The sequence below is a fragment of the Oreochromis aureus genome, linkage group 12 (genome assembly GCF_013358895.1).
Source record: "Oreochromis aureus strain Israel breed Guangdong linkage group 12, ZZ_aureus, whole genome shotgun sequence".
In the NCBI taxonomy this organism is placed as follows: domain Eukaryota; kingdom Metazoa; phylum Chordata; class Actinopteri; order Cichliformes; family Cichlidae; genus Oreochromis; species Oreochromis aureus.
In genome coordinates this window covers 5,971,696-6,097,016 of record NC_052953.1, presented here as the reverse complement: position 1 = coordinate 6,097,016, position 125,321 = coordinate 5,971,696, and the positions used below count along the sequence as shown (strand labels likewise).

At 39.7% G+C, this 125,321-nt stretch overlaps 8 protein-coding genes, 1 long non-coding RNA gene and 2 pseudogenes across 19 annotated transcripts; 9 read left to right on the top strand and 2 right to left on the bottom strand.

The window, feature by feature from the left end:
* Positions 1-24,917: 24,917 nt before the first annotated feature.
* Positions 24,918-29,616, bottom strand: tor2a (torsin family 2, member A). The gene is made up of 5 exons (XM_031734894.2): positions 29,405-29,616; positions 28,676-28,941; positions 27,956-28,131; positions 27,567-27,694; positions 24,918-26,447 (listed from the first exon to the last, which is right to left on the bottom strand). Exons 1-5 carry the CDS (start codon positions 29,523-29,525, stop codon positions 26,203-26,205), a joined length of 936 nt encoding a protein of 311 aa, XP_031590754.1. The 5' UTR covers positions 29,526-29,616; the 3' UTR covers positions 24,918-26,202.
* Positions 29,617-32,431: 2,815 nt separating this feature from the next.
* sh2d3cb (SH2 domain containing 3Cb) lies at positions 32,432-108,064 on the bottom strand. 2 transcript variants are annotated; one of them, XM_031734836.2, is made up of 12 exons: positions 107,947-108,064; positions 99,656-100,391; positions 91,885-91,924; positions 90,628-90,756; positions 87,346-87,740; positions 86,884-86,975; positions 37,675-38,135; positions 37,216-37,331; positions 36,298-36,469; positions 35,079-35,190; positions 34,745-34,954; positions 32,432-33,552 (listed from the first exon to the last, which is right to left on the bottom strand). In XM_031734836.2, exons 1-12 carry the CDS (start codon positions 107,963-107,965, stop codon positions 33,383-33,385), a joined length of 2,652 nt encoding a protein of 883 aa, XP_031590696.1. In that variant the 5' UTR covers positions 107,966-108,064; the 3' UTR covers positions 32,432-33,382. The 2 variants fall into 2 exon arrangements, with proteins under 2 accessions (XP_031590696.1, XP_031590697.1); XM_031734837.2 differs by lacking the exons at positions 99,656-100,391; positions 107,947-108,064 and adding an exon at positions 98,860-98,993.
* Positions 39,462-45,570, top strand: LOC116316296 (annotated as a pseudogene).
* Positions 39,466-49,819, top strand: LOC116316292 (annotated as a pseudogene).
* On the top strand, positions 39,466-61,842 carry LOC116316294 (UDP-glucuronosyltransferase 2A2-like). The gene is made up of 3 exons (XM_039621266.1): positions 39,466-39,597; positions 41,159-41,384; positions 60,015-61,842. Exons 2-3 carry the CDS (start codon positions 41,173-41,175, stop codon positions 61,381-61,383), a joined length of 1,581 nt encoding a protein of 526 aa, XP_039477200.1. The 5' UTR covers positions 39,466-39,597; positions 41,159-41,172; the 3' UTR covers positions 61,384-61,842.
* Positions 50,579-52,848, top strand: LOC120443179 (UDP-glucuronosyltransferase 2A2-like). The gene has a single exon (XM_039621268.1). It carries the CDS (start codon positions 50,593-50,595, stop codon positions 52,171-52,173), a length of 1,581 nt encoding a protein of 526 aa, XP_039477202.1. The 5' UTR covers positions 50,579-50,592; the 3' UTR covers positions 52,174-52,848.
* Positions 54,496-56,683, top strand: LOC120443180 (UDP-glucuronosyltransferase 2B31-like). The gene has a single exon (XM_039621269.1). The coding sequence runs from the start codon at positions 54,533-54,535 to the stop codon at positions 56,003-56,005; it is 1,473 nt and encodes a 490-aa protein (XP_039477203.1). The 5' UTR covers positions 54,496-54,532; the 3' UTR covers positions 56,006-56,683.
* Positions 62,507-67,149, top strand: LOC120443178 (UDP-glucuronosyltransferase 2A2-like). Of its 4 annotated transcripts, none has more exons than XM_039621264.1 (3): positions 62,527-62,595; positions 63,773-63,806; positions 64,903-67,149. In XM_039621264.1, exon 3 carries the CDS (start codon positions 64,905-64,907, stop codon positions 66,483-66,485), a length of 1,581 nt encoding a protein of 526 aa, XP_039477198.1. In that variant the 5' UTR covers positions 62,527-62,595; positions 63,773-63,806; positions 64,903-64,904; the 3' UTR covers positions 66,486-67,149. The 4 variants fall into 4 exon arrangements, with proteins under 4 accessions (XP_039477199.1, XP_039477196.1, XP_039477198.1 ...); XM_039621263.1 differs by having other exon boundaries at positions 62,528-62,595; positions 64,891-67,149; XM_039621265.1 differs by lacking the exon at positions 63,773-63,806 and having other exon boundaries at positions 62,507-62,595.
* LOC120442998 (UDP-glucuronosyltransferase 2A2-like) lies at positions 70,575-73,323 on the top strand. The gene is made up of 2 exons (XM_039620506.1): positions 70,575-70,585; positions 71,669-73,323. Exon 2 carries the CDS (start codon positions 71,683-71,685, stop codon positions 73,321-73,323), a length of 1,641 nt encoding a protein of 546 aa, XP_039476440.1. The 5' UTR covers positions 70,575-70,585; positions 71,669-71,682.
* Positions 74,206-84,161, top strand: LOC116316295 (UDP-glucuronosyltransferase 2A2-like). Of its 7 annotated transcripts, none has more exons than XM_039621257.1 (4): positions 74,206-74,467; positions 75,903-75,936; positions 77,136-77,503; positions 82,864-84,161. In XM_039621257.1, the coding sequence occupies exons 3-4, from the start codon at positions 77,138-77,140 to the stop codon at positions 84,076-84,078; spliced, it is 1,581 nt and encodes a 526-aa protein (XP_039477191.1). In that variant the 5' UTR covers positions 74,206-74,467; positions 75,903-75,936; positions 77,136-77,137; the 3' UTR covers positions 84,079-84,161. The 7 variants fall into 7 exon arrangements, with proteins under 7 accessions (XP_039477191.1, XP_039477192.1, XP_039477195.1 ...); XM_039621261.1 differs by having other exon boundaries at positions 74,211-74,467; positions 77,136-78,700; positions 84,073-84,161; XM_039621258.1 differs by lacking the exon at positions 75,903-75,936.
* A 10,051-nt stretch (positions 108,065-118,115) lies between the features above and the next one.
* Positions 118,116-120,529, top strand: LOC120443016. The gene is made up of 3 exons (XR_005615067.1): positions 118,116-118,252; positions 119,915-119,998; positions 120,397-120,529. It is a non-coding gene; the product is annotated as an uncharacterized LOC120443016 (long non-coding RNA).
* Positions 120,530-125,321: the final 4,792 nt, after the last annotated feature.

Below are 125,321 nucleotides of genomic sequence, written 5' to 3'. Positions count from 1 at the left end.
ATCCACAGCAGTTCACTCATAGTTGCACAGACACACTGACATATCTAAAAGTATTCCATTTACCTCCCACAAGTGACGCATACAATATATGAAATACTCTTCTTAATATGTGATGGAATGCTAACAACAGTTTATTATATTTTGCACTCTGCATTTGCACTTTCTTCTTGCAGTCAGTCAAAGGTCAAAGTCTCTGAGCCTTCAGTCGTGTGTTATTGATTTTTTTGTTCTTTATTTGATGATCATGTTCTTTAAGTTAGAGGCTTCCTGGATGTTTTTTATTCATGAGCAGTGTGAGAACAAGGAGCCGAACCGCTCTAAAACAAAGACTTGTTTAAGCTCATCTTCTCTTTTTTTGTATCTGAGAGTCCACATGTCGCTCTGCCCCCGACATACGGTTCTCCTCTCCAGCTCGTCCTCCCTGATGTAGCTATTTGGCCAAAAACATATTGATTTCCTCTTCCGATTGTCCCACTAATTGTGCCTCTTCATCAATTATGTGTCTTTAATGAGTTGCATCCCGTCAAGAGGTGCGCTGCATTCTCACACTGCTGAGAATGCCAGAGGAAGGTTAGCGGAGGGATGGAGGGTTCGGCGGGGGAGGTGGCGTACAAAAAAAGGGCAGAAAACACAGCATATAAAACAGCGGAAAGAGGCTGACGAGCTGCTGAATGAGGGAAATCAATACAAAGGAGGCCAGTAGATTGCGATGGAGAGCAGAAGAAGAAAGGCAGGCGAGAAACAAAAGGGGGCAAACATTGTTTAGACCCAGTTTTTTTAGGCCTTCTGTCCTGCTGTAGCTCAGAGGTACAATAGCTGTAGGGACACACTTGTGGACATGAGGGAGAGAAAGCGGGAGGGGGCTCAAAGGAAACTTCTATGACACCCCCCACCACACACACACATGGACACCCTGAACACCCCTCGCCCTCCTAAAACCCCCCATCTTTCTCTGCTGTGACCCTGTTGAGCCACCTTTTGCCTCCATCAGGCCACTTTCCCAGCCCTTCCTCTCTGGTCAGCTTTATGAGGCCTTACCAGCAGCTTCAGTAACTTTTCTTCTGTGGGGTCAAAGGTCAAAAGCAGGCTGAACACCCAACCTTTAGAGAAAAAAAACTAAATTTATTCAAGAACAGCCCTCAAACCCTCCCCCTGCACTCTATTCCCTGGAATAGCAGCCCAGTGGGGGGTCTTCCCTCTAACTCTGAAGTACCACAAAACGAGCCCTCGGACTCTGCTGGCAGTGGGATTTTAGATAATTTAGCTTATTAAGGTATGTATATATTTTATCAATGATGCTTTATAATTGGCCCTTTAGAACATCATTTTTCACACTTGAATAAAAGTTGGTCCTCACTTGGTGAACCCTACTCCCGACTTTTCCCAAAGCTTGACCAAAGACTTATATTTCTGAGTAAAATGTCTCAACTTTAATGGATTATTTCACACATTTCTAACTCCATGTTTTTATACTTTGACTCTACCAGAGCAGCTCAGGGGAATTCAGTGTTCAAAATAATCCTTATTCATCTTACACTGGGACGTGCTGCAGCCCCTCAGTTTAGCCCTAATGTGAAATAAGCTGTTGGAGGTCCTCTTTCTTTAAGGTGATTCTGCCTTTAAACTAGCTTCCTTCTGATTGGCCTCAGGAGGTTTGAACAGCAGGTAGGTGGGGCTACCTGTCTCTATGACATCATACTGATCCAAATGTAAGAAAAAACTCCCTGAAACTAAGTGTCTGAAGCCTGAACTTTTGGGATAACAGGGATTATCTTTACATGCACTGACCTCATAATATGATTATCTGAACCTTTGGGAATGTTAAAGGATAAGGCCTGAACCTCCATTTTAGCAGAGGGTCAGCTTATTGAATTTGGGAATTTTTTTCAGTGGGATAAACAAAATCAAGAACTATCCTCAGAGTATTCTAGTTAAATCTAAAACCACTAAACTAATGTCTTAATTCCGACTCAGCTTAGAGGTTCACGACTTACATACAGTGTCAATGATCGTGTACTTCCATACTTTGAATATGTATTTTGACTGTAAGGGCTTTAATGCTATCAAAACAAAGCTACAATAGCTATTATCCAGAGAGAGAGAGATGCCTCTTTAATGACACAAGTTTGAATTTATTTTGGATTTTCTCTAATACACACAGGGTCAAAAGTATGCCTAAAGGCTCAAATACATACACTCACTTAATTCTTTTAATAAGTGGGGCTAAAGCTTCTTTTAAGTTGACAAGGCCTAACCTAACTTCTCTTTAGTAATCATGACTGACTATAGCTGGTAGTTTTTCTTTCTGAACTCATCGGATTGATCATTGCTCAAAGCAATGGGAAAGTCCAAAGAATAGTAGAGTTACACAAGTTGGGACATAAAACAGTTTCACATAAGTACAAGTTTTCTAATATGTCACCGCTTTGCCAGCGTCTGGAACAACACCCAAACTGTCACCAGTGCAGTCCGTGAGGGAATTGATCAGGTTGTTCAAGAACAAACCATGAAGCCACCAAGACTCAAGCCTGCCATGAATTAAAAGTGCTGGAACACCAGGGTGCTAGCAGAGAAAGAAGCTTCTGCTCCATAACTGATATGTTCAAGCTTGACTGAAATTTTCTGCAAGCCAAATGCCTTCTGGAGAAAAGGTTTAATGGTGAAACGAGACAAAGATGTCTGAAGACTTTGTGAGTCTTTGGACAGCCTATAATGGAAACTACATAAGTGGCCAACGTCATTGTTGAAATTTATGTTGTGGTGGTACAATATGTGCGGTTGTGGCAAACACGCTCCTGTGAAGTCCTCCAAAATCCTAATTGTGCATCTTTGGAAGATAAATTCTGTTCTAGAAATGCAGTTGCATCAAGTCAGTACAGTCCACACTACTGTGACTGGTCTGTGAAGTACCGTTGATTGTTCCTGTGCAATTTTTCTGTGCTGCTTTTTGGCGGCAGTTTCTGAAATATGTACAAATATATCTCCAACCCCCCAGCTAAAGGTTGATGTAGACTTCCGCGAAATCTACATCCTAACTTACGACGTAACCAGAAACCCCTCTTAACCCTACACAACAACATTTTACGCCATTCAAGTTGTTGTGGGCTGGGTTGACCCGACGTGTAGTTAAATTTCTCGGGAGGTGCACGTCAACTTACATTTAAGGTTAAGGAAGGGTTTAGAGCTGTTTCCGGTTACGTCACAAGTTACAACGTAGATTTCCCAAAGCATAATTCAGCCGTTACTCCTTAGGTTGCGATGTAGGGTTTCAGAGGAGTTTGCACCTATGATGTAGCTACGGCACAGATTTCCCGCTGAAGTAACAGTAAAGGCGAGGCTTGTAAACCTAAGAATTCTTTTTTTGTTGTTGTTTTTTTGACTAGTGCCAATATTTTTTTTTACAGCAGAAATGTTGTTAACCTATTTAAAATTGTATTCTTACAATACTGTACTGAGTTATGATGATAGTATGGCTGAGAATACCTTCATGATTTCCTAAATATATCCTTTAAATATCCTAAGGGACTCACTGTGGTGCTAAATAGTAAGCTAACAGCGACCTTAGTGTGTTTTATCTCTTCATGCATTACTGTAATGTTACAGCAGGGACATGTGCTGCATCTGTGGTCCTTCAGTATCACTACAGTTTCTTTTTTATTCTTCCATCATCACAGAATAGACTGAAGCCATCCTGGTTTCCCATGGCAGTTCAGCGTGTTACAGTGAATCCAGGCCCATCGGGGACCCCTTTCTCATTCGCCTCTTTCCGATGAGCAAGCATTAATAACGCGTCCTTTTCTCCTTTCATAGCCATAATCTCCAGTGATCTCAGGCCTCCCGCACTAAATTATTCTTACAGGCCCATGAAAAGGCAGCAGCGGGGCCCTTTAAGAGGCAAATGAGCATCCAACGTGCAAAGATGTTCCCAGCAACGGAAATGTTAACTCACCGTATAGAGCAGAGCAGGGCAGAGGGAAACCACTGGCATGTCTGATGAGAAGGGATGGAAACATTTGCCATCGCCCTGAAGGCAAAGCCTGCTGGGTAATTTATCCTTTAACCCCTTGTCTAACTGTTTACATTTGGCTTTAAGCTGATGGGTTTATTTAGAGCAGTGCTCAAGGAGTGCAACCGAAGAATAAAAAGGATGTTGACTCCACAATGTAGGTTTTATTTCAAGCTTTCAGACCACCATGAAAAACCAAATGTCAACCATGACCGATGCCAATATTTAGATATACTTTAGATTTCACACACAGCCCTACGTTTCTAAGCATTTCTCTCATTTTGTATAATTCTGCACCTAGTGATTTTTGTTTGTAGTGCAGTAGGTAGTATCACTTTCAAAGTAAAATACAATTTATAATCATATTGTTTCCAAAATCCTTAACATACTGTAGTTGCCACACTCAGATATTTTAGAACTATAGAAATAGTTGGGTAAACGTGTAAAATACACAGCTTTGCACATTTTTTTTCCCAGAATATTTTTCTTTTAGAGGAAAAGACATCATGGCATAATAGAGACAACTGAAACAAGTATTTACACTGTGATTTTTCAAATAAAATAACACATATGCTATATTATTACTGTTAAACCATGTTATACTGTTAAACCATATATAAGAGGTTCCTCTTAAATGGCCCTCAAGGTTTCACTTTAGGAAAGGGCGTCTCTTCTGCTAATTTCCAGCTTCTATATATTTAATCTTGCATTATACAAAAGTACTTGAGTGATCCAGAGCTCTATCTATGTTCGGCTGGGCACTGGAGCAGCCCTTCAGTTAATAATCTGTCTAAAACAAGCTCTTTTACCTCCCTCCCCTCTCCCTGTGAGACAACTTTAATCTGACTGGCTGCCCCTCATAAAGAGAAAGTTTGAATAGCAGGTGGGTGGGGCTTCCCTGCTTCAGATGACCATATTAGGGATGTCTGCTTTTATGACATCATACAGATCCAAGTGTTGAAAAAAGTCGCAGAAATTCAGCCTGTTAGAACCGTCTGAAACCTGAGCTTTGTTCTTGTAAGATTAATGGTAGACTGACTTTATCATTTGAAACTTTGGCCATGTTTAATTTAAACATTCACCATAGAAACAATGTATAAATACAACTGAAGGTAAGGATTAAGTGATCATGTATCAACCCTGCGCTCATTGAGGTTGTCATCTTTTTAACGTGCTATATCAGTCACTGTAGACAGAGTCTTGGGCCAACTTAGATTTAAGTGTGGACATTAAGCTTAGTTTCAGGAGATTTTCATAGCACATAATCTAAACCATGTAGAAACATTTTAATGATCAACCTCATGTTGTGGATGGACTTCTTTTAGACGTTTTCTTTGTTGATGTTTGGTCCGTCTTCTTCCTGCCGGACACATTAATCTTTATGAACTGTTATTGAGAACAATTTAGAATAGAATAGAATAATCCTTTAATTGTCCCACAAGGGGAAATTTGGTTGTAACAGCAGCCAAAAAGACACATATACAAACAAACAGTACACAGGACACAGAACAGAAACATACACAATTTTTCTTACATATTTACATTTAGGACAATGGTTACTATATACAGAGAGTACTGTACAGTTATTAAATATAAATATAAATATAAATAACTACAGAATATAAATAACTACAGAACCCTCACATCTTCCCCATACTAAAGTGTTTAATTAGCCTAACCTTAGTACTCTAGCTATATTGTTATATGTCAGCTAGCCCATTTCACTAACCTCGTCAAGCATCACTGGTATTTAATTTTTCTTCTTTGTTGTCCAAAATTATAGCAGTTAAAATGGTAAAACACAAGGAGTTAAACAAAAAGGGTTGTTTCCATAACTGGAAAAAAAAAATTAAAAATGAATAATCAGATCAAAATTATTATTTATTATTATTGAGTTATTTCCTCAATCTTGAGCTATTTTCCCACATGTTAGTAAGTAAACTTTTTGACCTTTGGATCATAAAAAAAACCTTGGAGATTTTTTTCCTTTTCTGGTAGTGCAAACAAGCTCTCTTGCTAATATGATTTTTATCATTTAAAATAGCTATCAAACTGAGAGTGTGATTTGTCTGTGACTTTGAGTTTTATGATTGTTCACTACCATAAACTGTCAATATGTTCACAGCTGCTGAAAATAAAGTATTTGCACACTTCAGTAGATATATAAGGAAAAGTGTTCCTTGATGGGTTAACAGTGATCAAAACAGGAAAGTTTACATTGTTATTAATTATTATTTGCAAAATCTAAGAAAAGAAAAATAATACAATTTCAGCTGACTAAATTTCAAATTTCTCTTTAACTTTAATATGGTAAGTTTATTTATATACACTTTACTATACTTTATTATAAGTTGGATTAAGGATCAAATTGAACAAAAACCTCTTTTTATGTTTTCTTAATAATCTGATGATAAATTGGAGAGAGTTCTTAATGGATTAACCAAAAGCTTAACCACAAAATATTAATTTGCATCAATTAATTTTTTAAGGTGTTAGGTCTGCAACACAAACATGGCTCAGAGTGTGTTTATTATTTGACTTAAAAAATTATGATTCATTAGCAGGAATAGATTTTCATGCTTATGTTGACTTATAAGGTCAAAACGTTTTTTATGTGTTTTTTTATTTGTTTTGTTTTGTTTTTTGTAGGCAAACATAGAAAAACTATAGGAAAGTTTAGTTTTCATGATTCACAGCTCATATTACAATATCTGTATTTCTGTCATATGTGATAGAAAAAAAGAATGCAAAACGTTTTTGCACTTTTACAGGTTGTTGACCACCTAATTCACAAAATGTAAGTCTTTAAATCCTTCTTTAATCTTTATTTACTAATGAATTCATTTTAATGTGTCTTGTACAAAGCTCCATCTTCCCAGTCAGATGGAGAGACCCAAAAGAGAATTTCATTAGCTTTTAGCTTAGCATGATTACTGAGATAAGGTGGGAACTTCTATAACTGCTCGCTGATCGTGGTTTCTTTCATGTTCGTATTAAATCAATGAACAACTAGAATCTAGAATTTACATGCTAATAAATTTACAGTTTTATAATTTACATGATTTCTTTCTTAATTAAAATATTTTCCAAGCACATACATAACAGACATATTCAAAAATTTAATTATTACAACAACCAAAGAAAGTTTCTCTATTTTTTTAATTATATATTTTAATTAAGTCTCACTTTCACAGGCTCCTGTGATTCGAACCAGCAGCATTTCTTCTTTAAATGTTGTTTTTAACTTTCAAGCTCAACGAAAAAATTTGATCTGTTTCAGGACAGAACTAAGAATATAATGAAGAGTGAATAAAGACTTTTTCTTTAAAATAGGGATAAAATAGGATTAAAAACACTGGCTGTTTATGATGCACAGGTTTCCTAAACAAAAATCTCTTTGCTTGAGGTCACTGTGATTTTATGTCCCCCCTCTTTGTTTGTTGTTGTTGTTGTTGTTTTCCCACCATCACATCATCAGCAAGGGAAGTCTCTGCAAGCTCCAACTGTCTCAGCAAAAAGGAAAACGTCATGCACACACAGTGTGTGTGTGCGTGCGTGTGTGTGACAGAGAGAGAGAGTTACAGTGCAGTGTTTGTGTAGGAGGGTTAACAGTGTTTTGATTGTAATTAGGAAAGAAGAAAAAGCTGAAAAAGAGAGAGAGAAAGGGGGAAAATGAGACCGTTGTTTCTTTAAGAGGTTTGCTCCTTCATTGGCAGCTGCTCTCTCTCTCTCTCTCTCTCTCTCTCAGTGCAGATTCATTACTTCTTCTTCTTCTTCTCCTCCTCGGGGCACAATGGGCATTTATCATCACCCCCGCGGTGCGTGTGTATGTGTTTATTCAAATCTCTGTACCAAGAGCGGAGCGGCCCCACTCCGGAGCTCTCTCTCGGTGACACGGACGCACGGGGGCTCATTGTTGGAGGAGCCCCAGAAAAAGCCCACCAAATCGGCCAGTAGGAGAGAAGGAGGAGGATGAAGAGGAGGAGGAGAGCAGCAGCGACAGAAGGAGTCGGGAGTCAGCAGCTGCGGTGTTGTTGGTGGTAGCGGTATGCTGTCCACTCGCACGCCGACTCTCCATGCGACCATCCGGGGGAGCGTCCAGCTTCGCTGTCTGTCTCTTTGCTTCTATTTCCAGCATCTTTTTTTCTCTTTTTCTCTCCGTGCTGCTGGAGTAGCCTGCTGCTTCCAATTCGCTCTCCTGGAACTACACGCGGAGGAGCAGGTGCATCATGCAACCTGCGTGTCATTTGTCTTTTTTTTTTTTTTTTTTTTTTTTTTTTTTTTTTTTTGCAGGGGAAAAAAGGTGAAAGAGAGGTAGATGGTAGTTGCATCTTTTCTTTTCTTTTTTTTTTTTTTTTTTGCTTTTCGGGGTAATGGGGGCCGGGGGGGCGACAAGGGGAAAGGAAGGATGGGAGGATGGAGGACAGATGCGTCTTAACAGGTGCAGATATGGCGGAGAGGAGTTTTTTTGGGGGCACAAAACTGCTTTGATTCCCGGATTCCTCCTTTGATCAGCAGATGAGTTCGTGTCTGGGTTTGGTGTTTATGAATGGAGGGAGATTTCCTTTTTCCCGCTCCATCAGCTGCTGTTTTGGGAGATTTTATTTTGGAGAGTGGCTAATTAGCGCCTGTAATTGGATAATGTGGCTTTATGTGGCGCTGCTGTTGACCTCACTTTGAGCTCAGATTGAATCGTGATGAAGGAGAGTCACTTGTAAACACCTGAACCCCCTCCTTTAAAGCCTCTCTCTCCCTCACGCGCGTCTCAGTTTGGCTCCTTTTCCTTTTTCTGGTTCATTTATTTGTCTTATTTTGAGCTCTAGCTGCTGATTGTCCAAACGCAATTCTTGTGAAATTTCAAATCCAACCCGAGAATTGTGCCTGGACATCTGTTGCTGGACGCTCCTGCACCTCCTGCTCCTCCTTCACCAGGATAAAGTCTGTTTTTTCCCTCCTCTGCATGTTCCTCGTTTGGTTTTTCTTTTAAAAGCATGATTACGTTTAACGCGTTTGTTTCCATTTTGATGTGTGCTGAGGGATTTCTATCAGAGGGCCACTGTAATTTTTTTCCTGCCATCTTAAACTTTCATTTCTCCTCATTTTTGATTCATTTTAGCGAATCAGAAAACATTTAAACACTCGCTTCCCCCCCCTCCAGATTTCGTTTCATTACGGGCCTGCAGGAGTTGGAAGAGAAGGAGGAGGCCAAGCAAAAATAAGTAAATAAATAAATAAAGAGTGATAATGAAGTATTTTACAAGCTGAGACGTTTTTTCTAAGTTGTTGGAGTGAAACTAATATTTCTCCGGCAGGCCCAGCTCCACAGCTTCTCTCTTTATTCGCACTTTTCCTGCTGAAAACCTCGCTGGGAAGGTTTATTGTCGCTCCACTGGTGAGCTTTTGTTACCGCCTTTTGTTGGCGTTTTGGGGATTATAATTTGCATAATTCTTCAGGAATGTATCATTTTAATTTTGTTTAACAAACCGTGACCTTTTCCAAACCCTTTATCCTTTTGATAAAGGACGCCATTACAAGCCAATAAAGAGGAATTCGTTTGTACTCATTCTACTGTTAATGAATAATAAAGAATTAATGATCATTGGAAGAATCCGATTTTTTTTGTTCCATTTTTCTTCTTTTCTTCATGTTTTTGTGTTTATTTCCCTCCACATGCATCAGATTTTTTTTTTTTTAAAAAAATCCATTTAATTTATCAGAGCATGAGTTAAAGTTTAGCATGTTAAAAAGTTGGAAAAGGAATAAATGAAATGAAATGTTCTTTTGATCCAAAAGGCCCACCATGTTTTGGAGTCCCAGTTTATTTTCTTTTTCATGAGAAGTTTGGATTTTGGCAGAAAAAAGAAAAGAAAAGAAAGAAAGAAATGGCCAAGTTTGGGAAAATTTCATTAGTTGTAAGACAAACTAAATAAATCCATTAAAAATACAACTGCAATTCATATGAATATTTTTTTTTTTAATAGAATTGTTCCCACAGTGAGATTTTTCTATCTGAAACGACCCGCTGAAGATTTTTGATTTTATTTTTTCAGTTAAAATCTGCAGTCGTGTGAAAACTGTGGCACCACAGGAATCTGAAAAGCTGTCAGCAGCAGGGTAAACCAAACGCTCAGTTTGACTTTGGCCTCCTTTGGGTTTGGGACAGGGGTCTGTTTGATTTTCACACCACAGCATCACCTCAGCTCGGATGCGTTGGGTGTCCTTAGACTAATTTGCTGCTGTAATCCGCTCTCAGCGTGTTGCCCCAGGAGCCGAGCTGCTCTGGGATGGAGCTCACAGGATTAAAAACTCAGGGAGGTGTGTGTGTTTGTGTGTGTGTGTGTGTGTGTGTGCATGTGGTAAATGCACCACCACCCAAGTTGGGGAGACCAAAAAAAGAAAGAAAGAAAACCACAATGTTTGTCTGCTGAGTGTCATTGAAAGCTCCATAATGAGTAGATCAGACAGGAGACCCTCTCATATCCAAACAACATGTTGAGATCAGGAATGCTTTAAATTTGAGTTTCAGGTAACAAAATGAGCCATAATTTGGATAAAACACTAGATTTTCCTTTAAAACCAAAGAGTGTTTTATTCAGGAAAAGTTCTTGTAGCTGGTATCAGTTTTGAATTGGCAAAATCTGGAATTATGAGGTTAAAAGTAAAAATCAGAGTCTCTGTTTTCTGATATTGTTTCTTGGTGTACAGACTCAGACTGGTTAATCAAAAAATGTCTGGTTCTTCCACTTTTTTTGCTCTCTTTTTGCAAACCCTCATCTGTGCTCGCTTTCATTTCTTTTAGATGCCGGAGGAGATAAAAATCATCCAGCAATTTACTAGAAAATGGCAAAATTTTAAAGCAAGAGCCCTAAAACAAAAAAACTAATAACTGTGTATTTGTGGGCTTCTGACTAATTGGTTTAAATTTGCTGGATTATTACATTTGGTCTCATTTTCAGCTTTTTAAAAAATTATTCCTAGGAATAATTTTTGAAAATATAAAATTATAAATGGTAACATTTCTAGTGGGAATGTTATAAAGTCATTCAGCTTTGAAGAGCATTCAAACATAGAACCAAACCCTCAGTTTATTTCCCATCATTTGAAGAAATTCTACAAAGTCGCAAAAACGTTTGCGGCTGAAGTGCTGATGTAGCTGAAGCTTCACTCGTTCTGGCATTGAGGGTAACTTCAGGCGCACTTGCAACTGAGTGCAGCTCAACGAGGGATTGATCAGTATCGGCAGTAATATTGATGACAAAGATATCTTGAGGAAACAATTAGGAGAGCAGTGTAATGATTAGAGGGATCATTAGAGCCATTTAACCTCGCTGGCATCTGCTGATGAGGTATGGACTGATCGCTGATGTGTTTCCACTAACTCTGGGGTCCTGAAAGCTCGATGGTGAAACTCGGGATTGTTTGGTGTAACTTGAAATCTTTGTGAAAATGCTTGAAATCACAAACTATAGAAAAGAAGTTTGGACATACAGGTTTGAAAAAGCTCCTTTGTGAGCACGTCAGCTGCCGGTTCACTGTTTCAGGCAGACATCTTTGGCCTGCATCTCAGAACAAAAAGACGAGTTCATGTCCGTCTTCATCTCTTTGTCTCATCACACATATTCTCCGGATTAATTTAATATGAATATGATTTTAGGTGCTGACGCAGCTTTAAAACCTTTGAAAATGCTTTCTCTTCCGGTTTCGGCCTCCATGTTGGTCACCGCCGGACGGCATTCGTCTCGCTTGCGTTCTGCTCTGGGTCACTCACTTCCTCCTTCACATCCCACCTCCTTCTGTTCCCAAGAACACCATCACTTCCACAGTCACGTGACCCAGGTTGTGTCATCGTCGGGACACACACACGCACACACACATTTAACGCCGCAGAGTATAAAGCACGGAGGACGGAGATAGAGATGAAGGGAGGGGACCGGATGTGGGCGGAGGAGGAGGAAGAAGAAAAGGAGGGGGTGTGGGAGCATCACAGAGGTGACGTCACATCACGACCTCCTTCCCAGCATCCCTCCCTCCCTTATTCCCATCACACACACACACACACACACACACACACACACACACTCAGGCAGCAGAACCAGCATCTCACAGGCGTCTACAGGAACGCCAGGGAAATGACCTCCTGTGACTCCACGGAGACGGGACGTCTTTTCAGTAGACGCGAGGAGGCCGTTCGTAGGTATATGTGTGTGTGTGTGAGCCCCTTCGTCTGCAGAGGCAGTTGTGGACAGGTACAATAAGCGGGTCGCCTCCGCTGTGAGCTGGTGAGACTGAAAGGGGTTAATGCTTTTGGTTGGAGGTGTCAGAGGGACTGCAGATGTCCATATGATATGATCCCCTCCCCTTCTCATTCCCAACAACGCACACCCACCCAAACGCCATCATCATCGGCAGCAGTGAAAATATCACCGCCGCTGGCGCTTTGCAGTGAAAACTGGCGGCCATGTTTTGGCCCTTAAAACAACGGATCTAAAAAGAGTGGCTACCTTTACGACTCACGCACACGAAACACTAAAGTGCGTGCTGCCTGTGTGAACTTACACCCTTTTCATCCTTACATCCTTTTCTTTGAGCCGCCATTTGCTCTACCATTTCATCACCAGCCGGCGACGCCTGGGACGTCTTCACCCGTCTGCGACCGGGCTGCCATCACTACCATACCCCCCCCCCCCCACCACCACCACCACCACCACCACCTTCTCTAACCCCACACTGCACCACTGTTCAATCCCAGCTGCAGACACACAGCTGCAGTTCAGCAGGGGCGCTCTGACATCACCGCCTCCTTCCAGCCAATCATCTGCTTTGTTTATTTTAAGCAACATTTACTGCTTGGCCAGTGGAGGACATGTTTTTTTTTATGTAGCAGAAACTTCACGTCTTTGTGGTTGACTGTTCCTGTAACGAGGAGTAGAGGTGCTTTAATTAATATTGTAAAGAGGGTGGGAGGTTTCTGGGTGTTTTTTTTAATAGTGAATAGAAAGAAAAGTCCTTCAACTACCAACGCAGCAATGCATCACTGGGATGACGCCTGTGCGGTTGCAATAAATGCAGCCATGCAGAGTTTGGCTAAAGTGCCACAAATAAAAAAAGACAGCTTTAAAAATGCCTTCATGGAGGAAAGGCCGAACTGACCTCAGGGTCGCGGTGCTTTCTCAATAAATCAGTCAAGGAATTCCTTTCATTCATGTTGAGCACTTTGTGTTGGCTCTTTTTTAGGCTTTGGATGTTGTCTTGCTTTCAAGGCACTAATATTTAAAGAAAATATTCCCTGATTTAATTACTCTGAATCATCACTAACTGATTGTGTCTGGTTAGCAGTTGGAAAGAGTCAAAGAATCTGGATGAAGATTTATGGGTAAATTTGTTAACAGTAAAGATGCTGGTAGGAGTATAACCTTCAGACGTTGTTTATAAATATAGTTGTTCAGTTAAAATGATTATTTTCCTTCTTTCCCTGATTTGGGATCTTACCCTATCCCAGCATCCTCCTGTCACACCAACTTGAGCATGTCTTCCCTCACTACAACCACAAATCTTCCCTGTGGTCTTCCTGGCAGCTCCATCTTAAACATCTTTTACCCAGTACATCCACTATCCCTCCTCTGCACATGTCCACTCCATCTCAGCCTTGCCTCTCTAACTTTATAAAACTGCCAAACCTGAGCTGTTCCTGTGATGTGTTCATTTCAAATCCTGTCCATCCTGGTCACTACCAATGAAAATCTTAGCATCTTAACCCACAAGAAAGTGGTCCGTTTTTCATAACAGCCGCCCTGCTGTCAATCACAGTCTTTAATCTGGCATCTGGCAACTGTACAGAAAGACTGAGGCTCCTTTTAACAGAAGTGTTAAGGATTTTCTCAGGAGGTGTGAGTGTGTATACTGCTCTAACAATAATGTTTGACACAGAAAAATCAGAAGGCACACCTGGCCATGCCTCACAGCATACCAATGTACCTCAGCACACACTTTGGGAACCATTAAACAACAGAGGTGTCAAAATCATTTTGGTCCATATACAAATCAAGTAGAACCACTGTGGTCATTTGTAAAAAACCTCAGAAACAAAGCTTCCAGCTGTATGTTAGACACTCCTGGTTAGAGGATGAACTGACTGGGTTATACTATTTTTGCACTGTTGAGAATTAGAAGGAAGCTCCGAGGATTGTGCATCTGTGATTTAGACCGTTATTGAGCAATTTTGGAAGAAGAAGAAAAGTCATAGCACCCTGCTGACTTGAAATATAATTGTTCTTTCCCACAAGGATGTGATTAGTTCTAGATTACTCTGTGTTTAAAACAGTGTTCACGTGAATAAAAATGCAACAATGATGTAAAGTGTAGATTGTTTATCTTTCTTTTCTCCAAGTTACATGATTTGCCTTCTTTTCAGCGAATAGACTTATTTATACATTTTAAAGAAGAAAAATAAATCTGACACATCTTGGATTAAAAGTCTCAGAATTTGAGAAAAATATTTTTTAAAAAGCACATGTATGGTTTTTTAAAAGTGGTGGGAAAAGACAATGACAATAAAATGTTAAAGTATGTGTTAAACTATGTGAAAACCTTAGATTGGATTATGATATTTAGACTAGATACAATATGAGGTTTAAAAGTATATAAATAGTCAATTTAAATAATTTACTATTATTATTTACTAATGGTCAGGAGGGTTTTGTGTGTGGGTGGAAAAAGTTTAAATTTAGAGAAAAAATTTTTAAATGTGCAAAGACTATATAAGACGGGAAACTTAATAAACACATATTTTTTCCTCTTGCACACATACACACCCATGAGGCTTTTGGTGCACTCATTCCTGCACGTAAACAATCTGCCTAAATGACATCTACTTTTAAAAGCAAACACTGCGATTGTGCTGCTGCTTGTTCGGTGGGATCAGCGAGCTGTGCAGAGCAGCTGCAGAGTCGCAGCTCCTCATCTCTTTCAGCGCTATTACCATAATATGTGGTGGGAAAGAAATCGCTCATCAATCAGAAGTGTTGGGAAAGTGACCACGCCAAAGACCCGGGGCTGGCTGTTTGAGCAGCAGGCTCACAGGGGTCAGCCGGGGTGCTCTGTGTGTGTGTGAGCGTGTGTGTTTTGTCATTAATCACTGCAGGTTTGAAGAGAGCGAGAGGCGTCACACCCTTTATCCTTCCCTGCTCTTCATCCTCTGCCTCCTCCCTCACGGCCGGTGGCCTTCGCACCCCATCTGACCATCACATTGAGGCCAAGGTCAACCTGATCACACACCCCTGACTAACAACTCATCTCCCATCAGCCCTCTCCAGGAATCAACCTTCACCCCCAGCCCACTCGGTGACGTTCTCGCCTCACATTCCCCCCACTGCGTCCCCTTTGTTCACCTGTTGTCCTGGAGACTCGATTGCCACTGAGACCACCCTCTACTGTGTGTCTGTGTGTGTGTGTGGCAGAGGTCAGGACAGAAGCTAAAATAACAGATAATCCCACAGAGCACAAATCAGGCTATGACACCATGGAGGCCATTCAGTGGCAATCTAAACAACAATAATTTCACAAAAGGAAAATTACACTTATCACATAAAATACGCGCACAACATAGAAACAAACAAGTTAAAGCTTTTTCCAAAACACCAATCTGGAAGCTTTCTGGCTTCACTTTAGTCTGCTTCTATTAGCCAGTCAGGTCTGAGCAGGTAGCGTGGCGGTTAATAGTCTGCTTGGGAGAGCAAAAAAAGGGAACGCCAAAATTCAACATTGGAAACTCTGAAAAAGCCAATTGCAGACAAATTGGCTTTTTCATTAGGTTTTTTAAACTCACCTGCTGCTTTAAAGAGTGACTGACACATGGAACAGGTCGTCTTAGCTAAAAGCTCTGTGAGGCACCATTTCAAGGTTAATGCCCAGCTTGGGATGTAAAATAAGGGAGCTCTATCACATGGTACAGGTGTATTACCTTGTCACACATCGTGTCCTTTGGGTGCCTTGATGCAGTGGCTGCAGTCAAACAGGCCACTGACAAGTAATGGTCCAGTTTAAGCTATATCCACATGTCACCAGATATATCAAGTATAATCAAAATGTCTAGTCTGGTGTAAGCTTTGTTACAGGTTACTGAATGGTACATTCCATTCTCCTTTCATGTCCCCACCATATTGTCAAGTTTGTGTATACACCCCACCAACCAGTCCTGTGTTTGCTGTCCATTGAGATGAACTGGAGAAGCTGGGCTGGATCACTGTTTCTATTGTAAAGAGGACTGCAGCACCTTGCAAACTGTAAATGATTATATTAGAATGACAGCTGTGGTTGTAAATTGTTCTGCACAGGTTGCTGTTCTTGTCTAGTTTTGGGGATTTCTGGGGTTGGAGAGACTTTGTTAAATGTTATATTCTGAGACTTTGTTTCTAGAATCTCACCGTGACATCTGAGAGACACAAGAATGTGACACTTCCTGGAGGAGAAAAAGAAAAATTGCTAGTGAGTCTGATCCAGGCAGCAATTTGACAAATATTTAGTTGGCAAAAGCATATTAACTTGAAGAAGGGAAGCTTCTGCAGGCTTTTTCACTAAACCACAACTGTCAGCACCACAACATCTGGTGGCAAGTTTTCTGATCCAGAAGCTGCAGTGCTTAAAAAATGTATTCGACTGTATTTCAGACATCTGTCAACTTGTTTAAAACGTGAACTTATCTTTTTATTTATTTGGCAAATAACAAACGAAAATCAAGTTTGCCAAGTTTAAGCCACCACTAAGTCAGTAATTAATTAAATATAGCATTCCACCATTAAAATGAAAATATTCTGTTCAGGAATGCAAGTAAACGAAAGTAATTTAACAAAAAATAAGGTCTTTGCCATTTTTTACAGCTTTTTTGTAAAACAGTACATTTTAAAATTAATTGATAATGACAGCAATTGTATTTTAGCATTAAAATATTATTTTGATTATAGAGCTTGCACATAATGGTAAAGTGACCCTTACAGAAACATTATCATGGTAACTACCAATGCTGTTAATTTAGGGCACCTATTAACGACTGTCTATGACTCTAGCAAGTCAAAAAGTGATTATATTGAGAACAGTGAGGTGCTTAGCTGTCAGCTAATGCTGCCAAGTTTGGTTCTTCATCAATAAATGGCATGAATGCAGCAGCGACACAGATACTTCCTAATTAGTGATGAGTAACATGCGTAACTTGTGTTGTTGTTGTATCGTTCTGTTCTGTCTGGTGTTGCATTGTCTTTGTTTTGGGTTTTTTGCAATTTTTGCACACTTGCACTTTATGTAGCCCTGTGTTGATTGCCTATGTCACATGTAGCACCATGTTCTTGGAGGATCGTTGTCTCGTTTCACTGTGTACTGTACCACTGCACATGGTTGGAATGACGATAAAGCAATTTGACTTGACTTGAAAAAAACCCCCAACTAAAATTACACTGACGACAACGCAGACTTCTTGAATGGTTGCGAATACAATTAATCTCACAACAACCCAGATTATTGGTCACATAGTTGCAGTGAAATTGCTTTAAGAGACTTTAGCAGAATATCTAGAGGTCCATTTCAGTTAATCGGTTAGCTGAGAGTGTACTTTGCAGACATTTTGCAGCTGGAGCCACCTGTGTTGCAAACACACCTGTTAATCAAAATATCTACATCTCTTATCCTGTAACCTGCTTTGTATACCAGCTATAATACTGGGGGAAATTGGCTACAGTAAACATGTTTACTTCTCTGGTAAAGCTGGGCTTTTTAAAATGGGAGTCCGTGGGGTCGGACTTGCTTTGGCAGGCTTCTTTCTTTCTTGATCATTACATCATGTGTTTGAACTTTATGGTTTCTAAATATAAATCATAAAAAGCCAAACACTGCTGAAGCTGCAGTATTGTACACTGTACAAGATCATATATGTTTGGAAGTCAAACTTCAGGCAGTAGATTACTAAAATGATGGTTATTCCATATTTTTTTCCCCATTACATTTAAAGGTTGATAGATTTTATATATACAATTATATTTCCTTTTAAAATCTATGAACTTTTGCATATGATGGTATGCTATTCTACACACACAAATTTATTGATATATCATGTGCAACTTTTGAGTGAGCTCTCACTCTGGTCATTCCTACACCTCATTCCTACATGCCGTCCCATTCCTCTCCATCCTACTGGGGGGACAGCCGGCTGCAGGAATGCAGGCCCGTCCCAACCGTCCCAAATGACTGCACACACAAAAAAGGATTTAACTCTTTGTCACAATTGTCCCCTCACACTCCGGCCTGCAAAGGGAGGAAAAAAAACAAAACAGCACAAGACTCCTGAATCCACTGCCCCTCCACCATCTCGCCACCCTCAACCATGACCCACCCCCCTCCCTCCACTGTGGCCCCTACCTTTCTCCTGACCCCGGCCGCGTGCATAAAAGACCCATCAGAAGTATCGCTGGCCACATTTACAAGTGAAAGAGGCTTAATAATGGAGCGGTTAGGGAGAAGAATGAGAAGACAGAGGGGCACTCACAGATGTGGAGGTGCAAAGGGAGGGGGGAGGAAGGAGCAGCGTCCCATTGTTGCCCCCACCACTGTCACCACCCGGCTCTGGTGGAAGGAAGGAAGAAGGGAGGGTTGGCAAGGGGTGAGGAGGTAAAGTGTGAGGTGAAAGTTGCTTTTTACACAGATTTTTGATGAAGAAGCAGAGAGGAGGAAGAGGATAAAAAGGGGGAGGAGGGGTAAGGAAGTAAATGTGGTGAATAGGGAGTTGGAGCACAACATTAAATTGCAGAAGAATAAATTAATATAACTACACTACTGTTACCTAGGAAAAAATAAAGGCTTGTCCAGCTGTTCTACTGGGAGCGTGTGAAAAAGGGCTCAAAGGTCACGTGTGTGTGTGTGTGTGTGTGTGTGTGTGTGTGTGTGTGTGTGTGTGTGTGTGTGTGTGTGTGTGTGTGTGTGTGTTACGGTCATCCTGGCTTTTTCTTTCCATGCGTCGCTCATTGTCCTGAACTGCATAGATGGCAGCACACAGCAACAGCAGCTGGGGTGAAGAGGCCTCTAAGCTGACCTTTGAACCCCTCCTCTTCCTCACACAGCCTGTGTGGTGGTGGTATTGGTGGGTGGGGTGGAGGGCGGAGAGCAGAGGGTGGGGGTTGATGAAGTCATCACAGCAGGGTCGTGGTGAGATGTGGCATATATAGGAGGCAGCCTGGTGCCTTTTGAAAGGATGAGGAGATGTTTCCAAAATGTTGTCAAGCAGAGAGGAAACTGAAGTTTGGAGGTTTTGGCTGGTTTCCTGTTTGGTCGGTCACCTCCAGCAGGTGAGAAAAATGGCAGTTGGGCATCTCCAAAGAAACCAAGTTGGCTGAGAAAACAAGCTACAGTAGAAATCTGGCAGCATCTGAAAAGTTTTCACTGGCCTTGGCCCAAAATTTGACATTTAAATGACAAACTTGACTCTAACGTTGTTTAACTCGAAGTTTCTTGGGGTGCATACTTCAAGCACATCTCGTTGCTCAAGAGAGTAAAATCTGACCAAATGAAGAATCAATATTTAAACCGAATTTTGTCTCCTAACATGGATCTACAACCAAACTGAATCGTTATGTTTGAGAAATGATCATGTTCTCAAATCTCAGAAGCACCGTGCCTAACCATGATTCTTACTTTGGATGACACCAGCATGACATCCAGTTCTTATGTGATTAATATTTTTGGTCATTTTTGATTAATTTATGTTCTTTATTTCAAATAAGTCTGCCTTCTTTCATCTGGGAATACTGCCAAAATTGGAAACGTCCACTAATGCACCTCTCCTGCAGTTTTCCCATGAATTTATGTGGCACAATTCCTTATTTTGTGTAGTTTCTGCTCACCCTCTAACCAGTCACTTTAGATAGCTGCCCCTCCCTGAGCCTAGTTCTGCCTCTTCATGTTTAAAGGGTTCTTCCTCTCTGCAGTTGCCAGGTGTTGTTTAAACAGGTAAATTATACTTCTGTGTCAGATCTACGTCGTTACTTACATCATGACGGGACCCCATTTTAACCCTACGTTGAAACCTGACGTGCACCTCCCTCCCAGGAAACGTAACTACACGTCGTGTTGACACATACCACAGCGTGAATGGCATGAAAGGTTGCAGTGTAGGGATAAAGGTAGTTTCCGTTTACATCTGTTAGGTTTACCTAAAATAAAGACAAACAAAACCTAGAAGTCAGTCGCAAAAAGAGAAACTCGAGAAATTAACTCAAAGCACACTGCTGCTCACACACACTACCAACAAAGGTATTCTGGCACTGGAGTGCTCTTCTTTCTAAGTGCTCGCTTACCTAATTACTGAATGTGTTTAGCTGTGAGACGTGGTACCGCAACACATGTCCACACATGCAAAACGGGTGCTAAACAAATAAAACTGAATTGAAATGAACATATGAAGATGTAAATTTAAAAAAACAAAAAAACTTTTACCCCTGAGTTTTGACTCCAATTGTTAAATCTCATGTTTAGGCGACTGTGTGCTAGGATTTGGAAAAAGCCAATTCCAAACAAGTGGCCAGACAGTGTAAAATGTAAAGAAAATAAAATACAATTGTTTACAAATCTCATTAACAGTTATTTTATTCACAATATAGAAAACATATCAAAACTTTAAAGTAAGAACACTGAATACTTCTGCTTTGAAACCATACTGTTAATGATAGTATGAGTGCTTTTAACAAGCCAGAAGGCCACTCTCCTCTTTAGTCTGGAGGATGGTGCATCCATGTTTTCCAAAAATAATGTCATTTTTGTTTTCCACTTTGCCTCAGTTGATATTAAACAAGCTTTGGGCCAGAGAATGAGATCTGTACAGATATGAGTTCTTCCTTATATAATGAAGCTTTGCTCTGCATTTGTGGATGGCTCCACGAGCTGTTCACAGACACTGATTTGTGGAAGTGTTCCTGAGCCCATGCAATGATTTCTATGACTTAATCATGCCTGTTTTTTGACATAGTTTTCAAACTTTTATCCATTACACACAGATTTTTCTAGAATCTCTGAGTCTTTTGATATTATGTACTGTAGGTGATGAGATATCTTATACTGAAGAACTTTACTTTAAAATTGTTCCACAATTTGTAGATAAAGTTTTTTTTATGGATTACTGAGCCTCTGCCTATCTTTACTTTTGAGAAACTTTGATTTTCTAAGTTGCTCATATCGTTCCCAATCATGTTACTAATCTCCATCTATCCTAACCTGTTACCAGTTAAATACACGATATTCCTCCAGCTGTTTTCTTTAAGTAACACCAACTTTTTACAGCATTTTGTTGTCCCTGTCTCAACTTTTGAAACATCTTGCTGCCATCAAACTCAAAACTAGCTTTTTTGAAATATATATTTTCTATTTTTTATTGTGATTAAAATATGCATTTATGAGATTTGCAAATTATTGCAATCTGTTTTTATTTACATGCTACTCAGTGTCCCAACAGAGGGTAGATAAGAAATCTGATGGGGTGGTGCTTTTACCTAAATACTAATATCAGCTGGTGTGCTGATGTTTATCCGGTATAAGTGTTTGTGTTAGGTGGATGAGAATCTCAGCCTCAACATGAACAGGAACATCTAGTCAAGGGACTGAGAAGTATTGTCAATATTTATATCAAATTAAGTGCAAGAAGTTTTTCACAAATTGTACATTAAATAATGTGAGTTAAAGTTATAAATTCACAAAGTCAAAAAAATGAGTCAACTCACCAGTGCTGTCACCTATTGGTTAGTGAACTCCAGTTTCGGGCTTCGTGCATTTGAGCCGCTGCTGTGTTGAAACCAGATCTACCAGCTAATGACTTGTCAGTCTCAAATTGTTAATTAACGAGCATACCCAGGACAATTCTCCTCTCTGAAACTTGATAACCATGTGAGATAAAAATGAGTGATTTAGCCCAAAAACCATCATAAAAGTGTTTTCAGTCCATGACCTGTTTCCCCTTAGACTTCTGTGGAACTTGAATATTTTTTGGAAACACGGGTATCGCCCCCTGTTGGCAATTAAAGAATGCAGCTGGATGTGTAATGATTCTGGAGCCTCTCCCTGCTCTCACAGGGCAAGAGGAGGGGTATGATCTGCACAGGTACCCAGTCTGTCGCAGGGCTAACAAAGAGGACAAACAACCATTCACACTTTCACACCTACAGCCAATTTAGAATCACCATGTAATTTAACCCCATGTGTGTCTTTACTAGAGAGAACCCACACAGAAAGGATTCAAACCCAGGACTTTCTTGCTGTGAGAGGATGGTGCTAAGTACCACCCCACTGTGCCAACTCAGTGTAAAAATGAGGTGTGATGCGTAAATGACTTGGATCTAATGTCAAGTAAGTTAAGAGAAATGTCCACACAAGTGAGAATGTAGCTTCACGGACTAAAAAGAGTGAACAAACACAGCCTCCTGAAGACCTCTGACACCTGTTCATTTCCGATGGAGAAACTATTAATTTCCTGCTCAAGGAGATATCAGAGCTACGTCTTTCTCTGAGATCTAATCAGCATCGCATCTCGTACAGAGAGCTGATACACAGCAGCTCCAGTCATTCACAATCAACGACAGGTGGATAAAAATCATGCTTCACTCTTTTTCAAGCAATTTGTAATAAAATATGAGAAAAACAGGCTTTTATAAAGTTTTCAGTGCTGGATAATGTTGAGAAAGGATGTGTTTTAAATGAACAACATTAAAGAAAAAAGGAGAAAGATGCACGTCTGATGTTAAAAAGTTATTAATAGAGTTTCAAGACTGGGGACGACTACAACAATCGTCTTCAGCTTATTCTATTCTATCCCAGCTTTGAGGCGATCGTGGCTCAAGAGTTGGGCATTCGCCTTGTAATCGGAAGGTTGCAGGTTTGAGCCCCGGCTCGGACAGTCTCAGTCGTTGTGTCCTTGGGCAAGACACTTCACCCGTTGCCTACTGGTGGTGGTCAGAGGGCCCGGTGGCGCCAGTGTCCGGCAGCCTCGCCTCTGTCAGTGCGCCCCAGGGCGGCTGTGGCTACAACGTAGCTTGCCATCACCAGTGTGTGAATGGGTGAATGACTGGATATGTAAAGCGCTTTGGGGTCCTTAGGGACTAGAAAAGCGCTATATAAATATAGGCCATTTACCATTTACAGGCCATATCCCAGCTTTGATAGGGCGAGAGGTAGGGTACAACCTGAACAGGTAGGCAGTCCACTGCAAGGCTCGTTTAGACTTGTGATAGACTGGTACAGACAAGACAGACCAAAATGTGATAAATCAAACTTACATCTGTCCATTATTTTAAAACAATGTTGTTGTATTACATGACCATTATCTACTTGTTGAGTTACACCAAATAACAGTCGTTAACCACTTTATGTGAAGAACATTGACTTCACTGCAGATTTTACAGATGTCTTTCAGTCTCTTGATATTTCAACCGTTAGACTATGGATATGTAGTTACCGTAGAAAACAGTGACTTATCTTTAGAAAGCCTCGTCACATTGTAGTAAATTTAACAGCAGCTTTGTCATGCACAGTCTTTCCCCTCAAAGTCTTGATGCATGCTCAATCATCCAGGTAAGTAAATCCCAAAAGGTTGATTCTGTTCCTGCAGTCAGCTGAGACTGAAGAAGTCACTTGGATGTAGCGTTTTCTCCCACTGAAAACGCTACAGCCAGATGAACAGAATCAACCTTTTGGGGTCTTGCTCCTCAAAGTCAGCAAAACTGATTCAAACTAAGTACATCTGAATTCATTCATAAAGAGCTGAAAAAAATTTAATTTTCAAAATGTACTTCTTTTTATTTTCAAAGAATGCGGCTGCAAATGTCTAAGGTGTGTTCAGTTTTTTGTGATTGTGGGGTCTAACTAAGCATTTTCAGTATGAGTGTCATTATGAGAAACACAGAACTCCAAATGTATTTACGTTAAACAACTTCTCGATTCAGTCGCTCTGAGCACTTGGGTTTCCAATGTGGCAAAAAAAATCACAATACATTATAAACAGAAGAATGAATGTAACTTCGTGTTGGTTCAGCGAAAAAAAGAAAAAAAAAGAAACTGGAGATTAATTTAGCAAAGGAGTGGGGAACTCCAGGGCTCAAGGGCTGGTGTCCTGCAGGTCCTTGATCCAACACAGCTGATTTAAATGGCTAAATTACCTCCTCAACATGTCTTGAAGTTCTCCAGAGGCCTGGTAATGAACTAATCATTTGATTCAGGTGTGTTGACCCAGGGTGAGATCTAAAACCTGCAAGACACCGGCCCTTGAAGCCTGGAGCCCTGCAGTGACCAGTTGCCTGATTTAACATAAAGCACCCAAAGGGTCCAAAAGTAATTGGACCCTTTACTGTCTTTCTTTGAAATTAGAGTGGTAACTGTTAAAAAATTGAATCAACAATGAATAAACAAATAAAGCTGTAGTTACATTTCATATTCACAGAAGTAATGGGAACAACTTTATTAGGTGATCAAACGCGTTTCAGCTTGTGGCCTTCACCAGGGTCAACTGACCAAAACAAAAAAAACTCTGCATTGGTCACCTAATAAAGCTGTTCCCTAAAACTTGTTGCTGGAGTCTTCACGTCATCAGATCTTTGATCTTCTCCATGCACCTTTGGAAGTGGTGAAGTTGTCCCAGAAATATTTGTTGATATTCTCAGAAGTAAAAAGAATATTTTCTATTAAAATGCTAGAAAACAGAGAAATCTCCGTTTTAATACTGGACAAAAGGCACAGAACACCTTTCTTGTGTTGTGCCATTACATTTTATTTTTGCTTTACATTGTAGCAGTAAAAGGTGCACAATACCTCAAAAGCTTCAGTCATGAATGTTCAGAAGCTGGACCTGAAACTTGTGTAACTCAGAAGAAACAACAAGGACAAAAACCAAAGTATTTTGTTGTGGAGATTGTATTAACCATGGTAGTGTGAGGAGTCGAACTGTCGCCGATTATGGATGGCATAAAAATTTTCATACAAAACATGACAGATTTTTAGCCTAGAGTCTGCCTTCTCCATAGCAACACAGCAAAGCTGAGTGGAAAAAGTAAAAATCAATCAAAAAAAACTGGCGTTTGATTCGACGATTAGACTTTTCTGTACTGAAAGCAAAGTTAATGAACGCTGATCCCTGCGGCTGTCTTGAGTTTTACGAGCCTCTGTGTGTGTCAACCTTCACCCTGATATAAGAATTTCATCTTCATCCTGTGAACTCCGTTACCCTTGTTCTTCACTTCATTTAACACGTAATTTATCACAAGAAAAATTTAATACTTTATAATTAGTAATTTTGTGTAAACAATCCAAACTTTTGGCAATATTTCATAATTGACAAAGAACATCAGGTCTTTTTAATACTCCATAAAGTGCACTTTCAGTGTTTTAAAAACCTGCGTACCTGCTGCCTTTACAGTACAGTTTAAAGCAATGAAACAAAATAAAAGCACTACAGAACTCACTCACATGGGAGTAAGTGAATTAAAATGCACTGAGCTCTTGGTGAACTCTGCTTCACCTCCATTACACTTGTCAAAACAAAGTCTTTACTGCCACCTGATGGCAGAAGTGGTCACATGCTCCCAAAATATGGCGTCGAGCCTGCAGGACAGCAGCTTTTGCTAACAAATGTTACCCAAAATGAAAACATTAAAAACAATCTTCTGTGATTCTTTTTGGTAAAAACATTAGAAAAATGAAATGAAGACAAAACAAACAAACAAACAAAAAGGTCTTCGCTCATTTTCACCAAATAACCTCCAGCTGTGACAACTCATCAGTATGAACGTGAAGAGATGGCGGTGTTGACAAAGAATAAATTAAGACTGGATAAATAATGAGCCTAAAAACAAGAAAACATCAATTAACAACTTCCAGTTGAAGCCTTTGAAATCTGAAACCATACCATACCAACAAAAATATATAAAAATTGAAAGGTAGAGCTGGGTTTGAGGTAGAGTGTGGTATGACTCCTGAAAAAGTCAGAAAACACCAACAATACCTTCATGGAGACTGACTGCACTGATTGCAAATCCAGACAGTCAGGAGTTCCACTCCGCTTGATTTCATGCTCCCAGGGCATCCTAGCCTCCAGATGCTGCTCTGACTCTGACCTGCATGTGAGCATCTTTATCAGAGTTTCCCTTTCAGTCCTAAAAATTAAACCCCTGTTCCCCTCAGCTCACAGGAAAAAGTTGATTTTGGCAGGGACAGTCTTACAGCCAGTGCTGGAGAAGTACTTTCCCTTAGATGGAGTGTAGATCATGTCGCCCCCTACTGCCTCCACCACGTCGTTGCGGCTGCAGCTGCCCCGCTGGCAGAGCTGCGAGTGCACGCAGCGCTCGACATGGTATCGGCTCAGCGGCAGGAAGGGAACAAAGCGGGTGATGAGCTTCTGCTGAATGATGTTGGACTGGAAGAGGCCGCCTGGATGGGGGTTACAAATTCACTTCAGTTACTAAAGTAATGAAAGGGTAAGTAAGCTTTCATCAGCAATGCACTGGAAAATTAGCTCAAAGAGGCTGCTTAATTTCTGTCTTCATTATGATGCACTGCTGCAGAGCGATGATGCTGCTTCTATTACGGGCTTTAATTTTATATTCATGATTAACTTAAATGAATCATAGTCAGAAGACCAGTTTTAGCTCTGGAAGAGCACCAAAGTATCAGTATCACTGCTTTCTTCCTCTTTTAGTGAACACGCAGTAAAAACATTGTGTTTGAACAAACCAAGACGAGAACACTGACATGAAAAAACTCTTTTACCTCCTGACACCAGCATTTAAAATGTCTTAACCTTCTCACACTTTCAACATGCATCAGGCTCTTCACCTGCTTCACCTGAAATCCAGGTTATACAGAAGCCGGACTGTCAACCAAAAAAAGTCATCACATCACACGTTTCCCTCCTGATAATGGCTCACAGTATGACTTGGAATTGATTTTAGGATCTATTTCAAGGTCCTTCATGGCTTCTCTCTGTGCTACATATCTGAACTAAGAGACCTTTACTCGACGATCTGAGTCTTTGTCCAGGCTCCCATGTGACTGTTATCTGGTGCTGAGGCTATAGCCTACTGGCCAAGCGTTTATGACCCATTTAATTTGATTGTAATTACTTCTTTTTTTAATTTGTTTCTCCCTTTAAATGTTATTGAACTTAAGAATTGATCTGTAAAGTATTTTTATGTGCTCCGTAAATAGAAAACATTATTATTTTATCATAGTTATTGTTACTTTTCCTTTTTCTACTTCAAGCACTTTGCAACTTGTTCTCTAATATTTGCCTTCCTCTTGTTTTTGTATATATTTCTCCTTTTTGTTATTTCTACTATTATTTATATTTTATTCAGTTCTCAGTTGATCAGCTGAGAACTCCACAAGTACCCACAATTTTGTTGTACATGTACAATGACAAGTGCCATTCTATTCTGTTTTATTCTATCGTATACACAGAAAATACCGAACTTAAACTCTGAAGCGGTTTGGGATGAAGCCGCCTTAACTATGAGGATGGACTACTTAAACATGTAAAATGAGTCTTACTTGTGTTATTGTTGTAAACTGCCTGTGCGATGGCCTCCTGCAGGTCGTCCAACTTGATCTCTTCTCTCTCTCGTCCAGCCTGACGGTTCTCCAGAGCCACTTTGTTTATCACCTCCTCTCCTGCAGTGCTGCACACAAGAAACACAAAATAAGCTGCCCGTCCCTTTGTAATAAAAAAAATGTTTCTTCTTTAAGCATCACCGGGAGAGAAATAAAGTTTTGAGCATTAACCGTTCATGAAAGCTTTAAGTTATTTTGACAAAGACAATACAAGAACTTCTTCTGGAGAGAGTTCATATCCGCAGAATTAATTTCATATAGATCCTTCTTGGTGCTTTAGGAAGCTAAACACTGGACATGCCTCACTGCATTAGGGGAGTGTTTAGTACCTGATAAAGACGTATATCGCCTTGCGGTAGTTGGTGCGAAATACAACATGAGACGGACCCAACAAGGGCTCCAGGACATCAATGAGGCCTGGAGGCATCTTCTCCATCTCATCAAAAATGAAAACTGAGCGAGCGCACTCCGTCAGGTTTCCCTGCACCCAGTCCTTCAGCTCCTCCTACAAAACCAAAGGATGGATATTTAATTTCACAAGCTCCCAACACATCACCTATGACTGCAACTAACAATGCTTTTAATTACATCTGCTGCTGTTCTGTTTTTATTACTTAATTATAGGCTGTGTAACATGCATAACTGCAAATACTGTAGTCTGAAAGGCGGCACTCGCTTGTGAAATTTTAGTATATAATTAAATGATTACTAACTAGTTCCCACTTAGTTAATTCTATAGACAGAGTCTGCTGAACATAAAACAAAAATGATCAAATGAGTCAAGTATCTTTTTTGTGTCTACTTGTGTGATCATTTTTGTTTTGACCAGCTCATCTTCCCTGAAATTGGGAGCAAAATCACAGGACTCTCTCGTAAGTTCTGAATGTGTGCTCCTAAGAAGAAAGCAGTGTCCTGTTTGCACATTAGGAATAACAGCATTCAAACTTCCCTTTGTTATGGTCAACAAACATTTTATAGTGAACACACAATAAAACGACTAGTACATTACTTCGGATTTTACATATAACCATTTGTCTTTCTCAACATACCCTGTACTGCTTGACTCGGTGGGGCAAGGGGAAGTGCAGCGTGGGGACAAACTGGTGGACATACGGGCTGCTCATGGCTGAGCCGTACAGATGATTTCCCAGCATAGAGCTGACCAGCGTCTTTCCCGTCCCAGAGGAGCCGTGGAAAGACAGCACCAGTGGTCGACTGGGGCTTTTATTATGAAGGAACCTTGCCACCTCCTCTGACACAATGTCCTGAGCCAGATGCTGTCCATAGACATTTTTGTAGAGGTCCCACTCCAAGTCTAGCGATCAGAAAAAAAGAAGACCGTCACAATCTTTGTTGGTGCAATACTAGAGGGGTGGGGTGCCCTGTAATAACCACAATAAAGGGTTATAGGAACAAAGCAGTGCAAGAAAAATCTACTTCTCGTGGCTGTTGTCATGAAAAACCTGCAAAGTAGACAACTAGCTAATTTAATTTCAGATATTGTAAGGGATTTCTTGTATTCAGCCAGCTAGTGTACCAATTAGAAAAGCAGGAATAAGCTACAATGAAAGCCTCAATTGCCTCCTCGGGAACACCTGTACACTAAAAAAACAAAAAACAGTTAGCTGATATAATTTTTATAGGAAACATATGCAGTATAATACAGCAACAACAAAGTACGGTTTCATAAACAAGCTGTTTGCACTTTGTTTTGGTACAAAGCTAGCTGGCTAACACGAAGCAACCTCCGTAGGTTAGCATCGACAAGCACGTCTCACCTCTAATATTCGGCTTAAAGTCACAGTCGCAGCTGTCCGATATGGTGCAGTAAAGTTTCTGGAAAACGCAGCAGACTGGGTTACAAAAGAACAAAAACAGCACAAATAGTCTCGCCAACATTTTGGCTGCCTACTGGCAGACAGAAAAGCTCAGTTTGGAGCTTCTCCTTATCGCTACCGGCTAGTTTTGTAGTTTTTTCCTCCCTGGAAGGCGCCCAGAAAGACGTAGCTCAGTGACAAACTGGACTACAATTCCCAGAGAGCATCCAGCACGGGGCGTGAATTATAGGACACGTTGGAGGGTCACAGTCCAAAAAAACGCAAGACTGGCAAACTTTACTAGAAATCTGCCTGACATGATAGACGCAGTTTCTCTTCTACCATTTACTTTAACTGGAATGGGGAATAAGAGGGCGAAAAGGTCTGGTATCAGGATTTTTTTTTGTCTTTGTTTGGTTGGGGTCTTTTTTTGTTTGTCTGAAAGAAAGTTGTGACACCAAGTTTAACAGGGTTATTGCTAACAAGTTACAAACTTTCTTGTTTTTAGTCGAAAACATCTAACCTGAACCCGAGACTTCCAGTTAATTCACAGATATTCCATATGGCGTTTCGGTAACAGTGAAACAGAAGCAGAAGGTAGACTAATAAGTGCGGAAAGGCCACATACATATTTAGTGCGCCTTTAATTTTACTAGATAAATAGAATCTTGCATACTGGAACATGGGTAAAAATAGGAAACATGGTGTAAAGTAATAGGTTATATAATTTATATTCATAAACCTAAATGGGATGGCTCTAAACCTCATTTTTTATCACTTTGATGTTTGTTTATTTATTTATTTACTTATTTACCTGGTATGATTCCATACTTTCTAGGAACTTTAAACAACAGGATATTAAAAAAAAACTTTGTTGTTGTAGCTCCAAATGAGACAGAGACAAACCATCTGGGTTAAAATATCATACTTAAAAAGCCAATTTGCAGTAATTTCTTATACATGTTTAATATCCATTTTATGTAATTATGCATGTAGATTTTTGAAAAATTCAAATAAAATGTGTTTGTGTTTGTGAAAGGTCTTCTATTAGCAAGTCAAAACAAAAAAACCCAGAGCTATAAATCCAAGTTGTGTCCTGCATACAGCAGAGGGAGCCATTAATGTGAAAATGATCTTTGACGGAGTCATGTGTTATAACATTCGGGGTCCTTGCTTATATTCCAGAAAAAAAATAAAATAACTTCATTTGTTTGTTTAGGGTTTTTGTCCCCTCACTTTTGTCATGGACAGCACACTTCCCAGCAAGATATGCACCTCAGTGAGATGTCTGTTTTTGTAGTTTTCTTAACAGTGACCTAAGCTTCATGCGTAAGATTAAACCTTTTTTTCAAACTAAAATACATTATTTTGCAATGTTACATTTTAAAACACCTTGAATAATGGTAACTGGGTGTATACCTTCAGTTCCTCAGGTTTATGTTTTTGAGGTTTGGGAAACAGACTAAAGAATGTTGGTGCTGCTTCAGCACAGGAAGTGCTTTGAGCGTTTTAGTGTTAAAGTTTTGACTTCCTGCCTTTGGTGTATCACTCTAGGGACTCTTTTCACCTAAGCAGTGTTCCACTGTATCATTTTTAATCAGAGTTTTCTTGCTTCTTGCTTCTTGTAGTTGGGTTGTTTTCCTTTATACTCTGATTATTTTCTCTAGTTTCTTGACTCAGACTTTTTGACTGATTGTCTTCATTGCTTCCAGCTGTCTCCTGTTTCCCATCCCTGATCAGCTCACAGTGTATAAAATAGACCTGTCGTTCTCTTGTGATGTGTTATCGCTACACGTTTCTGTTCTGTCTTCTGCAGCTCTTTTGATTTATTCTCTTGCTCCCCTTGCTTAAGTTTTTAAATTTAGAATCTTCACTTAAAACTTAAACTTTTTGTTCAGTGTTCTCTACCTCCTGCATATGGGTTTTGGCACAGACACATTTTTAATGATGTATTTCCATGATTTGTTTGTATGGTTTTTGTACATTTGTACGTGTTACCCCCTAACAAAAATCACGAATTTTTAATTCAATTCAATTTTATTTATACAGTGCCAAATCACAACAACAGTCGCCTCAAGGCACTTTATATTGGAAGGTAGTCCCTACAATACATACAGAGAAAACCCGAACAATCATATGACCCCCTATGAGGAAGCACTTTCGCGACAGTGGGAAGGAAGAACTCCCTTTTAAGAGGGAGAAACCTCCGGCAGAACCAGGCTCAGGGTCACCATCTGCAGTGACCGATTGAGGTGAGGGGAGGAAGACAGGACAAAACACAGGCTGGGGAAGAGAGACAGAGATTAATAACAAGTTTACAACTAAACAGGTATTTTAGAGATATTGTGCAAATGGAAGATATATTCCAAGGTTCCTCACAGCGTTACTGGAGGCCAAAGTAATGCGATCTGGAGTAAGATATATTTCTCATCATATTAGATTTTTAGGTCCTATTACAATAACCTCAGTTTTATCTGAATTTAGAATCACAAAGTTACAGGTCATCCAGGTCTTTATGTCTTTTCCTGCAGTTTAACTAATGAGTGTCAAAAATCTGAAGTGGTTTTGTTGATTTCATTTTCCTGATTGTAACTGGGTTTAGAAGCAGGTGATTCACTTTGAAATGTAAATTCACCACAGCAGAAGAATAAAGGAAGAGTTTGGCATTTAGGGCCCGAGTTCATCACGCCACAGAAATATGCCACACACAGACTGACATTGGGGAGTGATCGGTAACCTCCTCAAGCCTGTAGGTAGATGCTTTAATGGTGGAAGCATTGAAACAGCAGGCAGTGATTTAGAAAAGCTTCAGCACCAACATGTCAAAGGCAGAGAGGGGACATTTACAGCTAAATAGACCACAAAAAGTAGAGGTTGGCTTTGTTATATGGCCCGGGGAAAGTGAGGCATGTTGGTGTGTATGCTGCAGCGCAGCTCGAGTTGCCAGCTAGCTCACAAGCATGACTGTTTTTATTCAATAAAACAACCTCCAGTGAAATAAACGTTTATTTACACTTTTTGATAAATAAAGAGAAAAACTGTTTAAGATTACAGAAATGATCTGCACCTGTGTGCTGTACTCGTGCAGTCAGGATCAGTTCACTCACGTTACATTAAAAGTGACATCGTTACAATAAGAAGAAAAAAGAAACAAAGAGGAAACACGAACTGACCCCAGGTTACATTTAATATTCTCTTCAAATGATAAAATCCTAATTATTGAAAAGATACAAAAAACTCAACAAAAACTGAAATGCAGATGTACAGTTATTCTGTTATTACATTCTACAATGTGACATATGTTTGTGGATTTAGCTAAGGTCCAGCCTTTAGGGAGATTTAAACATTTACAAACATGAGCCTATCAGACTGAGGCACAGCCTCGGTAACCTGAAAGAGCACCACATATTTACACTTCTAAATCATGTCGTCCTGTGCCACTGTGGAGTAGACGCAGTCCTTTGTTAGGTAAACTAACACAGGACAATGTTCATCTGTGACGTTGTTGAAGCAGTGCAAGTCCTCAGTCAAAAATAAAAACACCCTCTGGAGACTCCATCAAAGCATTTAGTGGTTTCTTTCACAAACTGTCCTCATTCTGGTGAAGCTTTCAGATAAAGTTCTTCAACCTTGAGTTACATCAGTTTAGCTTCAAAGGAACTGGAAAAGTGCTGGTATGGGAAGGTAAGCATTAAAAAATTTCAGTCTCACTCTTCAAGTATCCCGGTCTGCTACATGTGACAGATTTGAACTAAGTGGGCGCACTGCTTCGTTCTGGTGTCTACATGCCTAAGAAGCCTCCTTGTTTGAAAGATCACAGCGCTTTCCCTTTTAATGAGCTTTCAGTGGAGGAGCTCCTCAGTGTCCAACACAGTAATTGCCCATGTATGTAGGCATGAGCTCATTCCATAAACAAGGCCTCTAAAAACAGTGCTGGGGTCAGTGTCGTCTGATGGGTGGCTCCAGCTTGTTGGACAGGGCAGTGAGCACCTGGTCAAACTTAGAGTATCGCAGAGCCTGTTTCTCCTCGGCCCCCCGGCTCCCCCACAGCAGCCGCATCTGGAAATCGGTCAGGAAAAGCTCCAGGACTTCGGCCTGCTCCCGGAAACCTGCAACATCACATCAGTTTACCATTAATAGCAGCACAGGAGTGTAGAGAGGAACAAGAGGACTACCATTTCTACCACAGAGGTCCCTGTAACTGGACCTGTCTCAAACATGAACAAGAACAGAATACATGTGTGTGAATAAGAGGGATGAACAGGGAAGCTGCAAGGAGCAGAGGTAATGAAGGTAGAGTCTAAATATCGGAGGTCAAACATCAGAACAGACGTAGAGTGCACAAGAAGAGAGTCAAGCCAGGGTGGAGGGAGTGTGGATGAGCATGAGGGGTGATGTGTGACAGAAGCCAGAGCGAAAGAGAAGTTTTACTAGATGGAAGTGAGACCTGCTATGATGCATGGTTTAGAGGCAGTGCCCCTGACAAAAAGACAGGAGGCAAAGCTGAAGATTTTCATTGGAAGTGACCGGGATAGACAGGATAAGAGTATATCAGAAGACAGCCCAGGTTGATGGGTTTGTTAGAGAGGCAAGACTGAGATGATTTGGACATGTAGAGGAGGGATGGTGGATGTATTGGACAAAGGATGCTGAACGTTGAACTGCCAGGCAGGAGGAAGAGAGGAAGACCACAGAAAAGATTTGGCATGCAGAGGGTTGGCGTGACAGTGGAGGATGATGGGCATAGGGTGAGATGGATGGAGACCCCATCAGGAGCAGAAGAAGAAAGGAAGAGTTTATTTACAGGAGAAGTGAAAGAGCATGTACCAGTCTCTTCAATAAAAGGTTTCAAATGTAGTTTGACTTGCATGCATTTCATGCATGCCTCAATCTGACTTTATTATATTTTATTGCAGGTTGCCACCTGGTTGGAACCAGTGTGTTGGACTTTTTCCAGATTGAAAAAAAAAACATGTTCTAGGCTACCAATGCTTAAGTGGCTGCTAAGAAATGCTAGGCTACTTTTCTGCTAAAATTTGAGGAAAGCAGCATTGAAAAAAAGAAAGGGAAAAAAAGTGAAAGCACATTACAAACAACATGAAGAACAGCAGGAAGCTGCAGCACCTAACATGCGATCCGAGTTCCTGCAGTGGAATGGCAACTGTGTGGAGGGTAAATACAGCAGGTCCCAAGACGGATCCCTGTGGTCTTTCATGTTTAAATTTTCTAAAGGTTTGTATTTAATTTGCTAATGTTATAAAGCAGACATACTGCATTTTGTTTTTGTCAAAGCTCTCTCACCTTGTAGTTTGCTCTCAGCGTTAGCGCGGTAGATGCCCCCTAGCTGGGCAATGGTTCTTGCCGCCCCAAGGTGGAACATGACCACTTCCACCCCGACTTCCACTGTTTCCCACAGTTCTGTCCCCTCCTCACCCACCACCGCATTCTTCTCCATCAGAGTCAGAAGAGGGAGGACGTGGGGGAAAGTGGTGTTGGACAGCGGACAGCTTTCTGGAGGGTTGACAGATACAGAGATCATGTTTGTTGTGGAAACAACGGTATAGCACCAAGGAATGAGCAGCAATTGTTTCTCCATGCTTTTATCATGTGGTGTGGAGTTCACGAGATGCTCTACCTCTTCCATCGTTCAGGCTCTTCATAAATGGCCTGAGAGTTTTTTCGTAGAGAATGGCGCCTTCTGTGTGCCGCTGCCGTAAGGCCATCCAAGTCTCCTGCAGACGGGACACCTGAAAGACCGAAGAACAACACCAATGCTGTTTGTGCCTTCTTCTTGTTTTGCATATATTCATTTTGTTTTTTAGTCATTCGATTTGTCTTACTATTTATATTACCTGCACAGCTGAACCCACAATTTTGTTGTACATATACAATGACAATAGAGGGCTACTCTATTCTATTCTAGTCTATTGAAAGCTGGCAGTAATGACGGTTTCCACATGCAGGCACAGGCAGCTTAGCCTGAAGATGTTACCAAATGGGCCTCAAGAGCCTCAAAACAAAGTGATTGTGAACATTTAAAAAATTAAGTCAAATGGACTGATTCTTATATAGTGCTTTTCTACTCTACTTAAGCACTCAAAGAGCTTTATATAGCTGTACAGTTATAAGCCACCTTTAGAGTTTTTGTTATTTTGACAGCTAATCTTAAGGAAATTGTGCCTGTCTTTTTTTTTCAGTCTGAAAATATAGTTGAGATGTATATGATTCCTAAAAATATTCAGAGGTGACTTCTTTTTTATGTAAAGAAAGTTTTTTTGAATATGCACAGAAATTTTGCCAGACAAGACAGGCTAAATTTTAAAAATATATTAATAATAACTAAGAAAAAATTTAAAGTGAAGAAACTTTTCTGCATTTGAGTTAAAAAGTCACTGAAGGGTTGATAAGTTATCAATAAATGACTTTGCACCTTTTGTTTGAGAATGTGATAAAGGACCCTGATATCAGAATTGTGACATTTTACAGCCTGACACCTTGAAGCAGGGAAACCGAAAAGAGGGTCAAAGGCTAAATCAAGTAAGCGATAACATTAAATATCAGAGCGCCTCTCAGCTATTCCTGAAATTAAGCATCCTCACTAAAGGTGAGTCATGGTGCGATACTGTCACGCTATAGCAGTATACACAGTAGGCAAGGGGTTACAGCCTCAGTGTTTATTGTACTATGCTGTGCCGTCAAGTCAATAATATTTGTTAATCTCTTACCTATACCCTGGTTTAACCTCACCCCTGGCAACCTTTGTTACACATCCCTTGCTCTACTGGTTGTTTCCTGTGTGTCTCCACTATCTCCATGAACACAAATAACCAAAGCTCCGTGCAGTGCGTGTCTACCTGCGGCAGCTCCAAGGCTCTCATGACAGCAGCGAAGCCAAACATATTGCCCATTGTGCTCTTGAGCTCAGCAGCGATTTGGATGATTTTATGAAGCAGGCAGGCTCGTTCTTCGGTCGTCCCCGTGCAGCCCAACACATGTACAGCCAACATGATCGACATGGTTTGAAACCTGCAGGAATGTTATGTTATATCACATGTCATATCAGCCCATACAGTGATCACATTTTGCTTAAAGAGGTCCTTAAATTCAGAATAAGACTTCCATTTCAAGCAGCAGGAGCCGGGAATAGGGAGACAAGATTGAGAGGGAAAGCAGACATATGGTTTCAAACAGACTAAATAAATCATGTAGTTAAAAGAAGGCTAAAAAAAAAGATCGAAAGAATTATGAATTACTATGAATAAATTAGGAATAACACACCATGTCATTGCTGTTGTGACACTCAAGTAACAACTTTTGTGGCTGAAAAAGGAACTCGAGGCAGAAGTCCCAAAAACGGCAGTTTCCCTAATGACTTGAGCCTGACTACAAAAATGACCCAAACCCCACAGACTCCTGTGTATAAATGCCCCACTTAACAGCAGAAAGTCTTATAGCCTGGTAACAAAGCCAGGTTGGTCTCTCTAGTCTAGTCTAGTAACTTAATTAGCAGCATTATAGTTTATGGTTCCAGTTTGTAAAAAAATTTGCTAGTAGATAACTTTGCAGATAACTAAAAACCAACTTGATGGACAAAAGTCTCAACAAACAGCAGCCTAGAAGGCTCGTGATGAGGTTACAGTTCACTTACATCAATCTTTTACATAGAATCTAGGCAAAAAAACTATTTTTATGCTTTTGCAATGTATGTATGATGTCAGATATACACCGCTCTATCACGCTATGAAGAGCTGAACTGGTTGAACAGTATTCACCTCTCCAGCAGGTCTAGTCTTAACTGTTGTCCATGTGGCAGCGTGAGCAGCTCCATCCCAGAGGTAACACCCATCATTCTTTGCACCTCTGGTGTGACCTCCAGAATTCTGGCCACCTAGGACCACACACAGATGTGAGAACTGCTGCATTAGATTTCAGTTAGCAGAAACAGGATGAGCAGGAAAATACACTTTAAAATCTCCTGAAACATCTGCATGTTTTCACACATCAATAACACTTTGATTTAGAAATGGTTTAGAATTTGCATTCAAACAAATACCCCATAGTTTACCTGTTATCACTAACGCATGGCTAGCCCTAGTTTTCCTTCTGCATAGTTGCCATTGCATTCAGACTAAAATAAAGCAATCCCTAAACCTTTCTGCAGAGCTGCAGTCCATCCTTAAAAAAATCCCTATTACTTTACAAATATTGATTAGTGCAGCTATAAACAGTACCATGCAGTCAGCCTTGGTGATGTGTTTGGCCACCGTCCTGGGATCGACCTCCGCCAGAAGCTCCTTCACCCTCCGCAGGATGCCCACTTCTAGAGGCTTATTCTCTTTTCCCATCAGTGGTGACTGGTACCTGCTGGGTTTGAAACAGGAGACCGTCTCCACCACAGGCGAAAAGTACACATTCCCATCCTCGGCCCTCAGTGGGTCGACCCCTGCTGACCCTTCTTCTGCCTGCAGCCTCTCCACATAGCTCTGAGGACCAGGGTACAGCTCTGTGTAGCAGCTCCCGTCTGCATGAGAGGAGGGAGAGACCTGGGTGTGGTGAGGTTGGGGTCTGTCAAGATGCTGTCTCTGTAGGGTGCTGCTGGGAGAGGGCAGAGGTTGGACGGTGTCCGAGCGCCTCGGCAGGGACGGAGTCACAGTGGGAGTCCGGCTGCTGGACGGAGTTCTGGATTGGGGGGCTGGAGAAGAAGGGAGGGAAAAGGAGGAAAAAGATGTTTACAAATATTTATCCAAAAAAAGCAGAATAAATATAAATATTTCAGACACTACTTGAGATACATAATAAGAGAAAGTGGCACATTCTTTGTGGATGATTATTATAGACTAATGAACGCATGACAATGAAATAAACTGATAAAAATATCATCAGTATAGCTGATCACTGTGGTTAATAGTTTTGGACAATTAATTTAGGGCTCGAGAGGAATATTATACCATCATGGCTTTTGGGTTGACTCATAGTTAATTAATGTTAAACTTTCATATTTTGTGCGCCTCTTATTTTCACCTTAGTCTGTGTCTCGGTGTTTCCCTTTTTCAGTTTACTTCCTGCTTTATTTTGAAGGATAATTTCTTTTTTGCTTTCTGCATTTTCACTTCCTTTCTGTCAGTTAATTTCTGCCTTCATTATTGTCTAGATTGAGTTTACCGATGCCATAATATTTCTCTCCCTGATTTGGATCTTTACTTACAAACTTTTATGTCATTTAGTTTATTCACCGTCTTTGGTTTCTTTGACTTCACTCAGTCATGTCAGTTAATATCAAGCAGCACTGCTCAATTTGTTTTTTAATAAACAGAAATGTAGATTCCTTTTTATCATTAATCGTTGTCTCTGAATGCAATTAATCTACCATGTGAGGACATCCAGTAGAATCATGTGAATCATTTAATTAATTAATCAATTAACAGGACACACCTACAGTACAATGTATCTTTTGAAGACTTGCATTAACTCTTTCGAACTCTATTGCAGCTTTACTTGGGAATTTTTTCTTGTTAATGTTTTTTTCCTGCTCATTAACTCATGCCCTGCTATTTGTTTTAATGTGCAATTTATTTGTCTTGTGAAACAACACGTTCACTTTTGTAAGTCAGAGGGCGAGGTAATGAAGTTCATGTAGATGAACACACTGTTTGACTAAACACGCCGATAACCTTCTACTTACATCACACTCAATTACAACAGTTTAATAATTACACATTACCCATGTGTGGTATTCTCATAAAGTTTTACTGCTTTCTGTCCACATTTGCACGTTATTTCTATGTTGCCTTCAATTTTTCAATTACTTCCATTTTATCCTCAAATGTCTTCACCCCAAACCCTTTATTCATTTCAGATACACTTGCCTTTGTCTAGTAACCTGTAGCAACAGTATTATCTACTACATCTATAGATCAGAGTTCACAACGTGAGCATTTGATTCAGTTCTCTCTTATGCAACCAACCTTGCTGCTGAAAACTACAAAAGGCTCTGAACCTTACTGCTGCTACCTTAGAGCCGACGCGGTCAGAGGTGTTTTGCTCGTCAGAGCCCGACGGCAGTCATTCACTCAGAGACCGGCTGTGAAGCAGGCTAGACACACAAACAACAGGCTCTGGTTGAAACGTGAGATCTTTTTACAGGGACGCTCTAGGTAAGTACTTAGATCAAAAACCCAAGATCAGCAAGAGTTTTAGAAGATAAAATGGCATTTTAATGTAAACCCAAAATACCTTTAATGCTGTTTTAGAGCATTTCTTTGTGTAGTTACGCTGCAAGTTCTGTTCTGACATATGCATGACCGACCAGCTAAGTAGTAGCATATGGATTCTCACAGAGGAATAGAAGATTTTCCAGATGTCTCCTCTCAACAATAACAAGGCTGAGCATTATGACTGCATGGAGGAATCTCACTATATAAACCATCCTCATTCACAGTCATAGTTTGTTCTGATCACATGGAACAAAAGCAAGAAAAAGAATGAATTGTTTTGGAATCGGATGCATTTCAGCTTGGAAAATTGTTTTCTTTTCGAAAAAAAGAAGGAAGCTTTAAAGGTCACACAAGTTCAGACTTTCTCAAACTAAATACAGAGAGAACATGGAGTTACTTTTTTGATGCAAAACAGAAAGATTTTTCTAATAAAGTTTTGTTTTGTTTTGATTATTTTAATTTTGGAACTAAGGAAAAAATGTTAAGTCTTGCAAGCACAAAAGGTCTTTTGACTGGTGGTGGTCAGAGGGCCCGGTGGCGCCAGTGTCCGGCAGCCTCGCCTCTGTCAGTGTGCCCCAGGGCAGCTGTGGCTACAATGTAGCTTGCCATCACCAGTGTGTGAATGTGTGTGTGAATGTGTGGATGACTGAATGTAGTGTAAAGCGCTTTGGGGTCCATAGGGACAAAGTAAAGTGCTATACAAATACAGGCCATTTACCATTTACCATTAAACAATGGCAGCTTTTACATTTTGCTTTATAATTTGATACCCATTATTGCTGGCAGCTGTGAAACCAGAGAGGGAACAAAAAACAGCAAACAGCTTTGTCACCTTCTTTTAAACCTCCTGAGATTTAGAGGGAGGAATTCCCACACTGCAGTTGAACCAGTCAGCTGCAGAAAATCTGGAAGCTATGCAAGTATTAAAGTAGGGTGCCTCAGCTTAGTGAAAAACTACTGGAAATCCTTTGTAGAAAGACTGGTGGTGGTGTGAATCACGGTGGTTTTAGCTATAAAGCAACCTTTGCTGTCAAACATAAACTGAAATGACTGAGTTATGTTATTTACTCAGATTAGCAATCTAGATTACTAACGATGTGCATTGTAAAATACCACAGTATATTACAATGCCACATTCCGAAAGTGAAATTACAAGGATCAGAAGTTACCTTTTTAAATACATCCCGACTTCTAATCAGGAAAATAAATTGGCCTCTTGGATTTAAATGTCATGCTTATGTTTAATAAGAATGACTAGATAGCATCTAAGGTTTTCTTAAACATTTATAACTTACGTTTTGGTTGTCATCATTGCAAGTTGCAGAAGTTCATTGTCATTTCTTGATCTGGAGTCACTACATCACTGCCAATATCTTCCAGTGTGTATGCAGGAAGGAATTTTCTCACTCATTTATGTTTGTTTTTAAGTTGATAGAAAACCTTAAACTCAAAGCCCTTACTAAACAGAAGGAGAGATTTGACATCTTAACATCTTTGTCAGAATCTCTTTCAGAGATGTGCCATCCAAACTTGGTGGCACTTGCAGTGCTGCTATGCTCTACATTGTTGGTAAATGGAGGGAAAGTCTTGGTGTTCCCTGTGGATGGAAGTCACTGGATCAACATGAATATCATCATCGAAGAGCTTCACTCCAGAGGTCATGAAGTCACAGTGGTGCGGCCAAACGACACCTGGCAGATCAAGTCAGAGTCCCCTCACTACAAGACCATCACTATAACATACTCAAATGGTTTTGATCATAAGCGCTTTGGAGCATTTGTTATGAAAACACTAATCATGCGTCGACAAGGTGCTGCTCTTTGGACTCGTTTATCGATGGAGTATGATTTAGTGAAAGAGTTTTATGAATTGCATGTCAAGGCGCTTGAGATGGTGGAACGCATGTTTGAGGACACCAAGCTGATGCAGAGCCTCCATGACGCCAAATATGATTTGGTTCTGACTGATCCTACGATTGGTACAGGTGCTTTAATGGCTCACCGTCTGCGTCTTCCACTTGTCTTTAATGTCAGATGGACTATTCAGGGTGAAGGCCATTTTGCAATTGCACCTTCCCCACTCTCATACATCCCCATACCAGGGTCAGAGCTGACTGACAAGATGACTTTCATTCAGCGTGTCCAGAATATGCTCTACTTTTTCTTCTATACTTTACGATTTTGGTGTATCACAGAACCAAACTACAAACCATTTTTCCATCGTCATTTTGGCAGTGACGTACATTACATGGAGCTGTTTCAGTCAGCAGACATCTGGCTGATGAGAAATGATTTCACCTTTGAGTTCCCTTGACCCACAATGCCAAACGTTGTCTACATGTCAGGATTTCAGTGCAAACCCTCCAAGCCCCTGTCTAAAGAGCTAGAGGACTTTGTGCAGAGTTTGGGTGAACATGGTGTCATTGTGATGACACTGGGAACACTGGTAGAAGAACTTCCAGAGGACATCGCTGAAGACATTGCTGCTGCTTTTGCAGAACTTCCTCAGAAGGTGATTTGGAGGCACAAAGGCAAAAGACCATCCACCCTCGGTAATAACACGCGAATCTTGGACTGGTTGCCCCAAAATGAACTCCTGGGTCACCCCAAGACCAGAGTGTTTGTGGCCCACGGAGGCACCAATGGGATACAGGAGGCCATTTACCACGGTGTGCCCCTGGTTGGCCTGCCCCTTATGTTTGACCAGGCTGATAACTTCTTCAGGATGAAAGCAAGAGGTGTGGCCAAAGTCCTTGATATTGCAACAGTGAACAAAGAAAACTTCTTGAGGCGCTAAAGGAGGTGCTCTACCAACCATCCTACAGGGAGAAGATGAAGGAGCTGTCCAGCATCCAAAGAGATCAGCCTATGAAACCGCTGGACCGAGCCATGTTCTGGATCGAGTTTGTCATGCGGCACAAAGGAGCGGCGCACTTAAGGACGGAGTCTTACAAGATGTCCAGCATCCAGTACTACTCGATGGATGTGGCAGCTTTTCTGCTGGCAGTTATTTTGCTAGTATTTACCATTTTGTTTCAGCAGTCAGGTTTCTGTTGCATAAGTTATTTTACAGAAACAAAGTCAAACAGGAATGATGATGAAAATGGGTAAAGCAAATGAGTTACGGGTTTATATTAATTTTCAATATTCTTCTGTTGTAAACACTTTAAAAATAAAATCACCACATTTCCTAAAATTGTCTGACAGTTAAAAGTGGAGACAATTACATTTTTCTGACTGACGTATGGTGATGATGTCCAATCCTTCATTGAGGGCACATAAGAAGAGTTTGGCTTCATGTAGTGCTCAACAATAGAGAATATTTTATTGTATGTATGTTTGCACAAATGTTACAAAATTTTATGCTGCTATTTTTTCAAATCTATATTAAAAAAAACTTCTGTAACCAGACCAAAACATTCACAGTATTATAGAAACAGTGTGCAAGTAAATGAAATTCACTATGTTCTTTATATTTTCCCACTGTATTATAAATGTTGCTGGAATACAAAATAAAGTAACTTAAGATCTCATACGACCATTCTGATGCAATGTATTACGTATTACCCTAGATCACTATTGATCCCTTTAATGATGAAAAAAATATATACAGAAATGTCTCCAGTGTTAGATTTATTATAAACATAACTATATTTAAATCCTTGAATCATATATTCAAAATTTATGAACGTTTTTCATTTGACACCTATTTATTCTTTGTTTTCTTTTTTTCATTGAGGGATAATTGAAGTCATTTTTTTTGGTAAGATTTTAGCTTTACCCTTTATCACATGACACATTTTTAAAGTTCTTATTGTGTTTACTCTTAAATCTTTTGAGGTTTAAGTCATCATCGGCAATGACCCAAACCCCACATTAACCCTATGCTAACAGAACATGTAATATCTGTTTATTTAAAACTTTGCTGTTTCCTTGTGACTACAGTGTTGAAAAAGTATCAAAACCTAGCAAATAATCTCTAACTTATCTATAATGACATCAACTGTATAGGATGATCACTGCTGTGAATAAGAGGCTCGTGACTTTAAGATAATAATTCACACCTATATCTTAACCTTTAAATCTAAGTTTTTATCTTATCGAAGCCAAAACCAAAGCAGCTGACAAATACGCCTGACATCCAGTGGTCAAGCTTAAATATTGGCCAGTTCATATTTTCCCAACTTAAACTTTATCTCAAGTATTTCTCCTTATTTATTAGGGTGCTACAAACTCTTCAACTCAAACACCTTGCTCATAAGAGACGATCTAACATCTTGACATCTTTGTCAGACTCTCTTTCAGAGATGTGCCATCCAAACTTGGTGGCACTTGCAGTGCTGCTATGCTCTACATTGTTGGTAAATGGAGGAAAGTCTTGGTGTTCCCTGTGGATGGAAGTCACTGGATCAACATGAACATCATCATCGAAGAGCTTCACCCAGAGGTCATGAAGTCACAGTGGTGCGGCCAAACGACACCTGGTACATCAAGTCAGAGTCCCCTCACTACAAGTCCATCACTATAAAGTTCTCAAATGGTTTTAACAAAGAGCACTTTGGGGCATTTGTAATGGAAACACTGACCATGCGTCGACAAGGTGCTTCACTTTGGACTCGCTTATCGATGGAGCATGACTTAGTGAAACAGCTGATTCAAATGCATGTCAAGGCGCTTGAGATGGTTGAGGGAATGTTTGAGGACACCAAGCTGATGCAGAGCCTCCGTGATGCCAAATATGATTTGGTTCTGACTGATCCTGCAGTTGGTACAGGTGTTCTTATGGCTCACCGCTTTGGGTCTTCCACTTGTCTTTAATGTCCGATGGACTATTCAGGGTGAAGGCCATTTTGCAATTGCACCTTCCCCACTCTCATACATCCCTATACCAGGGTCAGAGCTGACTGACAAGATGACTTTCATTCAGCGTGTCCAGAATATGCTCTACTTTTTCTTCTTAACTTTACAAAATTGGTATATCACAGAACCAAACTACAAACCATTTGTCCATCGTCATTTTGGCAGTGACGTACATTACATGGAGCTGTTTCAGTCAGCAGACATCTGGCTGATGAGAAATGATTTCACCTTTGAGTTCCCTCGACCCACAATGCCAAACGTTGTCTACATGTCAGGATTTCAGTGCAAACCCTCCAAGCCCCTGTCTAAAGAGCTAGAGGACTTTGTGCAGAGCTCGGGTGAACATGGTGTCATTGTGATGACACTGGGATCTGTGGTGGAAAAACTTCCAGAGGACATCGCTGAAGACATTGCTGCTGCCTTTGCAGAACTTCCACAGAAGGTGATTTGGCGGCACAAAGGCAAAAGACCATCCACCCTCGGTAATAACACATTAATCTTGGACTGGTTGCCCCAAAATGACCTCCTGGGTCACCCCAAGACCAGAGTGTTTGTGGCCCACGGAGGCACCAATGGGATACAGGAGGCCATTTACCACGGTGTGCCCCTGGTTGGCCTGCCACTTATGTTTGACCAGGCTGATAACCTCTTCAGGATGAAAGCAAGAGGTGTGGCCAAAGTCCTTGATATTGCAACAGTGAACAAAGAAAACTTCTTGGAGTCGCTAAAGGAGGCACTCTACCAACCATCCTACAGGGAGAAGATGAAGGAGCTGTCCAGCATCCAAAGAGATCAGCCTATGAAACCGCTGGACCGAGCCATGTTCTGGATCGAGTTTGTCATGCGGCACAAAGGAGCGGCACACTTAAGGACGGAGTCTTACAAGATGTCCAGCATCCAGTACTACTCGATGGATGTGGCAGCCTTTCTGCTGGCAGTTATTTTGCTAGTATTTACCATTTTTGTTTCAGCATTCAGATTTCTGATGCATAATTTATTTTACAGAAACAAAGTCAAAAAGGAATGATGATTGTGTCACAACATTTTTATGCTTGTCGCCTGTTCTCTATTCAGGAGAAAGAAAGAGATAAATTTGTACTGGCAGTCAAACAAACCTGAGTGTGTGCAGCTCAGTTCAGCTATACAAACCTCAAATTTTCTAATAACCTTGGTCTACTCATATTTCAAATGTCTTTTTGTTTCTTTGTCAGGATCTTAAAAACTTAAAATAGAAATTATTTTCAGTGTTGTTCAGTAAAAAGTTTGAAAATCAGGCAAGCAAATTGATGAATCAGTTATGGGTTTAAATTCATTTGATTTTGAATATTCTGTTGTTGTAGACACTTTGAGAATCACCACATTTGCTAAAACTGTCTAACAGTTAGACAGGGAGACAATTAAATGTTTCTGACTGTCATATGGTGATGATGCCTAATCCTTTATTAAGAGCACATAAGAAGAGTTTGGCCTCATGCAGTGCTCAACAATAGAATATATTTTATTATATGTATTTTTGTAGAAATGTTACAGAATTTGATGGTGATATTTTCGAAATTTATTACAAAAACTTCTGTAACCTGACCAGCATATTCACAGTAATATAGAAACAGTGTGCAAGTAGCTAAAGTTCACTATGTACTGTATATTTTTAACACTCTATTTTAAATGCAGCTGAATACAAAATAAAGTAACTTGAATCTTGATTCAACTTGATACACGCACTTTATTACATTTAACTATGGATCACTATTCATCACTTTGCTGTTTTAACAAAAAATATGTACAGAAATGTCTTCATTGTTCAATGTAATAATAACATAACTAGATTTAACTAGTTAAATCATATATTCGGGATTTATGAAAGTTTTCATCTGACACCTATTTATTATGCGATTTTTCTTTTTCACTGAGGATAATTGAAGTCACTATTTTTGTCAAGTTTCAGCTTAACCATTTTGTTACATGAAACATTTTAAAAGTTCTTATTGTTTTTACTCTTAAACCTTTTGAAGTCAAAGTCATCATCGGCAATGACCCCAGCCCTGAGTAGTATTTATTTAAAACTGTTTCCTAAGGTTTTGATAATCAGACAAAAAACTACTAAACATTCTCACTGACAATATATGAAAAACAACAAAGTTAGGGTTAGGATTAATATGATTACTTTTCATGAAGCACTAATGTCTTATTTGCTGCATGAGTAAAGTGAAATATTGGACTGTATCACTTTACTGGAAGAACGTGAAAGTTGAAGAATTTGTTCAAACTGGTCTTATCCTGGAGAACAGAAATTTTCCATCGCTTTCAAATAAGAAATAAAGAAGCTTATTTGTGTTTCCTTAGATTATTTAATTTACCTGAATCAATGCAAGTTTTTAGTTATTGAAACCAAAGAAGACTTGAAGGATAATCTCATAGTGTTTAGAGTTTCCCTTTAGTTTCTCAAATTTACCTGCATTACTTTTTTTTTTTTTTTTTTTTTTTTTTTTTTTCAAATAGTACAGTGAATTTTGCCATTTTTTCCTCATATCTAGACTTAAATTAAGATCATACGAACAGTCTGGGGTTCCACACCAAAATCACCTTTACTGTACAACATCTCGTCTCTAGCTCCCAAACTTCTTGTCATCCTCTATTTACTGAAGGAACACAAACTTTAACTTATCTCTTAAAACAAAACACTACTGCAGATAATGAGCAAAGTCATATTCAAAAACTAAAAGTAAAAGATAAAATGTTAAACATGAATATTTATAAGAATCAATGAAGTTTACATATATAAATGTTGACTCTAGAATTCAAATTAAGTACAAAAAGGTTTAGCTGATTGTAACATTTGAAATTAACCCTAATCAAGAGGACAAGTTTCATGTTTTTTGGTGGAATCATTGTTTAGTAATACAGAAGTTATTTCTTGTATTGCTGTTTTCTTGTGACTACGGTGTTAAAAAGGTATGAAAATTTAGCAACAAAGTCCCTAACTTATCAATAATGAGATCAACTGTACGAGATGCTCACTGCTGTGAGTAAGAGGCTCACGACTTTAAGATAATAAAGTCTACATCTATATCTTAACCTTTAAATCTGAGTTGGCAAATACATCTCACATCCAGTGGTCAAGTTTAAATATTGGCCACTCCATATTTTCCCCAACTTAAACTTTGTCTAGGTATATCTCTCATTAGTTATTAAGGTGATACAAACTGTTGAACTCAAACACCTTGCTCATAAGAGACGATCTAACATCTTGACATCGTTGTCAGACTCTTTTTCAGAGATGTCCCATCCAAACTTGGTGGCACTTGCAGTGCTGCTATGCTCTACATTGTTGGTAAATGGAGGGAAAGTCTTGGTGTTCCCTGTGGATGGAAGTCACTGGATCAACATGAATATCATCATCGCAGAGCTTCACTCCAGAGGTCATGAAGTCACAGTGGTGCGGCCAAACGACACCTGGTACATCAAGTCAGAGTCCCCTCACTACAAGACCATCACTATAAATTCCTCTGCTGGATTTGATGAAGAGCGCTTTGGTGGATTTGTTATGAAAACACTAATCATGCGTCGACAAGGTGCTTCACTTTGGACACGTTTATCAATGGAATATGATTTAGTGAAAGAGTTTTATGAAATGAATAAGAAAGTGCTTGAGATGGTGGAACGCATGTTTGAGGACACCAAGCTGATGCAGAGCCTCCGTGATGCCAAATATGATTTGGTTCTTACTGATCCTACGATTGGTACAGGTGTTCTTATGGCTCACCGTCTCGTCTTCCACTTGTCTTTAATGTCCGATGGACTATTCAGGGTGAAGGCCATATAGCAATTGCACCTTCCCCACTCTCATACATCCCTATACCAGGGACAGAGCTGACTGACAAGATGACTTTCATTCAGCGTGTCCAGAATATGCTCTACTTTTTCTTCACATGTTTTCAAATTTGGTACGTCACAGAACCAAACTACAAACCTTTTGTCCATCGTCATTTTGGCAGTGACGTACATTACATGGAGCTGTTTCAGTCAGCAGACATCTGGCTGATGAGAAATGATTTCACCTTTGAGTTCCCTCGACCCACAATGCCAAACGTTGTCTACATGTCAGGATTTCAGTGCAAACCCTCCAAGCCCCTGTCTAAAGAGCTAGAGGACTTTGTGCAGAGCTCGGGTGAACATGGTGTCATTGTGATGACACTGGGAACACTGGTAGAAGAACTTCCAGAGGACATTGCTGAAGACATTGCTGCTGCTTTTGCAGAACTTCCTCAGAAGGTGATTTGGAGGCACAAAGGCAAAAGACCATCCACCCTCGGTAATAACACGCGAATCTTGGACTGGTTGCCCCAAAATGACCTTCTGGGTCACCCCAAGACCAGAGTGTTTGTGGCCCATGGAGGCACCAATGGGATACAGGAGGCCATTTACCACGGTGTGCCCCTGGTTGGCCTGCCCCTTATGTTTGACCAGGCTGATAACTTCTTCAGGATGAAAGCAAGAGGTGTGGCCAAAGTCCTTGATATTGCAACAGTGAACAAAGAAAACTTCTTGGAGGCGCTAAAGGAGGTGCTCTACCAACCATCCTACAGGGAGAAGATGAAGGAGCTGTCCAGCATCCAAAGAGATCAGCCTATGAAACCGCTGGACCGAGCCATGTTCTGGATCGAGTTTGTCATGCGGCACAAAGGAGCGGCGCACTTAAGGACGGAGTCTTACAAGATGTCCAGCATCCAGTACTACTCGATGGATGTGGCAGCTTTTCTGCTGGCAGTTATTTTGCTAGTATTTACCATTTTTGTTTCAGCAGTCAGGTTTCTGTTGCATAAGTTATTTTACAGAAACAAAGTCAAACAGGAATGATGATGAAAATGGGTAAAGCAAATGAGTTACGGGTTTATATTAATTTTCAATATTCTTCTGTTGTAAACACTTTAAAAATAAAATCACCACATTTCCTAAAATTGTCTGACAGTTAAAAGTGGAGACAATTACATTTTTCTGACTGACGTATGGTGATGATGTCCAATCCTTCATTGAGGGCACATAAGAAGAGTTTGGCTTCATGTAGTGCTCAACAATAGAGAATATTTTATTGTATGTATGTTTGCACAAATGTTACAAAATTTTATGCTGCTATTTTTTCAAATCTATATTAAAAAAAACTTCTGTAACCAGACCAAAACATTCACAGTATTATAGAAACAGTGTGCAAGTAAATGAAATTCACTATGTTCTTTATATTTTCCCACTGTATTATAAATGTTGCTGGAATACAAAATAAAGTAACTTAAGATCTCATACGACCATTCTGATGCAATGTATTACGTATTACCCTAGATCACTATTGATCCCTTTAATGATGAAAAAAATATATACAGAAATGTCTCCAGTGTTAGATTTATTATAAACATAACTATATTTAAATCCTTGAATCATATATTCAAAATTTATGAACGTTTTTCATTTGACACCTATTTATTCTTTGTTTTCTCTTTCTTTTTTCATTGAGGGATAATTGAAGTCATTTTTTTGGTAAGATTTTAGCTTTACCCTTTTATCACATGACACATTTTTAAAGTTCTTATTGTGTTTACTCTTAAATCTTTTGAGGTTTAAGTCATCATCGGCAATGACCCAAACCCCCACATTAACCCTATGCGAACAGAACATGTAATATCTGTTTATTTAAAACTTTTGCTGTTTCCTTGTGACTACAGTGTTGAAAAAGTATCAAAACCTAGCAAATAATCTCTAACTTATCTATAATGACATCAACTGTATAGGATGATCACTGCTGTGAATAAGAGGCTCGTGACTTTAAGATAATAATTCACACCTATATCTTAACCTTTAAATCTAAGTTTTTATCTTATCGAAGCCAAAACCAAAGCAGCTGACAAATACGTCTGACATCCAGTGGTCAAGCTTAAATATTGGCCAGTTCATATTTTCCCAACTTAAACTTTATCTCAAGTATTTCTCCTTATTTATTAGGGTGCTACAAACTCTTCAACTCAAACACCTTGCTCATAAGAGACGATCTAACATCTTGACATCTTTGTCAGACTCTCTTTCAGAGATGTGCCATCCAAACTTGGTGGCACTTGCAGTGCTGCTATGCTCTACATTGTTGGTAAATGGAGGGAAAGTCTTGGTGTTCCCTGTGGATGGAAGTCACTGGATCAACATGAACATCATCATCGAAGAGCTTCACTCCAGAGGTCATGAAGTCACAGTGGTGCGGCCAAACGACACCTGGTACATCAAGTCAGAGTCCCCTCACTACAAGTCCATCACTATAAAGTTCTCAAATGGTTTTAACAAAGAGCACTTTGGGGCATTTGTAATGGAAACACTGACCATGCGTCGACAAGGTGCTTCACTTTGGACTCGCTTATCGATGGAGCATGACTTAGTGAAACAGCTGATTCAAATGCATGTCAAGGCGCTTGAGATGGTTGAGGGAATGTTTGAGGACACCAAGCTGATGCAGAGCCTCCGTGATGCCAAATATGATTTGGTTCTGACTGATCCTGCAGTTGGTACAGGTGTTCTTATGGCTCACCGTTTGGGTCTTCCACTTGTCTTTAATGTCCGATGGACTATTCAGGGTGAAGGCCATTTTGCAATTGCACCTTCCCCACTCTCATACATCCCTATACCAGGGTCAGAGCTGACTGACAAGATGACTTTCATTCAGCGTGTCCAGAATATGCTCTACTTTTTCTTCTTAACTTTACAAAATTGGTATATCACAGAACCAAACTACAAACCATTTGTCCATCGTCATTTTGGCAGTGACGTACATTACATGGAGCTGTTTCAGTCAGCAGACATCTGGCTGATGAGAAATGATTTCACCTTTGAGTTCCCTCGACCCACAATGCCAAACGTTGTCTACATGTCAGGATTTCAGTGCAAACCCTCCAAGCCCCTGTCTAAAGAGCTAGAGGACTTTGTGCAGAGTTCGGGTGAACATGGTGTCATTGTGATGACACTGGGATCTGTGGTGGAAAAACTTCCAGAGGACATCGCTGAAGACATTGCTGCTGCCTTTGCAGAACTTCCACAGAAGGTGATTTGGCGGCACAAAGGCAAAAGACCATCCACCCTCGGTAATAACACATTAATCTTGGACTGGTTGCCCCAAAATGACCTCCTGGGTCACCCCAAGACCAGAGTGTTTGTGGCCCACGGAGGCACCAATGGGATACAGGAGGCCATTTACCACGGTGTGCCCCTGGTTGGCCTGCCACTTATGTTTGACCAGGCTGATAACCTCTTCAGGATGAAAGCAAGAGGTGTGGCCAAAGTCCTTGATATTGCAACAGTGAACAAAGAAAACTTCTTGGAGTCGCTAAAGGAGGCACTCTACCAACCATCCTACAGGGAGAAGATGAAGGAGCTGTCCAGCATCCAAAGAGATCAGCCTATGAAACCGCTGGACCGAGCCATGTTCTGGATCGAGTTTGTCATGCGGCACAAAGGAGCGGCACACTTAAGGACGGAGTCTTACAAGATGTCCAGCATCCAGTACTACTCGATGGATGTGGCAGCCTTTCTGCTGGCAGTTATTTTGCTAGTATTTACCATTTTTGTTTCAGCATTCAGATTTCTGATGCATAATTTATTTTACAGAAACAAAGTCAAAAAGGAATGATGATTGTGTCACAACATTTTTATGCTTGTCGCCTGTTCTCTATTCAGGAGAAAGAAAGAGATAAATTTGTACTGGCAGTCAAACAAACCTGAGTGTGTGCAGCTCAGTTCAGCTATACAAACCTCAAATTTTCTAATAACCTTGGTCTACTCATATTTCAAATGTCTTTTGTTTCTTTGTCAGGATCTTAAAACTTAAAATAGAAATTATTTTCAGTGTTGTTCAGTAAAAAGTTTGAAAATCAGGCAAGCAAATTGATGAATCAGTTATGGGTTTAAATTCATTTGATTTTGAATATTCTGTTGTTGTAGACACTTTGAGAATCACCACATTTGCTAAAACTGTCTAACAGTTAGACAGGGAGACAATTAAATGTTTCTGACTGTCATATGGTGATGATGCCTAATCCTTTATTAAGAGCACATAAGAAGAGTTTGGCCTCATGCAGTGCTCAACAATAGAATATATTTTATTATATGTATTTTTGTAGAAATGTTACAGAATTTGATGGTGATATTTTCGAAATTTATTACAAAAACTTCTGTAACCTGACCAGCATATTCACAGTAATATAGAAACAGTGTGCAAGTAGCTAAAGTTCACTATGTACTGTATATTTTTAACACTCTATTTTAAATGCAGCTGGAATACAAAATAAAGTAACTTGAATCTTGATTCAACTTGATACACGCACTTTATTACATTTAACTATGGATCACTATTCATCACTTTGCTGTTTTAACAAAAAATATGTACAGAAATGTCTTCATTGTTCAATGTAATAATAACATAACTAGATTTAACTAGTTAAATCATATATTCGGGATTTATGAAAGTTTTTCATCTGACACCTATTTATTATGCGATTTTTCTTTTTTCACTGAGGGATAATTGAAGTCACTATTTTTGTCAAGTTTCAGCTTAACCATTTTGTTACATGAAACATTTTAAAAGTTCTTATTGTTTTTACTCTTAAACCTTTTGAAGTCAAAGTCATCATCGGCAATGACCCCAGCCCTGAGTAGTATTTATTTAAAACTGTTTCCTAAGGTTTTGATAATCAGACAAAAAACTACTAAACATTCTCACTGACAATATATGAAAAACAACAAAGTTAGGGTTAGGATTAATATGATTACTTTTCATGAAGCACTAATGTCTTATTTGCTGCATGAGTAAAGTGAAATATTGGACTGTATCACTTTACTGGAAGAACGTGAAAGTTGAAGAATTTGTTCAAACTGGTCTTATCCTGGAGAACAGAAATTTTCCATCGCTTTCAAATAAGAAATAAAGAAGCTTATTTGTGTTTCCTTAGATTATTTAATTTACCTGAATCAATGCAAGTTTTTAGTTATTGAAACCAAAGAAGACTTGAAGGATAATCTCATAGTGTTTAGAGTTTCCCTTTAGTTTCTCAAATTTACCTGCATTGCTTTTTTTTTTTCATTTTTTTTTTTTTTTTTCAAATAGTACAGTGAATTTTGCCATTTTTTCCTCATATCTAGACTTAAATTAAGATCATACGAACAGTCTGGGGTTCCACACCAAAATCACCTTTACTGTACAACATCTCGTCTCTAGCTCCCAAACTTCTTGTCATCCTCTATTTACTGAAGGAACACAAACTTTAACTTATCTCTTAAAACAAAACACTACTGCAGATAATGAGCAAAGTCATATTCAAAAACTAAAAGTAAAAGATAAAATGTTAAACATGAATATTTATAAGAATCAATGAAGTTTACATATATAAATGTTGACTCTAGAATTCAAATTAAGTACAAAAAGGTTTAGCTGATTGTAACATTTGAAATTAACCCTAATCAAGAGGACAAGTTTCATGTTTTTTGGTGGAATCATTGTTTAGTAATACAGAAGTTATTTCTTGTATTGCTGTTTTCTTGTGACTACGGTGTTAAAAAGGTATGAAAATTTAGCAACAAAGTCCCTAACTTATCAGTAATGAGATCAACTGTACGAGATGCTCACTGCTGTGAGTAAGAGGCTCACGACTTTAAGATAATAAAGTCTACATCTATATCTTAACCTTTAAATCTGAGTTGGCAAATACATCTCACATCCAGTGGTCAAGTTTAAATATTGGCCACTCCATATTTTCCCAACTTAAACTTTGTCTAGGGTATATCTCTCATTAGTTATTAAGGTGATACAAACTGTTGAACTCAAACACCTTGCTCATAAGAGACGATCTAACATCTTGACATCTTTGTCAGACTCTTTTTCAGAGATGTCCCATCCAAACTTGGTGGCACTTGCAGTGCTGCTATGCTCTACATTGTTGGTAAATGGAGGAAAGTCTTGGTGTTCCCCTGTGGATGGAAGTCACTGGATCAACATGAATATCATCATCGCAGAGCTTCACTCCAGAGGTCATGAAGTCACAGTGGTGCGGCCAAACGACACCTGGTACATCAAGTCAGAGTCCCCTCACTACAAGACCATCACTATAAATTCCTCTGCTGGATTTGATGAAGAGCGCTTTGGTGGATTTGTTATGAAAACACTAATCATGCGTCGACAAGGTGCTTCACTTTGGACACGTTTATCAATGGAATATGATTTAGTGAAAGAGTTTTATGAAATGAATAAGAAAGTGCTTGAGATGGTAGAACGCATGTTTGAGGACACCAAGCTGATGCAGAGCCTCCGTGATGCCAAATATGATTTGGTTCTTACTGATCCTACGATTGGTACAGGTGTTCTTATGGCTCACCGTCTGCGTCTTCCACTTGTCTTTAATGTCCGATGGACTATTCAGGGTGAAGGCCATATAGCAATTGCACCTTCCCCACTCTCATACATCCCTATACCAGGGACAGAGCTGACTGACAAGATGACTTTCATTCAGCGTGTCCAGAATATGCTCTACTTTTTCTTCACATGTTTTCAAATTTGGTACGTCACAGAACCAAACTACAAACCTTTTGTGCATCGTCATTTTGGCAGTGACGTACATTACATGGAGCTGTTTCAGTCAGCAGACATCTGGCTGATGAGAAATGATTTCACCTTTGAGTTCCCTCGACCCACAATGCCAAACGTTGTCTACATGTCAGGATTTCAGTGCAAACCCTCCAAGCCCCTGTCTAAAGAGCTAGAGGACTTTGTGCAGAGCTCGGGTGAACATGGTGTCATTGTGATGACACTGGGAACACTGGTAGAAGAACTTCCAGAGGACATTGCTGAAGACATTGCTGCTGCTTTTGCAGAACTTCCTCAGAAGGTGATTTGGAGGCACAAAGGCAAAAGACCATCCACCCTCGGTAATAACACGCGAATCTTGGACTGGTTGCCCCAAAATGACCTCCTGGGTCACCCCAAGACCAGAGTGTTTGTGGCCCACGGAGGCACCAATGGGATACAGGAGGCCATTTACCACGGTGTGCCCCTGGTTGGCCTGCCACTTATGTTTGACCAGGCTGATAACTTCTTCAGGATGAAAGCAAGAGGTGTGGCCAAAGTCCTTGATATTGCAACAGTGAACAAAGAAAACTTCTTGGAGGCGCTAAAGGAGGTGCTCTACCAACCATCCTACAGGGAGAAGATGAAGGAGCTGTCCAGCATCCAAAGAGATCAGCCTATGAAACCGCTGGACCGAGCCATGTTCTGGATCGAGTTTGTCATGCGGCACAAAGGAGCGGCGCACTTAAGGACGGAGTCTTACAAGATGTCCAGGATCCAGTACTACTCGATGGATGTGGCAGCTTTTCTGCTGGCAGTTATTTTGCTAGTATTTATTATTTTTGTTTCAGCAGTCAGGTTTCTGTTGCATAAGTTATTTTACAGAAGCAAAGTCAAAAAGGAATGATGATTGTGTTACAAAATTTGTATGCTTGCCATCTGTTCTCTATTCAGGAGAAGAACAGAGATAAATTTGTACTCGTAGTGTAACAAACTTGAGTGTGTGCAGCTCAGCGCAACAATACAAACCTCACATTTTCTAATGACCTCAGTCTACTCACATTTTAGATGTCTTTTTGTTCATTTGCATTTGGATCTTGAAACGCTGAAATGTAAATACATTGCAGGCAAGTTTGGTGGCAAAATAGAAAATAAGTAAAGCAAATCAGTTATGGGTTTAAATTAATATGACTTTGAATATTCTGCTGTTGTAAACACTTTGAGAATCACCACATTTCCTAAAATTGTCTAACAGTTAAACAGGAAGACAATTAAATGTTTCTCACTCCTGTATGGTGATGATATTCAAACCTTTATTAAGAGCACATAAGAAGAGTTTGGCCTCATGCAGTGCTCAACTATAGAATATATTTTATTATATGTATTGTTGTAGAAATGTCACAGATTTTTATGGTGATATTTTTCAAATGTATTAAAAAATTGCTGTAACCTGACCAACATATTCACAGTAATATAGAAACAGTGTGCAAGTAACTGACATTCACTATGTACTGTATATTTTTCCCACTCTATTTTAAATGTTGCTGGAATAGAAAATAAAGTAACTTGAAATCTGCTACAACCATTTTGGTGCCCAGTATTACATATTACCATAGAACACTAAAAATATATACAGCAATGTCTCCATTGTTACATTTATTTTTAACTTAACTACATTTAACTTCAGAGCCCCGTAAGGGACATTGGAGGAAAAAAAAAAAATAAAGATGAACTTTTGCGAGATCTCGCAAAATAGGCTGCAATCCTTCGCAGGTCGCATTTGAAGGCTGAGTCGGTGTATCCTTCGTGGCCCAACCTACCCCAGAATTTATAACACGGCCCAGCCAATTCCATTTTTCAACAATGGCGGCAGCTACTTAGTTTTAATATTACTCTTTCTGGGTCACAAAATAAACTTTTAAGATATTTTCAGGCATGAATGTAGCTGTGTAAACTTCAAATATCTGCACTTTTTATCAAGACATCACTTATTTGCAAAAGTGCTCCGACATTTCGGAGACATCTGTTACCCACCAGCTCAAAGCTGACCGGGAGGTCGAGGCCCACTAGAGCTGGGGGGAACACCGCACTCCCGACACATCGTCCCTCGACCTCCCGGTCAGCTTCGAGCTGGCGGCCTCCGAAGGACGCAGCCTACTTTGCGAGATCTCGCAAAAGTTTTGCGAGATCTCGCAGAAGTTCATCTTCATTTTTTTTTCCGCGATGTCCCTTGCGGGGCTCCGTATTTAACTACTTGAATCATATATTCAGGATTTATGAAAGTTTTTCATCTGACACCTATTTATTATGTGAGTTTTCTTTAGAAGTCAAGTTTTTTTTTTGTCAGATTTGAGCATTACCCTTTTTTAAAAAAAAAAAAAAAAAAACATGAAATATTTGAAAAGTTCTTATTGTTTTTACTCTTAAACTTTTTGAGGTCTAAGTCATCATCGGCAATGACACCAACCTCGTCATTAACCTTATGCAAACAGAATATGAGTAAAGTGATATATTGGACTGTACTACTTAACTGGAAGAACACAAAGGCTCACGAATTTGCTCAAATTGGTCTCATCCTGAAGAACAAAAATATTTGGTCACTTTCAAATAAGAAATAAAGACGCTTATTTGTGTTTCCTCAAATTATTTAATTTGACCTGAATCAATACAAGTTTTTAGTTACTGAAACTAAAGAAGACTTCAGGGAACATAAAATTGGTTAACAATTTAAAGCTGTTCTGCAGCAATGGAGGTTGATCAAGCCTTGAAAGCTGGTGCTACTAATTCCTACAGGTGTCCCAACTTTTCTGGATCACTTACACCCCTCTCTGTCTCCATAAAAGCAGTGTGGGAACACACTGTGGTACCAGACCCTAATGAGCATCAGTTGAACAGTATTGTACAGCAGAAAGCAGTGTGTTGCTACAAAAAGGGCGAGAAAGACAATTAACAATGGAAAAGAGCCGGACCATCAAAACAATTAAAAATGTAGGTCTGTCCTACAGAGAAATTGCAGAGAAAGTCAAGGTGTCAGTGAGTACAGTTTCCTTCACCATCAAAAGGCACTCAGAAACTGGGGGAAACTCTGACAGGAAGAGGTCTGGCAGACCCAAAGCCACAACTGAATCAGAGGACAAGTTTCTGAGAGTTAACAGCTTGAATGATAAGCGGCTCACAGGACAACAGCTTCAAGCACAGCTTAGTGGTCGTAGTAAGCAAGTCTCAGTTTCAACTGTGAAAAGAAGACTTTGAGCTGTAGGTTTGACAGGATGAAAGAAAGCCAAGAAGAAAGCCATTGCTAAGGTGTCAGAATAAGACATAGAGGCTTGCCTGGGTCATGAAACGCCACCATTGGACCACTGAAAACTAGAAGAAGATATAATGGACTGATGAATCAAAATCTGAAATCTTCGGTTAATCAGGCAGGATCTTTGTACGCCATCGAGTAGGCGAAAAGCTTGTTCCCCGGTGTGTGCCATCCACTGTCAAACATGGAGGAGGAAGTGTGATGGTCTGGGGCCGTTTTGCTGGATCCAGGGTTGGTGATTTGTACAGAATGAGCAGCACCCTGAACCAAAGCAGCTACCACAGCATTCTGCAGCACCATGCAATACCCTCTGCATCTAGTTGGTCAGAGGTTCATCCTACAGCAAGATAATGACCCAAAACATAAGTCCAAGCTATGCCAGAACTACCTCAGGAAAAAAGAACAAGATGGTAAGCTTGAAAACATGGAGTGGCAGCACAGTCTCAGGACTTAAACCCCATCGAGCTGGTTTAGGATGAACAGGACAGAAGAGTGAAAGCAAAGCAGCCTACAATGGCCATACATTTATGGGAACTTCTGCAACACATATGGGAAGAACTCTGTAAAGAATATTTGATTTTTACTGTAGGAAGAATGCCACGGGTATGCTCGGCTGTTATATCTGCCAAAAGTGGCTACTTTGATGAGTGAAAAGTTTAGAATAGATTTTGTCTATAAATTGATTCCATGATTTCTTTTTTTAACTCCAATTGCTTAATTGTACTATGTTTTTATTTCAGTGTGCAATTAGACACTAAACTGCATAATTTTCAATTAAATTAACTAGAAAAACTGGGGGTGTTTTAAAACTTTTGACCAGTAGTTTATATGAATGTTGACTGTGGAATTCAACTAAAGGTCATCAAAATTTCTCTGATTGTAACATTTGACATTAACATTGATGGACTGCTTCCAAAACCTGAAATTACACCATAACTCTAATCAAGAGAAGAAGTTTCATACTCTTTTTGGGGATCATTTTTTAGTTATACAGAAGTTATTTCTTGTTTTGTTGTTTCCTTGTGACTGCGATGTTAAAAAGGTATGAAAATTTAGCAGCAAATTCACTAACTTATCATGAATGAGGTCAACTGCCCAGGATGATCACTGCTGTGAGTAAGAGGCTCGTGACTTTAAGATAATAATCTACATCTATATCTTAACCTTTAAATCTGAATTGTTATCTTATCGAAGCCAAAACCAAAGCAGAGCTGGCAAATACATCTGGCCTCTAGTGAACAAGTGTAAATATTGGCCAGTCCATATTTTCCCAACTTAAACTTTATCTCAAGTATATTTCTCATTGGTTATTAGGGTGATACAAAGTGTTGAACTCAAACCATTCGCTTAAGTAATAATCTAACATCTTGACATCTTTGTCAGACTCTCTTTCAGAGATGTGCCATCCAAACTTGGTGGCACTTGCAGTGCTGCTATGCTCTACATTGTTGGTAAATGGAGGGAAAGTCTTGGTGTTCCCACTGGATGGAAGTCACTGGATCAACATGAATATCATTGTTGAAGAGCTTCACTCCAGAGGTCATGAAGTCACAGTGGTGCGGCCAAACGACACCTGGTACATCAAGTCAGAGTCCCCTCACTACAAGACCATCACTATAAATTCCTCTGCTGGATTTGATGAAGAGCGCTTTGGGGGATTTGTTATGAAAATACTAGACATGCGTCGACAAGGTGCTTCACTTTGGACTCGATTATCAATGGAGTATGATCTGATGACACATTTTTATCAAATGCATGTGAAGGTGCTTGAAATGGTTGAGGGAATGTTTGAGGACACCAAGCTGATGCAGAGCCTCCGTGATGCCAAATATGATTTGGTTCTGACTGATCCTGGGATTGGTACAGGTGCTTTAATGGCTCACCGTTTGGGTCTTCCACTTGTCTTTAATGTCAGATGGACTATTCAGGGTGAAGGTCACTTTGCAATTGCGCCTTCCCCACTCTCATACATCCCTATACCAGGGTCAGAGCTGACTGACAAGATGACTTTCATTCAGCGTGTCCAGAATATGCTCTACTTTTTCTTCTATACTTTACAAATTTGGTATATCACAGAACCAAACTACAAACCATTTGTCCATCGTCATTTTGGCAGTGACGTACATTACATGGAGCTGTTTCAGTCAGCAGACATCTGGCTGATGAGAAATGATTTCACCTTTGAGTTCCCTCGACCCACAATGCCAAACGTTGTCTACATGTCAGGATTTCAGTGCAAACCCTCCAAGCCCCTGTCTAAAGAGCTAGAGGACTTTGTGCAGAGCTCGGGTGAACATGGTGTCATTGTGATGACACTGGGGACACTGGTAGAAGAACTTCCAGAGGACATTGCTGAAGACATTGCTGCTGCTTTTGCAGAACTTCCTCAGAAAGTAATTTGGAGGCACAAAGGCAAAAGACCATCCACCCTTGGTAATAACACGCGAATCTTGGACTGGTTGCCCCAAAATGACCTCCTGGGTCACCCCAAGACCAGAGTGTTTGTGGCCCACGGAGGCACCAATGGGATACAGGAGGCCATTTACCACGGTGTGCCCCTGGTTGGCCTGCCACTTATGTTTGACCAGGCTGATAACTTCTTCAGGATGAAAGCAAGAGGTGTGGCCAAAGTCCTTGATATTGCAACAGTGAACAAAGAAAACTTCTTGGAGGCGCTAAAGGAGGTGCTCTACCAACCATCCTACAGGGAGAAGATGAAGGAGCTGTCCAGCATCCAAAGAGATCAGCCTATGAAACCGCTGGACCGAGCCATGTTCTGGATCGAGTTTGTCATGCGGCACAAAGGAGCGGCGCACTTAAGGACTGAGTCTTACAAGATGTCCAGCATCCAGTACTACTCGATGGATGTGGCAGCCTTTCTGCTGGCAGTTATTTTGCTAGTATTTACCATTTTTGTTTCAGCAGTCAGGTTTCTGTTGCTCAAGTTATTTTACGGAAACAAAGTCAAAAAGGAATGATGATTGTGTCACAAAATTTGTATGCTTGTCATCTGTTGTCTATTCAGAAGAAGGATAAATAGAGATAAATTTGTACTGGTAGTGTAACAAACCTGACTGGGTTTAAATTCATGTGACTTAGAATATTTTGCTGTTGTAAACACTTTAAGAATCACCACATTTCCTAAAATTGTCTCACAGTTAAACAGGGAGATAATTAAATGTTCCTACCCCTGTATGGTGATGATGTTTAAACCTTCATTAAGAGCACATAAGAAGAGTTTGGCCTCATGCAGTGCTCAACAATAGAATTAATTTTATTACATGTATTGTTGTAGAAATATTACAGAATTTGATGGTGATATTTTTCAAGTGCATAAAAAAAACTTCTGTAACCTAACCAACATATTCACAGTAATATAGAAACAGTGTGCAAGTAGCTGAAATTCACTTTGTACTGTACATTTTTCTACACTATTTCAAATGTTGCTGGAATAGAAAATAAAGTAACTTGAAATCTAATACAACTATTTTGGTGCACTGTATTACATATTACCATAGAAGACTATTGATCACTTTGTTGATTTAAAAACATATATATACAGAAAATTCTAAATTTATTATTAACATAACTACATTTAGCTAGTTGAATGATATATTCAGCATTTATGAAAGTGTTTATCTGACAGCTATTTATTATGTGATTTTTCTTTTTTCATCGAGGGATAATTGAAGTCTTTTTTGGGAAGGGGGGGGCAGATTTTAGCTTTACCGTTTTTTGATATGCAACATTTAACATGAAGCCTGACACTAACCCTATGAAAATAAAATATGTAATATTCAGTTATTTAAAACTGTTTACTAAGGTTTTGACGATTAGAGGAAAAACAACTAAACATTCTTGCTGACAGATATCAAAAACGAGAAAGAGTTAGTGTGGAGGACCAGAAATTTCATACGTTTTGGGGTTGTACATCTCTGTTCCTTTTATTTCGTGGCGTCCCTTTATTATTGTTTTGACTATGCTGCTGTATGGAAAATGCAGTGGAATGTAAAGGAAATGAGCAGTGACAGTTTTGCCTGGGTTGATTGTGCGTTGATCCATTGGTAATGCCTTAGGGCTCCAGTAGGGGATTCGTGCGTACCTCTTTCACTCACTTCACAGACAAGTGAAAGCGAAAGCTGCGCGTCAGTGTTATCATTCATCTATCCTCAGTATTTCCCCTGTTTAAGGTAACTGCCACGCACGGAACTCTATGAACGCGGCAACACGCGTTACTGTTGACTGTTAGCACATTATCATTGTTCATTGTAAGGAAAGAGGTGAATTGTGGACTGTTCTTGCTGAGAAGTTTCAGTTGAACTCTGTTGCTGTGTGTGCTAGCTTTCGCTAGTGCTCCGTCATATTGTGTGACGGCTTTTCTGCTACTGTCTGTATTTAAGTTACCTTCTGAAAGACACAGAGCGCTTAAAGTATCATTTCATTACTGTGGAAGTCAGTGAATGTGTCAGCTAACATATGTGAATTTAAAAAGATGTATTTACCTTATGTTATATCATGTTTTGTACTATCTAAAGTACTCTCGTCAGTTAAAACGAATAATAAGGATAACTTAGGCTACATTCACACTGCAGGCGAAAGCGCATAGAATCCGACTTTTTTGACCCTATGCGACTCATATCCGATCATGGTATGACAGTGTGAACAGCACAAATCCGATATTTTCAAATCCGACCTGGGTCACTTTCGTATGTGGTACTGACTCCGATACATATCTGATGTTTTAGAAAGCGACTGATGTTTGAATGGTCGTGTCGCATTACGTCACTGACACAAGACAAACGCCAATTATCAGCGCCGAAGAAGCGCCCGAGCTTCCTGGCCATCCAGTGTAGATGTTAGTGAAAGTGTTGGGAAGACAGCGTTGGAGAAACGTGAACATTTTATTTGTACTGTACAATCTGCAGATTCTGACAGAAATCTGCAACTATCCTTTGAAGCACCGCTCCTCTCTAAAACGGCAATAAGGATAATTATTAGGCCATATGTAAATAACAAAATAACTTTATAAATTAAAGCACAATTGGGAAACATAAAGTCCGAAACAAGTCTTTATATTGAGGGCCATCAGTCAAACAATACTGTTTGGTCTGGGTCTAAACAGAGCGCGCCAGTGACGTCTTCTTTTTGCGCATGCGGGCCGCTTTGAGGGTTCACACTAGTGCACGCTTTGCTGTCACATTTTATTTGTAGTGTGAACAAGCTGACAAAAAAATCGGATTAGATCAAAAAATCGGAATTGAGCATTAAAACCTGCAGTGTGAACGCAGCCTTAGTTGGAAACTTTAGTCCTTAGACTGAGTGTATCCAAGCAACGAGGATATGGTTCCGATTGTGTTGTTTTGTTAGACTCAATACAGACAAGTGAAAGCGAGAGCTGCGTGTAAGTATTATTCATTCATCTCTCCTCACTATTCCCCTGTTTAAGGGCACAACATTAGGTTTAACATGATTACATTTGATGAAGGACTAAAGTCTTATTTGCTGCGTGAGTAAAGTGAAATATTGGTCTGTACCACTTTACTGGTAGAACATGAAGGATCAAGAATTTACTCAAATTGATCTTATCCTGAAGAACAGAAATGTCTGTCTCTTTCAAATAAGAAATAAAGAATCTTATTAGTGTTTCTTTACATTATATAATTTAAACTGAATCAATGCAAGTCTTTAGCTACTGAAACCAAAGAAGACTTGAAGGATAATCTCATAGTGTTTAGAGTTTCACTTTAGTTTCTCAAATTCACCTGAGTTGTTTTTCCCCCCTAAAAAAAGGAAGAATATTTTTCATTTTTTTAAAAGGTACAATCAGTTTTACAATTTTTTCGTATTTAGAGTTAAATTAAAATCATAAACAGCCTGGGCTTCCATTTCATAAAAATCAGTGAAATGTACATATATAAATGTTGACTCTGGAATTCAAGTAAAGATCATCAAAATTTCTCTGATTGTAACATTTGACATTAACAATGATGGGCTCCTTCCAAAACCGGAAATTACACCATAACTCTAATCAAGAGAAGGAGTTTCATGCTCTTTTCATGATCATTTTTTATTCATACAGAAGTTTATTTTTGTTTCGTTTCTTCTTTCTTATTTTGCTTTTTGTGACTACGATGTTAAAAAGGTATGAAAATTTAGCAGCAAAGTCACTAACTTATCACTAATGAGGTCAACTGTACGAGATGCTCACTGCTGTGAGTAAGAGGCTCATGACTTTAAGATAATAATTCACATCTTTATCTTAACCTTTAACTTCACGTTTTTATCTTATCGAAGTCAAAACCAAAGCAGAGCTGGCAAATACATCTCACATCCAGTGGTCAAGTTTAAATATTGGCCAGTCCATATTTTCCCAACTTAAACTTTATCTCAGGTATTTCTCCTTATTTATTAGGGTGATTCAAACTCTTCAACTCAAACTCCATCTCCTCATAAGAGACGATCTAACATCTTGACATCTTTGTCAGACTCTCTTTCAGAGATGTGCCATCCAAACTTGGTGGCACTTGCAGTGCTGCTATGCTCTACATTGTTGGTAAATGGAGGGAAAATCTTAGTGTTCCCTGTGGATGGAAGTCACTGGATCAACATGAATATCATCATCGCAGAGCTTCACTCCAGAGGTCATGAAGTCACAGTGGTGCGGCCAAATGACACCTGGTACATCAAGTCAGAGTCCCCTCACTACAAGACCATCACTATAAATTCCTCAGCCGGAATTGATGAAGAGCGCTTTGGGGCATTTGTAATGGAAACACTGACCATGCGTCGACAAGGTGCTTCACTTTGGACTCGCTTCTCGATGGAGTATGACCTGATGACACATTTTTATCAAATGCACGTGAAGGTGCTTGAGATGGTTGAGGGAATGTTTGAGGATACCAAGCTGATGCAGAGCCTCCATGATGCCAAATATGATTTGGTTCTGACTGATCCTGCATTTGGTGCAGGTGTTCTTATGGCTCACCGTTTGGGTCTGCCACTTGTCTTTAATGTCCGATGGACTATTCAGGGTGAAGGCCACTTTGCAATTGCACCTTCCCCACTCTCATACATCCCTATACCAGGGTCAGAGCTGACTGACAAGATGACTTTCATTCAGCGTGTCCAGAATATGCTCTACTTTTTCTTCTTAACTTTACATATTTGGTACGTCACAGAACCAAACTACAAACCATTTGTCCATCGTCATTTTGGCAGTGATGTACATTACATGGAGCTGTTTCAGTCAGCAGACATCTGGCTGATGAGAAATGATTTCACCTTTGAGTTCCCTCGACCCACAATGCCAAACGTTGTCTACATGTCAGGATTTCAGTGCAAACCCTCCAAGCCCCTGTCTAAAGAGCTAGAGGACTTTGTGCAGAGCTCGGGTGAACATGGTGTCATTGTGATGACACTGGGAACACTGGTAGAAGAACTTCCAGAGGACATTGCTGAAGACTTTGCTGCTGCTTTTGCAGAACTTCCTCAGAAGGTGATTTGGAGGCACAAAGGCAAAAGACCATCCACCCTCGGTAATAACACGCGAATCTTGGACTGGTTGCCCCAAAATGACCTCCTGGGTCACCCCAAGACCAGAGTGTTTGTGGCCCATGGAGGCACCAATGGGATACAGGAGGCCATTTACCACGGTGTGCCCCTGGTTGGCCTGCCACTTATGTTTGACCAGGCTGATAACCTCTTCAGGATGAACGCAAAAGGTGTGGCCAAAGTCCTTGATATTGCAACAGTGAACAAAGAAAACTTCTTGGAGGCGCTAAAGGAGGTGCTCTACCAACCATCCTACAGGGAGAAGATGAAGGAGCTGTCCAGCATCCAAAGAGATCAGCCTATGAAACCGCTGGACCGAGCCATGTTCTGGATCGAGTTTGTCATGCGGCACAAAGGAGCGGCGCACTTAAGGACGGAGTCTTACAAGATGTCCATAATCCAGTACCACTCGATCGATGTGACAGCTTTTCTGCTGGCAGTTATTTTGCTAGTATTTACCATTTTTGTTTCAGCATTCAGGTTTCTGTTGCATAAGTTATTTTACAGAAACAAAGTCAAAAAGGAATGATGATTGTGTTACAAACTGTATGCTTGCCATCTGTTCTCTATTCAGGAGAAGAACAGAGATACATTTGTACTGCTAGTGTAACAACCTTGAGTGTGTGCAGCTCAGTGCAACAATACAAACCTCACATTTTCTAATGACCTCAGTCTACTCACATTTTAGATGTCTTTGTGTTTATTTGCATTCGGATTTTGAAACTTTCAAATGTAAATACATTGCAGGCAAGTTTCGTGGCAAAGTAGAAAATAAGTAAAGCAAATCAGTTGCGGGTTTAAATTAATATGATTTTGAATATTCTGCTGTTGTAAACACTTTAAGATTCACCACATTTCCTAAAATTGTCTAACAGTTAAACAGGAAGACAATTAAATGTTTCTCACTCCTGTATGGTGATGATATTCAAACCTTTCTTAAGAGCACATAAGAAGAGTTTGGCCTCATGCAGTGCTCAACTATAGAATATATTTTATTATATGTATTGTTGTAGAAATTTCACAGACTTTTTTGCTAATATTTTTCAAATTTATTGAAAAAAAAACTTCTGTAACCCTTCCAACAGTAATATAGAAACAGTGTGCAAGTAACTGAAGCTCACTATGTACTGTATGTTTTTCCCACTTTATTTTAAATGTTGCTGGAATAGAAAATAAAGTACCTTGAAATCTGATACAACCATTTTGGTGCCCAGTATTACATATTACCATAGAACACTATTGATCACTTTGTTGATTTAAAAAATATATATATACAGCAATGTCTCCATTGTTACATTTATTTTTAACTTAACTACATTTAACTACAGAGCCCCGCAAGGGACATTGGAGGGCAAAAAAATAAAGATGAACTTTAGCGAAATCTCGCAACATAGGCTGCAATCCTTCACAGGTCGCATTTAAAGGCTGAGTCGGTGTATCCTTCGTGGCCCAACCTATCCAAGAATTCATAACACGGACCAGCCAATTCCATTTTTCAACGATGGCGGCAGCTACTTAGTTTTAATATTACTCTTTCTGGGTCACAAAATAAACTTTTATTTTCAGGCATGAATGTAGCTGTGTAAACTTAAAATATCTGCACTTTTATCAAGACATCACTTATTTGCAAAAGTGCGCCAACGTTTTTGGAGATATCTGTTACCCACCAGCTCGAAGCTGACCAGGAGGTCGAGGCCCACTAGAGCTGGGGGTGAACACCGCACTCCCGACACATCGTCCCTCGACCTCCCGGTCAGCTTCGAGCTGGCGGCCTCCGAAGGATGCGGCCTATTTTGCGAGATCTCGCAAAACTTTTGCGAGATCTCGCAGAAGTTCATCTTCATTTTTTTTCTGCAATGTCCCTTGCGGGGCTCCGTATTTAACTACTTGAATCATATATTCAGGATTTATGAAAGTTTTTCATCTGACACCTATTTATTATGTGAGTTTTCTTTAGAAGTCAAGTTTTTTTTGTCAGATTTGAGAATTATACTTTTTTTGTTTTGTTTTTTTAAAACATGAAATATTTGAAAAGTTCTTATTGTTTTTACTCTTAAACTTTCTGAGGTCTAAGTCATCATTGGCAATGACACCAACCCTGACATTAACCTTATGCAAACAGAATATGAGTAAAGTGATATATTGGACTGTACTACTTAACTGGAAGAACGCAAAGGCTCACAAATTTGCTCAAATTGGTCTCATCCTGAAGAACAAAAATATTTGGCCTCTTTCAAATAAGAAATAAAGACGCTTATTTGTGTTTCCTCAAATTATTTAATTTGACCTGAATCAATACAAGTTTTTAGTTACTGAAACTAAAGAAGACTTCAGGGAACATAAAATTGGTTAACAATTTAAAGCTGTTCTGCAGCAATGGAGGTTGATCAAGCCTTGAAAGCTGTTGCTACTAATTCCTACAGGTGTCCCAACCTTTCTGGATCATTTACACCCCCCTCTCTCTGCATAAAAGCAGTGTGGGAACACACTGTGGTACCAGACCCTAATGAGCATCAGTTGAACAGTATTGTACAGCAGAAAGCAGTGTGTTGCTACAAAAAGGGCGAGAAAGACAATTAACAATGGAAGAGAGCCAGACCATTATAACAATTAAAAATGTAGGTCTGTCCTACAGAGAAATTGCAAAGAAAGTCAAGGTGTCAGTGAGTACAGTTTCCTTCACCATCAAAAGGCACTCAGAAACTGGGGGAAACTCTGACAGGAAGAGGTCGGGCAGACCCAAAGCCACAACTGAATCAGAGGACAAGTTTCTGAGAGTTAACAGCTTGAATGATAAGCGGCTCACAGGACAACAGCTTCATGCACAGCTTAATGGTCGTAGTAAGCAAGTCTCAGTTTCAACTGTGAAAAGAAGACTTTGAGCTGTAGGTTTGACAGGATGAAAGAAAGCCAAGAAGAAAGCCATTGCTAAGGTGTCATAATAAGATAAAAAGGCTTGCCTGGGTCATGAAACGCCACCATTGGACCACTGAAAACTAGAAGAAGGTATAATGGACTGATGAATCAAAATTAGAAATCTTTGGTTAATCAGGCAGGATCTTTGTACGCCATCGAGTAGGCAAAAAGATTGTTCCACAGTGTGTGCCATCCACTGTCAAACATGGAAGAGGAAGTGTGATGGTCTGGGGCCGTTTTGCTGGATCCAGGGTTGGTGATTTGTACAGAATGAGCAGCACCCTGAACCAAAACAGCTACCACAGCATTCTGCAGCGCCATGCAATACCCTCTGCATCTAGTTTGTCAGAGGTTCATCCTACAGCAAGTATTAGGAAAATATATTTTCTAGTGCTTATTTGCTGTGTATTTTGTTTTATGCATTTAATAACAGGCCAGTATATTAGAGGCCACTTTTCAGTTTTAAACTGTGTCATAGGTCATTGCTTAGCAAGACTGAAACTGTGCAGAACAGGAGGCTTTGTGCAGAGTTGCAGAGAGCATTGCCTGCTAAGAGAGAACAATAGGAAACAGCTGGGTGAGAGGAAGTTACGACAGACTTCTAAGTAATTGCAGAAGATCACGGAAAAAGGAATTGTGTCTAACTGTCACTAACAGTAACTGATGCAGGTTACGTTATCTGCTTACGCATGAGGGGGTGTGAAACCTGACATATATAACAGTATGATGTGTGCTTCCTCTTTGAGATGTATGCAGAGGGTGATGTTGTGTACATCTCCCACATATGTGTTTAATAAATAATTGTTGTTGATTGGACTTGATCTGAGTATTGGTTGTTTATTCTCAGCACATCAAAAAAGAATTGGGACAGTTTTTGGTGTTTCTGCCCAGTTGATGTGAGTCTGAGTGTTAAATTGAGGAGGACAGAGTCCAGTGTCAGACGGACAGGAATCAGCAGATCATTCGGGTGGACGGGGCCCACTAAGTTAAAGGTAAGGACAACCTTTATATTAATAACCGAATTGTGCTGAATTGGAAAGCTAAACTAAATTAGCACTTTCATATGTGGTACTGAATCCGGTACATATCTGATGTTTTAGAAAGCGACTGCTGTTTGAATGGTCATGTCGTGTTACGTCACTGACACAAGACAAACGCCAATTATCAGCGCCGAAGAAGCGCCCGAGGAGACATCGTGAACGCTTCCTGGCCATCCAGTGAAACATGAACATTTTATTTGTACTGTACAATCTGCAGATTCTGACAGAAATCTGCAACTATCCTTTGAAGCACCGCTCCTCTCTAAAACAGCAATAAGGATAATTATTAGGCCATATGTAAATAACAACATAATTTTATAACTTAAAGCACAATTGGGAAACAAAGTCCGAAACAAGTCTTTACATTGAGGGCCATCAGTCAAACAATAGTGTTTGGTCTGGGTCAAAACAGAGCGCGTTGTGTGACGTGTTCTTTTGCGCATGCGGGCCGCTTTGAGGGTTCACACTAGAGCACGTTTGCTGTCACATTTTATTTGTAGTGTGAAAAAGCAGACAAAAAAATCAGAATTGAGCATTAAGACCTGCAGTGTGAACGCAGCCTTAGTTGGAAACTGTAGTCCTTAGACTGAGTGTATCAAAGCAACGAGGATATGGTTCTGATTGTGTTGTTTTTGTTAGACTCAATACAGACGAGTGAAAGCGAGAGCTGCGTGTAAGTATTATTCATTCATCTCTCCTCACTATTCCCCCTGTTTAAGGGCACAACATTAGGTTTAACATGATTACATTTGATGAAGGACTAAAGTCTTATTTGCTGCGTGAGTAAAGTGAAATATTGGTCTGTACCACTTTACTGGTAGAACATGAAGGATCAAGAATTTACTCAAAATGATCTTATCCTGAAGAACAGAAATGTCTGTCTCTTTCAAATAAGAAATAAAGAAGCTTATTAGTGTTTCTTTACATTATATAATTTAAACTGAATCAATGCAAGTCTTTAGCTACTGAAACCAAAGAAGACTTGAAGGACAATCTCATAGTGTTTAGAGTTTCACTTTAGTTTCTCAAATTCACCTGAGTTGTTTTTCCCCCCTAAAAAAAGGAAGAATATTTTTCATTTTTTTAAAAGGTACAATCAGTTTTACAATTTTTTCGTATTTAGAGTTAAATTAAAATCATAAACAGCCTGGGCTTGCATTTCATAAAAATCAGTGAAATGTACATATATAAATGTTGACTCTGGAATTCAAGTAAAGATCATCAAAATTTCTCTGATTGTAACATTTGACATTAACAATGATGGGCTCCTTCCAAAACCGGAAATTACACCATAACTCTAATCAAGAGAAGGAGTTTCATGCTCTTTTCATGATCATTTTTTATTCATACAGAAGTTTATTCTTGTTTCGTTTCTTCTTTCTTATTTTGCTTTTTGTGACTATGATGTTAAAAAGGTATGAAAATTTAGCAGCAAAGTCACTAACTTATCACTAATGAGGTCAACTGTACGAGATGCTCACTGCTGTGAGTAAGATGCTCATGACTTTAAGATAATAATTCGCATCTTTATCTTAACCTTTAAATTTACGTTTTTATCTTATCGAAGTCAAAACCAAAGCAGAGCTGGCAAATACATCTCACATCCAGTGGTCAAGTTTAAATATTGGCCACTCCATATTTTCCCAACTTAAACTTTATCTCAGGTATTTCTCCTTATTTATTAGGGTGATTCAAACTCTTCAACTCAAACCCCTTGCTCACAAGAGATGATCTAACATCTTGACATCTTTGTCAGACTCTCTTTCAGAGATGTGCCATCCAAACTTGGTGGCACTTGCAGTGCTGCTATGCTCTACATTGTTGGTAAATGGAGGGAAAGTCTTAGTGTTCCCTGTGGATGGAAGTCACTGGATCAACATGAATATCATCATCGAAGAGCTTCACTCCAGAGGTCATGAAGTCACAGTGGTGCGGCCAAACGACACCTGGTACATCAAGTCAGAGTCCCCTCACTACAAGACCATCACTATAAATTCCTCAGCCGGATTTGATGATGAGCGCTTTGGGGCATTTGTAAAGGAAAAACTGACCATGCGTCGACAAGGTGCTTCACTTTGGACTCGATTATCGATGGAGTATGACGTGATGACACATTTTTATCAAATGCGTGTCAAAGAGCTTGAGATGGTTGAGGGAATGTTTGAGGATACCAAGCTGATGCAGAGCCTCCGTGATGCCAAACATGATTTGGTTCTGACTGATCCTTGGACAGGTACAGGTGTTCTTATGGCTCACCGTTTGGGTCTGCCACTTGTCTTTAATGTCCGATGGACTATTCAGGGTGAAGGCCATTTTGCAATTGCACCTTCCCCACTCTCATACATCCCTATACCCCTGTCAGAGCTGACTGACAAGATGACTTTCATTCAGCGTGTCCAGAATATGCTCTACTTTTTCTTCTTAACTTTACATACTTGGTATGTCATAGAACCAAACTACAAACCATTTGTCCATCGTCATTTTGGCAGTGATGTACATTACATGGAGCTGTTTCAGTCAGCAGACATCTGGCTGATGAGAAATGATTTCACCTTTGAGTTCCCTCGACCCACAATGCCAAACGTTGTCTACATGTCAGGATTTCAGTGCAAACCCTCCAAGCCCCTGTCTAAAGAGCTAGAGGACTTTGTGCAGAGCTCGGGTGAACATGGTGTCATTGTGATGACACTGGGATCTATGGTGGAAAAACTTCCAGAGGACATCACTGAAGACATTGCTGCTGCTTTTGCAGAACTTCCACAGAAGGTGATTTGGAGGCACAAAGGCAAAAGACCATCCACCCTTGGTAATAACACGCGAATCTTGGACTGGTTGCCCCAAAATGACCTCCTGGGTCACCCCAAGACCAGAGTGTTTGTGGCCCACGGAGGCACCAATGGGATACAGGAGGCCATTTACCACGGTGTGCCCCTGGTTGGCCTGCCACTTATGTTTGACCAGGCTGATAACTTCTTCAGGATGAAAGCAAGAGGTGTGGCCAAAGTCCTTGATATTGCAACAGTGAACAAAGAAAACTTCTTGGAGGCGCTAAAGGAGGTGCTCTACCAACCATCCTACAGGGAGAAGATGAAGGAGCTGTCCAGCATCCAAAGAGATCAGCCTATGAAACCGCTGGACCGAGCCATGTTCTGGATCGAGTTTGTCATGCGGCACAAAGGAGCGGCGCACTTAAGGACTGAGTCTTACAAGATGTCCAGCATCCAGTACTACTCGATGGATGTGGCAGCCTTTCTGCTGGCAGTTATTTTGCTAGTATTTACCATTTTGTTTCAGCAGTCAGGTTTCTGTTGCTCAAGTTATTTTACGGAAACAAAGTCAAAAGGAATGATGATTGTGTCACAAAATTTGTATGCTTGTCATCTGTTGTCTATTCAGAAGAAGGATAAATAGAGATAAATTTGTACTGGTAGTGTAACAAACCTGACTGGGTTTAAATTCATGTGACTTAGAATATTTTGCTGTTGTAAACACTTTAAGAATCACCACATTTCCTAAAATTGTCTCACAGTTAAACAGGGAGATAATTAAATGTTCCTACCCTGTATGGTGATGATGTTTAAACCTTCATTAAGAGCACATAAGAAGAGTTTGGCCTCATGCAGTGCTCAACAATAGAATTAATTTTATTACATGTATTGTTGTAGAAATATTACAGAATTTGATGGTGATATTTTTCAAGTGCATAAAAAAACTTCTGTAACTAACCAACATATTCACAGTAATATAGAAACAGTGTGCATGTAGCTGAAATTCACTTTGTACTGTACATTTTTCTACACTATTTCAAATGTTGCTGGAATAGAAAATAAAGTAACTTGAAATCTAATACAACTATTTTGGTGCACTGTATTACATATTACCATAGAAGACTATTGATCACTTTGTTGATTTAAAAACATATATATACAGAAAATTCTAAATTTATTATTAACATAACTACATTTAGCTAGTTGAATGATATATTGAGCATTTATGAAAGTGTTTATCTGACAGCTATTTATTATGTGATTTTTCTTTTTCATCGAGGATAATTGAAGTCTTTTTGGGAAGGGGGGCAGATTTTAGCTTTACCGTTTTTGATATGCAACATTTAACATGAAGCCTGACACTAACCCTATGAAAATAAAATATGTAATATTCAGTTATTTAAAACTGTTTACTAAGGTTTTGACGATTAGAGGAAAAACAACTAAACATTCTTGCTGACAGATATCAAAAAGCGAGAAAGTTAGTGTGGAGGACCAGAAATTTCATACGTTTTGGGGTTGTACATCTCTGTTCCTTTTATTTCGTGGCGTCCCTTTATTATTGTTTTGACTATGCTGCTGTATGGAAAATGCAGTGGGAATGTAAAGGGAAATGAGCAGTGACAGTTTTGCCTGGGTTGATTGTGCGTTGATCCATTGGTAATGCCTTAGGGCTCCAGTAGGGGGATTCGTGCGTACCCTCTTTCACTCACTTCACAGACAAGTGAAAGCGAAAGCTGCGCGTCAGTGTTATCATTCATCTATCCTCAGTATTTCCCCTGTTTAAGGTAACTGCCACGCACGGAACTCTATGAACGCGGCAACACGCGTTACTGTTGACTGTTAGCACATTATCATTGTTCATTGTAAGGAAAGAGGTGAATTGTGGACTGTTCTTGCTGAGAAGTTTCAGTTGAACTCTGTTGCTGTGTGTGCTAGCTTTTCGCTAGTGCTCCGTCATATTGTGTGACGGCTTTTCTGCTACTGTCTGTATTTAAGTTACCTTCTGAAAGACACATAGAGCGCTTAAAGTATCATTTCATTACTGTGGAAGTCAGTGAATGTGTCAGCTAACATATGTGAATTTAAAAGATGTATTTACCTTATGTTATATCATGTTTTGTACTATCTAAAGTACTCTCGTCAGTTAAAACGAATAATAAGGATAACTTAGGCTACATTCACACTGCAGGCGAAAAGCGCATAGAATCCGACTTTTTGACCCTATGCGACTCATATCCGATCATGGTATGACAGTGTGAACAGCACAAATCCGATATTTTCAAATCCGACCTGGGTCACTTTCGTATGTGGTACTGACTCCGATACATATCTGATGTTTTAGAAAGCGACTGATGTTTGAATGGTCGTGTCGCATTACGTCACTGACACAAGACAAACGCCAATTATCAGCGCCGAAGAAGCGCCCGAGCTTCCTGGCCATCCAGTGTAGATGTTAGTGAAAGTGTTGGGAAGACAGCGTTGGAGAAACGTGAATATTTTATTTGTACTGTACAATCTGCAGATTCTGACAGAAATCTGCAACTATCCTTTGAAGCACCGCTCCTCTCTAAAACGGCAATAAGGATAATTATTAGGCCATATGTAAATAACAAAATAACTTTATAAATTAAAGCACAATTGGGAAACATAAAGTCCGAAACAAGTCTTTATATTAAGGGCCATCAGTCAAACAATACTGTTTGGTCAAAGGAGTTTGCAAAGAAAAGCGTCTGGACTTCTTTAAGTTGCTTGAAGACGTTTCACCTCTCATCCGAGAAGCTTCTTCAGTTCTAAGGTCAAATGGCCGAGAGTCCCTCGGCCATTTGACCTGAAGAAGCTTCTCGGATGAGAGGTGAAACGTCTTCAAGCAACTTAAAGAAGTCCAGACGCTTTTCTTTGCAAACTCCTTTGACTACGATGACCTGGATGACTGAGAACCTTCACAGACAATACTGTTTGGTCTGGGTCAAAACAGAGCGCGTTGTGTGACGTGTTCTTTTGCGCATGCGGGCCGCTTTGAGGGTTCACACTAGTGCACGTTTGCTGTCACATTTTATTTGTAGTGTGAACAAGCAGACAAAAAAATCGGAATTGATCAAAAAATCAGAATTGAGCATTAAGACCTGCAGTGTGAACGCAGCCTTAGTTGGAAACTGTAGTCCTTAGACTGAGTGTATCAAAGCAACGAGGATATGGTTCTGATTGTGTTGTTTTTGTTAGACTCAATACAGACAAGTGAAAGCGAGAGCTGCGTGTAAGTATTATTCATTCATCTCTCCTCACTATTCCCCCTGTTTAAGGGCACAACATTAGGTTTAACATGATTACATTTGATGAAGGACTAAAGTCTTATTTGCTGCGTGAGTAAAGTGAAATATTGGTCTGTACCACTTTACTGGTAGAACATGAAGGATCAAGAATTTGCTCAAATTGATCTTATCCTGAAGAACAGAAATGTCTGTCTCTTTCAAATAAGAAATAAAGAAGCTTATTAGTGTTTCCTTGCATTATATAATTTAAACTGAATCAATGCAAGTCTTTAGCTACTGAAACCAAAGAAGACTTGAAGGACAATCTCATACTGTTCAGAGTTTCACTTTAGTTTCTCAAATTCACCTGAGTTGTTTTTCCCCCCTAAAAGAAGAAAGAAAATGTTTCGTTTTTTTAAATGGTACAATCAGTTTTACAATTTTTTCGTATTTAGAGTTAAATTAAAATCATAAACAGCCTGGGCTTCCACACCACAGTCATTTTAACTGTACATCATGCCAGTCTCTAGTTCCCAAACTTCTTGTCAGCCTCTATTTAATAAAGGAAAACAAACTCTAAATTATATCTTAAAAGAAACACACTGCTGCAGGCAATGAGCAAAGTCAGATTTAAAAGAAAAAGGTAAAACACTAAATGTTAAACATGCATTTCATAAAAATCAGTGAAATGTACATATATAAATGTTGACTCTGGAATTCAAGTAAAGATCATCAAAATTTCTCTGATTGTAACATTTGACATTAACAATGATGGGCTCCTTCCAAAACCGGAAATTACACCATAACTCTAATCAAGAGAAGGAGTTTCAGGCTCTTTTCATGATCATTTTTTATTCATACAGAAGTTTATTCTTGTTTCGTTTCTTCTCTCTTATTTTGCTTTTTGTGACTCACTGCTGTGAGTAAGAGGCTCATGACTTTAAGATAATAATTCACATCTTTATCTTAACCTTTAAATTTACATTTTTATCTTATCTAAGCCAAAACCAAAGCAGAGCTGGCAATTACATCTCACATCCACTGGTCAAGTTTAAATATTTGCCAGTCCATATTTTCCCACCTTAAACTTTGTCTCTGGTATATCTCTCATTAGTTATTAAGGTGATACAAACTCTTCAACTCAAACTCCATCTCCCCATAAGAGATGATCTAACATCTTCACATCTTTGTCTGACTCTTTCAGAGATGTGCCATCCAAACTTGGTGGCACTTGCAGTGCTGCTATGCTCTACATTGTTGGTAAATGGAGGGAAAGTCTTAGTGTTCCCTGTGGATGGAAGTCACTGGATCAACATGAATATCATCATTGAAGAGCTTCACTCCAGAGGTCATGAAGTCACAGTGGTGCGGCCAAATGACACCTGGTACATCAAGTCAGAGTCCCCTCACTACAAGACCATCACTATAAATTCCTCGGCCGGAATTGATAAAGAGCGCTTTGGGGCATTTGTAATGGAAACACTGACCATGCGTCGACAAGGTGCTTCACTTTGGACTCGATTATCAATGGAGTATGACTTAATGAAACAGCTGATTCAAATGCATGTCAAGGTGCTTGAGATGGTTGAGGGAATGTTTGAGGATACCAAGCTGATGCAGAGCCTCCATGATGCCAAATATGATTTGGTTCTGACTGATCCTTGGATTGGTACAGGTGTTCTTATGGCTCACCGTTTGGGTCTTCCACTTGTCTTTAATGTCCACTTTCATTGCCATTTTGCAATTGCACCTTCCCCACTCTCTTACATCCCTACACCCCTGTCAGAGCTGACTGACAAGATGACTTTCATTCAGCGTGTCCAGAATATGCTCTACTTTTTCTTCTTAACTTTACAAAATTGGTATATCACAGAACCAAACTACAAACCTTTTGTCCATCGTCATTTTGGCAGTGATGTACATTACATGGAGCTGTTTCAGTCAGCAGACATCTGGCTGATGAGAAATGATTTCACCTTTGAGTTCCCTCGACCCACAATGCCAAACGTTGTCTACATGTCAGGATTTCAGTGCAAACCCTCCAAGCCCCTGTCTAAAGAGCTAGAGGACTTTGTGCAGAGCTCGGGTGAACATGGTGTCATTGTGATGACACTGGGATCTGTGGTGGAAGAACTTCCAGAGGACATCACTGAAGACATTGCTGCTGCTTTTGCAGAACTTCCTCAGAAGGTGATTTGGAGGCACAAAGGCAAAAGACCATCCACCCTTGGTAATAACACGCGAATCTTGGACTGGTTGCCCCAAAATGACCTCCTGGGTCACCCCAAGACCAGAGTGTTTGTGGCCCACGGAGGCACCAATGGGATACAGGAGGCCATTTACCACGGTGTGCCCCTGGTTGGCCTGCCCCTTATATTTGACCAGGCTGATAACTTCTTCAGGATGAAAGCAAAAGGTGTGGCCAAAGTCCTTGATATTGCAACAGTGAACAAAGAAAACTTCTTGGAGGCGCTAAAGGAGGTGCTCTACCAACCATCCTACAGGGAGAAGATGAAGGAGCTGTCCAGCATCCAAAGAGATCAGCCTATGAAACCGCTGGACCGAGCCATGTTCTGGATCGAGTTTGTCATGCGGCACAAAGGAGCGGCACACTTAAGGACGGAGTCTTACAAGATGTCCAGCATCCAGTACTACTCGATGGATGTGGCAGCTTTTCTGCTGGCAGTTATTTTGCTAGTATTTACCATTTTTGTTTCAGCATTCAGGTTTCTGTTGCATAAGTTATTTTACAGAAACAAAGTCAAAAAGGAATGATGCGTGTGTCACAACATTTTTATGCTTGTTGTCTGTTCTCTATTCATGAGAAGGACAGAGATAAATTTGTACTGGCAGTCAAACAAACCTGAGTGTGTGCAGCTCAGTGCAACAATACAAATCTCACAATTGTCTAATAACCTTGATCTACTCATATTTCAGATGTGTTTTTGTTTATTTTTTCAATCTTAAAACCTTAAAATGTATATAATTGTCTTTCAGTAAAAAGTTAGAAAATGAGGCAAGCAAATCAATAAATCAGTTGTGGGTTTAAATTCATGTGACTTAGAATATTTTGCTGTTGTAAACACTTTAAGAATCACCACATTTCCTAAAATTGTCTCACAGTTAAACAGGGAGATAATTAAATGTTCCTACCCCTGTATGGTGATGATGTTTAAACCTTCATTAAGAGCACATAAGAAGAGTTTGGCCTCATGCAGTGCTCAACTATAGAATATATTTTATTATATGTATTGCTGTCGAAATGTTATAGACTTTTATGGTGATATTTTTCAAGTGCATAAAAAAAAACTTCTGTAACCTAACCAACATATTCACAGTAATATAGAAACAGTGTGCAAGTAGCTGAAATTCACTTTGTACTGTATATTTTCCCACTTTATTTTAAATGTTGCTGGAATAGAAAATAAAGTAACTTGAAATCTGATACAACTATTTTGATGCACTGTATTACATATAACCATAGATCAGTATTGATCACTTTGTTGATTTAAAAAATATATATAGAGAAAATTCTAAATTTATTATTAACATAACTACATTTAGCTGGTTGAATGATATATTCAGGATTTATGAAAGTGTTTATCTGACACCAATTTATTATGTGATTTTTCTTATTTCATCGAGGGATAATTGAAGTCTTTGGGGGGGGGGGGGGTGTCAGATTTTAGCTTTACCCTTTTCTGATATGCAACATTTAACATAAAACCCTTTCTTTTAACATGAAACATTTTAAAAGGTCTTATTGTTTTTACTCTTAAACTTTTTGACGTCTAAGTCATCATCGGCAATGACCCCGACCCCGACACTAACCCTATGAAAACAGAATATGTAATATTTAGTTATTTCAAACTGTTTACTAAGGTTTTGACGATTAGAGGAAAAACAACTAAACATTCTTGCTGACAGATATCAAAAACGAGAAAGAGTTAGTGTGGAGGACCAGAAATTTCATACGTTTTGGGGTTGTACATCTCTGTTCCTTTTATTTCGTGGCGTCCCTTTATTATTGTTTTGACTATGCTGCTGTATGGAAAATGCAGTGGGAATGTAAAGGGAAATGAGCAGTGACAGTTTTGCCTGGGTTGATTGTGCGTTGATCCATTGGTAATGCCTTAGGGCTCCAGTAGGGGGATTCGTGCGTACCCTCTTTCACTCACTTCACAAACAAGTGAAAGCGAAAGCTGCGCGTCAGTGTTATCATTCATCTATCCTCAGTATTTCCCCTGTTTAAGGTAACTGCCACGCACGGAACTCTATGAACGCGGCAACACGCGTTACTGTTGACTGTTAGCACATTATCATTGTTCATTGTAAGGAAAGAGGTGAATTGTGGACTGTTCTTGCTGAGAAGTTTCAGTTGAACTCTGTTGCTGTGTGTGCTAGCTTTCGCTAGTGCTCCGTCATATTGTGTGACGGCTTTTCTGCTACTGTCTGTATTTAAGTTACCTTCTGAAAGACACATAGAGCGCTTAAAGTATCATTTCATTACTGTGGAAGTCAGTGAATGTGTCAGCTAACATATGTGAATTTAAAAAGATGTATTTACCTTATGTTATATCATGTTTTGTACTATCTAAAGTACTCTCGTCAGTTAAAACGAATAATAAGGATAACTTAGGCTACATTCACACTGCAGGCGAAAGCGCATAGAATCCGACTTTTTTGACCCTATGCGACTCATATCCGATCATGGTATGACAGTGTGAACAGCACAAATCCGATATTTTCAAATCCGACCTGGGTCACTTTCGTATGTGGTACTGACTCCGATACATATCTGATGTTTTAGAAAGCGACTGATGTTTGAATGGTCGTGTCGCATTACGTCACTGACACAAGACAAACGCCAATTATCAGCGCCGAAGAAGCGCCCGAGCTTCCTGGCCATCCAGTGTAGATGTTAGTGAAAGTGTTGGGAAGACAGCGTTGGAGAAACGTGAACATTTTATTTGTACTGTACAATCTGCAGATTCTGACAGAAATCTGCAACTATCCTTTGAAGCACCGCTCCTCTCTAAAACGGCAATAAGGATAATTATTAGGCCATATGTAAATAACAAAATAACTTTATAAATTAAAGCACAATTGGGAAACATAAAGTCCGAAACAAGTCTTTATATTAAGGGCCATCAGTCAAACAATACTGTTTGGTCTGGGTCTAAACAGAGCGCGTTGTGTGACGTCTTCTTTTGCGCATGCGGGCCGCTTTGAGGGTTCACACTAGTGCACGTTTGCTGTCACATTTTATTTGTAGTGTGAACAAGCTGACAAAAAAATCGGATTAGATCAAAAAATCGGAATTGAGCATTAAGACCTGCAGTGTGAACGCAGCCTTAGTTGGAAACTTTAGTCCTTAGACTGAGTGTATCAAAGCAACGAGGATATGGTTCTGATTGTGTTGTTTTTGTTAGACTCAATACAGACAAGTGAAAGCGAGAGCTGCGTGTAAGTATTATTCATTCATCTCTCCTCACTATTCCCCCTGTTTAAGGGCACAACATTAGGTTTAACATGATTACATTTGATGAAGGACTAAAGTCTTATTTGCTGCGTGAGTAAAGTGAAATATTGGTCTGTACCACTTTACTGGTAGAACATGAAGGATCAAGAATTTACTCAAATTGATCTTATCCTGAAGAACAGAAATGTCTGTCTCTTTCAAATAAGAAATAAAGAATCTTATTAGTGTTTCTTTACATTATATAATTTAAACTGAATCAATGCAAGTCTTTAGCTACTGAAACCAAAGAAGACTTGAAGGATAATCTCATAGTGTTTAGAGTTTCACTTTAGTTTCTCAAATTCACCTGAGTTGTTTTTCCCCCCTAAAAAAAAGGAAGAATATTTTTCATTTTTTTAAAAGGTACAATCAGTTTTACAATTTTTTCGTATTTAGAGTTAAATTAAAATCATAAACAGCCTGGGCTTCCATTTCATAAACATCAGTGAAATGTACATATATAAATGTTGACTCTGGAATTCAAGTAAAGATCATCAAAATTTCTCTGATTGTAACATTTGACATTAACAATGATGGGCTCCTTCCAAAACCGGAAATTACACCATAACTCTAATCAAGAGAAGGAGTTTCATGCTCTTTTCATGATCATTTTTTATTCATACAGAAGTTTATTTTTGTTTCGTTTCTTCTTTCTTATTTTGTTTTTTGTGACTACGATGTTAAAAAGGTATGAAAATTTAGCAGCAAAGTCACTAACTTATCACTAATGAGGTCAACTGTACGAGATGCTCACTGCTGTGAGTAAGATGCTCATGACTTTAAGATAATAATTCACATCTTTATCTTAACCTTTAACTTTACGTTTTTATCTTATCGAAGTCAAAACCAAAGCAGAGCTGGCAAATACATCTCACATCCAGTGGTCAAGTTTAAATATTGGCCAGTCCATATTTTCCCAACTTAAACTTTATCTCAGGTATTTCTCCTTATTTATTAGGGTGATTCAAACTCTTCAACTCAAACTCCATCTCCTCATAAGAGACGATCTAACATCTTGACATCTTTGTCAGACTCTCTTTCAGAGATGTGCCATCCAAACTTGGTGGCACTTGCAGTGCTGCTATGCTCTACATTGTTGGTAAATGGAGGGAAAATCTTAGTGTTCCCTGTGGATGGAAGTCACTGGATCAACATGAATATCATCATCGCAGAGCTTCACTCCAGAGGTCATGAAGTCACAGTGGTGCGGCCAAATGACACCTGGTACATCAAGTCAGAGTCCCCTCACTACAGGACCATCACTATAAATTCCTCAGCCGGAATTGATGATGAGCGCTTTGGGGCATTTGTAATGGAAACACTGACCATGCGTCGACAAGGTGCTTCACTTTGGACTCGCTTCTCGATGGATTATTTCCTGATGACACATTTTTATCAAATGCACGTGAAGGTGCTTGAGATGGTTGAGGGAATGTTTGAGGATACCAAGCTGATGCAGAGCCTCCATGATGCCAAATATGATTTGGTTCTGACTGATCCTTGGATTGGTGCAGGTGTTCTTATGGCTCACCGTTTGGGTCTTCCACTTGTCTTTAATGTCAGATGGACTATTCAGGGTGAAGGCCATTTTGCAATTGCACCTTCCCCACTCTCATACATCCCTATACCAGGGACAGAGCTGACTGACAAGATGACTTTCATTCAGCGTGTCCAGAATATGCTCTACTTTTTCTTCACATGTTATCAAATTTGGTATATCACAGAACCAAACTACAAACCATTTGTCCGTCGTCATTTTGGCAGTGACGTACATTACATGGAGCTGTTTCAGTCAGCAGACATCTGGCTGATGAGAAATGATTTCACCTTTGAGTTCCCTCGACCCACAATGCCAAACGTTGTCTACATGTCAGGATTTCAGTGCAAACCCTCCAAGCCCCTGTCTAAAGAGCTAGAGGACTTTGTGCAGAGCTCGGGTGAACATGGTGTCATTGTGATGACACTGGGAACACTGGTAGAAGAACTTCCAGAGGACATTGCTGAAGACATTGCTGCTGCTTTTGCAGAACTTCCTCAGAAGGTGATTTGGAGGCACAAAGGCAAAAGACCATCCACCCTCGGTAATAACACGCGAATCTTGGACTGGTTGCCCCAAAATGACCTCCTGGGTCACCCCAAGACCAGAGTGTTTGTGGCCCATGGAGGCACCAATGGGATACAGGAGGCCATTTACCACGGTGTGCCCCTGGTTGGCCTGCCACTTATGTTTGACCAGGCTGATAACTTCTTCAGGATGAAAGCAAAAGGTGTGGCCAAAGTCCTTGATATTGCAACAGTGAACAAAGAAAACTTCTTGGAGGCGCTAAAGGAGGTGCTCTACCAACCATCCTACAGGGAGAAGATGAAGGAGCTGTCCAGCATCCAAAGAGATCAGCCTATGAAACCGCTGGACCGAGCCATGTTCTGGATCGAGTTTGTCATGCGGCACAAAGGAGCGGCGCACTTAAGGACGGAGTCTTACAAGATGTCCAGGATCCAGTACTACTCGATCGATGTGGCAGCTTTTCTGCTGGCAGTTATTTTGCTAGTATTTACCATTTTTGTTTCAGCATTCAGGTTTCTGTTGCATAAGTTATTTTACAGAAACAAAGTCAAAAAGGAATGATGATTGTGTTACAACATTTGTAACCACTTACTTCTGTATTTAGTTTCTGAAAATGAGCTCAATATAAATGTTTTTTGAATTTTCATCTTGTCAAGTGTGAATACAGATAAACAAGGCAATGTTGCTGACTGACATTACTGATGATGTACAGTCTTTATAATCCATACATGTACCCTTCAAAAAGTTAAATGAAATTAAAATGTAATTACAGAAAAAAAAAAACATTCGCAATTTGGCCATTATATTTACCGTAATACAGACACAGTGAGCAATATATATAATGAAAACCACACTGTTGCACTGTCTTACCTGTCAGCATTAATCACAATCTGTCAGGATTGGTTATTTAAGAAAATGCCTAAATGTTTTTATTGCTGATGTAATTATTAATCTAGCTATATTAATAATTACTACATGATTTTGGGATTTCTGCTATCTAATTAGTTTGCAGCTTCAAAAAACACAATTTAAATTCTTACTAGTTTTGTCTTTTAAACCTTTGATGTCTACAAATGTTTGGGCACACCTTCTCATTTAATGGGTTTTCTTTATTTTCTTGAGTATTTACTTTGTAGACTCTCTGTCAAGGCATCAAAACTATGAATGAACACATACTGAATTTAAACAAAAAAGTGTGAAATAACAAAAAATATTTTTGATTTTAGATTCTTCAAAATAGCCTCCCTTTGCTTTGATTACTGCTTTGCACACTCTTGGCATTCTCTCGTTGAGCTTGAAGAGGTCACTCGAAATAGTTTTCCAACAGTCTTGAAGGAGTTTCCAGAGGTCACAAGCACTTGTTGGCCTTTTTGCCTTCACTTTGCTGTCCATCTCATCCCAAACCATCTCAATTGGGTTTAGGTCAGGTGACTATGGAGGCCAGGCCATCTGGCACAGCACTCTTATCACTCTCCTTCTTTATCAAATAGCCCTTACACAGCCTGGAGGTGTGTTTGAGGTCATTGTCCTGTTGAAAAATAAATGATGGTCCAAGTAAACACAAGCCGCATGGGATGGCATGCAGCTGCATCCGTTCATATTTTCTGCATTGCACAAAGACACGGCAGGTGGAACCAAAGATCTCAAATTTGGACTCATCAGACCAAAGCACAGATTTCCAGTGGTCTAATGTCCATTCCTTGTGTTTCTTGCCCTAAACAAATTTCTTCTGCTTGATGCTTTTCCTTAGTCGTGGTTACTTAACTGCTATTTGATGATAAAGACCTGATTCACACAGTGTCCTCTGAACAGCTGATGTAGAGATGTGTCTGCTACTGGAAATAATATTTTATCAGTTATATTTTATCTGATAATAATATGTGGCATTTATCTGGGCTCTAATCTGAGGTGCTGTTAACTTGCAGTTTCTGAGGCTGGTGACTCGAATGAATTTGTCCTCAGCAGCAGAGGTGACTCTTGGTCTTCCTTTCCTGGGGTGGTCCTAATGTGAGCCAGTTTCATTGTAGCGTTTGATGGTTTTTGCGATTGCACTTGGGGGCACATTCAAAGTTTTAACAATTTTACGGATCGACTGACCTTCAGCTCTTAAAGTAATGATGAACTGTCGTTTCTCTTTACTTAGCTGATTGATTCTTGCCATAATATGAATTCTAACAGTTGTTAAATAGGGCTATCAGCTGTGTACCAATCTGACTTCTGCACAACACAACTGATGGTCCCAACCCCATTAAGAAGGCAAGAAATTCCGCAAATGAAGCCTGACAAGGCACACCTGTGAAGTGAAAACCATTTCAGGTGACTACATCACGAAGCTCACTGAGAGAAGGCTAAAGGTTTGCAACGCTGTCAACAAAGCAAAGGGTGGCTACTTTCAGGAATCTAAAATATGAGACATATTTGGAGTTATTTATCTTATATATATATATATATATATACATAATTCCAGATATCTTGCTTCTTATATTTGATGTCTTCAGTATGTATCTAAAGAAGCAGAAACATGTATTTTTACTAGAAAGTAGTAAAAATAAAGAAAACCCATTCAATGAGAAGGTGTCCAAACTTTTGACTGGTAGTGTGCATGCATCATCATCGGCAGTGACCCCAATCATAAACCTTACCCTATTATTAAGCCTAATAAACCAAACAGAATATGTATTCTTTCATTCATTTAAAGTTGTTTTCCCAAGTTTTTGACATTCAGAAAATGTTTAGGACATGGCTTTCACAGTGAATTAAAGTTCATTGAAATGTATTTGACAATGATATTTTGCATCAACCGTGATGGATTACTTCCTAAGTTTGAAATTAAATTTGAACCTTTATCAACAGTTTGATGTCTTTATTAGAATTCCTGATTATTCTTGCCCAGATCTTGTTATACTTTGTTCTTTGAATAAATTTTGAATGATTTCTTTTAACTCTTACTATTCATCAGATGTCATCTTTTACTGGAAAAGCAAAATGACTATATTTAAAACATAAAATCATGTCGATTCTGACAGAATGCTCAGTTAGTATGTGGCTAAATCACCGCTTGACCCTAATTCGGTGTATGTTGAGAGGCTAAGGTGTCTAAGGGTTTAGCCCAGGTCTACACAAGTGACCTGCTGCTGAGGTTATACAAGCCAGAGAGCAAGCAGCCACAGATCCTCCGAATCAGGCTGAAGTTCCTGGCTGTTGACTAAAAGCCAGGCAGACCAGGCTGTTGGGGCAATAACAACCCAAATAAGACTCTTTTTCTTGACCCTCTTCCTACTGCTGTACTATTGATTCATCATAATACTGATGAGTATTTAGGGGATTATCAAGCTGTGAGGCAAGAGGAGAAAAGGTTTAACTTACAGCGGCTAGTAGAAAGAAACAATTCTCCAGGACTCAGCTGGCCGTCCTGTTCCCTCTTCACGTCTGCCTCCTTGTGGTTGTTAGAGGAAGGACTACATAGAGAGAGATGGCACATATTACAGAACCACAGGACTCATTTTAATTTCATCCACCACATTTACTTTAGCAGATTAATACAAGATTGTAAAGAGGATGAGTTCATGTTTTTAATTAACTGCTCTATGAAGCCCTCCATTGTTTTTCCCCATGTAAATCAAGAAATTCAACGTGGCAAACTTTTTATTGGATTATGTTTTTCTTTCTTACTATAAAATAAACTTTATAGCCTTAAACAGTCAAAAGTCAGACAATACATTTACAGTCCTCATGTGTCATAGTTTTTCACATGAGTTCATGCTGTGCATTTATTATGTTACACATAAAAATCGTAACTTAAAAGGAATTAAACAAGTGGAACCGCACCTTCTCGGACAGACCCTCTCCTCTCCTCCCATGCTACCGTTCCTCAGCCCCTTTTGACCCGATGAGGTGATGGCAGTGGTGCGGAAAGCCGTCTCCAGGTAGCTAAGTGGCAATGTCCTGTTGACTGGCTGGTGAATCTGAGCTCCGCTCCACCGAGTCAGAGCCGCCCGGCTGCCCACATAGAAATGAACAAGGGCAGGTAAGGAGTCGAAGGCCTCGCCCTCCAAGCTGTACTGAACCCGAGTGTACGTCTCAGCGGACTGAACCACCACCTTCCCGATGAGGAAGTGAAGTGTTTTCTGCTCCCACCGGCTGGTAAGGACAAAGTCACCCTGACTGGACTGAGAGTCCCTGACGAGGAAGTCGCCATGGTTCACCACAAGGCTCTCCGACACCTGAACAGATGTTTTAATTTCTGTTAGTTATTAGACATTTCATCATTGTTACATTCATACCAATGTGATTAAAGATGCAGTGTGATGTTTCACTTTTATTTTATTTTGTCTAATTGATATATAAGGTTTATTTTAAAAATTGTTTGGAATGAATTGAGTTCAAGACAAAAAAATACAATACTAGTCACATCACTCAAAATGTATCTGTTTTTAATAGTGATGTAAACAATATTTGTGAAAGGTTTTTAACATTTGCACATCTAAACACTCAGACACAGAGGAAGAAATCCAAGTTTAAATCTCATTCCTGAAAGTGTTTCTCAAACTGTGAGGCTTGGATAGGGCTGCTGCTGGACGGTGAACCACCAGGGGAAAAAATAAAGTCAAACTAAGTTAAAGTAAACAGGATTCATGAAAAATAAACAAGCATTTCCAAACACTATCATGCTGACCTTTATTTCACTAAATTCCCTTTTCGTATTGACACTAAATGATTGTTAAGAATTGTGGAAGCATCAGCTTTTCTGCTTCTGCTTTCTGCTTTTTTGAGTTTTGTATTTAAAATCAAAACTAAGAATAGAGGGTGGCATGTATTGAACAGAGAGGAAAACCTTTTGAAGGGGTTTTGTACTATAAAGTATACCTAAACTCCTTCTAACATCATTCTGTCTCCAAAGTTTAGCCCGACGCTCCCTCTTGTGGCCTAATAGCTACATGACTGTGGTATCTGAATAAATGCAGTAGTTCAGTGGTAAGCTTTGCAGGCTAGCGCTTTGCTGTGTGGGGTTTGCAGGTTCTCCCTGTGACTGTATGGGTTCTCTCTGGGGTTTGCAAATGTGAATGGTTTCCTGTCTCTCTGTTAGCACTGCGATAAACTGGCAAACTGTCCAGAGTGTACTCCACCTTTCACCCTCTGTCTGCTGGGACAGGCCCCATTGACCCTCAACTGGATAAGCAATTAAGAAAACCCATGGAAGTTATTTCTACAGGTTCTGATTGTTCAGTTCTGCTCTGAATCCAGTTCTAGCTGGATGGGGCAAAGGCATTTCTTTAAAACAAGCTTGTTTTAATAAATTGTTTTTTCAAAACCCAAAGATACTCTCTGTTTTATCAGGAAGCAATACAGCAAATCTGACAGAAAAAGAAAAGATGCAAAAGAAAAGGTGTTCTAATGGTGATATAGTTATCCATGTTTCAGTGAGCTCATTAGTCTCTTAGATTGAAGATGCTTTTTAACACAGCATGAGCTTTTCCCCTGAAACAACAACCTTTTCCCTTCATGTAGCCTTCATTCCCACAACAGCCTATCAGCTTGTCCTTCCATTAAAGGATGTTGGATACATCTGACTTCTGAACATTACATATTTTTTAACTTCATTTTATGTTTTAGTTTTCTTCTTTATTCTCTGTAGAACTACTTTGTTACATTACTCTTTATGTTACTTTTTTGTTACTCAGTATCACCTGTGTAGATTCCGATTAACAATCTAACACTAAACCTCACACATATCTGCACAAAACAATCCCTGTCCTAATAAGGAGAACACCTAAAAGTCCTTTCCTTTCACAGCCTAGACAAATATCTGACAAAACCAACAGCAGATTCGGTGAAAAAACAGCCCACAGAGCACATCACAGGAAAAATATTTTTCCGTTAGTGGGTCGACTGTATGAACAATTATGGAAATACACACTCCTACAAGACTTTTGTTGCGTGTTGAAAAACAAACTTTGACTCTTTGGTTCATGCTCACTTACACTCTGGGTCAGGAGATGTGTAGTACTTCTGAAGGTTTCCCTGATTGGTTAAGTATGCCAGTTTTCTTTAGCTCCAGTTGCTTCATCACCAGCATCGAAACTTTGGTGATGAAGCAACTGGAGTCCAATGTTTTGAAAAAGTGAAAGGGAAAGTAAAGAAACCAAACTTAAACCAACCTTTGAAACCATACCCCCCCCAGTCACTACCATCCCCACACCCACTTAACCACCACCGCCCACTATTTCCACTCTCTTGTTTTTGTTTCATTGCTGCATTTCTAATCGATTACTATCCCACGGTCTAGTCTGTAGTGACGTCGACCAGTAACTAAGAAACTAAAGCCATTTTTGTTACGTAATGTTCAGAGCTGGTTTGTGGTGAAAACACGTGCTTGCTTGCAGGGCAGATGCTGGGAACTGTTTTTTTCTCCCCCACATGTATTTTTCCAGATATTACCTGACGTAGCCGTCAGAACCACAGTCGGGCAATTGCACTATAAATAGAAGTAGCCATTGTGAGACCACCCACTGATTCAAGCCTCTGCATTTTGAAGCTTCGTCTTTGGTCAATGCCACATTTCTTAGTTTCTTAGAGCTGGAATATTCATACACATTTAAGCTTACTAGCTAATGCTACCTACAACCAAATTCATGTTTGGTAAGTTTGGCAAGTCAATTTAATGGAGGTCATAGGCCTAGCAGGTAGTTTTTGGGTCTACCTGTTGACACACCGTGCAGCCCTGGAAATGCTTGGTCAAAATTAAACAGTCCATTAGAGTCTGGCCCGTGTGATGCCCAGTTCCATGCAAGTGATGCTGTTTAACTGTCTCGTAACAACTGAGTACCCCTCGATGCCTAAACATTGAACAGCCAGTATGTTCAGGACTGAAACAGACTATTTCCTGCCGTGTGCTGCATAAGTAGCGGTGCATAATGTCCAGAACTGATTCTCTCAACATTGCCTGAACTTAATGTATGAAAGCTAAAAACATCCTTTATTCATAGTTCCTTTTTGTGTAACCCTAAATAACACAAGTAATGAGAAGTGTTTTTAAAAATTATGAAATTTTCATGCAACAGCTGCAAAAAAAAAAGTGTGTATTTGCATGTGCATAGGTCGGAGGCAGACCTGCCAGGGGATGCATCCGTGGTACCAAGCGTGGCTCTTCAGGTTTGTGCCGCTCAGCCTCAGCTCTTCCTCCAGCTGCTTCCTCAGTTTCTCAGACGGCGCCTCCAACCAGAACTTCTCCTTGGAGAACTTAAAAGACATGACAGGCGCACGTTGAGAAACAACCCCCCCATGTACGAACACAGGAAGGCAACAACATGAGTTTAAGCCATTGTGTGACCTCTGCTGGCTAAAGGTCAAATCCCAGTCTTTTATCTTCCGCGTTTTTCCTTCCTGAAAAAAAGTCTAAACCAGATTGGCTTTTTAAAGAAATGGCTAAAATACAAGCATGTAGCCAATCTGCAGCCTTCTCTGCTGTTTTTGTGTGAATGTCTGTTAACAGAGGACAGAGTGGGATGAGGGAGGAGGAATAGAGAGAGGGAGGATGGACAGCTCTGGCATTCCCACACTGGCATCCACAGTGGCGGCACCAGAGGCCCAAAACCCAGACCCATGCTGGAGTTTTGGCCTTGTCACTGTGGCAACGTAATTGTTAGGTGGGGGTCATCGCTCAGCGGCCTTTGTCTGTCGTGTCTTTATGCAAAAAAAAAGAAGAAGAAGCTACTGTATACAAAAGTTTATGTTGAGGACAAGCTGGGAATACTGGGAGTGTGGACACACACACAAACACATTCCTCAGCTTTATAGGTGACATGTTGTTTTTCTGGTCCCTGACACCTCCCACCCCCTTCTGCTTTGACAGAATGGTTTGCCCCGTTGAACTGTGAATCAAAGGCTGGGAACGGGGCCAGGACCACTTCAAAACAAAATAAGATGGTGTGTGTGTTGTGTGGTAAAGACCTGGAAGCCTCCAGCTCTAATTTCATTAGCATTATCATTCACTGGCAGCTTGTACCATTTAGACAAGTGTGTTTGTCAAATATCCAATTATAAGTCAATGGAGTGGAAATCGTCTTGCTCTCCGCATCTCTCTCCACCTTTCCTAAACAAGGCCGCCGGCCGAGACACCACCATTGCCAGCGGTAACCAAGTCAGCTCAGAAGTATGTCACCGCAGAGGGGCCGCATTCCCCGAGGCTTTTCTGTCACTGTCCTCATTGAATTAGAGCCACAGAGCCGAGTGTAGGGAATCACAGAGGTGAGAGGTCCTATATACAGCTGGAAAAAGGCTTGACCAGAGGAAGTGAGAAAGCAAAAGGAAGCTGAATCAAAATGAGAGTAAAATATACTTTAAAGTCACACAAAAAAGTAAGCTTACTTTCACATATTCTCCTCCACCATCTGTCATGTCCCGATGCCTAAAAAACAAAGGAAACAAGTTTGATTTATTAAAAATATTAGTTTGACCTTTTTTTTTGTAAGAGTCCCCAATTACCTAACAGCTAATAATTCACATGAAAGTTTCTAAAAAAAGAGTCTAATGAGGTATTAATAACATGGCAAAATAAATATTGAACCAAGCAAATTAAAGAAGAGGGTTCTCTCTCTTCAACACATCCAATGCCACAAATAAACTCCAGCTGATCTGAGCAGAGTGTGGCAGATGACAATCAAGTAAATAAATAAACAACTATGTTTAACACATCTTAGAAAAATGTGTTGGTTTCATCTTTCTGCTAGAAAAAAACAAAATCACCAAATATCGGTATCAGTCTTTAAAATCCTGTATTGGTCAGGTTAGTATTTGTTTATTTATTTTTCTTCTACTTTTAATTTTTTGTTTCTTATTGGATGCGATACAAGAGCTCTGTGTTTTCATGAATGACGGCTGCTCTGAATAAATTAAGTGTACATAAATTGCTCAGTAGAGATCAACAGAGCAGTTATGGGAAAAGAAAAATCGATCGACCAACATACAATAAAGATCCAACCAGGAAGAATCTGGGACCAATGACTAGTTTCTGTGTCAGAAGAGTGAAGCCAAAGTGGTAGTGCCCTAAATGTGTATTCTTTTTAATGACCACCAGGGGGGCAAAGACATTGTACAGAAGTCTGTGTAAAAACAGGACTCAGCTCATTGCTGTATGACCTCACTAAACACACTAAACACAATTTTAAATAGTTTCTGGTCTCAGTTGCTACTTTAAGGTCATATTGTAATCAAGTATGTAATGATCCTCGACATGTGCAAAAACATGGGGGGGTAGAGGATAACATTATAAATATATATATAGTATATACATTGGGTGAATGTGCAGTAGAAGCAGCAGCAGGTGAATTCTGTACATTAATATGAATAGACATCTGACTATATCATTCTCAGATTCTGTGTGATGGTAGATACCGACAGCATCCAGCGCTGATTTAACTTAGGTGAAAATGAGGTCAAGATCACAGCAAATGTGACAATCAGTAAAAACTTTATATTACCCAGAATTTTTTATGGATCGTCTTCAAACTTCACAACAATAAGCTAGGCCTTGGGGGGCACGAGTATCTAGGTAGGCTAAGCATTTGCCCTTGATCATATTGTAATTTTAAAAAATGGCTGACGTCAGCATGTTATAACAAAAAATCATAAAACATCAAAGTTTCAGTATAGCCCTTGTGTTTCTCAGGGAGCCTTGTTAGAGGAGAGAGAATCGCCTGCCGCTTGATCAGCTGCCAATGACTCGTAATTGAGAAGTTGTTAACTAGCAACTGTGGGGTGGTTCAGTCAGATCTCTCCCCCCGCCCACCTCCGCCTGTCATGTCTGAGGCCGCTCAGCTCAAAGCTTCATGACGGTGTTTTACTAACCAGTATCAGACGCCACAATATTTATGTCCAACTTTTATACAGTCTATAGCTGGGAGTCAGTTAATACACTGGAGCTGCACAGCGTGTTTGCATGTAATGTTTACACCATACCATGTCGTCCTAACCCCCCATCTGCTCTGTGCAGCTACAGCTGGCACTATTTTTAGAGTTGCAGAGAAGACGGTCGCTTCTGCGACGCGTCAGAATCACAGTAGAGCCTGCAAGATGTTGAAATAGCTGACACTGCTACATCATCCACTGAACCTCCACAGGATTCAGTGTGTCTGAGTCAGGTAACTACTAAATGTAGCCACGGGGGCTTTGGTGCCCGCTGTTTCCAGAAACCACATTTTATGCAACTTTCAACAAACATTCAACGTGTTTTGTAATTTTCATCTACTGTGACATATTTCCTGTCGCACTCATGCAAGATTAGAGTTTAAACTGTTGCAGAGTCGTGGTCTGACAACGTGTCATTGACATAGCAACTCTATGGTATCAGATGCAAAACAGCAAACAACTGACATCATGGTCACATTCAGCTTTTTTCTTTTATTGTTCGGCCTTGATTAAAGGCTGGAAATCCAACAGCCCTGTTTTCAAACAGCACGTTTTCCTTATTGTTTGTCATTAAATTTACTTGATTTTTTAAAAATCCCATATCTTGATATGTGAGTAGCAGTATTATCATAGTTCTGGTAGCAGCAGCAGAAGTTGTACATGCTTTTTTCTGTCTCCTGTCCATCGGCCCTCTTGCGAAACTCTCTGACAGCAGCAGTGAGTTCATTCGACACCGCCCAGCAACAACATGCAACCCAACAAACTCCTCCAGGGAGGATTGGGAATATTCCTGCTCATATCTGCAAACGGTCTGTTTTTCAGACTGAAGCAAAAGAAACATTTTTTCTCCATGATGTCCATCCACACAACAGCTGGATCCTCACCAAATCTGAGGCCTTTGGGGCTCACAAAACTAAACTCAGCACCCAGAGGACCACTGACACTTTTAAAATGATGCTTTAAACAAAAAAAAACAAAAAAAAAACCCAAAAGCTTTGTTTCTTTCTGACAGCTCTGATGCGTTATGTCAGCGCAGAAACACAGCACACTGGCAGGGTGAAACTCTCTGCTCTTCCTCAACTGGCTGCATACTTCCAAGAGTCAAGGGAGGTGACCTTTTGTTCCCAAACACAAACTCTGAGTACAGGCAGCACACACTCACAGATGTGGACATACAGCATGAGAAACTCGCTGGCATTCAAAAACTAAACCCCACGCAGATGATTTTAAGCCCTGATATACTGCTTGTGCTGTTTCGGAATGATGCAGACGCTCACTGGCTGTTTTAATTATTAGATTAAACCCTTTAGGGCTAGAAAGGAGGAGGAGGGGGGGGGGTATTTTTATGGTATTATTGAGGACAATATAATAAACAGGAAGTCAGAGAAAGACAAAGCTCCCAGGATACAACACGGCACCCCATTCATTCCAGTAAAAGCTGCTTCATAAGTGCTTCTTCAAACTCAGGGCTGAAAAACTCCAAGCTTCCAAGTATCAGGATGTTCCAATTCTGAGATCCTTGGAGCGAATAAAAACAGAGAGCACCTCTACCCCTACGACACATCACACAGAATAAAATAAAATAAATGCATGCCTAGATGTTCCAAATGGTTTAAAAGCGAGTATGGATACAGTCGTCCGATGTGGATCAGATATCGGGTGACAGCAAACGACCACATATGATAGCAGTAAAGACTGAAAGTGCAAATGCAAATATATTTTTACATTTTTTCTTTTTATCTATCTTGTAATCGACTGTAGCTTATTACTTAACCAATAAATGCAGGTTCAGAACATTTATATTGTATTATATATTTGTTATATTCATGTAATTATTTATTAAAAAGTTAAGCTGATTTTTCCATTCAAAACACATAATGACTCAGTCATTTCCTTGCAATGAGGAATGTAGCTTATTACTTATTAATGACGAATTCTGTAAAAATAGGATGTGAACCTCCTTGAGAACAGGAAAAAAGACTGGTGGTTGCCCGGTGATTGTGTTTAAATTTTTCACTACTTTTCACACAACCCAGAGGATAAAAGAGTAACGCCCTCAACCCTGAGGTCTCTGTAAGGAGACGGCTCAGGTCACCTGATGTGAGATATAATGATAGATGTTTTTATCTCTATTTAAAGGCGACAAACTGGAGACCTGCAGCTATATCTAAGAATAAGCTTATAACCAGCTTATAACCAGTGGTCAACATCCACCTATACGTGGACAGGATACCTTCACACTCGGTCAATATTCTTCTGCTCACATTTTTTCTTCACACTTGGAGCAAACCACAGTTAAAGTCTGTTCACTGTTAAGTTATAAGAGTGCTTGCGGTGGCCTTATCCATGAGGGGGAAACTCCCTCCACTTCAGGGCTGCACTCCTCAAACCAGCACCAAATCTTACAGCAGTTCCTGCTCTGACTGCCAGCAGCTGTTACGCCATCAAACAACAGCCACACAGTCAGAGAGACTCTGCCTGTGGTTTAACGCTTCCCTAATAATGACATTAGTTGCAAAGAGCTGAGGCTGACTGCAACAAACACAGAGTGGAAAAAGAAAGTCACCAAACCTGGATGACTTTTTAAAAGCAGGTCAAGTTCAGCCTCAATGACCACTTCTGCTCTGATGGCTTCTTAAACTTGAATTACCTCCTTTATTGCAATGAGGTGAGAATTCAGAACGTGCTCAGTTCTGGCAGTGCAATTCCTCTGAAACTGTGAACAGCTGAAAGCTGATGTGACACCTCTGTGGCTGCGCTGTGGGTAATTTTAGGAAACTAAAACTGCTCTTCTGTACTCTTACTAATAATTTGAGAAATCTCCAATTCGCCTGTCTCATCGATCGTTCGTGGGATATGCCTCAAACTTGATGGGTTTCTGGTCGTTTGGATGAAGAGTTCTCATCGTTTTCCTGGTCCTAGTGAGTCCACTACTGTGACTGTGGCTCCACTTTATCTGCAGGGACGGGGCCCACATACAAACACAGCCATGTTTGTTTAAATATCTTTGTGAGGGCATTCATCCACATGAACGCACGTCACTTAGTTTAGCGATACCACATCTAAAAGTGTCCGACATGGCGGTGTTTTGGTCCCACACTGAGGTTTGAAGACCATCGTCTACATCTTAAGGCTTTGTACTGTCCCCATGGTGCAGGGTTGAAATGTGGAATAACAAAATTCAGACCAGTTCTCAAAAAGACAAACAGGCATTTAAAAAAATGTTAGTCTTTGGTTTCCTGTGACAAACAGCTTAAGTCATTCAGTTATGTTTTCACTACATGCACATTCAACAAGTGTGACCATACAGCGTTCTTCTTTTCAAACCAGCAACTTCCAATTAACTGCACAGTCAGGGAAAATCTGTAAGTTGGGGCTACACTTACCCAGAACAGGCACTGCACCAGTAGTTAAAAGAAACACACTGTTAATGGGAGGCTGGACGTTTAAAAGTCGTCTCTGTTTATCCAGAAATCCACTCTGAACCTTTTTCCCTGACAGCTACGGGACACCATTTCCTCTGATTCTGCTACTGAAAGTCGATAATAAAACTAAAAGCTTTCCTTCGAGGCTGATGTGAGTCTTAAAGCCGTTTGCTGTTAGTTTTTTAAACAGATACAGAAGTTTTTTGGTTGGGAGATCTTCTTTCTCCTAAAGCTTTGAGTTTGAAAGAACGGGTGCTCGTCGCCCCTAACTGGACTTTCTGAACATGACTCACTGTGTCTGTGTAGTTTGTGCTTTTTGGAGAGTTTTTAATAGAATTATCTGACCAATAATACAACTTTCTGTCTGCTACAAAACATCTGAGATGTGTTAGCGTCAGTGCTGGTGACTGATATTCTTAGCACTAGTTGATAGGTACTTGTCTTCTGTGTGATGCACACATACAGTCTATGAATAAAGACAAACACCTCTTCCTTCAGATATGGTTATTTCTGTCTCCAAAACATTAATAAATAAAATGACAGGAGCCAAAATGCTAACAATAAGACTTCATAATGAAACAACATAAGACGATTTTTAAGTAAAACAACCAAATATTCATCATTCTCATCATTTCAGAGGTTGTTGTTTTACAGATACAGACACATTTCCTTTTACTTTCACTCTTGTTGGCCTTCGTTAACCTCTTGAATTCTCTGAATTGAATTCGCAGGTTAAGCGAGTTCAAATCAAATGATCAGGCTGGTGATAATTAGCAGGCCTGTTATCACAGCTGTCAGATGAACTGTATATGAAGTTGAGATTTTGGATGTATCGATATTTTGTTCAATTTTTTGAGCACTTTTGCGACTCTGACTTTGTAAATTTTTTTCAACTCTGAGCTTTATTTTTCCAGTAATTCACTGGTATCAGATATTACTACATCTACATGAATCACACCGTCACTTCACTGTTTTACTCAAATGTTTGGTGACATTTAGAAGCTTGAAACAGATCTTTGCAAACGAAAACTAACTTAAAGTCAAATTCTGATGATTTTAGTTTTTACAAACTAAATTCTTAATTACAGCATAATGTTAATAGGAATAACAGGACAATATCTACTGGAAAAAACAATTACCAAAAAATTCAATTTCATGCTACACACCAGAATTTGTCACAGAGTTTGTGACGTTTCCTTAGTCTAGAAAAAAAATTTAATTTTTGACTTTCATTTGGGGAAATAAAGACATGCCAAAGTAATCTTAAGTGTTTTTTACTGTCTGTGCTTTATTTTCTGATTTATAAACTTTAATTCAGGTTTTTACCCACATTTGAAGACCTGATCATTTACTTCAGCTTGATTAAGACTTTTACCTGCAGGGCCATAACATTTAAGTAATTCCATAGCCTTTTATTTGTATGAGATTCATTCATTTCTTTTATAATTTGGATGCTTTTCCTTGAAGCCAGCACTAAGCGACTGACACAAGGTCGCGAAACTGTGACAGCATGCAGCGGGACATACAAGTCAGGTGGAAAAGAGACGAAGTTAAACCTGCTGCTGCATCTCTGCCAAAGAAGTCTTATCACTATTCAGAGTGAAGCAGCGCAGGATCAAATTCCTCCGCTTATGTAACTAACAGACCGGTCCAGAGCCAGCAAGCCCACTCACTTCAAAGTCGACTTGTAGCTAGTAAATGTTTTACTGATCCTCGTTTCAGGTTTTATGGCACCAAACTAACCAAAAACACGCCTCTATTTCCGCCTTTAAAAATATACTTCAAACGAAAAAAAAAGCGATCGAAGGGATAAAAATATCAAAGCCTCGGAGCTGAAACTGAAGCAGATTAACAGATGATCGTGACAGATAGTTTTCTCTGACTGTCTCTCTGTTTCAGAAAAAAACTCAGTTTGTGTGTGTTCATATTAAAGAAACACAAACCCTGATCTCACAGCCTGCCTCTGTGTTATCAGTGAATAAAGAGTTAATAGCGGATGCGGTTTTCTCACCTTTCCCTCCTCGCACCGCTTAACTTTAAGTCCCCAACTTCACACATCTTGTCCCGAGGTCAGTCCTCACGGCTTTGCCCAGCTGACTGATAGCCGCGGTGAGTGGGAGCGGTGCTACTGCGCATGTCCGCAGCGACAGCCACTTTCACAGTGCATTTTAATCTTCATGTGTTGAATATTTGAGAGTTTTATTTTTTAGAGAGTGTCATAATGTTACTTAGTTTCTTTTCAATAATTAATTAGTTATTATTTTACCACAGAGTTACTTTTATTGTCTCTTCTGTTACAGACTATATTTTCTATTATTTCATTGTATTTACATTTTTAGATCTATTCATTTTAAATATTTTTATCCAGCATTATTTGATTCAGTGACTCGAGCTTATAGAGTGTTGTGCATTTTATATTATTTTTTATTTTAATATAAGTAGATTTAATTTTTATGTTTTATTTTTAATATTTATATCTTTTTATTTTTAATAGATAATTTAATAGACCAATAGATCGATTAAGTGACTGATTTATTTCAGGTCAAGTCAATATTAAATTTATTTCCGCTAAAAAGCAGCTGGGTGTCAGGTCATGAAACATGACCTTTTTTCAAACTCTCGTGATTATTATTATTTTCTACTAATAGTTTTTCTCACAAAGACACTTTTGTGAATTTTCAGTCTGTTTTTCTTATGTTTCTAAGTAAAAACGTTTTTCTACTGATATGAATTGACTGCCTGAATAACAATCAGGATGTGTACTTCTGACCTGCATCTTCTGAGAGAAAAATAAATAAACATCTCACTTGTCAGCATACTCCACTTCCTGTGAGCTTTTCACGGTTGTGGTGGTTTCCTGTGTACGTGTGACGCCTCGCGGTCTCTCTGTTTGGGGGTCCAGGTGGCTGTGGGCTGTTTCAGCTATAGGATCCATCGGCACATACAGATCCTGGTTCGAAGTGGCCTTGTGGCTCTTAACTGAAAGCTCTCTGGCTATTTCTAAATCATTCTTGCTCTTTAATGCCTCACTGCTGGTTAAAGGTTCCACAGCAGGATCACAGCTGTCAGATTCTGAGGTCAAAGGTGAAGTCCGGCTGGATGTCGGTGTCACTGGCAGTGACCGGGCCAACGCAGAAGCTGGCTGAGGCTTTTCCATATTGTTCACACTAAGGCTTGTCAGAGCACCAAGCAGGGGCGAGTCCCGGACATGCTCTCCCGCCTTCAAATTGCCCTGCCTCTCGCTCATCCCTTTCTCCTCCTCCTCCTCCTCCTCTGTCTTGGCCTTCTTCTCCTTCAGCCCCTTGAAGCTCTTCTTCTGCTTGTCATTGCGAGGCACAGTCCCCACATGTGTGTACATCTCACAGGATCGGGCGTAGGTGGAGCTGTGGAGGCAGGACTCCATGTCGTCCACCGACTGGTTGCCCATCCCTGCAGATTTGCCCCCGGAAAGGTTCCCATCACACTCCAGGGGCTCTTTGGTGCTCTTCTTCCCCGTTGAGCGGCGGAAGGAGAGGTTGGAGAGGCTCCCGAACAGTTTTAAATCTGGAGAAGAAGAGTTAGTTAAAAAGGGGTTTACATTTTTTTTAAAGTGCAAAAACGTTAATAAAGGGATTTTGAAATTACGCAGATGGAGAACACTTGCAAAAATCAATCAAGCAAAATACATTCTTTGAAAACTTTCAGCCCTTCATTGAGTCAAAAGTGTATAAATTGCTTTGCTTCTGGTTCAGACTTTCATGGATATTGATGTGTCAACAGAACTGCAGGGTTGGAAAATGTTTTAACTAAAAGATATGAAAAAATAAAACTGGTTATGAATGACACGGATTGTATGATGGCAGCTTAGAGTATATAAATGATGGATTTAGCTTTTGGCTCTGAATAATGAAGTGCTTTCAGTCTTCCGAATGGCCAACAGGGGGTGACTCCTTTGGTTGCAAAAGCATGTCTGAATGTATAGAAGACTATGAGAAATTTAGCCTCTTCTGATTTAATCTATGACATCAGTATACACTTTGCTGGTGACTTTATGGTCTTAATTGCCCGTTTAAAGTCCTCCATCCACCCATTCTCTTCCGGTTATCCTTATCAGTGACACAGGGAGGCTGGAGCCTATCCCAGCTATTACAGGGCTAACACAGAGCAACAGCCAATTTAAAATCACCAAACTAACCCTACTCATTATGTCTTTGGACTGTAGGAGGAAGCTGGAGTACCTGTAGAAAGCCCACGCAAAAACGGGGAAAACATGAAAACTCTAATCAGAAAGTCCCCATCCAGATTTCCTGAAAAGGAACAGAGCTAACCACTGTACTGACCCAGCTTAAAGTCCTCTTTAATAAAACTTGATGTTCATTTTGTAAATGTTAGTCCCATTTAGAGTGAAATAGACGGGTAAGCAGGGTATAGAGTGTACAGTGATTTTGGCTTCCTTGTCAGATCCCTGTATGAGGTCTGGTTTTATTTAAAAAAAAAAAAAAAATTAAAAAAAACACCTGGCAGTGACCTAAAATGCCAGCTGTTTCCTCCCTGTTGTGTCATATACAGATGTTTTCTCAAAGCTGCTGCTGTCTCACATTTCTGTCCAAAGGTTTTGTGCAGCATTTGCCACAGTAGGGCTCATTCTCACTCTCAGCACGTCACAAATTGCAATAGTAACAAGGTCTTGGCATCACATTCAAATGCAATAGTCGACCTGTAACCTCATATTTTGAACCAAACCTCAGAAAAACCACGTTTTTCTAACCCTAACCAAGTAATTAGTAGTGCCTTTGTAGGGCCTAAACCATATATATAAACCATATATAAACCTAACCATATATATAAAGGAAACAAAGCATGACACCTTTTTAGGAACAGTGATAGGCTTGTGTCAGAACCACAGACTTTATATACCCACATGTTTGTTTTATTTTTGACAGATTTGTTATTTGCTAATAGAAGTTTACTCAGTAAAATCTTGAGATGATTCGTAACTCATACCAGGTGACATTGTTAGTCAGATTATTCCTGGAATCCTTTTAAAATACTGTGAGACTGTGTTTAAAGTTATCTTCAAAATAAGAGCTCAAAAAAGAAAGGACATCATGGTAGCATCCATCTTTTGTATACAGTCTGTGATTTCAAGCTTGTTTATCGGACGTGTTTTAGAAACATGAACATGCAGGTTTTTTTTAAATTGTTTTTTAGTTCATGATGTCTTTATATTCTCTGACTTTAGGTATTTAGTCAGAGAGTTTCTCAACTGTTTTGCTTGCTGAGTGATTTCAATCAATTTCTTTGTCATCTTTTATCTTCTAAAAAATAGAAAAACAGGAAAACACAACCTGTGTGCTAAAAACTGAAAAACCCCAAATTCATCAAGTTTAAAAGCGACAAAATGATTTTAATCTGGCTCGTTTTGCAGTGATGCACTGGTTGATCCCTGCACAGGGTCATCTTTTTAATTTGGGTTAGCCCCTTAGTGACATGAACATTCACATTTTAAACACACATAAGCATCAGTGCAGAGCCATTATGTCCCTATTTAGACCTACAGCTGCAAACCAACATGTTTTCTTTGCGTTGGAGGCATTTGAGGAATGTCGTCGGACTCTTGTTTCTCTCTTATGAGGTGAAGCTTCTGAACTTTCACCAGTGTTCAAGTGTTTTCCCAAAGGACGAATTAGGCTCTGGAGGCACTGACTGTATTTAAATCAGCAGCTAAACATGGACTCATGATTCGGAGAGAGATACAAAGATGGGGTTGATGGAGGGTAGATGTTATCTTTTACACTTGAGCCAGCATGTGTCACTTCCACATTGTTCTTAATCGATTTCCATGACCATAACAATGAGAAAAATGATCTTTCTTGCCTGTCATATTTCAGAGCACATCCCACTGAACAGACTTAAGTTAAACTTAAACTTAAAAACCACCTCTCTTTCCAAAAAACAGATGTGGGCATTTCCCTCTGTGTCATTTATTCCTTACTATGCTGTTGGCTTTTGTTAAGTTTATGGTGAGTTTTGCTTCCTGTTTTTACTTAATTCATCCCCTTCTCTGTGTTTTTTAGTGCTGTCCTGTCTCATCTCAGAGAGAAATGAACATTTGGCCTAGATATGGCCCACATCTGCGGTTTTCTATGAACCACATTGAACCTTGAGCCGGAGGTCAGATCAGTTGTGACATCTGGGGCACATCTGGCCCACATAGTACTTTCTATAACCCATGCCTAACCTGCTTTATACCCACAGAACACCTGATGGTGCCATAACTAAACCGTACGTACCAAAAGTAGCCCAGACCAGGCCCGACTGTGCATGCCTGCTACCTGGACTGTTTTTCATTCCCTTTGTCTCCCTCTGTTTGTTGTCAATGCGTGCTTTGTCTCTCTGACATGCACTTCCTGTTTTATTTTGGTAGCAATTGTATTTGTTTGCTTGTGGAAATATTAAAAAATCCCAAAGGACTTGTTAGGCGTTGAGTTCATTCTGTTTTTAAACTTGTTTCACTTTCTTTGAGATACAATTACGCTGAAGAGCTGAGGAAAAATGATCTACAGTTAACTCAGATCTGATTTATTTATATAGTGCCAAATTATAACAGCAGACAAGGAGATTTTACAAAATGTGCAGCTAGGTCCTTTGCCAATTTCTGTTTTAAAAAATAGTGCCACGATGTGCCAAAATGAATGTTTTTGTACAGCAGGCAGATTCACTTCAGCATTTATGATCCTAAGCTATTTCTGTAAATGTCAAAGGACAACATGACACTAAAAGCAACAACGTGACTTTAAAATTTTAACTTTTTAAAACTACTCAACTGAGCTCCATTGGAGGCTGTTGTTGTGCCGAAGCCTGAAGCTGATTTGTTTTCACAGACTGAATAAATGTCCTCAGGCTGCCTCATGGGTGAAAATCAGTTGTTTTAAGACAGCTACCAAGTCAAGCAGCAGAAGAAGAGATGCACAGAGGCCTGTTGTCCTGTCAGCAGGAATTCGCTGTCTTTTCTTAGCTCAGCTCTGTGCGCTCAGCCGGGCCGCTGTTCCTTCAAACAGCACAAAGGCGCGTCTATGCTTCGTTTACAATGGAGCAAAAAGATGTTTGTAAGTGGAACAGTGGACAAAGCAACAGCAGACACGCAGGAACGAGCATCAATAGAGCACATTCATTTATGGGCTTGCACAAATAAACTTACATCAGCCTCTTTTACCAGACTGGTCTAATACCACTGTCTCTGTGTTTCTACTACTACTTTTCTACTTCAGCTCTACTAAAAGTTAATATATAGTAATATTATTCATGTCTTATGTACCATACATACAAGACAGTTTCAAATATATTTGCTTTAGATTACTTCCTCCGCTTTGTTACAGTTCCATATTATAATATTTACAAATGTAGCCTGTGATAAGTTACACTAAGTTTTTGGGGGGATTTTCAATGCTCAAATATTTGTGACTGATATCAACAGATGTTAAACAAGATGTATTTTATCATGTCATGGTGTGGGTCGCAATGTCACCTCACAGGAGGAGGTTCCTGTTTCGGGGCACTTCTTTAGTGTCGTGTGTTCTCTCCCGATGCTCCAGCTTCCTGCTGCAGCCCAAAGACATGCATGTTGGGTTAAATGGTGATTCTGAATTAATCTAAGGTATGAATGAGTCGGTGTGAGCCTCTCAGCCTCTAGCAGTTCAGATAATTGATGGTTTTCATTCATTTTGTCTCCAGCAGACTTAAGTACACTGGGGTTCGAGTCTACTGGTGACTGAACTTATATAGGTAAATAAGGATTGTGCCCGATCTAAAAGTGGCCACCTGAGCTCATTTTATTTATATGCTTTTACATAAAACCACTAGAGATTGCTTAATTTTAAAAATGCTTCTACACTGAAAAAGTGTTGCATTGCACTTGACTGTTGCAACAGAAAAATGGGATTTCTGGGTTAACACTGTTTATTTCACTGTACCTAAAATTAAAAATAACTTACCATGAAAATAATCAACACAAACAATTTGTCAAATATGAGAATCTGTACTTCAAGTCAAAGGTTTATATTAAATTACAGTCTTAGTAAAACAAATTAACTGAGCTGTAACAAAATGATGGTAATTGTTAAAGTTGATTCGAAGTAACATTTCTTTTCAGTGCTAAAGTCACACCAAGGAAAACTGTGGTGGAAGACTGCGGTCTGACTAAAATTACTGTAACTTTGTGCAATAAACAAGTTCCCTACTCGCTTTTGAAATGGTTGCTTCGAAGGACTGCGATCACTCACTTCAGTCTCACTTTGGTGCATCAAAACTGAGTTAGTCTACTCTTATTTTTAGATTGAAAGTTAGCAATTGCATGAAATTGCTTTGTGAAAATGTGGCAAGTAAGTATGATAAATGAGTGAAGATCACATATATGTTGCCATCCACATACCCAGAAACCTACTTTCATAATCCAGCCAGAAGCTCAAAGATCTGAAAAAGAGATTCAGAAATTCCTCCACAAACAGTGACGTAGCTGCTGCAGGATATCATTTAACTGTAACATGACAAAGGCGTTTGCAGCCTTGCTTTATATAGGAATATAACATGAATACAACCAGCTGAATAAAAGGAGAACCTCTGACTGCAAAGACACAAACTGGGTGCTGAGTCAGATTGATTGCCATGCCTAGGCAATCTGTTTGCACTTACAAATAAGAAGGTAGTTATTAGAAAGTCAGTCAGAGAGTGACTGTGTCAGTCTGAGTCTGCTAGGACAGGTTGCAGGTTGTTTTTAGGAGACCAGACTCAAAAACAAATTTGAGACGCTGCTTTCGTCATTTGGCTGCTGTGATATTCCAATCTGATTAAAAACATAATTTAAAAAACATACAATAAACATTATCTGGTTACAAATTTAATGAATTGTTTAAAATTCTTTTGGCTTTCATCATATGGCATATTTCAGAAGTCTGCAAGTTCAGCTGATAGCTTTACCTTTGCATGTAACTGTTACTTCGGGCTTTGGAAAAATAAGATGGCAACAGCAATCAGTCAAACATATGAAAAAGTTGTGCAAGCGACAGACAAAAAAGCAAAGAAAGTGAACTGAACACCAGTGAACACCAAAAATGGCAGAACTGTTAAAGACAACAACAGAATTTAGGTAGCTAAAAGAATAAACAGAAGACCACAGCAGAGGGGGAGGTGTTTGAACTATCGATTACAGTAAAATGTGCAGCACCAGCCGCAGTGATAGAAGGAGTAAGCAGAAGTGGCAAGGCAGCAGTAAATAGTTTTGTGTCAGGAAGTCTGACTGAGATCAAGATCTGCTTTGCAAAAACAACACTGATAACTACTTTAATACACAAATTCTCACCCGATCGCATTTAGTGAAAAACGGCCGTCACAAACAAATTAAACATGGAGAGTGTTTCCAGTTTCTGCAACTTCCATTGCAGATACACAGTCACTGGACTTTTCTACAACACAGTTTAGAACATTTAATGGTAATTTATCACCTGTGTGTAAAACATTTTAAAAAATGAATGTCTTCAAATGGCTTATTAGGCTTACTTCCTACTTCCAGGCTGGACTGCTGTAATTTGTTATTATCAGGATGTCTTGAAACCCTCAAAGTTGCTCCAGAATGCTGCAGCAAGAGTCCTGACAGGGACTAGAAACAGATCATATTTCTCATGTATTGCTTCCCTTCATTGGCTCCCTGTTAAATCCAAAATTAAAGTTAAAATCCGGTTCCTCACATACAAGATTGTGAATAGTCAGGCTCCATCTTATAGCAAAGACCTCATCGTACCATATCACCCCATTAGAGCACTTCGCTCTCAGACTGCAGGCTTACTTGTGGTTCGTACAATATTTAAAAATAGAATGGGAGGCAGAGCCTTCAGTTTTCAGGCCTCTTCTATAGAACCAGCTCCCAGCTTGGATTCGGGAGACAGACACATCTCTACTTTTAAGATCAGACTTTTTCTTTTTTTGCTAAAGCATACAGTTTACTGCTGGATCAGGTGACCCTGAATCCTCCCTTAGTTATGCTGCAATAGTTAAAGGCTGCTGGGGGATTTCCATAATACATTTCTTTTTCACTGACTATGTGTTTATACACCTCTCTGCATTTAATTATTACTTGTTATTAATCTCTGTCTCTCTTCCACAGCATGTCTTTTGCCCTGTCTTCCTCCTCTCACCCCAACTGGTAGCGGCAGATGACCCCGCCCCTCCCTGAGTTTGGTCCTGCCGGAGGCTTCTTCCTGTTAAAAGGGAGTTTTTCCTTCCTACTGTCGCCAAAGGTCCTGCTCATAAGGTTGCTGGGTATTCCTCTGTTTTATCGTATGGTCCTCATCTTACCATATAAACCACACTGAGGCAACTGTTGTTGTGATTTGGAGTTATATAAAGAAAGTTGAACTGAACTGAACTGAGATCCCCCCATGACCCTGATAAGGATAAGAGGAAGAGAATGGACGAATGGATGATCAAGATCCCAAATATCTATTTACAACATGTCACATGAAATTTGTAGATTTATCTCAGAAAAAGCTGCGTGCCCGGCAGAGAGACACAGGCTGGTTTGATGCCACAACTTTTGTACTATTACTTAGAAGGATTACACCTTTAACTTATAGTTACATCCTAAATTTAAACTTCCTTGTTAGTAGATCTGTAATGTTGTAAGATGATAAGTCATCCAACAAAAATGTTGGAAAATGACTGTTTCAATCCTGAAACTGAGGTTTTAAGCTTTGTATAGAACAGAAGCACAACTTTAATTCATATCATGCCCAACCAGTTTTATCTTGTGACCTGTGGACGATCTAAACTTTGGAAAAATATATTACTGGATTTCAGAGCAAAGATTTTTTTTTACTTTAATGCTTTGTGTGAATTCTGCTGTCACTACCTTTTCTTTTTAGTATTTTACACCAAAATGTAAAACTTTAAACAGTCTTTAAAATCAGCCTAAAATCAGAGAAAGTTCCGTCCACCATCAGGTGTTCCTCTCACTGACGGATTTGATTTACCTTCACTGGATCCTTTAGAGCGACAGATGACAGGTACTGTGATTATATATATTCTTCCAAATAATTCCCTGTCAAAAAAATAAAACATAACTTACTCAGTTTCCGTTTGCTCATGGCTCACTGGTGGAGTGTGTGGGTTTCCTGATTACATGTAAAGCACTCTTTAAAAACAGTGTCCTCCACGTCTTTCCAGCACCATGCTCTTTACTCAACAGAATGAATCTACTTCCTGTCTTGTGAACGCAGCGGAAGCTGGGGGTAACATTTCAAGTTTTCGCTATGCTGTCTTGTAGCAATCAGATGACAAATCATATCGTCACTTTACACTGGAAGTGTGAGATGCAACAGCAAATGACTGTTTTCTCACTAAGTCACTACCCAACCAACATATCAACAAACAGGAACTCACACTGTGGTTCCTAGAAGAAAATTATATATTTTTACTTTAAATATAATTTATGTGAATAAATTCAGACACTAGTAGGTACACAGTGGTAGCTGAACCCTCTTTTTTTGGTATCTCTATAATCTATACACAAGAAACATTAGCAGCAGTTATGAATTTAAAGATATATTCAAGACGTGGGGACTATATACAAATAAATCATCTCTTGTCTGTTGTTGCCTTTTAGCAAACTATATAATGTTTGATTATGTGTGTCTGCCATAATCAAACGTGTATGTTTACAGTATCCATCGGTATCTACTGTGTGTGTGTTTTAATATACTTATTTTTATTTTCTTGCTTTTCTTCTTTCATTACATCTGCATCATAAGCTTTATCCATACAGTCAGATTTTTGATCAAAAGTAGAAAAAAAGAGACTCTGATGATCAATAAAATAATGCATTCTTCAAGTAACATAGTCCTGTTGGCTTGGCAGAGTGTTTGGCATGTTTCTGCTGTACACCATACCAAGTCAAAGCCTAAAAAGTCTCATTTAAACCAATTTTTTAAAAGTCTTTTTAAAGCAAACACTGCCAATTTAAATAGTTTCACTTCCTGTTTCAGTTCTTAAAATCACTGGGTGGCGTCCAAACTCCCCTGAAACGCCCTGCATGTTAAACATTTCTAAAAGGAGTGATTCAAAATCCTTTTCTAGCATGACCCAACTGCAGAAGGCAAAAGAAAAAAAATCATATCCCCATTTTTAAAACATTATTCACAATAACCTTTTTGGGGGGGTTTCCTACTTTGTTCCCGGAGAGAACCCACGCAAACACGGGGAGGACAAGCAAACAGAAAGACCCCAGCCTGATGGTGGAATTGAATTGTTAAAGTAAATTATATATATATAATTTAACATGATTACTTTATATGAAAATGTATTTAAATAAAAGTTACAATTATAGACAAGTATAGTGCAGAAAATATTACAGAATATTAAAGAACATGCAAGCAAGTGTTGCTGTCTGCTCATATTCTCATTGCTTTTTTTCAAGCTGTTATAGCACCGAACATTCCTCTTTAACAGACACGAATCATGGGAAAGGAAAACATGTAAGCACAGCACGGGGACGTTCGTCTGTTTACAGGCTCAGTAGGTGGAGGCACAGAGCTGTCAGCATCTTGCAACATTTCCTGCCAACATTTCCTGGTGAAGCAAAATCCCAACACCAACTGAAAGGATTTTACATTCATCTGCACCTTTTTGTCATGTAACTTTTTTTTTTAACCACTTCCACTCACTGACGTTCAAAACTCTGTGACCATATCAGACATCAGTCCTTCATTCATGCAAAGCCGAAGACTAGTCAGAGGCGGTAGGAGCACAAGATTTTCTGAAATGATGAAATATTTCAGATTCCGCTTTATTTCCAGGTCAGCAATCAGACTGAAGCAGATAAGTGCCATCAGCTATGTTAATTCCAGCATTCAAATGATTCTCAGGTAGTTTTCATTTTAATCAGGCTCCAAGAAATATGTATGTGCCTCAAGCTTCCCACACTAAGCAACAATGGGATTTAGTTTTATTCTTTATTTGTCAAGGACCATTAGTGTGGCCATGACTGGTTTCTTAGAAAAAAAAATCTAAATGAAAAAGGAGACTCTTTAAAGGCGGAGCTTCTGTTGGGAACTTTACTGTAAGCGGCTGACGTGACAGCTGTTTATGTATTCTGAGAAAAAACTGCAATTCGTTTCCATGGTAGCATTTTTACAAAGTATCCTGAACTGTTGAGATGAGGTTAAAGAGTCTAAAGTCCAGTTTTTATTCTGACAAAGAAGGGACTGGGAGTCAACTCATAGCTGGACTGAAGGTTTCTAAGGACGTGCACAGCTTTAAACCACTTTGGGGAACTGAATCAGCTGGGCCCAAAGCACCTGATGTGAGCACAGCATCAGAAGATCAATGCATCACACTTGGTTTAAATAAAAAACAGAACAGAAAATTATTTTAAAATGCACAGAAGGCTTTGTAGTAATGCTCTCAGAGGACAAGCAGTGTCTCTAAACCATTACTTGGAAGGAGACACAAGGAAAACCCCTCAGGCTGCAGGACTCAGAGAAACCAGTTAAAAGTTCCCACTGAATAATCCCAGTTAGAGATTAGTGGCAATAGAAGGGTGACTGCGAGGAGACAAACACAAAGGAAAATGAAAAAGAATGCACAATAGACTTTTCATTACATTTAACAAATTTCAGTTTTCATTATGGACATCTCATTATGGAGATTGCTCTGTTATAAAAGCCATCACACTGAATTATCTAACATTTAATTATCCACACAAGTCAACACAAACTAATAATAATAACAATTTAGTACTTGAGCCGCAAGAAATTGAAATCCTGGCTGAGTTTGGAGCTGAAGTGTCATGGTCCTGGGTCGGTGACCCAGTGTTTTTGGTTCTGTACTTTTACTTTTGATGGTTTATATTATGACTGTTGTTTTGGGTTTCCTAGGGTTTAGTGGTGTTCCCTCTGTTTGGTGTCTTCCCTGCTTGTGCATCCCCTTAGTGTAGTAGGTCTCTGTGTTTAGTCCGCGTCTCTGAGTCTGTGTCATTACGTGCATGGGTTTCCTGTTTTACTTTGAAGGTCTCTGTCTTATGTCAGCGCATTCTGTTTACGTTTCCCCTGCCCCGTCAGCTGTTATGTTTCCCAGGTGTGTTTCCCTCCTGTTTCCCATCCCCTGATTACTGGTGTGTATTTATAGTGTGTGTTCACCCGTCCTCGTTGCTGGTTCGTCTGTGTTGTTCCCCTCAGTCTCCCTGCGTCTCTCCGTCCGTCTTCCTGTGGATTTTCCTGTGTCTCCCTGCACCTACGTTTCTGGTTTGTTTTGTTAGTTTGCCCAGTTTAGGTTTTCCAGTTTCACGATCACCCGCCTCTATTGTTTGTATCTACTCCGGTTCAATAAATACTCACCTGCACCAGAGCTGCCGCATTTTAGGTCCTATCTTCAATTCCACACGTCTGCCACACCGGACGTGACATGAAGAGGTTACGACATCTGGTGATGGTGGCCATAGATTTTTCAAACGTGTCTGCTTCAGTGTGGGCTGTTTCTAATGGATTTTGATTTCCTGAATCCAAATACGACAGTTAAAACAGCTGACTGGTGGTCGTTTACACACATCTACATCACACATCTTTTACCTCTCTTCACTATGTAACAATCTAAAAATCTGAAAAAGGAAAGCAGTTACACAGAGGCTATTCAACCACAAATAGATCGACTTTATTTTGAATCCGGCAAAGCCAGATCCCCTCGTTGCAGTTTCATCAATTACCCAGAATATTATGACATGATGTCAGTTTGTTTCATCACTTGGCAGCGTGTCTGTTTACAGATGTCTCTACAACCAAACTAATTTATTCAATGATACATGGCACGAAAGAGGAAAGACACTTCAAATTTCACTTCAAATTCTGAGGAACAGTAAATCAAATATATAGTCTGTTAAAAAAAAAAAAAGGCACGCTTTGAAAACCCTTCAGATCTAATGGGAACAAACGGCATTCTGGATGTCTGTACTGCTATGGACAGCATGATGTGTTCAGAATAAACCTACAGAGAGTTGAATTCAAAGACGCCCTGAAAATCAAAGTGAAAAAATAATGCAGCCAGCTAGTCCATTTTGGCAAAATAGTAGTTTGCACGTCCCCCACATGCTCGTATGCATGCTTAACAGCGTTGGGGAATGTTCCCTATGAGACCAAGGATTGTTTCTTTGAGGATCTCCCCTCAGATCTGGACCGGGACATCACTGAGCTCCTGGACAGTCTGAGGCGCAACCTGGCAGCCACCCATGGACAAAGCATAATGTCCCAGAGGTGTCCTATTGGATTCAGGTTAGGCGAGCATTACGGGTTGGTCAGTGGTATCAATTTCTTCATCCTCCAGGAACTGCCTGCATATGCTGTGCATTGTCATGTAACCAAGGAACCCAGGACTAGCGTAGGGTCTGACAATGAGTCCTAGGATTTCATCTTGATACCTAATGGCGGTCGGGGTGCCGCTGACCTGCCTGTAGAGATCTGTGCACCCCTCCATGGATATGTTGTCCCAGACGGGCATTGGACCACCACCGTTTGACATCGGTGGTATAGCTTTGAAATCGGTGGTGATTGGCCCGTAACGCTCGCCTAACCTGAATCCAGGTTAGACTAATAGAGGCTATCTCTCTCATCATGTCAAATGATGTCACAGGTAACATAATGTTCTCCCCACCCTCTTCTGACCTTTTCACGTCTGTCGCACATGGTCAGAGTCAACCTGCTCTCATCTGTGAAAAGTACAGGGTGCCAGTGGTGGATTTGCCACTTCTGAAATGCTCTGGTAAATGCCAATCTGGCTCCATAGAGCCAGGAAGTAATCACAGGTTCCACTAAAGGACATTCAGTTCTCAGGCCACTTTGACAAAGTCTGTTTCTGACTGTTAGGTCAGACACATTCACGTCAGTGTCCTGCTGGAGATCATCTTTGTAACTCTGGCAGTGCTCATCCTGTTCCTGCTTGCTTGAAGGAGCAGATACCGGTCCTGCTAATGGGTTAAGGACCTTCTATGGCCCTGTCCAGCTCTCTTACATTAACCGACTATCTCCTGGAATCTCCTGCATGCTCTTAAACCTGTACTGGGACACACAGCAGACCTTCTGGTAATGACATGTGTTGATGTGTCATTGTGGAGGAGGTGAGCTACCTGTGCACCCTCTGCAGGGTCCAGGTCTCAACAGCCCAATGCAAAACTACTGAAAAAGAGTCAAAAAAAGATGAGCAGGGAAAAATGTCAGCAGCTGTCACCAACAAAACCATTCCTGTTTCAGGGGTTGTCTCATTGTTGCCCCTCCACTGAACCTGCTGTTGATTCCATAAACACCAAAGCAACTGAAACTAATTAACTTCTGTACTACTGGTACTCAGTGGACCAGATCTATGTCCCAGAGGTTTAAATGTCTTAATATATACTCTGTTTAAAAAATGGTATTTTAATTGTTTTGAGCAGTGTACATTAAAATATATATTTTAATGTCCATCCATTTGCCTTTGCTTATCCTTTTCAGGGTTGTGGGGTACGGTGGAGCCTATCCCAGCTGTCTTAGGGTGGGAGGCACCAATGTGTCGCAACTATGGGCAACTTAGAGTTTCCAGATAACCTATCCCCACTAACTACATGTCTTTGGACTTTGGGAGGAAGCCGGAACCACACAAACACGGGGAGAGCATACAAACTCCACACAGAAAGACCTGGCCTGATGGAATAGAACTCATGACTTCCTTGCTGTGAGGCAACAGTGCTAACCATCGTGCCACCCATATTTTAATATGTTTTTTTTTAAATGTCTAACTTTACCTTGTAGGATTACAGATTTCCCACTAAAAGAAAAGCCCAGGTCAGAGTAGAGCTCAAAAGCTCAAGTGGTTGATAGTTTTGAGAGACTGGCCATCAGAAAATGAGCACCTACTAAAAAATATTTCACTCATTTCTGGTTTCAGTTAGGAACTTTAATCTTAGAATTGACCGACAAACACGTCATGAAAACCAACAAACCATCAGCCATTTTAAGCGTCATTTCTGGTTTCAGTGACTCATAATTTCTAAAGTTTGATAACATTTATTCTGAAAGCATTTTGGCTAAGGACCACTGATATCCAAACTTCCTTTAATCGGTTCTGTTCTACGTTTACACACTGCTGCTGACACAGACTGAGGTTTGTGAGACATTTTCGAGGAATAAAAGCTCGTTTCACACACAGACTGGTCTGTTACTGGGCCTGAACTGTGTTTTGTTCTGTCCCAGCTGCCAGCTGTGACTTTCTGTCTGCTGCATACACCAGCTGTTATGTCATCTAAACATTGAGTAAGCACAGACAAACAAAGGCTGTACCAAGGAAGACATGTTACTGTATGAAAACAGCAAATCAAAGTACTCTCACAGCTGACAGTAAGTGTATTTGCTGAAATGCAGCAAAACAACAACTGCCACCGTGCAGGTACAGCAGAAAGAGACTAAGTAGGGCAGTAGGTCGTTTCTGTATGAGACAACTTCCTGAACAGCAAACACTTCAACGTGCAAATTTACATGTGTGAAAAAAACCCATCCATCACCGCAAAACGGTCCACCTCAACATTTTTCTGCTATCACGCCCACAATCTCATCTTACACTGAGTGCTGAGTGAAAAAGTTTCTTGAACTTGCAAACGAGCCAAACTTGCCTAAGCTGTGATTGTGTTAGAGGATTTAGATATTTATTTAGATATTTAGAGAATTTACATAATTTTCTATATTGAGACACTTTATTTTACTTTATTTTGCTTTTGTGGATCTTTTTCTACAATAAATATATTGTAAGTAAATCCTTCTTTCTTTCTAGGATATCGTAGGTTAGAGGTGAGTGATAGAGGATAGAGATACTCTTCACCCAAAAAAGCCTAAGTTCGTTGCTGACTGACTGCTGCTGTGGCCTTCGTGTTCTTCATGTTTCTGGTCTTAGCCACTAGGTGGCAGCATAAGTCCTCAAACAGCAGCGAGAGGGAACTCGAGGTCACTGGTGACTGTTTTCATGTCTTTATGAGCAGCAGCATGTACTTCACAGTTTTAACAGAAGCTCTTATTATAAGGAAGGAAGCGGTTTAGTTTCCAAGTATTGATAAGAGTCTTTCTGTTTAATTTGTGCTCTTGTGCAGTTTGTCCATATCTTGTTTTCATCTTGAATTTCAGGGTCTCTAAACTTCACTGAAGTACAGATCTCCACTTCCCAGTTAATTCACTGCCAGAGGAAGCGATGGTACTCACACCCGTTACTGCATTTAGAATCCTAACTGAGTAAGACCAGAAGAATTCACTTCAAATATATCTGAAGTGTTGTTTTTTTTCTCTCTCCGATGGTCCTTTCACAAATCTTTGGCATCCAAGAGAATAACCAGCTCAAACAAATTCTTGTAATGTTTTTAAAATTTTCTCAAGAGAACTTTGACCTGGCTTACAGCTTAGAAAATGACTACAAGGACACTTACAGGAAACTTTCATGACTCTTCAAACTTCTTCAATTTCAAAGAGAAACTCCTCAGACCTCTCACGTCTACGAGTTATTTTATTTTAAATACCCCGCACTGTTTGCTGCCCTTACACCACTGCACATACCAAACACAAAGAGAAATTTTGGTTTATTTTACAGAGCCAACAAACAGATCAGTAAGTATTTTGTTTTATTTATTTGTTTATTTTTGGACTCATTATTGCCATTATATTTACAGCATTGTGATGGACCGAGCAGCAAAGGAAACTCAGGCACAGGTTAAAGTCCAAAAAAGGTTTTTCTATTTAACCCAAAAACATAGTTGGTTAAATCATACAAAAAATCTAAAACTTGGGCCCATAAAAAGAGGTCAAAATAACAGAACTCTACTCAAAATTGACAACAAACAACACTGATAACTCAAACAAACTGACCTAACCAAACGAGCCAAAGGAAAAACTTAAATAGTGGCTGATCAGCCCACAAAAACACAAACAGGGGTAAGACACACAAAATCTAACTGAAACTAACATAACGAACTCCAATTCCCCCCTATGATCCCGAGTTATGGTATGAGCCAATTTGCTGCTCTCCATATAGGCTTGCTCCGCCCCTTTTCCACCTCTTGGCTCCTCAATCAAGGGACTGGAGCAGCTGCAGCTGAGGTAACTCAGAAAACGAAGAGATTGAATCATACATAACAGTGTAAACTAAAATGTTCACACTTATTTTAGAATACAGTGTTATGTGAGAAGAGAATTAATTCTAAACCAAAACCAGTTATTCATTGTCCTGTAAATTAATTCCTACCCATATGGAAAACAAAATAGTAAAAACTTTTATGATTTACTCATGAAAGTGGTCACTCTCTCATTACTTTCATATATTGTTTTAGTAAGTATCCAAAACACACAAGTTTCATTTATATAATTTTTCAAGGGATCTTATATCTGTTTTCACTCTTATATGCTTTTCATACAAGTTTCACACAAGACAGATACAAACTTTATAAGATTTATATATATCTTTTCCATATGGGTATATTTAAAGAAAGACAAACATCAAAGCAGTGTTATGTATAAGCCTCTACACTAATATTACCACTGTGTGGCTGTAAGTGCAGCCATCACAAGCATGTTTTTATCCAATGAGACATTTTGCTTCATTTTTAGATTATTTAGATCATTTAAATAATTTTCTATATTGAGCCATTTTATTTTACAGTGTTTTTGTGGCTCTTTTTCTACAATAAATATACTGAAAGTATATCCAGCTTTCTTTCTAGGATATAGAATATATGCAAAAACTTTTTTGTAATGCACCAGATTTATAACTGCAGTCGATTAATTACCCAGAATAATATCTGAAATGTGAAAAAATACTAAATTAATATCTCTCTTTAAATCTTGATCTCTGTTGGTTTCTCTGAGCTTCCTGAAAGCACGCTGCACTCTTTGGAGATCTTGAATGCTCTGTTTCGCTGGTATCATGGTTAAAGGATATGGGGAAAAAAGTATATATTTTGTATGCAAAAATCATTAATACTTGAATTAATATAGTGAAGTAAAAGCATAAAGTTGCTCAGAGAGTTAGAGAGAGGGGAGCTTTAGGTAAAATAAGGATCAGTGAAACAATAAAGACCAGCATAAAAGAATACAACTTGCAGGTTTGCAGTCAGATTTACAGATTTTGGATTTACAGAGCCGTGGTAAAATATTCTGTCTTTTATGAAATCAACGTGAGAAGCAGCATGACTCGGGAGTATCTGCATCTGAAAGCAGTTTCATTGACCCAGGATCAGTTTGGAGTTGTGTGTGTTCTCAAAATAGGATTACTGTCTGCATGGGGCGAAAATAAACATCCCCTTTTTTATCTACCACTAATAAAGTTTCATTTGTCCTTAAAAAATGAAATTCTGTTTGTTTCCACATCAGTTTAGGACTTCTCTGAGGCTTAGACACGGTCAGGGTGTAATCCTGGATGAGTTGTGAATCAGTTCAGTTCACTTTCTGTTCTATTTGCTCCGAAAAAAATGAAATCTACTGTCAGCTTAACACTGTTTTCACTTTAAATAATGTCAAGCTTTAAGCTAACGTGTTCACTCTCAAAAAGGACGTCAGTCTTTCGGTCAGATGCGGAGACACGACCAAAGCAAATCCAAGTTTTTCTCATCTTACAATAAAAAAAACAAACAAACTTGGAACATATTTGTGATATAAAGGCTGTAACTTGGTAACAGTTTTACTGCTAATTGATCTCAACTGGCAACATCAGCAGAAAGGGCCCAAAAAGACATATTTATGTTTGAGCAACATCGTCCTCTGAGAGCTCTCGTTATAGTGCCTCAAATCAGAGTGGGGAGGAGGGGTGGATGGATGGGTCGATAAAACGTTAGAGACCAGCGTTCAGGTATCTTCAGCCTTTTGTTTGCAATAATCATTATCTTAAAAATCTTAAAATTAATTTAAGATTAAGATTATAACTCCCCAGCCTTAAAATTTTGTGCATATGTATGTAAGCATACATTACCATGACATTGTCAGACCATCAAAGCTTGGTTATATTTTATATGTATCTTTTTTAACAGTTTAGTTTAAAAAGTATGTCAATCAGAAACAAATAAAACATATTAGTTAATTTGGACAGTCTGAAAACTGGAGGCCAAGAGAAAGTGCTTTAAACCTGCATTCTTGCCAGCAGCCAGCAGGGGGTGCTTCCTTTCAACAAGGCTCCTCCTGAATAAATGTTGCAGTTCAACTTTAAGGCCGTCACAGCCTTGGTAAGTTTCCCTTCCTAACAACTGTTTTTGTTTTTTGTTAAGTGACTTAAACCTAGGAGCAGGCTGAACTCACCAAACTGGACCTCTTGACCGTATGTGTGCTATTGGGGCCATTTTGAGCATATTAATGCAAATATTTAACAAATAATGCAGCTTGCTTGTTTTGGTGAGTGAAATGTATTTTATTAATTTTTTATTTAGCAATAATTAGCATTAGCTTGCCATCCAAGCTGCAAACATTGGCAGCATAACTTATGTCTATGCCATTGTTTATATACAGTATCTGAATTTCATAAAAAATCCAACTGTATGGAAGTTAGTGGGAAAATTAGCTTATTTCTCACTGTATATATGACTTCTATCCTTCTATTCTTTTCTGCTTATCTAACATTTGGTCATGCTAGCAGCAGGCTAACCAGGGTATTCCAGACTTTTCAGTTCCTCCTGGGGGATCCCGAGGTGTTTCCAGGCTTTTCCACCAGGTTCTGGGTCTACCCAAGGGTCTCTTCCCTTTTGGGTGTGCCCAGAAAATCCCTCGGTGGCCTCCGAACCAGATGCCCAAACCACTTCATCTGGCTCCTTTTGATATGCAGGAGTGGCAGCTCTACTCCAAAAACCCTCCAGATATTAGAACTTCTGGTTTCAAATATTATTTTAAAAAGCAAGTTGTTCCTTTCACAAATTGTTCTCCCATTTAGAGTAAAACAAAGATGAAGCAGGATTTGCTTAGGATCATGCCTACCTTTTGATTGACAACTTGTTGTGTTAGCATTTTGGGGGAGGCATTAATCAATTTAAAAAGTACATCAGAGTTGTGTTCCAGGTCTACAATCAATTTAAAACATTGTGGGATCATGAAGTGAAATCACAGGAGAGTCTTCTCGAAAGTGTCCCTGAAAGAATTGAGCGGCTGCTGAAGGACTTTCCTGGCTGCGCCATCTGTCAGCAAAGAAAAATGACGTCTGACATGATTTTGTCAAGGTCTCTTTACCGCAAATAAACATGGAGAATATGAGGACATCTGGTTGATCAAATTAAAATGTGTCCCTCATCTAATGACACCATCTGGCCCGCTGAGCTGTAAGCTTGCTAATTTATGATGGGTTTTTTTTCACTGTGCTCAATGCTAAATCACTGCACATTAATTAAATGCACGACACTTTCCTGTGGCAGTCAACTAAAGTAATTCTGAATGAAACACAGAATCAGATCTCGATCAATCAGAAGGGATCACTGAGTGGAAAGAGCCTCGTTCTAGGACAGATTCGACATCTACTCCTCATGTCTCATGTTATGTAAAGTCAAGCACACAGCCTTTAAAACTACATTTGCATTTGGATTCTTCTCTTTCAGCTGATATGCAAGGATGCTGCAAGAACATTAGCCAAAGCAGGAGGCGGGAGCACGTTCCTCTGATTCAAACAGTTCAACTGTAGCAGGCTGAATTTTCTCAGCCTGTAATTTTGGACTAACCAGCAGCACAAGACCTGTGATCTCATTTGTAGTTACGAAGCATTTATTGTTTACAGTATAATTACATGACATGAATAACCCGGCTGTACACATGGTTAATGTGTTAATGTTCTCAATACCCTGGCTTTTATTATGCAATCACAGCCTTAATTCACTTGTTTTATTTGATTTTTTTAGTTTATATCTATTGATGTTTTAGTGAATCGCTTATATAGTGTATATTTTGTTGTCTAAAATGTGCTATATAAATAAACTTGACTTGGTCATTCCTGCCATAAAGTTGGGCATTTTTATGCTTGTCTGTGGAGACTGGCTCGCTTTTGTATCAGTTTTTAACTTTTTTTTTTTTTCTCAGTTTCAAAACATGAAGTTAGTAGCAGCGAGACGCTCAGCTCGAGGATTCATAATGAGACTTCACTAACCGGTGGGCAACCTCAAGGTGACTACATCCATCTTTTATGTACGATCTTTTTTAAATGTGATGTGAATTATGTCTCTTTTTTTCTCAGCACTGGTAAATCCTCTCACCCTGCTACAGTACAGACAGCTGTGGCTCTTTATAGTGCACTGAAGATCATTATTGTGTAGAAAAACAGGACAGGGTAACGTGTTTACTTTTAAATTGTCCTTGTGCAGTTTCAGTATTGGTTTTAATAAAGTTATTTATTAGTCACCGGCATAGAGGAGGCCACATGTACTCTTAGGAAGATGTTTAGTGTTTTATTTTCATTAAAGTAAGGAAAGCAAATAACAGTCTGCCAGCAAGTCAGTAAGTATGCAGAGTATGAGTGAGAGCATCCATGTAAAACAATAACACAAAGGTTTGTCGTCAGTCAGCCTGTGGAAGAGCTTCTGCCAGAGCTACACTACACTACGCCCAAACTGCTCAGGTGTGAGGCATCCTTAACGAGGTCAGCTCCACCCACTGATTACCTGGAAGAGACTGGCAGACAGAGCCATCGAGGAAAGTAAAGCATAAAAGGAGAAGGCTGAAATAAATGAAACTGGCTGCCATGCGACCGGTGTGCACTGGTTATATTCAAATGACGTCCACTGTAAAATAATCTGTGACATTACCCACCAAGGAAAGTAACTTCTAAAAGTACTTGGCTTCCCAAAAATGGTGAAACAATTACAGGGTACTGTAGTTTGATTTTTTAGACTCCTCAAACAGCAGCTCACTTCATGTTTTTATCAAATTTGACTCAGACGTGGTGCGTTAGCTGAGGACTTCTTTCAGCGGTGGATTAATACGCACTTCTTCTTCTTGCTTATGTCCTTCATGTCTGCAGTGAAGCACTTGTGGCACTTTCTGTGCTTTAGAAAGCCCTTTACCCTGTTTATTTTATTTCTGCATGAGTAGTTTTGCATCTTGTGTAACAAGACTATGAACCAGAAGCTTCTCTGTGGGTTTTTTGTCCCTGCCTGTCAGCCCTCTTGCATACATACCCTGAAGCATTAATGAACAGAGATCTCGTTGTGAATAATGACACAGAAATGTCAGCATAAAGGCAGTGGCCTCCTTTTTGTTATCGCGTGTGCTGAAATATTGATGAGCCGCTCTTTTTCGCCGTTGCCGTCTCAGATATTTGCCTCTGACTGATGAACGCTGGGGTATTTTTCCTGCCAGGCAACCAGGACTGTTTACTGTTAACAAGAGCCGCAGTGCAGGCCTTGTTTTTAAAAATCACAAGGGGAGAGGATGGGTAACCATCCTGCGACGTGAACAGTTTGTCACTATTTTCATCTCACTGCAGTCTGTGCCCAGTTTGCCGCTTTCCTCGAGAGCTGCTTTACATGTCGCCTTTGTTTTTAGCTTCTGGAGGCTGGAGGAGACTCATTCTGCTGCTAATTTCACCCGCTCTCCCTCTGTGCTTCATTTGCTGAGCACATCACTACGGCTGTGATTTATCACCACTCTGTGGCTTTCTCGTAATTCCCAGGTGAAACTACCTGTCTTAACAACTGCCTAAAATAGAAGACTTATCACCAAGAAGTAGGCTACAGAGGATGTGAATTTTCCCTCCTGTGTTCATGTGTGCGTTTGGAGTTCATCCCACTGCTTAGAAATCATTTCCCGACAAGATTCACGCACTACTGAAAGGGTTTCTCTATTCGTGTAGAGACAAATGAGGGCTCGTGAGTTGCTGCTGAATTAAAAAGATATTTCTGCAGCACATAATCTCTTTCAGTGTGATATGAAAGACCAAAACCGATAAATCATTCACCGAGAGGTGTGCTTCCCACCCTTGTTCTAACAAGGTCTCAATCATAAGTAAGGATTTTTTTTAAAAGAAGCTTTTTCTCTTCACAAGAACATGAGGACTGTCTTGTCAGGAGGCGCATTTGCATTAACGTTGAGGGGAGACTGTATTTTATTTTGTGCATAAAATTCCAGCACAGAAATTTAAAAGATGCAAAATATTGAAAAGAACTTTTATATGTTAAAGTGGAAGAAAATGGATGGACGCTCCTATTTGTTCCATTTTACTGGTTGTACCTCTGTGTGCGTTAAGTCCTTTTTTCCCCATTGTTAAATGTCAGTGAGCTTAAATGTCAGTATAGCTAGTAAAACAAACTTCAGAAACAATAACTTGAAGTAATTTTTCAATATAATTTTATCAGTTTCTCACAATGTTGTGGAAGAATTGTAGCTGACCCTCTTTACCGTACTGCTTCAACTCTCAACGTCTCTCAACACAGCATTTCAACTGGGTTGAGGTCTGGACTTCGTCTGGGCCTTTGCAACACATTATTTTAATTTCTTTTTGAGCCAATCTGCTGTAGATTTACTGCTGTGCTTTGGCTCATTGTCCCATTGGGTGACCAGGTTTGGCCTTTAACTGTCACATTTGACTCTGGTATACTTTGGTAAACAGAGGAGTTTTATGCCCTGAAGCTCAAGTGCATTTGGGTTATGCAACAGGACAAACCAGTACATCCACCTCTGAATGGCTCAAAAGGGAAAATAAAAAGAGGCCTAATAAAGACCAAACATGAATCAGATTGAGATGCCTTTGCATGACCTTAAACAGGAAATCCTCCAATGTGTCTGAATGAAACCAATTCTGCAAAGACTGCCCAAGTAATGTGAAAGACCCATTGCCAGTTATCACAAACACTTGATTGTATACCGTACCGTGCCGCACTATGAGGCACTTAAAATCCTTTATGTTTCTCAAAAATTGACAGTGTGCCTTATGTATGAATTCTGGTTGTGTTTACTGACCTCGAACCGATTTTATGTGGTACACGGCGCTCAAAAGTCTGTCAAAAAAGGATTTAGTACGACTTTGGTAAGCTACGAAGCTCCACTGCTTGATGGATTGTTAGAGCATTACAGCTACGGTAGTCAGGAGCCTCACGGAGTAATCTGGGTCCTAAACTCCGTCCTCTGCAGGTCCCAAAGTCAAACAAACACTGCGGCATCACTGAGAGTTAAAAACTATCTAAATTCTTTCATCTTTAATAAAATGATCAGCATTGCTGCTTTACCAGGTGTAACAATTAAGTTTAACATCTAGACATCCATGAAAACAGAATTTATTAACAGAGTTAGAAGTTAGCAGGAAGTTAGCTCGCTAGTTTCCAACTAAACATGATATAGCATGTTCTGACTGAGAGATTTCTGAAAAAATTAAAATGTACAGCTTTGCTATCACTTCCAACATAAGTGAAGACAGAAAACTAAACAGCAGTGACGTTTGTAGGGTTATTGAAGTTGGGCTAGCTCATATATTATGATGTGCTACGTGAACACTAGCCACACAGCTATGTTAGCATAACAAACAGTAAAGTTGCCGGATGAACGCCACCCTTTTCCCACTCGATAAAAGTTAACGTGAGGGTTCCTGATGGTTAGGGACAAATGCAATCGCATGCAGGATGCTGTAAATGGACCAAACTTCAGTCAGCAGAACAACAGATAATCCATCCACAATATTCCAATATACTTGGAATAGAGCAGCTGTGAGAGAATTCAACATTAATGAATCAATGGTATGGAAGTGGAGGAAGCAAGAAGAAAGAGTTGAGTAAAGTTTGACTTATCTGACTGTTTGTTACGCTTAATGCACCTTATAATCCAGTGCGCCTTATGAAAAATATGGTACTTATGTATTAGGTTTAGGTTACTTTTCCACACAGGTCCACACAGGTAGCATTGGATAGCTTTTATCAAAACATCATTTTGTATTTATTCAGTTTATCTTTGTCTAATATTACAATTTGTTTGATCTGAAAGATGTAAGTGTATCAAATGTGGGAGAAAAAAGAAATCCAGAAATCCATACTTTTTCACAGCGTGAATGTTCACTCTGATTTCATTGCTGTAAATGTTGAATAGAGTTTTTAATTATGTCATCATCGTGTTCTTCTCCAATGGTTTAAAGACACCCAGCTTGAAACTTAGCCACAACAAGATTACTGTTACTTGCATAATTATGGCCTTCAACAAAACAACTTTTCCTGCAGCTTCAGTGTTGCAGACAAATGTCCAAAGCTTTAATAAAATCAGAACAATTTTGTTCTTGGTATGAGATGATCATGAAAGCTGTCAGCCTTTTCTTATCTTGAAATTCCAATAAATTCCAATATGTTTAATATTTTCTTACAGTTTTTTGTTTGAGATTATGCAAATAAATTCTAACCACATGAAAAGGAATTTCAGTCTTTCTGTTCTATCCCAACTATTGCCACTGTCATATCCACTTTGTGCAGTGTCTTCTTTTTGTCATGGACACACAGACAACCGCAATTCTGGCCAAGGGCAGGCGTGCTGCTTTGTTCAACAGTTTTTCTTCTTGGAAATTTCCACCAAGGGCATTTTAGCTGTAATCTTGTAAGCAGTGACCCAGCAAGATTCCTGATCTTTGCAAAATCTCATGACTCAAAACTTCTGTTATGTCATCTTTAGATTCAAGTGAGGGCTAGATCGTCTTTTCAGAGCCTTAAATAGATGATGGACATGACATCAGTGGACTGCAATGCTTTTAGATGCAAATCTTCAATAAATATTATTCTATTAATTCATTATGTAAACTCAGCCCTCAGTTTCAATTTGTTCTAAATCTAGAGAGGACAGAGGACACTGAAGATGGGCTCTCCCAGCTTTTTAAGGAACCTAGACTGGATTATTTTGTGCTGTGTAAATTCAGAAATGTTTAAATGATGTTCTTAGCGGCGCAGTTTCATTAGTGCTTCTATTATAATCTCTCTTTGAAGGCTGATTTCCATGAACAGGCAGAGCTGCAGTCTCTTTTCCCTTCCATCAATTGGCCAGCACCTCAGCGAGCATGCAAACCCAGTCTGAGTTTCACAGCAGATGGATGAGTGGCAGCTGCATGTATATATCAGCACAGATGGATGGACGCCAGCAGCAGCAGAGAGACGGAGGCAAGGACTTTGCATGTGCTGCTGTTTTGTTTTGTTTTTTTCTTTTGAATCAGACGGAGCCCTCTGGGCAGCTTTTAAATATAAATGAGTTGAGTATTGACGACACTTTAATGATGTATGAGAGCACAAATTGTATTGATGAATCGATCAGGCATCTTTCTCTGTGTGTGTGAGTGTGTGTATGGACAAGTAGGCTTGAACGTCTCCTCACACCTCAACACATTCGTGCTGTTCTCATACATGTCTTGCAACACCCTCATACAGTAACACAGATCCTCTCTATCATTTTTCCACATCCACAAAGACACCGAGGTTCTCCATCAGCACTCTCAAAGCCAATATTGCATCTTTAGTGCTCTTTCTCTGCT

Bases quoted from the DNA above. Each gene is read 5' to 3' on its own strand.
- LOC116316295 (XM_039621258.1), top strand. From the start codon at position 77,138: ATGTGCCATCCAAACTTGGTGGCACTTGCAGTGCTGCTATGCTCTACA. The intron at 77,504-82,863 runs GTGCTTGAGATG...ATGCACGTGAAG, and splicing joins TGATTCAAATGCATGTCAAG to GTGCTTGAGATGGTTGAGGG.
- LOC120443180 (XM_039621269.1), top strand. From the start codon at position 54,533: ATGAATATCATCATCGCAGAGCTTCACTCCAGAGGTCATGAAGTCACA.
- LOC120443179 (XM_039621268.1), top strand. From the start codon at position 50,593: ATGTGCCATCCAAACTTGGTGGCACTTGCAGTGCTGCTATGCTCTACA.
- sh2d3cb (XM_031734836.2), bottom strand. The intron at 87,741-90,627 runs GTCTGCCTCCGA...ACATCTGTTCAG, and splicing joins ACGGATGCATCCCCTGGCAG to GTGTCGGAGAGCCTTGTGGT. The intron at 36,470-37,215 runs GTGAATACTGTT...ACATTCCTGCAG, and splicing joins AGACTAGACCTGCTGGAGAG to GTTTCAAACCATGTCGATCA.
- LOC116316294 (XM_039621266.1), top strand. From the start codon at position 41,173: ATGTGCCATCCAAACTTGGTGGCACTTGCAGTGCTGCTATGCTCTACA. The intron at 41,385-60,014 runs CATCACTATAAC...TCACTACAAGAC, and splicing joins GAGTCCCCTCACTACAAGAC to CATCACTATAAATTCCTCTG.
- LOC120443178 (XM_039621265.1), top strand. From the start codon at position 64,905: ATGTGCCATCCAAACTTGGTGGCACTTGCAGTGCTGCTATGCTCTACA.
- tor2a (XM_031734894.2), bottom strand. From the start codon at position 29,525: ATGTTGGCGAGACTATTTGTGCTGTTTTTGTTCTTTTGTAACCCAGTC. The intron at 28,132-28,675 runs GTATGTTGAGAA...TTGGTTTTGTAG, and splicing joins ACCGAGTCAAGCAGTACAGG to GAGGAGCTGAAGGACTGGGT. The intron at 27,695-27,955 runs GTACTAAACACT...TCTTGTGTGCAG, and splicing joins GCGATATACGTCTTTATCAG to CACTGCAGGAGAGGAGGTGA.
- LOC120442998 (XM_039620506.1), top strand. From the start codon at position 71,683: ATGTGCCATCCAAACTTGGTGGCACTTGCAGTGCTGCTATGCTCTACA.